Raw genomic sequence first — 144,179 nt, forward strand, 5'->3', positions numbered from 1 at the left:
CCACAAGGTCCATGCATGTCATCACAAATGGAAGGATTTCCTTATTTTTGTGGCTGAATAGTATTCCGTTGTACATATATACTACATTTTCTTTATCCATTCATTCATCAATGGACATTCAGGTTGTTTCTATACCTTGGCTATTGTGGATAATGCTGCAATGAGCATGAAGGTAAAGATATCTTTTCAAAATAGAGATTTTGTTTCCTTTGGATATATACCCAGAAGTGGGATTGCTGGATCATATGATATTTCTATTTTAAGTTTCTTGAGGAACCTCCATACTGCTTTCCATAGTGGCTGCACCAGTTTACATTCTCATCAACAGTGTAGAAGTATTCCTTTTTTGCTACATCCTTACCAGTATTTATCTCTTATTTTTTTCATAATAGACATCCTAACAAGTATGTGGTAATATCTGTTTATGATTTCGATTTGTATTTCCCTGATGGTTAGTGACGTTGAGCATTTTTTCATGGGCCTATTGGTCACTGTATGTCTTCTTTGGAAAAATGTCAGGTCATATGCCCATTTTTTAATTGTGTTATTTCGGATTTTTTTGTTATTGAGTTGTATGAATTCCTTGTATACTTTGGATATTAACCTCTTATTGAATACGTGGTTTAAAAATATTTTCTGCCATTTCATAAGTTGCCTTTTCATTTTATTGGTGGTTTCCTTTACTGTGCAGAGCTTTTTAGTTTGATATAGGCCCACATGTTTAGTTTTGCTACTGTTGGCTTTGTTTTTAGTGTGAAATAAAAAAAAACCTTTGCAAGACGAGTCTCGGAGAGATCCTTCTTATGTTTTCTTCCAGGAGTTTTGTGTCTTCAGGTCTTATGTTCAAGTCTTTAATCCAGTTTGAACTGATTTTTGTGTACGGTGTAAGATAGGGGTCCAGTTTCATTCTTTTGCATGTGGATATCCAGTTTTCCAAACACCATTTATTGAACAGGGAGTGACTTTTAAAATTTAGACATTATTTGCCATAAGATTCTTGGTAGTAAAAAGTTAGTATCCCTATCTCGGTTCCTGGGACAAAGAGACATATATCATGAATTGAACTATTCCACTACATTTCCAAATAGCCATCTCTTTCTTAAAAATTAACAATTGCTTGTTATACAACAGTATTATTTTTAAAAGCACTATGGTTAATTTTTCATGGTGACTATATAATCCTTCTCCTCATATGTGGACTATTGTTTGACACCAGTGCAAAATATAGGTAAAGCTGATGTGTTTATGAAACTATCTTACTTCAACGTAATTTCATTTCATAAATGACGAAATTAAGTTATGTATATTATGTATGTGCATTTCTAAATACACAAGAATTTTTCTTAAGAGATGGCATCATTTTAATAATTTTGTTCCAATAAATTTCACATGCTTTAAAAGGACACACAATTCATTAAAATGTACACATTATTAAAATAGACCTTTTGTTCTATTTTTGAGTTATTTAACCCTTTGTAATTTCTCATTTTATTTGATTCTTCTCATTATCTCTGAGATAGTTCTCCGATTTGCTAAAAGAGTTAAGAAATTCTTGTAACTTTATGACTTTTAAATATTTAATGAGAGCTTTAAAATGTAATACTCTCTATATTAAGAAGGATGTTTGCAGCTTTGAAAAATAGTTTACAAATTGGCCTTCTTCCTTTAATAGTAGGTTTTATATTTGAATCATTAATGTACCCATTTGAAGATAATTTATTCCGGAAGGCTTTTAGATGTTAGTTTCAGTTCTGTTCAACTATAAATATTTTGGTTAAGTGGAGATTTATATAACTCTCTCTCCCTGGTAGGACAAACATGCTCTACGTGTGCTACAAAGAGGCAGCCTAACTTGGGACTGAGACACATGAACTGGAGAGTTACCATTTACAAGCTGTCTCACCTTGGACAGGTGTCTTTAACTTTTTAAGCCTCAGTTACATCATTTGTAAAATACAGATGACAATAACCATATGGCTACATGAAGATTCCATGAGACAAATCTACAAAGCACCTAGTCAGATCGGCACATAGAATAGTCTCAACATAGGTCAGATGTCTTTATATATATATATATGGAATCTATTTTAAATATTGAAGAAAACAAATTTAAAGAAAATTTAATTAGGTGATACCCATACAAGAATGTAAGCACAATTCTATTCTACTGGTAAAGGCTCTTTGGAGGGGCTGATACATTGACTTGTGACTGGGACATTCAAGAGGGTAGTTTAGCTTTCCACACAAGTGTGGCCAGGGGCTAGAAAATGTTAATGATCTTGCCTCTCTTTCTATCTCTCAGCACTGATTGCTTCCCTGTTGACTTTACTCTTCTACAAACTTACCTCACCTGGTGATGAAATGGCACCATCAAGTCCAAAAGATACATGATTCTTATTACTTGCTAATTCAGCTACTTCCCTCTCTCTTCTAGGATATATATGTGTTTGTACATGTATGTATGTGTGTGCACACGTATATAAATATAAATAAACAAACACGTGTGCGATAAATTAGCTGGCTTTGCCTGAGTCTTTTGTTCACAGCGTGGATGAATCCCTGATAGGGGTAAAGTGGTTTGTGTGCCACAGTGGTCAGCCCTGTGTCACAGAGCCACCCCTACATCCAGCCATTATGACTGACAGTAACACCAATGCCATGTGTGTAGGGACTGGGAAGGTTAAGAATGGCGTATACTCCCTAAAATACTCCATTTACAATGGTATTTATAAATCACTAGGCACATCTCTTTTTAAGAACTTGTTACCAGAATTTTTCTTACTGTGACTATTATTTTCTAATTCCAAGACAGTCATTTTCACACTTACGGCTCTACATGTCAACTGAGGTAGACAGTAAAAAGGCAAATTTTGATTCCCGTATGAAATGCATAGAAAGATGTATTAGTGTAATGTAAAATCAAATTTCAATGTCTGTGGAAAATATGTACTTTGCAAATGACCTGCTTAAACTGTGTGCAGAAGGTGAAATTAAGACCTTCTTAATTTGACCTTCTAATATGGTCTAAAGTCCCGTAGTTCACAACATCACTCCATTTCCTTTGTTTCATATGAAGTTTTGACAGGATAAAGAGGAGCACAGCTAATTTTCCTGATGAAAGCAGAATCAGAATTTATTATTATGTATCCACTGTGTGTGGGGTATCTATTCAGGTTGGTTCTTCAAGATTTGACAAAGTCGAGCTGTAATTGCCCTTGAATGTGGTGCTATCCTTGAAAGAAAAAAGAGAATTTGTCAACCTTAAACTGAGGGTGATATTAAAATGAAAACAAAGCAGCAAGGAACGGCCAGTGCTGTCTACAATACTGAAAGACTCATAGTCTTTAAAGTTGCAGAAAATTAATCTTCTCATGTCTCTAATTTTCATTGTAGATTTTCACCATCTTTACCAAAAAGGGCATGAGTTTTTGCATAGGTGGTGGGATGTATGCAGGGGATGCTTATTTAAATTGGGTTATTAGGTTAAACCATTTTGAGGATCTTTGGATTAAGTAAAAAGAGATAATCAGCTATGCGAACATCTAAAGAAGCGGTTTCTAGGTAAAGAATTGTATGGTAAAGTTTACGAGGACGAAACACGCTCAATACATTTGAGAACCATAAAGAAGGCAGTATAACAGGAATTAGTTGATGAAGGAGAAAAGGGAACAAGATAAGGTCCAGGAGGTAAGAAACTGGAAGATCATGTAGACTTTTATAGGCCAAGGGACAAATTTCTCATAAGATACATGAGAAAACGAAGATTTTAAATTGAGAAGAATCATACACTTAATTACATTTCTGAAAGCTTCCCATATCTGCAGTGTGGAAAACTGACTGGGGCGGGACACTTAGTGATAGAGAGGTGAGGTGACTTGAGTGAATAGTGAGGGTGGAGAAAATACGAAGAGCTGGGCTGTTTTTTGAATGTAAAGCCACCTTGCTGTTGGACAGGCTGTGAGGAATGAAGAAGTATGAGGAATGAGGAAATCAAGGTGGCATTTTTGCATGTGTGTTACTCATCAGAGGGTGGCATGACATACTTGGAGAGAGGTTGGAGGACAGTAAATGACTTTGATTAAGTTTGAGATGCCTAGCATAGCTAAAGTGGAAATATCAAGTATTGAGGGGACATTTGGGATAAAATCTATCTAGACAGTGAATTAGATGGCATTGAACTCCATGAGAATAGATTGTATTACCTCAGAATAGAGGCAAGTAAAGAAGAGAAGCCAGTCCAGGACCAAGCTTTCAAGTATTTAGAGGTTAAGCAAAGAAGAGGGAGCTAATTATGTGGACTGAGCAGGAGAAACATTTTAGGGAGGAGAAAAATGAGAAAAGAGTTGTCTTTGGAGAGCCAAGAATGGGAAATTTCCAATGTGATGGGAGAAATAAACCATCAGATTATATAAAGATAATTAGTACCCTTGAGAAGCGCACTCAGGGAGGAAAAAATGTGGAGAAAAAGTCTAGAGACAATTATTTTGAGAACATTTTCTCTGAAGAGAACAGGTAAATTGTTGGTAGCTACAGGGGTCAAAGGAACATTTTGTTGAAGTAGACGGCAAGCTTCAAAGGAGAAGAGAGTTGATAATATAAAAAGAGGGATATGTGAGAAATGAAGCCCTTAGGAGATGAGAAGAGATGGAATTTCAAACAAAAGGGGATATGTTGAAATTACTGGAGGACATATACATCCCTGAATTGATTGCTGTACTAATGAGGAAACTAGATGTTGTAGGTCACTTTTTCATGACGCAAAAGTAACCAATTTATATTGATTTTTCCTACTACAGAAAAGTCTTCTTGTAGGAACTTTAAGAAGTGTTTGTGTCTCTGCTTACTTGTTCTCATTTTTTAAATATTAACTTCTTAAATCAAACTACTCATTTAAATTTACAGAATTTATAGTATATAATAGGATAGCTTTATAGCTCTAAGCTTTATAAAGAAAAGCAAAAAGACATAATTTTCTTTTCTTATTAAAAAATTATAAGAAAGTTATGTGATCCATACTGATGTATTTTACTTACTGTGCACTGCAAACTTGTCTATTAAATGTGATCTACAAAATATTAGCAATCTCTGTTCCCTGTGATACTGTTTTCTATTCAAGCTGTTTAGAATTAACAACTCTTTCACTTTACAAATTTGTTTAACACATCACAGTATGCCTTAAAATGCATATTTATGCCCTTACCACCAACAATTATGATTGGTTTCATTTTCAAAGGGATACTCAGTATTGCATTTAATTAGTGTTTTCTTATTTGAGCTATTTTTGTTGTTATAAAATTAATACAAGGAAATTATTTTTAAAATTGAAAACAATAAAACTGCATATACAATGAAAAGTACCTCTTTTTGTCACTGCAAAACCGGCTAAGGATAACTTTCATCAATCACTTCACATATATTCTTCAGAAGTTTTCTATAAGTACGTGGCAATATTTCTTTTATAGTGCTAAGAAGTGCCTTGCACTGAAATTCCCTGCCTGACCTCCTGCATACATCAGAGCTCTTTCCCTATACCTGCCATGCTCAGCCTAGATATCTACACACAGTTCTTCACTGTTTTTGAGGAATGGACTACCAAGACACCGCAGGATACAAGGACAGCAAATTCTCACCAACTAGAGTTAGAAAACCACTGGTTACTAGTATATTGGATTTTCTTGACCCCTCGTCTAAATGAAAGAATTCACAAGGCTGGAGAGACTGAGAAAGGAGGATTCTAGACAGAATAAGATTGGGAAACTACAAGAAAAACACCATCCATCACCAGCATTGCCTTCACATTGCCTATCAATCACCCAGGAGAGTTTGTACCCAAAGACTATGTACTGCCTCTCAGCTAATGATAATAATCGTCAGCTCATCCATGGAGTAGGGCCTGTATGACTGAGGGGGAGTGGGTGAGTGACACAGAAGAGAACAAAGGCACCACATGGCTTAGCTCTTGGGTTCCACTCTCACTTGATTTCCTCTCACTCTTTCCCTAGCTCCATCTGCCATGGCCACATTGGCCATCTTGTGCTTATGCAAACATCTCTTGCACTTCTAGCATTTGCCGCTCTTTCAGTTTGGATTTCTTGCCTTGGATATCCACATATTCCACTACCTTATACATGTGGATTTCTCCTCATTAGTTTCTTTGACACCTTTCCTGATCATCTAATCCAAATAAAGTATCAGCCTGATCCATTCTCTGTCCTATTATCTTGTCTTATTTTTCTTCATATTACTTAAGACTGTGATATACTTTTATTTGTTGATTTTCTGTATCCCTCCAATAGTATGTAAATGCATGAAGGCAGACACTTCAGTTTATTCTGTTGATTATTGTGTCCCTCATGTCTAGAATATGGCATATGGCAGGCACTAATTATATAACTGAATAGATACATTGTTTACATGTTGATAAAAATGATAACAGCTACTCATCAATTTGACCCAACAACCAAAAAAATTCCTTTCCTACATCATTCTTTAAGAAAAGTTTGATTCGATTGAACAACTGTAAGCATTTCTCCCAGAGAGTCCTCTGTCTTCTGTTGATTTCCACTTCCCCAGTTTGTCTTGTGCTGTTACCCAAACTAAAATTATTCCCTAAGTCTCTGTCTGTTATTCATCTACAACATAAGAAGGTTTTCCATTTGGTGCCCAATATGCTGTTCACTGCAACATTTTATTTTGTATTATAGTCAGTAAAATCTTTTTTCCCCTGATCACAGAATACGTTTAATAACACGCATATAAGATGTTATTCTGTTCATTAAATGTGTGTCAGATTCTGTACTAATTGCCTTACCTTTGTAACTTAGAAAAACAATCCCGACCCCAACCCAGGCCCAGAAGCTAACTTTGGATGAGGGTTAATAAATGCTTATAGTAGTTCTTTTTATGTAAGTAAAGGAAATATTTAAAGTAAAAATTCCTACTTGATTTAAATGTAACCAATGCTGGTTTTTTTAGTAATAGCTGGTCTTATAGTTTGGTAATGAATTTTAATGGACTCATTTCTTAACCATTGGTAAGATTCCAAGCATGATCTTGAATCCAGAGAGGGCAATTGACACAGCTTTGCATAAACATGTAAAACTCTATTTCCATTGCATTCAGGATATGTATTTATCTTAAGGTTGTTATATCAATCTATAAAAAAAACAAAAACCAAATGTTTCTCTTCATATCTTTCGATCTAATGTAAATTGTTCTTGTTTTTACATACCATTGTTGATTTTAGTTGTGATTAGGAGACAGGAAATCACATGAGTGTTTTCAAGTTTCTTTTTTTTGCTCTCAGAAGCAATGAGGTTGCTATTTGCTGGAGACGTAACACAGTATCACAACACCACACATGAAATTGTATCTGTGAATAGTGGATATTACTTAGGTGTCTTTCAGCCTCAAGTGACAGAAAATCCAAATCCAAAAGAGAAATGGAGTTTATTCTTCACATTAATGAAAAGTCCAGAGAAAAATGTCTTCAGATATTGCTGGACAAATCTTTAAAAAATAGTTCTAGGATCCCGTTTCTCTCTCCAATTCTCAACTCTCCTTAGATTCATTCTTATTTCATGGTTCAAGATGGCTACAGTAACTTCAGATCTTATTCCTTCAACTTGACTAAACATTAGATAGATTTTTTCTTGACCATAGAGGCCCCTGATCTCCCTTTCCTGAGAGCATTTACTTTAGAAAACTTGCAATTATAAATTCTTTCTCTGCCTTATGAGATGAAATCTTCTGCCAGACTCTTGCCAGTTTTACAACCCAAGAATGTCTTTCTCAAAGCCCTGTGAGCCATCCCTTTGAAATGTAGTCATCAAGAAAGATAGCATCCTTACCTCCAAGTCTTTCTTTGAGGGTAGGAGTCTAACTTCCATAAGTACCCATCAGCACAGATGACCGAATCACATTGACCGACATCCCACCCCCCAATGTCTTCTAGTACTTTAAGTGTTAACTCACGACAGCTCTTAAAGATTCTCCCATCTCTTGTTAAAATGGAGTTGAATTTTGAGGTCACTCTCTCTTAACCTATCTAGTATAATTTTTCTTTGACAAGAGAGAAAGTAGATTGTATGTATGCTAAAGACTAAGAGAAAAAACAAAATGAATTTTCTTAATATTTTACTTAAAATGTTCTTAATATCTCAACTTTGTTAAAAAGAAAAAAAAAAAACAGGGGTCTACCGCTGGTGAAGCAGTTAAGTTCCCACGTTCCCGCTTCGGCGCTTGGCAAGCCATGCTGTGGTAGGCATCCCATGTATAAAAGTAGAGGCAGATGGGCATGGATGTTAGCTCAGAGCCAGTCTTCCTCAGCAAAAAGAGGAGGATTGGCAGCAGGTGTTAGCTCATGGCTAATCTTCCTCAGAAAAACCCAAACAAACAAAACAGGTCATACATTATGCTTCGAAAAAAGTGTTGGTACAGTGCTGGCTGCAAGGTGGTAGCAGGAGAGCAGGGTGGTCCAGGGACCTTATGATCAGCAGATTCTGCTTTCACTGTAAACTTGGAGAAGATCCAGATGACTCATTCGTTTGCCAACTAGCCTCCATTTTTTCATAAGGACAAGAAAGATGGAGAAAAGAGGTGAGGTGAGATTTTGATGGGGTTCAGGACATGCTACTCCAAAATATGACACCTTGGCATATCGATTATCTTAAGCTGAAGGAATTTGCAAAACTGGCAGAAGCACATGGTCACTCTGACCTCCTTCCCTTTCTTGTCCTTTTTCCCTGAAATAAGTCAAAAATCCTCATGTGAGAGCTGCTTCCCTATACGGAGAGCAAAGGAGCATCCTTGTCTTCAAAGACAAAGAGACACTTAAAAGAAACCCAAACAGGCCTTGCTAAGTTTCCCCCAGTATATTACAATTACCTCATACTCCTTAACCTGTGATATTCCTCCACCTCTCTCTACTCTTCATTAAACCTAGCATATGGGGCTGGCCTGGTGGCACAGCGGTTATGTTCCCACGTTCTGCATCAGCGACCTGGGGTTCGAGGGTTGGGATCCTGGATGCAGACATGGCACCACTTGGCAAGCCATGCTGTGGTAGGTGTCCCACATATAAAGTAGAGGAAGATGGGCGTGGATGTTAGCTCAGGGCCAGTCTTCCTCAGCAAAAAGAGGAAGATTGGCAGCAGTTAGCTCAGAGCTAATCTTCCTAAAAAAAAAAAAAAAACCTAGCATAAAAATGCATAAGTTTAACTGTTTCTTTGGGTCTTCATTTCCTTATGAAGGCCCTTGTCTCACATAAAACTTATGTTAAATAAATTTGTATGCTTTTCTCTTGTTAATTTGTCTTTATCAATTCACTTTTCAGACCCAGCCAGGGACCCCAAGAGGGCTGAGGAACCTTTTTCTTCCTCTGCAGTGTCATATGCCCCTTTATCTTCCCATGGTCTTTCAAAGCTACTGTAGGGGAGGAGGACATTTCCTCTCCCCAAATGGGGGTTCGTCTGGCTGGAGAACGAATTAAATTCACATGAGACAGAATAGCAAGAGAAAATTAAACAAAGCTTTATGAGCAACCATGGGCCGGGGACTTTCTTCCCGAAGGAAGAAAGGGCACCGAAGAAGTGGGGTGCACATAGTGGTTATATACCCCCAAACAGGGTGTTTCACATGTGATTGAAATGTCCCTCCAACAATAGTCACAAGATTGCCCTGTCGGCACAGTGCTTGATGAACACAGCAGGTAGTGGTCTGCTATCTCCGTGGGCGCAGCAGGAGGCAAGTGGATTGTCTGGAGCTGGGCGGTCACAGGTGAGCGCAGCAGCAGTCAGTTCCTAGCCTAAGGAAAGATGCTTAATCCTTAAGAAATGCCAATGTTGGGAGGGGGAGGGAAGTCAGTTACAGGAGGTTACCAGACTAGCACAATAAAATGCAGATTTAAGTCCTTGCCTTTGGTGTTGATTAAGAGTTTTTAGAGAGAAGGTCATCTCCTTTCTTCTTCCTGGTACAGAGAGGGAGGCACCTTTTACAGATAGAGATTTACCTTACAGATGTAAATGTGTCCTAACAAAGGGCAAGTTCCATTCCTCAGAGCCTCCTTCCCTGTCCCAGTTTATCAAAAGCAATCAGCCTCAAATAATCCTGATGCCAAAGAGATATATCTTGGGGTGGCCAATTCCAGGTCCCCACACTACCAATGCTGCTCTGAAGTAGGGATAGACATTCAAGGGTGTGAATTGGAAGGAGATAAATGATCCAAAAACGTTGTATGCAAGCTTCTTGTTAGCATGATCTTTTGTGAGTAAGCTGGAGTTACAAAATGGGGTTGGCTATACTTTTCTTATAATTCAACTCCAATTATTTGTAATGAAATAGAATTTGTGGTCTAAGCATAAAAATAACAAAATAACAAGAACTCAGAAAAATAATCTGTTAGAAATATACATTTTTCAATGTACTTAAAGACTTTCATAACACAATATAATTTTCCAAGTGTCTAATAATAGATTTCACCTACACCATGTTAAATTAGTAATATTATTTTCAATTAGTACTATAAAAAAATTGAAAGATTGACTGTACCTCCTGAGAATTTTCTGATTCTGTTTTGGTTGCAGGAACACCTGTTACTACATTTGATATCCAGATCCTGTGTATTTAAGAAACACAGAACAGTTCACCTTAATCTATGATTGTTCTCTCAAAGAAATCTCACCCAGATGCATGTGATGGGAAAGTGAAAAATTGCATTTAGGAGTTTTGCATGTAAAATCTTGCTATGACAACGTTAATCTGCCCTCGTATTTATTTAATTCTAAAAATAATTGTGTAATGAATAGAGGTCAAGATATTTTTTGCTACCAATTAAGTGACCAGGCATGAGGAATGTAAACAACCTGCATCATAGTGGAACATGCCTTCCTGGGGATGACTTCTTTAATAAACAAGAGTCATTGTCACAATCTGTCTGCAAACAGCTTCTGTTAGAGTTTTTAGCTAAGTAAACTCTTCATCATTAAAGTGATATTATGATGATATAGATTGCAAATTCCTTTAACTTATGATATAGTTTCTCCATGTAGGATTTCCTAGTTGTTGTGTTTCTTCCCCTGCCTATAATAGGTTGTTTTATGTTTTTTCATTCTATGTAAGTAGAACTGGTAAAAAATGAAAAACAACCTCATTATCAATAATTCATGCTTAATCATGTTGCATTGGCATTTGATGACAGCATTGTGCTGTTTATTCTTTTAGACTTACTTTCCTGTAATGCAACCATTTGAATATGAGACTTAGGATTATTAGGAAAGAATCAACAGAGCATACCCAGATGTACAGTGATTTATTCCAATGATACTGTTAGGATTGTAAAGCTTTCAAAGACAATCACTAAAATTCTCAATCCAGTGTGAAAAAATAGCTTGCCTGAAAGGAAAAGCATTTTCAGAGGAACAAAACCATTTAATGTATTTTCCAGGTAATTATTTTTTGTTGAATTACAATCGCAATGTTGATGATTCTTTTCACTAGTGTGCTGTTGATAAAAGGTGTGTTGAGGTGCAGAGAAAGGCTTAATTTTGACTAATCCCTTTCTTCTCTCTTTGCAGATTTGACCACAGCAGACAAATTTTATACCCATATTTTAGGGCTATTTGGGGAATTGAATTGTATGTTACTGGCCACGATAGTGGCCAATACATTTCCAAGTTTTCTGTTGTAATGTCTCCCATAGTTCCTTGATTACTTATTCCTTATTCACGTGGCTCTTTGGAACACAAACAGTAGCTTTGCTGTAGGTTATGCTAGCTAAATCAGTGAATGAGGGGACTATTCAAATAGCAACTGGTATCTACAATCGAAGCTGTTCTCTTTTTTTCCCCTTCCTTCCTTCTTTTTCTTTCTTTTGGATTTTCTTCTATTCATTGATTCATTTTACTGCTTATACTATGGCCGCATCTTCACTTAGAATATGATATTTGAAGTGAATAATACTTCTCTTTTCTTTTTCATTAAATCTTTCTGACTGATAGCTTTTGTCATCATAGTAATATTCCTCTCACATTATTTTTAGAAAGTCCTTTAGCATATATTACCTCATTTCACAACTCCACTGATATAGTTGGTTGAGATATTACTCTTTCACAGATGAAAGTTATGACACAAAATGGAATCTCAAAAAAAATGTCACTTTAGCCTTTTGTTGTGGTGAAAGAAAAATGTGCATAGTAACACTGCTGGCCCCTACTGGCCTTCACTGGTTTTCCACAAGGGAGCACATGTTAGGTTCCTGACAGGTGGGCTGAGTTAGAATGCTGAGCATGTGTGGCTCAGCTTTGTACTTTCTCTGCTTTGGAGAGGTACCCTTCAGGAAGCACACACTCCATGTCTTAAGTTTTACAAGGCATTCTGTCAGATTGAGAGATCAGTCAATGTCCAGCTATGACTGGGATTGTATAAATAACTATTCCTAATTCTGAGGTAAGAATTAGTAACCTTTAACCTAGTGGTTACCAGTAACAAAGATGACATAGTTATCTCCATCTGTCTTCTCCTAGTTTGTATCTTCTTTGATTCAGGACTCAAGTGAAGAAACGTATGACTTTCTATCTTGAGGCTTTCATGTCTCAATGATATTTTTGAGGTAACCACAAAATAGTATATGTGCTTCTTAGGGTTTTTTTTGATCAAGTTTCAGACTTGAGACAGAGTCCTAGGGAGGGGTTGTAGGAATATTAAAGGGAAGATTATTCATTGAAACTTATTTAAAATATTGATGATAAAAAGAGCCTTATTTAAAATATTGATGATAAAAAGAGCCTATTTTTTGACCCAAATAATATAGTATACTATAAATGAGGGTTGTGAATATTTTGCCATTTAAATGCCATTGATTGGCATACAGAATAGTAGCTACATTAGAAGTTGCATCAAGGGAGGAGCAAGCATCTGAGCAGTGAGACATCAGAGGCTATGTAAGGCAATATCCTAGGACAAGGCTACCAGTAGGGCATGTAAGACCTTTGGAAATATTATCTGTGGGGCCAGCCCTGGTGGCCTGATGGTTAAGTTCAGTGCACTCTGCTTTGACAACCCGGGTTCAGTTCCGGGTGCAGACCTGCATTACTGTTAGCTGCCATGCTGTGCTGGTGACCCAAATACTAAAGAATACAGGAAGATTGGCAAGGATGTTAGCTCATGGCAAAACTTCCTCAACAACAAGAAAAAATAAAAATAAAAAATAATTCATAGGTCCATGTGAGACAGTGATTTGTTTATGAAGATTTAGAATAATGGATAGACAAGAGGCATTTATTTTAGTACAATCAATGAACATGCCCCAGCATCGGCTCTTCCTGTTCTTGGTTCTTGAACCCAGGAACCAACTATTCCTGTTCTTTATTGTCAATTTTTCCTTTCCTGGCTAATTTCATATCTCCTACCACCACAAATGACAGCAACACCACCACAGGTCCATGGTTCTTGGAACTAGCTTGTATTGAAACAAAATAGATCTTCTTATCTCTTCACTTTATTTATTGCTGGTTAATCATCACTCACTTGATGATGCATCTTGCATTACACCATGATGACTATGATGCAGTGACTCTCTCAAAGACTGTGCATGTGCTTTATTGGTGAAGATGACAAATGCAAGTCTTACCTGGAGTATGAAGGAAAATGTAAAAGAAAAATTGTTTTCTAGTCATGTGAAATTAACCATTCAGAATTTCTTGCCACAAACTTAGAACAACACATCTTTCAATCAGGCCATCTCTTGAACTCTTTAGGCCATAAACAATGCATTCTAGAATGTGATCTTTTTTGATATTGGCTGCACCTCCGCTTTCAGCACAACATTCCCATTTGTTCAAGGAATAGCCTTCCCTCATCTGGCAATTCTTAAGACTAACCTGGTAGAGTATAGAATCTCCACATGGGTCAGAATCAAGAGAGTACATCAATCATATGTGTCCATTGGCATTCAAGAGTAAAGATCTTAAAAGCCGTAAGAAGAGATAGGCATGAGTTCTTCCAGGGGACTGCTTGACATATGACCTAGAGCCTGCAAAGGTGGTAAGGTGACTGTCCTTGGTGCTGGTGGTTGGGGACCATAGGATAAAAGATTTAGTCAGAACCCTTTGTATTTTAAACACTGTAGACTGGAGGTAGCACCAAGGTCAGAACATAGAAGGGCAAGGGCAAGAGCCTTAAGTCCTACATGACTGATGGTCTGTAGCTTAGAGGCCTGCTTTTGTCCTGTGTCTAAAATGAGGGAAAATAACCCAAATTCAAAGTATCACCACCATTCTGGTAGTCCAATTTCAAGGATCTTGTGAAAGAAATAACACACTGGATAGTGAGAGAGATCTACTTTTCAGGCCATGCTGCTGGAAACAGGATCCCACTGGGGTGAGTTTTAGAGCTTGTTGGGTATCTGGTCAACCTCCTGTAGGTGTGGTGGGGACCAGGGGAGGAGGATGTTTGAAAGTACCCTAAAGTAAAGAAATAGGACTGATATCCATTTATAGATGGGACTGCTGTCTCTGGCGTATTCCAAGTCTCGGAGATGCACATTCTTCAAAGAAAGCACCACAAAGCAGCAAGGAGAAAGGGAGGGACTCAGGGCCTACTGGTCTAGGTTGGTTTTGGAAGAACGCTGATTTAGTTTTGAATCCTATATCTATGGCTTATGAAATGTGAGAATTTAACCAGTTAGTTAATGTTTCAAAGTCAAATTTTCTTCATCTTTATGACAGAGATAATTGCTACCTGGAAGATTTGCCACAAGGAAGAAATGAGAAAATGTCTTAAGTGGGTTTATAGTATAATATAGCCTCATTAAATAATAGTATGGGATTCAGCCCACCTCAGATAAAAAATAATGCTGAAACAAAATCATATTACTTTGGTGGACTCCAAAGTAAGATTTTGGGAACCTTCAAGGCAGGGGTAAGAAAGAAGCATATTATGTGGTAGAATGGATGACCTCATTCAGGGCTGGACGTGAAAAGGTCAATTGGATATATGGAATTTTGCTCATATGTTGGAGGCCAACAGATGCTACAGTGTGAGAAAACACAAAGTGCAAAGTTACAAGATTGTAGTGATTATAATAATCTTTAAGCAACTATATTGTGCTACCTGAGAGGCTAACTGTTGCCAGTCATACAAGGAGTGGATACAGTCTTTATCCATAAGACTTTATCTGTTATACATCTTTCTTTTGTGTGTGTGCATGTGTCTATATACACGTGTGTATATATGTATGTGTATATATATGTGGAAGAGTACAAGCATATATACACACAAACACAAATAACTACATGGAGATAACATTGTAGATGGTGTTGTTTTTGAGTAACAAAAGTGCCATTTCCTTGGTCCTATTTCTCATTGCCTTAGAAGTAAGATAGTCTACAATGAAATGTTGTCAGAATATGCTGGATGAATGTGCCCCTATTGTGTCTGTAAGGTATAATATAGGGGAAAACTCTTGGCAAACGTGTAGCTCATTAGTTCATGCAGCTAAGTGACTATTTTATTCATTAACTACTTCATCTCGTATTGTTTTGTTTTTAAAGTTTCATTTAGAATTGGCCTGAAAATATATGAAAATTTACTAGCTCAGATTCTTAGCTATCCTGGATATCTTATTCCAGGACATCTCTGCAGACTGAATTACTAAGTCTGCTTAAAAAGGTGTATAACACAACACTATATACTTTCCTTTTAGAAAATGTAATTCATTATGTCTGAAAAGTTTGGAAAGATGCCTGGTTCTCTAGTATAAACAAGTGCATAGCAAGACTACAGGGACAAAAACTGAAACATACTACATTTTTTGGGTCACCTTCCACAAATATGTGTACCCCCTTGTAATGCATGATTTCCTCATCTTTTCAGGATTATAGCCAATGGACACAGAGGCTACAGTTTTCATATAATTCCATTATATTATGAGTATCCTTCAGTGTCAATGATGTACATCTTCATATGTCCCTAGAAATTGCCAATTGCTCATGATTTAATCTATAATTCTGACTTTTTGAAGTCCAGTCTACCTCGTTCTGTCCCTTGTTAGTTTAGTCAAGGGAATGTGATAACATCCAAATAGAAGAATGCTTAACTTTCGTTCTTTCAATCTATCATTCATTCACTCATTCACTCAATGACTGCATTTTAAGTGTCTACCATATACCACTGCGATAAGAAGCTTACAGTTCAGAGCAGCCATTCACATCAAAGGTATTGGAACATATTTAGGTTCAGGGAACAGTGAAAGAGAAAGTGCAAGAGTAGCTTGCATTGGCAAATGTTAAAAATGGGAATATGAAGTGGGAGAATGCTACCTCTCCAGTATGTGGATGAAATAATTGAGAATATCTTTTCAAATTCATGTGAACACTATGATTTGTTTTTAAAAAAACTCTGTGACTTTTATATGTAAGCAAATTGAAGTTTGATAATGATGGTATATTTTTCACCTAATTTATTTGGTTTCATGGCTAGCTTTAAAATACTCAGACTATATTATCCATCCACTGAATATTATCTTGACCACTGCATTCTTACTTTCACATTCAATCTCAGAGTTTCATTGTCTAAGCGCCTTCTCTGTCCTCATTATTTAACACCTACTACTAACATTTTTAAGCATCTCATTATTTAATATCTACTCATCTTTCATGTCAACGTAATTTCATAGAGGCCATGATTTTTATATAGGCTGTTAAAGGAGGTCTGGATTTGAAATCATGATTATTTTGGAGGTGGAAGTTTTAGATAGGTGCAGAAACAGATCCAGTATGAAGCATTTGTTGATTCATTCCGGCTACAGTAGAAAGGTCATATTACAAAAAAACGGAGAATACGGAGGAAAGGTGAGCTGATTCTCGCCATAAAAAATTTAAGTTTGACCGCTTTTTAAGCATAATTCATTAGATACATGAAGAAAAGGACAATCAATTGGTATAACAACCCCAATTCTATGTGTAAACTTTCTTCTATTCAAAATCTTTTATTTCCAAAGTCTTAATTTCAAAATATACTAAAATAAAAATATTACGATTTTAACATCTTTTCTCTTTGCCTTTGTTATTTATTGGTCTCCAAAATATTGTGTGCAGATTTTGGGTTTTTTCCCGCACTCAGTAATTGCTTTGAAAAACAACATGATATTCAGTGCCTTTACCTAATAAAGATAATGAGCAAAAGTAAAATGCAAAAGAGGACAGCTGATGCGACGGTGAATCATCCAAATGCTTGATTTTCTTGACTTAAACCTGCTGCTGCTGTAGAAGCAACTATTAGCACACTGACAGATGGTGCCAGAACCTATTGTTTCTTTCAGTCTTTCTCTCCCTCTCTGTTCTCTTCCCCCTCCCTTTTCCACCTCCCCATGTATGACAAAATCACTGATCTTGGAAGTGTTCATTTTCTTTGAGCATTATGTTAATAACATCAAACTCATCACAGTTGGATATTTTCCTCTCTTGTAAACAGCCAAAAAGAGTAGATGTAGTCTTTGAAAACTGACTGTTTCTCTTTTGTCCCAATAGGCAATGATTCTCTTTTCTCACCAGTAACTGGATTTTTGCAACCATTGCAATAATTCAGAATAAATGTATATTTTTGTTTTCTTCACAATTGTTATACATTTTTTCTCTCTTTCTAGCACTTTAAGTAATGGAAAAGGAAAGTGGGTGCTTTCTATCCAATAAAAAATAAGGTTCCTTTCCCAGACAATTATTCCTTCTCCATCTAAATAATAATAATAATAATAACAACAACAACAACCCTAAAGCTTGTATTTAAGAGCTTGGTAATTTCCACACATGTTGGCTCACGTATTCGATGTTCCTGTTGCCTCTGCCAGTGTTATACTCCACTGCCTTTATCTCTTTAGGTGGGAGAATGGTTATAAAAATATTTCACATCTCTCTACATGGTAACGCATTGTCAAAAATTTATTTTCCAAAAGTCTAAGGTTATAGTCATCAATGCAACATCTATATGCAGGAGAATTCTGTTATCTATATGGTTATTAGTTTTCTGTCACTGCTGTAACAAACACCACATTTGGTGGCTTACTACAACACAAATTTATTATCTGAAAGCTTTGGAGGTCAGATATCCAATTTAAGTCTCAGAAGGCTAAAATACAGATGTTGGCAGGGCTGTGCTCCTTTTGGAGGCTCTAAGATAGAACCCGTTTTCTTGCTTTTCCAGTTTATAGAGCCACCCTCTCTTCCTTGGCTCATGGTCCCTTTCCATCTTCAAAAGCGAGCAATGGCCATTTGAGTCCTTCTCACATTGCATTCTTCTGATACATACTCTTCTGTATCCCTCTGCCAAATATATAAGACTCCTATCATTACATTTAAACCACCCAGATGATCCAGCATAGTCTCCTCATTTCAAGGTCTGCTGATTAATAACTTGAATTGTATCTGTAACAATAATTCCTGCTTGTTATGTGACATAACATAGGTTCTGGGGATCAGGGCATAGAAATCTTTAGGGAATCATTATTCTGCTTGCCAATAAGAGTAAGGGAAGAAAACTTGTATCCACACATACACACAAATTAACTGTGCGAATATACAGACACTGTGTTAAAGGGTCTGAAATAGGAATTTCTGGATGGTATAGACTTTCTGAACCCAAAATCACAAACTCATTTATGTACGACAAGGCTTATTGTACCTTACAATTTTAAGCTTCTTAGTATTCTTTCTATACCCTGATCTTCACAATAATGCTATGAGTTGGCAGGGTGGATATTATTACCTTCTACTGACAAGGAGTCATTCATAAATTGTTAAATGTTTCATAAAAAGCCTTTCTACTACCAAATTGGGTCTCCAATTCTTAGGCAATAAAGGTAAATCTCCCTCTTAAGGCCCTCCACAGATATCTGTTGACTTGCTATTTAAGTTTATTCATCATCATTGTGTTCATTACACTTTAGCTAGATACAGACAACTTGCCTAGGGTGGCACTTACAAAGGCATGGCTATAAGAAGGTAAGAGTTTCCTCATGCATAGTCACTTTTTCCCCCACCGAGGGAAGAGCCTAACACGGTAATGTCCACACAGTTCACATATATTTAGGAATGCACCATTAGTTTCATAAAATTTTCCTAAAACATTCTAGGAGATATATTAATCCAGCTCTTTTATTTTGTATCTTTTACTTGAAAGCCAGTTTTGTACCATTCCCCTGTGAGATTGGCCCAAATTCACACTCCAGGGCTTGATACCCCACTCTCGATTGTTCTCTCCCCCTCTTTTCCCACTCTTTTTCTACCCTTTCACATGGATATTTTGCTCAGGGCCTGCTCTGGGAAACTCAACTTATAATAACAACGCTGCTTCATATTCCTTGGTTTTTTTGTGTTGTTTGCCATCTTGATGACATACATAGCTCTTTGTGACTTGGCATTTCATGGTCAAGGAATACTGTAACTCCCTATAGTCCTCCATACATGCCAAGTTTTCGGTCTATTTTTATTCTGTCCCCTGTTCCTGTGAGGCTTTGTTTATGGTTTTTGGACTAACACTATTGCATTGTTGAAGAGTGAACCTCATCCATTGGAAAGCATCCTTGCCAATTCTTAAAGTTAAGCTGAAATCTTCCTTCCTTAGGTGTCCTTGGATGTCCTGCTGGGTGTCCCCATGGTAACTGTGCATACCACTGATTGTAGTGCAGTAAACTCCATTTTGCCTCCTAGAAGCAGCACAGCATAGTAATTAAGAGAATTGGATCTCAAGTCAGACTATTTTAAATTCCAGCTCAGCCACTTACTAGCAGTATAAATTGCATAGGATGCTTAATCTTTTTGTGTCACAAATTCTCATTTTTACGTGAGGATTAGAATGGTTTCTACCTAAGAGGTTACTGGGTGGATTAAATTAATTAATCTATGTATCATACTTAGAACATTAATAAACATGTAACATATGTTAGAATGTAATACATACAGTAGAGAGAAATAAAGAAGTGCAAAAGTATGAAGAGTGCTTAAGGAGATGAAGGGAGTGATCACAACTTAATTTAAGGGAGTTAGAGTAGGCTCCACTGAAAGATGACTTTGAGTAAAGACTTAGGCAGTGAGGGAGTAAGCCAGGTTGTTATCTGGGGAAAGGCATTTTAGGCAGAGGGAATAGCTAGTGAAAATTCATCAGGTGAGAGCTTTCCGGACACATTCTGAAAGGAGCAAGAAAGTCAGTGTGGCTGGAGTTAATGAGGAGAGAAGTAGCCATGGATGAGGTCAGAAATGTAATGTTGTCCAGATCGTGTTGCACCTTGTAGGTGGTTTTAGGGAATTTAGCTTCTACTCTTGGAGAAAAGAGGAGCCAGTGGAAGGATCTGAGCAGAGGAGTGGAATGTATCTGACTTACAACTGGAAACACTGTGGCATTTGTGCTGAGAGTACAATGTGAATAGGGGTCAGGTGTAGAAGCAGTGTGGCTAACTAGAGAGATGTTACAGTCATCCAGGCCATAGAGGAGTGCAGCTGGACCAGGACCCATATTTGAAGTCAACAAGGTGGGATGCTTTCAGATTCTGGATTTATTTAGAATTTTCTAAATGATTGAATGTGGATTGGGAGAGAATTCATAGATGAGTCCTGGGTTTCTGTTTTGTTTTGTTTTTTAGCAGAGAAACTGGAAAACATGGTGTTTCCATCGTATGAATGGAGAAGACTGTGAGTGGAGTAAATTTGGGGAACAGGAGTAAGTTCAGGACTGCAGGTTGGGCTATGTTAGTTTTGAGATTGGAGGTATGAGTCTGGACTACAGAGGAGATAAAAATCTCTGCTAGAGATAAAATTAGGAGGTTTAAAGCTATGAATCATCCAAGGACTAAAACCTACAATAGGAAGTTGAAGAGAAGAGAAGGAACCAGTAAAAGGATGGCTAGTGTGGCCTGTAAAGAGGTCTGACAGTTAAGTGTTCAGATTTTCATCTTCTCCTCTGCCAGGGGCAGGCAGCATGGCCTTACTCCAAACTTGTAGTAGTTTTTCCTTGAAGTCCTACTGGTGAGAGCAGTTAATAAAATCCATGTCTTATTTCTCTCTCTCTCTCTTTTTTTTTTAGCTGAGTACAATGTCTAGTACACACTAGACACATACATATATAAAAAGTTATCATATGGAAAGTATCTCAAATGTGAGCATAGACCACTGATATTGAATTCTTTGCTCTTAGTGCTGAGAGTCATGCTTTGCCTTTTGAAACAAATAAGAAATACTTTCATGGTTTTCACATTGATCTTCTGCTTTCAATTAGATCTGAAGACTAGGATATCTGCCAATTTGCCTCAAGTGCCCACATTATCTACTATCAAGGAGAGGCCAACCCAGAACACACCAGATAATGAGAAAAAGAACTTCCCCGCCAATACGTCTGTCCCAACCCAGACATATTTATCCTTCTGCAAAGGTTCTAGATTAACAAAATGTTCCCTACTGAGTTTCTCCAGTTGGGGATATCAACAGTGGTGGTGACGGAGAAGTGCTAGAAAAGATACCTTGATATCCTTCCTGACAAAAGTGTTTAAAAATGTGCAGTTCTAAGGGGGGAGGCGGGAGGGCAAAAGGGGCGATTAGGCTCACTTGTGTGGTGACGGACTATAATTAGTTTTTGAGTGGGGAACATGATGCAATCTACACAGAATTTGAAATATATTACGATGTACATCTGAAAGCTACATAATGTTATAATCCAACGTTACTGCAATAAAAAAAAAAAAAGAAAATGCAAACCAGGTTGGAAAAAAAATGTGCGGTTCTGTGACCATATCAGGCAGTGCATGGTTTCTGATGGTGTCATGTAAGCAGTTTACTGTGGACAATTTCACTCAGCCAAATAGACACTGTGCAGGAATTGGAGTCAGTAGACTCGGATTGAAATTCCAATTGTATCAGACACTACTTAGGTGACCCTGCATGAGGTACTAAGATTCTCTGATCTTCAACTAAGACAAGACAGAACAGAGACTAACACTGTGAGGTCTGACTTGAGAACTGGGTTTGATACCTGGCTGTCTCACCTGTGTGACTTCTGGGATGCACTTTCCTCATCTACCAGCACAACTATGTACACGATATTTAGCTTGTTTTTACTTTCGTCATCTATCAAATGAGGACAATAATAGCACCTACTTTAATGGGTTCTTAGGAGTATTATATAAATTAATACATATAAATATGTAGAACAGTATCAGCCACTAATAAAGTGTTCATTAAATATTAACTATTATTGATATGAATGAACGTCTGAGATTAATCCATATAAACATAGAATTCAAGTAATAAAAATAAAGACTATTTGAAACAAACAGAAGCCCTGAATTAGAAAAACAGTTTGGGAAAAAATATTAGAGGGTTGCTGAGAACTACACTTCTTACATTTGAACTTTCTAGATTTAAAATACTTTTTCTATAGTGGTTCAAAATGCACTATATGTTGATAGCTATAAAGATATATCTGCAATTAGAAAAACTATTTAGGAGAAAGGCCTACTTGACATGAAACTACTGGAGCAGAAATACGTTTGGTGCATCAGATAACTGAAAGCAAACGTTGTTTTATCAGAGTAGCTCTGAAAGCCATTAGAGTATTTAAAGATATTTCATTTCTTTAAGTGTGCAAAGGCTGATGCAGTATGGAAAGTTCAGGCAAAGCCTCTTCAACCACTTTCCTAATGCCACTATTATTCCTAAACAGACTATTTTCTAGGTAATACCAGGGGCTTAAAAGCCATCTATTAAAACCTCTTAGCTGATAAGATTAAGGATTTTCTTTAAGATAAAAAGAAGATTATTCCAAATATTGAAAGTATATTTCAAAATAAAAGTTATCGCTATCATAATTTTTGTGAGGATTCCACCCTAGTATAACATGCTTTGTTGGATTTTTTCTGAGGTTGAGTCATCCTTTTGTGTCCAGGAGCATGTTAAAAACAAGCTCTTTACAGTAAGGGTGAATATTAAGAAATTGTCTTCTATCAATTTTGAAGACGATCAACTGAAAAGCGAGTTGACACCTAAATGATGAATGACCCTGGGAAAAAAGAATATAGGATTGGATCTAGGAGAACAATCTGCCATTATGGAGGGCCTCAACAGTGCCCGAACATTAGACCAGGTCATAAGGTGGAACTATGGCCCAATCTGATCTTACGGCAATGTCCAAGTGCTCAAGTATGGCAAGTAGGATATTATTAAATCAATAATTATTATGAGGCAAGAAAGTCATGGTGCAACAGGCCCATCTAAGTTAGATCAGTATCACTAATAATGACTTGGAAGTCAGAAAACAAAAATTCAACTTCTAGAAGTCATCTGATGTGTGTCCTAGTCAAATGCCCTGATAAGGGAAAGACTCAAACATAATGTGGAAAAACTAAGAGTCAGGAAAAGCAGTTCAAAGCCCCATTTGAAAGACTGGGTGAAAATAGCAGGGCATGTATCTCTGGCGGAGGAGTGAAATTTAGCAAGGGCAAACGGCAAGTGTGAAAACTACAACTTTGTCAGTTTGTTGGTATCTGTTTCCCTCAACAATACAGTGAGGTGGTAATGGAACTCGAAATAATGCTGCCAAATTTGTTAGGCTTGGCTAGGTACCTAGATTGGACTGATTCGGAAGGTAAGAATGTATCAGCCATTAACCCATGAGAAAGCAAGACCCAACACCAACTAAGATGATATATCTGAGTCAGTGCTGTCTTCATATTATCTGTATTTTTCTATGCAATATATCGTAACTTTGCTCCTAACCTTTGCAATACGTAACAATCAGACCACAAAGGACTACCAAATATTACAGTTAAAATAAATAGACTATTCTGACCAGCTCACTTAACAAAGACTTTTTCCTCTTTCAGCTGTGATGGGCTGCATAATGATCTTCTTGAATTGAGTTAGACACTTGATTTGAAGGGATAGTGACCTTTAAGAGCCTTTCCGACTCGGAAATTGCATAATTCCCCAGTACTCTGAATGCATGACCCTCTCTCCTGCACTTACCCTGGTCAAAATGTGCTTTCTCTTTGCCAAACAGAAATCTGCAACAGTAATCATATGGGAAGTCACAGCCAAGGCATCCCCAGAGAATCTGGCCATCACAGGAACAGCTGCCCTCCTGACTATATACAGAAGCTGGGTAAAGCTTAAACAGTTCTGCTTGGGTTATTTTATTTTATTTATTTATTTACTTTTGCTAGCTCAGGTGCCTCATGAGCCAAACGGTATGAGATGAATCCCCGTGGACAGAAATAGGTGGGAAATTACTCTTTCCACCTAATGGAATAATCCTGGCTCTGCTTGTCCTCTTTATTGTAGCTAGGGTAGTAGAAAGATAGCTAAACTAAAATCAAGTTTGTCTAAATAGCCAGTAGGTGAGGCATTCCTAAGCCCCCAACGTGATGGGAGGAAGTATATATAACCAGGATAAAATGAAGAGTCTGGATTCAGGCTACATGAGTGGGAAAATACCAGCTCCATCTCATCTAGTTATATCTTTGGCAAATTATTTAGACTCTCTAAAACTCAGTTTTCTCTTCTGAAAATAAGAAGTAATTATGACAGCTGCCTTATGGAGTTATTATGAGCCCCCAAAGGATGAATACTTGATAAAAACACTTAGCACAATGCTTGATGCAGAATACACACTCAACTAATATTGCCTTTATTATTGTGAGTCGTCTGCATTCGGTAATTTCTTCCCTGGATGATTAAGAGTTGGGGATATTTTAAATGTGGCAGTGAATGCCAGAGGGCATGCCTCAAGGAATCCTGCGTCAGCGTAAGTCTAAGCACCTACCCAAGCTTCAACTGCCTTTTTTAACTGTAACACGCATGATAAGAAGTCTGGTTCATCCAATAGACTATAAAAGTTCTTAAAAAGATGCAGGCCTAGGGGCTGGCCCCGTGGCTGAGTGGTTGGGTTTGCCCGCTCCGCTGCAGGCGGCCCAGTGTTTCGTTGGTTCCAATCCTGGGCGCGGACATGGCACTGCTCGTCAAACCACGCTGAGGCAGCGTCCCACATGTGACAACTAGAAGGACCCACAACGAAGAATATACAACTATGTACCGGGGGGCTTTGGGGAGAAAAAAGGAAAAAATAAAATCTTTAAAAAAAAAAAAAAGATGCAGGCCTAGCATGTACATTCGTGCTTCACATAGCAGGCAATAGACAAATGACTGCGAATCTAGTGGGTTCTAGTGGGTGCTGCAGATTTGCAGCATCTTCTTACATAATTGAGCATAATTGTGGTTAAATAATGTAAATGACATAAACTGTTCAAACAAAAAAAACAAGAAGCATCACCATTGTGTGTTCTAATGGCCTTTGACAAAAATATTTCCACGTGATTTTGAAAAACAGATTTTTGAACAAGAATAAAGCATTTGGTCAACACGAAGCAGTAGATAAATGCCAGAAATACACAAAATTTACAAAGGAATGTTTTGAGTATTCTCTGCTCTATCAACAATACACATCATTATGTGTTTATAACTTAATGGTGCTTTCATTAAACACCCTGCTTCTCTGAAAAATGACAAAATTACAAGGTTAAACTCTCAGTGTGGAGTAGATCCAGCAATGTGTGCTAATTAACTATTTTTTTAATCAGTGCACTAAAAAAGAAAGCAATGGAAAAATGTCCTGCCTGGTTTTCAATTAGTGTATTTTGCTCTTTGCCATTTGTTCTCAATTGTCTATTTTGACTAAACCTTGCATTTTCCCTTGCTGAACTTTTTTTTTTCCTTAATGCTTTTCTAAATTAACCTCTCTTTTTCTGTTCTTTGCAATATAGCAAGCAGCTTAGTATTGTGCAACTAAATAACTTCATTTGTGAAAAACTGAAGTTATTCAGAGATAGTCTAAACAAAATCACAAATGATTGTGCAATGGAAGTGCACTTTATTTGCTGTAGCATTTTCATTAGATTGAGCACTGAATCAAATTGAAAATCAAAGAATAAAACCTGCCTCATATAAGCAAAAATCATTTTTATTGGAGTGAATATTACCCCTTTCCTTGTCATCTTTTCTGGCTAATATAGAATCGTGTACTATTATACATAAATGGGGATTTGTAAAATTGCAAAGCTTGTTAACAGTAACTACTTCCTTAGCTTGAGATCAACCAACGTTTACTTCATTTTCCCTGACTATAACTTTGACATATTCCTGTCATTCGGTGGGAGAAGATTTGGATGGAAAAGTCTCAAAACTGGCATCATATTTTGTGTTTTACATTCCTTTTGACATAATGAACATTTCCCCCTCTTTTGCTGAAATCAGCACTGGAAAGATCAAATACAGCAGTCTTTTAACAGTTTAAAATTGCCCCTGCCATTATCTTGTCAGTTACATGAGACCTTGAGCGTGCAGGGCGATGGAAATCTTTCAAGACAAATTTGCTAGAAGCACTGCTGGGGAAGACTGTTTATAAAACCGAAAAATTTTAATCATTAGAAAAGACATGGGTAACATAAGCATTATTTAGTGATGGCAGGAAAGCAGAATGACGTGTTTTTTCAAGCATGGCTATTCAAGGACAGTTTGAGCTGGTTGGTCATTTTATCACATTTTATTTTTATCATCCCCAACTGTTTCTTCGCATGTCAACCTATACATTTAATAATCCATTCTTAAAACGTTCATTTCCACTAAAATCTGCATTTGCACTCCTTCCTACAGTCTATTCCATGTGTGTCACCTTTTTTGTAATTGGTGGGGAAAAGATTTTGAGATAGAGTGAGGATGAGTCTTGGATGTTCCATGTGATAGTGTTTACTAGTTGTGTGATCTTAGGCAAGTTTCTTATCATCTCTAAACCCCAGTTCCTCTCTTCAGCTTCCATATGCTACATGTGCAACAAATAGTGGCATTTCCAGTCTCTAAGTCTGATCCAAACTCAGAGCTCAATGCCGATTCCTCCGCTTTTGAAAATGTACTATATATAATTCCCCCCAATTAATCTAGGCTCACATTACAGCTATCATTTCTTCAGTAATAACTCTGTGTGCTCATATTTTATTTTATTTACCCCTCTAATTCTCAATTTCCAAATACGGAAAAAGAAATTAACATGTAAATGCTTGAATGTTGTCTCCAAATCCAAACGCCAACATTTGATTTTTTATGCCTAAACCAATACTCTTCTTAATTCCCACATCTATGTTAGTAATACAATTACTGTCTTCTTCCTCCAAATCCTTAGGAGTAGGACTTCGCATTTTAATCTTTCCTTTATTTCCTCTATCCACTTATGCAAGACAACCCAGTCTTCCTCCTCAGTATCTCTTGGATGATTATTTATATCTAATGCTTGGTTTGCGTTCCTGTCACCGTGAGTCTCATCTAGAGAAATTTCTAATTTCTCATCTTCAGGTCATTGAATTTATTCTACAATTAACCACTATGCCACTTTTGCCATTCAACACTTTTATTACCTAATTCTCTTGCTCAATACCTATTAGTGATAACAATGCCTATATTTAATATCTGAGGACAATCATTTCACAATAACTTAGTGTATTCATTCAGGAAATTCCTTTTCAAGATTACTATGTGCCAGGGCCTGAGGATAGAAGGATGAAAAGATAATGCTTCTGATTTAAAGAGTCCATAATCTTTTAGGGATGACCAGTGACTGAGCAGATTATTAAAATATAATGTACAAAGTAGTATGGGAACACCTTGAATGTGAAATTGAACTCATCATTACTATACAAATGTAGCTCTCCCTATTAAATGATATTTATTTTCTATATCTTCATATCCTTGCATGAATTAAAAGTTCTAACTCCCGAATCATATGTTCTACCGTATTTTATTTTAAGCTAAAATTTGAGTGTTTATAATAAACTAGGTATTAAGTCCTTCCATACCTTAAATAATTTAATATTCATAATAAGCTTAAGAAATGTATAATAATGCTCTCCTTTTACAAAAGAGAGAATGAGGCTCAAAAACTGAAGTGTCTGGTTCAAATTCAACCAGGTAATATTTCTCAGAAATGAAATTCAAACTTAAGGCTATGTAATTATAAAGTTCAAACTTTTAAACCCAGGTCAAGCTTTCTGACCTAGAATGCCATTTCTAGTCACCCTCTTTCCTACAAGTTCTATTGATTTCACATATAAACTCTCTGAGAATCCTGACATCCATAAGCGGTGCTGATTTCCCTCTTCTCTAACTATATGAATTTGCGTTATTTGACAGATTTGACAGAGTGTGGTGGACAAAGAACTAGTACCTTACTCCCATATGGAAAAGACTAAACACAGGAAGGAGGCTTGAGCAGCCTTGAAAGCAGAGCAAGTACAGAGTCAGAGTGGGAGCAATTCACATTGCATCAACGAAAGACCAAAGCCAGTGACTACTGGCGGTTAAATATAGGCTCCATGAGGCGAGAATCATGAAAGAAAGCCTTCCCCAAAGACCTTCAAAGAGGGATGAGGTGTTTCCAGCGTGAACAATCTGTGTGGAGTCAAATACTGAAATCCAAGGGCTGAGATGAAGTTCAGACTTCAGCAAGTCTAGAGGAGACCTTTCCCACCTCAAGGAAACGCAGATGGTAAATAGCCAGAGGAACACACAAAAGAACTCTACACAAGAAAAAGAGCCTGCATTTAAAAACCTGCCATATCTGGGGTTGCCTCTGTGGCCTAGTGGTTAAGCTCAGTGTGCCCTGCTGCAGCAACTTGGGTTCACAGGTTCAGATCCCAGGCCTAGACCTATACCACTCCTCGGTGGCTATGCTGTGGCAACGCCCTGCATACAAAATAGACGAAGATTAGCACAGACGTTAGCTCAGCGCTGATCTTCCTCAAGCAAAAAAAAAAAAAAAAAAAACACAAGAGGAAGATTGGCAACAGATATTACCCCAGGGCAGAACTTCCTCAGCCAAAAATAAAAAATAAAAAAATTTGGCATATCTGAGGGCATTCCACAAACAGGAATATAAATCCACTCACCTCCTAAGTCTTACCCTTTGCTCTGAAGCTCTCATTTCCTCACACTTCAAAAAGAAACAAAGATCAACCTTCGAGGGCAGAGAAAGAACAGCTAATTAGCAGGGAGAAAGGAACGCAAGGAAGACAAAATAAGACCAGAAATGCCATCTCCCTATTGTAGGCTTCTAAACCCGAGTCAGGCCCAAGCTGGGTGAAGAAGAAATTGAGTTTTGGACTGTCCTAGACTTTTTAATGCCTGAAGAAATAAGACCATTTATTCATATTTAAAGGTGACCATGAAAGCTGTGAGGCTTGATCCACATTTCATCCAAAGTTAGGATTCAATAGAGTAAGTTTAAAAAGCAGTGGTGGAAAAGAAAATAACTTTCTGCTCATACTTCACTTTGTCCAGCTCATTCAATGAGTTGGTTATCCTTATTAGTATATTAGATGGATAATGTATTGAAAGCTCTCTGGCACTTTTATTTTTGCGTGTCCTTAGGAAAAAAACATAATATATACTTATTTTGCATAATCCATTGAAGAGTGGAGATTAGATGATTGCATGTAACTAAAATATCTTTTTGCCAGCTAATTGTGTAATCAATTCTCTTGTCAAATTATTTTCTACTTTAAAAATCCTTCATTCATCTGTATCCTTCGCTTTTATTCTGAGAACCTGTTGGACATTTTATTACATATATCAGTTCCTTTGCCAAACACCCATCAATTTTCTATTGATGGAAACCCTTTATATCTCTCAGCCTCTAGTTAAAATGCAACCTCCTTCCCAGGAAGCTTCCTCCATACCTGTCTCTTTACATTTTTCAGAAAAGTCTTTTTAAAAAAATTTCTTTCTATTTTCCCTAGGTCTGGTGATATACAAGAAGTTATTAATTTCTGAGTCAAAGGTTCTTTATCTGTAAAAAAAAAATTAGGGAAGATTGTTCTCAATTTAAAAGAGAATAATATATCTAATATATTTTTCTTTATATCTTCATGAGTGATATGTATTTAAAGAAAACAGTAGCAATTATTATTAATAGTATTATATCAGTCTTGCATTGTTGAATTAGATCTATCTCAAATAAGAAATAGTATTTTCTTTAGTGATGAGCTCCCTTGTATCAGAGTTATCCAGCAGGGCAGAGTGAGAAGAAGCAGCTATGACTATAAAAACAGATGTTGGAGTGATTCCATCGTGAGGAAGGGGCCATGAGCCCAAGATTGCAGATGGCCCCTAGAAACTGGAAAGGGCAAGGAAACAACAAAAGAGCAGCCAGAGTACCAATGTCTTGACTTTAGCCTAGATAGACTAATTTTAACTTCTGATTTCCTGAACTATAAGATAATAAATTCATTTTCTTGTAAGCCACTATAAGTTTGTGGTAATCTGTTATAGCAGTAATAAGAAGTGAATACATTGCTTAAGTTTTATACAGCAGTTTGTGTTTTTGTGGATTTATCTGAGAAGTGAACTCAAAATTTTTGATCTCAATCTGAAAATAGCCCTGATACAGATTGGCTAAGGAATATAGCAAGAATTACAAAGTGTCTGAGATCTTACTCAACTTGTTAAGTGAAACATTTTGCTTGGCAATTTCGTGGATTCTGACAGAGAATACAAGACCTCTGGATCAGAGAAAAAAGAATTTATTACTCACAGGATAGCAGGCAACACAAGTATCAGCATATTTGAGTTGGTTTCCTTTGCCCACATGTCCCACGGCCGGGGGGGGGGGGGGGGTGAGACAATGGGCCCAGATGGACATGACCCATGCAGGGCGTTTGCATCACAAATGAGGAACCTAGGTCCAAAGGCTCAGCACTGTTTGAAAAAATGGCAAATGCAGCAATCTGTGGCAAGCCAGTCCCCTACCCCCTGGCAGCAAGTAATTTCATGGTAGTCATGCTGCTGTCCTCTTGGCTTAATTATTTGCCTATGTGATTAGCTACAGAAACTGCTCAGTATCAGGAGATAGAATGTCTGAAGAGACTGCTTTGTTCACACCATTTTTTGTAGTGAGAAGTTTAAGTACTATTTTAGTGCAAAACTTAATATACCTGTACATTTCCTCCATTTATTTTTTATGGCTGCATATATAATATATGGAATACATATAAATTGAGAAGTATCTTAATAGTGATGGTATTCTTAATTGCATATAATTCCCAGCATGATAATATCCCATCTGGATTTCCTTGGATTATTCACTGAAATCTACAAATACTTTTCACGTTTCTAAGTAGTGTTTTGGAAATCTGTTCAAGGAGCACTGTGTGTGCTCACAAGGGGGTTTTCCACAGGGGTACAGGTGTAATATCAATAGATTTGAGGGGTAATTTGATGAAGGGTACAGACTACGATGACAGTATATTCTCCAAGAGTCATGACTTTTCCTCTAACAAAAACACCATTTTTACATCTGATTACATCTATTAATTCTCATAAGGTAAAATAATACATGGAGAAAAAATACATAATTTTAGGTAACATTTATAGCAAATTACATGTCCCACTTTCATTGAAATTGATCTTAATAATTAGTGTTATGTCTTAAAATTGTTGACAAATGAAAGGATGCCAAATCTTTTAAAAAGGGAAAAAAGAGAAAGAAAAAGCTTTGAATAAACTAATTTCACTCAAACTTTGGTGTGAATTACAATAATCTGAGAGAAGTATATAAAAATTTTAGTTGCTGTACCCCTTATTTGAGACGGTGATTTAGGAGATATCAATGTCGTTATTTTTATCGTTTCCCAAAGTTTAAAATTCTCTTCTGTGAAATACCTTTTTAATTTGTTTCAGAGAACCTGACTTGTTTTCCTGAATTTGGAGGTCACCATGGATTGGGGACTGGCAGCTAATAGGGACATATGTAAAATGCAAGCTGATTGTGATGGGCATGTTCTCCAAGAATTGGTTGAGCGAAGAAATATTTGAGTTGAGCCAAGAAATGCGTGCGTGAGATAAACCTGCAAGAGGGAAATCTGACACAGGATTGTCTAGTGTCCCATCTAAAAGAGTCAAGGAGAGAAGTGGAGAGACCTCAGCATCAAGAAACAGGTGGTGAATGCTGAATTGTTGGGGACTGAAAGAGCAACCATCATAGTGATGCATCTAATCTGGAGTAAGAGGTGCCAAGAGATGGGGATTTCTGAACAACCTAAGAGAAAGAGGCTGTTTTAACCAACACCTGATCCAGGGAGCAGATAGCCATGCAGTCTACACCTTCTTACTTCCCCAGCTACCATGAGAGAAGGTATAACCAGGGAAAGAGAGCAGAAAGATTATACTCCATCTGCAAATACCAAGATCTGCAAATTTCTGGGCATGGGGAGGAAAATATGCTTACAGGGAGAGTTCTTATAATTAAATAATTATTATTGCCAACTTCAACAAGATAATATAGAGACTAGTTTCAGAATGGAGACCTTGTTTGCATGGTAAAGAGGGAAAAGCATTGCCTATTGCCTAAGAATTTGGGAAGTTTTCCAAAGTTTCCATCCGTTGGCATGGAGATTACCCTCATGATTAAATTTTAAAAGGATTGTGAGAGCCTAAATAAATAGATAAATAAATAGAATTGTATTTTACTCTCTGTGTGGGAGTTGTGTGCTTCCTCTGGAGCAGCACTAATCTGGCACTATAGTGCTCTTTCTTTGTCCCATGGAAAATGAGTTTTATGGGATTCTTCAGAGGTTCTCTTACCCTCCCATACCACTAGGGATCCTTGTTTTCAATTCCCTGACATGAGCAATGCTTCCTCCTGACTTTCTCCAACCCCACCACTGATCTATGCTTATTTTACACATGATGAGATGCCGTCAACCTCTTTCCAATGAGTTTTCATTACTCCAGGCAAGAAATCCTCTTAGGCAGAGACTTTTTCAATTTTACTCAAAGACTGCTGGCAAAGAGTCCGCAGCTGGCCCCATGGTAAATGCCCGTATTTCCTCTATCATCTATGGAAGAATAGCTTGTTTTCTTTGGAAATTGTCAGACATGAACCGAGTACAATTCCTTTTGTCCTCCAAATTTTGGAGGACATACATAAGCTTTCTGAATTATTCTATTTTTAAAAATCATTGCTACTAACTTTTTCAACTCTATAACTGCTTTAATACAGCCTGGAGTTAGGTAATTGGCCAAATGTGATTGAACTTCATATACAATCTGATAGCACTTATAGTTCTCAGACTGTAGGCTTTCTGTAAGAAAAAAAAGTTGTTGTTGATACTAAGGCTTCTGCATGTCTTTCTGAATTTATTTCCTACCACTATAACCTTGACTCTCCCATAGAGTCACACTGCCTCCACTTTGCCTCAAAAGTCTCTATAGTACTCCTGCTTTAGGGCATGAGATTTTGATACTCTTGTTTGTAATGCTCCATGAGGAAGAGTGTCATTTCCCTAGAGAGATATTTCCTGACTCCCAACCCTGTGACCTAATACTTTTCTCTTTTTCCCCTGCTCCTTTTTAATTCATGGCAATTGTATCTGACATTGAATTATATATCCTATATTTATCGTTTATTATCTATCTCACTCATTAGAATACAAGCTCCAAAGGGGAAGGATTTCATTTCTTTCTTTACAGCTATATTTCCTGTGCCCAGAGCAATGCCTGCCATAAACTTGGTATGCCATATTTGTCAAATGAATGAATAGTTCAAAAATGACTTAGATGCATGTGCTCTCATTGTGGTATCTAGAACTCTGGAGAATGAGCATGGATGGGAAGGGTGGTTTAGTGTAGAAATCTTCCTAGAAGTAGGAATAATTCCAAGGATTGAAAAATGAGTAGAGTGTCAAAAGATTTAGCAATGGAGATAGAGTACTCTTATACAAAACAGTCATTATGAAGTCAAGAAAATGAGAGAAATTTTCATGGAAAGAAGTTAATGGGAAATTAGTGGAGAAAAGGCAGGAAGTAGCAGAAACCAGATCACAAAGGACCCTGGATGCTATCCTTCTTACAGCCTAAAAGCGACAAGGTTTTGAAGCTATAGAAGATTTTTAGATAAGAAAGTGACATTATCAGATTTATATTTTTGAAAATTGATTCCTGCAGCTAGGAAGAGGAGAGATTCGAAAGGAAGCAGACTAGAGTCAGGAAGAGTGACGTGGAGGTGATGCAGCAATACAAAACATAAATGAGAAAGTCTGGACCAAGGTAGTGGCAGTGAGGACGAAGAGAAGCAAAATAACCACAGACATAGCATCAAGATATGTTACAAGACATCACATAGCTAATGTGATGGAAGTGTGAGAGGACTCAAACTGACTCTAATTTCATTGCTTGGCAATCAACTGAATGAGGATGCTCTCTATTTACTGAGGTAGGAAATATGGTAGAATGACAAGGCTTGGGGAAAGAAGGGTTTTATTTTGGAAAAGAGAACTCTGAGATGTATGTATATTTTGTTTGTTTTTAATAAATAAACTTTTTTTTAAGATTTTATTTTTCCTTTTTCTCCCCAAAGCCCCCCAGTAGATAGTTGTATATTTTTACTTGTGGGTGCTTCTAGTTGTGGCATGTGGGATGCCACCCTAGTTTGGCCTGATGAGCGTGCCATGTCTGGGCCCAGGATCTGAACCGGCAAAACCCTAGGCGGCCGAAGCAGAGTGTGGGAACTCAACCAACCAGCCACAGGCCGGCCCCAAATAAACTTTGTTTTTTAAGAGCAATTTTAGGTTCCTAGCAAAACTGAGTGGAAAGTACAAACAAGTTGCCATATACACCCTGTTCCCTCTGCCACCTCCCCGACTATTGATATTTGGCACCACGGTGGTAGTACATTTGCTATACACAATGAACCCACACGGATGCATCATTATCACACAAAGTCCATAGTTTACATAAAGGTTCATTCCTAGTGATGTACATTCTACAGGTTTTGACAAATGTATAATGACATGTGTCTACTATTGTAGTGTCATACAGACTAGTTTCGCTGCCCTAAAAATCCTCTGTGCTCTGCCACTCTCCCCACCAACACAACCACTGATCCTTTTACTCTCTTCATAGCTTTGACTTTTCTGGGCTGTCATATACTTGGAATCATACAGTACAAAGCCTTTTCAGATTTTTTTTCTCTTAATAACATGCATTTACCTTTCCTTCGTGTCTTTTCATGACTGGATAGCTCATTATTTTTAGTGCTGAACAATATTCCATTTCTGTTGTACAACAGTTTATTTATCTGTTCACCTACTGAAAGACTTCTTGGTTGCTTTGAAGTTTCGGCAATATGAATAAAGCTGCTATAAACATCTGTATGAGTATTTTTGTGTAGACGTAAGTTTTTAATTCCTTTGAGTAAATAGCAAGGAATGGAATTGCTGGATCATATGGTAAGAGTATGTATAGTGTATGAGTAGAAACTGCCAAACTGACTTCAAAGTGGCTGCATCATTTTGCATTCTCACCAGCAATGAATGAGAGTTCCTGTTACTTCTCATCCCTCTCCCCCAGCATTTGTTGTCAGTGTTTTGGATTGTGGCCATTCTAATAGGTGTCTAGTGGTATCTCAATGTTGTTTCAATTTGCATTTCCCTAATGACATATGATGTACAGCATCTTTTCATATATTTATTTGCTACTTATATATCTTCTTTGTTGAGTGGTCTGTTAGGGCTTTAGCTTATCTCTTAATCAAGTTGTTTGTTTTCTTATTGCTGAGTTTTAATAGTTCTTTGTATATTTCAAATAACAGTTCTTTATCAACTGGGTCTTTTACACATATTTTTGCTCAGTCTGTGGCTTTTATTTCATTCTCTTGAAATGTCTTTCACAAAACAGAAGTTTTAAATTTTAATGCGGTCCAACTTATCAATTGTTTTCTTCATGGATCATGCTTGTGATGTGCTAAAAAGTCATTGCATACTTAAAATTATCTAGGTTTTCTCCTAAGCTATCTTCTAGGAGTTTTATAGTTTACATTTAGGTCTATGATCCATTTTGAGTTAATTTTTATGAAAGGTGTAAGTCCTGTTCTAGATTCACTTTTTACATGGGCGTGTCCAGTTGTTCCAGCACCATTTACTGACGACTATTTTTACTCCATTTTATTGCCCTTGCTCTTTGTGAAAGATCACTTGACTACCTTTATGTGGGTCTCTATTGGGATCTCTATTCTATTGCATTGAAATATTTGTCTATTATTTTTTTTGGCTAATCTCATACTGTCTTAATTACTATAACTTTTTAGTAAGTCATGACGTAAGATATTTCAGTCCTCCAACTTTGTTCTTCTCCTTTAATATTGAGTACTATTCTGAGTCTTTTGCCTCTCCATATAAACTTTAGAATCAGTTTTCTGATATCCACAAAATAATTTACTGTAATTTTGATTGGGATTGCATTGAATCTACAGATCAAGTTGGGAAGAACTGATGTCTTGGCAATATTGATTCCTTCTATCCATGAACATGGAATATCTCTCCATTTATTTGGCTCTCCTTTGATATTTTTGATCAGAGTTTTGTAATTTTCATGATATAGATCTTGTATATATTATCTTAGAATTATACCTAAATAATTCATTTTAGGGGGTGGTAGCGTAAATTTTATTGTGTTTTTAATTTCAAGTTTCACTTTTTGGTTGCTAGTATATAGGAAAGCAATAGACATTACGTAATAGTCTTGTGTCTTGTAACCTTGCTATAATCACATATTATTTCCAGGAGGTTTTTCTTTTTTTGGTAGATTCTTTCAGATTTTCTACATAGACCATCATGTCATCTGCAAAAGAAGGCGATTTTATCTTTTCCTTCCTAATCTCTATAACTTTTATTTCCTAATCTTATCACACATCTAGGACTTCCAGTATGATGTTGAAAAGCAGTGATGAGAGGGTATATCCTTGCCTTGTTTGTGATGTTAGCAGGAAACCTTTGATATCCTTATCATTAAGTATGATGTTAGCTATAGGATTTTGTACATATTCTTTATTGAGTTGAAGAAGTTTTCCTCTATTCCTGGTTTACAGAAACTTTATCATGAATTGGTACTGGATTTTGTCAAGTGCTTTTCTGCATCTATTGTTCTATCGATATGATCATGAGATTGTTCTTTTTTAGTCTGTTGATGTGAGGGATTTTATTATTTAATTTTTAAATGTTGAACTAGTCTTCCATTCCTCCAATAAATTTCACTTTATAATTCTTTTTATACACTGTTGGATTTGATGTGCTAATATTTTGTTGAGGATGTTTGCATCTATGTTCATAAAAGATATTGGTCTGAAGTTTTCTTTACTTGTAATATCTTTGTCTGATTTTGGTATCAGAGTAATGCTGGCCTCCGAATGAGTTGGGAAATATTCTCTCTGCTTCTGTATTCTGGAAGAAATTGTAGAGAATAATATCTTCTTTAAATATTTGGCAGCATTCACCAGTGAACCTATCTAGGCTTGCTGCTTTCTGTTTTGGAAAGTTTGTAAGTATTAATTCAATTTGTTTAATAGATGCAGCCCTACTCAGAATGCTTCTTCTTGTGTGAGCTTTGACAGATTTTTTTATTATTTCTCTTTTGCTTACTTTGGATTTCATTTGCTTGCTTTTCTTTAGTTCCTCTAGATGGAAACCTAGTTCATTGATTTTAGATCTTTCTTCTTGTCTAATTTATGCATTTAGTGCTTAAATTTTCCTCTAAGTACTACTTTAACTGCATCCCATAGATTTTGATAAGTTGTATTTTCATTTTTATTTATTTCAAAATATTTCTAAATTTCTCTTGAGATTTCTTGTTTGACTCATGTGTTACTTAGAAGTGTGTTGTTTAATCTCTGAGCATTTTAGGATTTTCCAGCTATATTTCTATTATTGATTTCTAGTTTAATTCCATTGAGGTCTGAGAGCAGACATTGTATGATTTCTATTCTTTTAAATTTGTTATTGTGTGTTTTATGGCCAAGAGTGTGGTCTATCCTCGTGAAAGTTCCATGTGAGCTTGAGAAGGATATGTGGTCTGATGATGTTGAATGAAGTTGTCTATAGATGTCAATTATATCCAGTTGGTTGGTGGTGCTGTTGGCTTCAACTATTCCATTTCTAATTTTCTACCTGCTTCATTTGTCTATTTCTAATAGAAAAGTGTTAGTCTCTAACTATAATAGTGGATTCATCTACCTCTTTTTGAAGTTCTATCATTTTTGCCTCTCATTTGTATGGTGCATACATTAAAAATTGTTATGATCTCTTGGATTATTGACTCATTCATCAGTGTATAATACTTCTTATTTTTTCCTTGCTCTGTCTGAAATGAGTATAGTCATTCCTGCTTTCTTCTGATTAATGTTGGCATGATATACCTTTCTCCATCCCTTTACTTTTAATTTATATGTATCTTTATATTTAAAATGGGTTTCTTGTAGACGACATATAGTTAGATCTTGTTTTCTGATCCACTCTGACAATCTCTGTCATGTAATTGGTGTGTATAAACCATTAATAGTAAAGGATTATTGATATACTTGGATTAATATCTACCATATTTGTTACTTTTTTCTACTTGTTGCACTTATTTTTTCTTCCTATTTTTATCTTCCACAGTTTTCCTGCTTTTTGTTGTTTTAATGGAGCATTTTATATGAATGATTTTCTCTTTTTTCTTAGTGTATCAGTTATGCTTTTTTTTCTTTTTACTTTTTTTGTGCTTTCCCAGAGTTTGCAGTATACGTTTGCAACTAATCCAAGTCCACTTTCAAATATAGTATACCACTTCATGGGTAATACAAGTACTTCATGGTAACAAAATATTTCTATTTTTTCCTTTCCATCTCTTGTATCTCTGATGTCATTCATTTCACTTACACACAATCATATATGTGGATATGTAATCACATACATTGTTCCTATCGTTATTTTGAACAAACTGTTATCTGTTAGATCAATTAAGAATAAGAAAAATAAATTTTTTTACTTTCCTTCACTTTTTCCTTCTCTGATGTTCTTCTTTTCTTTATGTAGATCTGAGTTTCTTATCTATATCATTGTCCTCTCTGAAGAACATTTCTTGCAAGGCAAGTCTGCTGGTGACAAATTTCCTCAGTTTTTGTTTGTCTGAGAAAGGCCTTATTTCTTCTTCACTTTGGAGGGATGATTTCACAAGGTACAGAATTCTAGGTTGGTATTTTTTTTTCTGTCAATACTTTAAACATTTCTCTCCATTCTTTTGTTGCTTGCATGGTTTCTGAGGAGAACATGGACCTAATTCTTATCTTTGCTCCTCTATAATTGTGTTGTTTTTCTGTCTTCTTTCAGGATTTTTTCTTTATCATTGACTTTAGTAGTTTGAAAATGATACACCTATGTACAGGTTTTTGTGGATTTTTTTGGCATTTATCCTGACTGATATTCCCTGAACTTCCTATATCTGTAGGTTGGTTCTGAAATTAATTTGGGGAGATTTTCAGTGATTATTGTTCTGAGTATTTCTGGTTTTCTTTCTCTCCTTCCTCTCCTTCTAGCATTCCCATTACACATATGTTACACCTTTCGTAGTTTTCCCATCATTCTTGTATATTCTGTTCTGTTTTTTTCCATCCTTTTTGCCTTTTGCTTTTCAGTTTTGGAAGTTTCTTTTGTCATATCCTCAAGTTTAGAGATTCTTTCCTCAGCCATATCCAGTCTATGAATGAGACTCTTTCTTAGAATTTCCATGCTCTGCTTACATTATCCATCTGGTCTTGCATATCATCTTTCATTAAAGCTCTTAGTATATAATCATAATTTTTAAAAATTTCCTGCTCTGATAATTCTAACATTCCTGCCATATCTGATGCTGATCTTTGTTCAGTTTCTTCAAACTTTATTTTTTGCCTTTTAATATGCTTAGCAATTTTTGGTTGAAAAGTAGATGTGATCAAAAGGGTAAAAGGAGCTGCTGTAAAGAGGCCTTTAGCAAATGAGGTGATGGTGTGAGGTGATGAGGTATGGGGGGAGAAGAGGTATTCTATAGTACTGTAACTAGGTCTCAGTCTTCTGGTTATCCTGTACCCAGGACTCGGCTTTTTTCTCCTCAAGTGGGACAGGATAGCTAGAGTGGGCTGCAGTTGGGTATTTCCCTTCCACCATGTAGGTTAGGCTCTGATAAAACCCCAGCAGGTTAGATTCTGGTAAAATAGTTTCTGCTAATGGCAGGCCTTGTTTAGAAGGGCAGAATACTTTGTCTTATTTAAAAATGGTTACTTTTCCCCTACTCCTGCCAGAAGCTTGAGGGAATTTTTCTCCAATATTTCCTGTGAACACCTGGTAGAGCTCATGGAGTAAAACTTACTAAAGTGGGAAGGAGTCCTGACTAGGTCCCCCTGGAGTTTCTAACTTTCAGAGTTGTCCACACTGAGCCTCCAGGAATTTGTCAATTACAGTTCTGGTTTTTCTATTTGTGCACTGTTTCATGGGAGGTTTCTACTCAGGGTCTTCTGCTCTGGTAAATTGTGACTCTATGCCTGTCTCTCCAATTTTTTTGTGTGCAGTGGTTTGCACTGTGATCTCACTTCTTTAACGGATCTAGGAAGAATTGTTGACTTTTCAGTTTGTTTAGCTTTTACTTGTCATTAGGATGAAGTGGTCACTTCCAAGCTCTTTACATGCTGGAGAAGAAACCTAAGTCTGCATATGTATTTTATAATTTTAAAGAAGTGGGGGCAGTTGAATATTTTTTCTCTTGAATGCCAACAGAGGAGTTTTGATAAATGATATAAATTTGGGAAGGTCCAGCACTTAAATGTTAATCCTCACATTAGATTGCAGATTTTTGATATGGAGTTTAGAACTGGGTCATCACTTTACTTGAGATTTTTCCTATTGACTGATATATTATAGAGGTATTGACAGATTCCTCAGAATAAATGATGAAGAATAGATTCTAAATAGAGGCAAAAATTGTGTTGGCATTTGAGTCATGGAAGGAAGAAAAAAAAGATAAAAGGAGACAGAATTATTTTGACAGGTAGTGATGTACTCATATCCAGTAACTCCAAAACAGGAATGGTTCTCAGAATCCGTTAATACTAAAGGTAGGAGCCAGATTTGGTTGAGGTTACTGTGAGCTGCCCAATGTCACCTACTAATGCTCCTGACTAAAGAGCTGGAACTGGATGTCAAATCTGCTTAATTACATACCTTGACTGCATTCAGAGACAGCAGGTCGATACCTGGATTTAGCAAAAACCGATGACAATGTGCATATATTATTTTGTACCGTGAAATTCATATACATCCTTGAATATAAAAAGGCACATTTACATCTATTCCCTCTCTTGATTCTGACAGAATCTGTATCTAATTAGTATCCACATTTAGCAGAAGAAGAACTTGAGGCTAAGTGTGGTTAGAGACTTTTCCAATGTCAAGCAAAATGCAAGTAGTGGAGGTGGAACTAGTCATTTCACTCAAAATTTCATGTTATTTCTACTTCTAGCTGGGCTGAAATAGAACACATGAATTTATTCTTGATATACAAGCTTATTTGTCACAAATATTATAATTTAGGTTGAAAAGTCCATAATTGAAGAAAAACTATAAAATTCAAATGGAAGACCAAAAAAACCTTTTTTAAAGACTCCTGGTAATCTGTTTTCTCCTAAAAAGGTGCATATATACAAGGATATTGTAATCAGAATACCCAGTGGAATTCACACACTCATTAAACTCCTCAAGCAGAGAGCAATATAAACTAACACAGTGGAAGTAAGGTCAGTGAACATAATCAGTGAAACACCTTACAAAGGAAAATTGGTGTGTAGCCTTGAAATCCTCATTTTCTACAGTTTGAGAAAATGTGTCTAGCGGCTAGTTTAGATTACTGCTGTGTAAATGTGGTCATGCCATTCAAAAGTAGAGAGACACACAACTGGATAAGTCGCAGGAGGCACAGACATGTCAAGAGAGTTGGTTAAATATTTCGCATTTGGAACTTTTAAAAGGACATCTTCCCCACATATGGCCAACTCAGTGTATAAGAATTATAAATAGATGGATACTATGTGGTGAGAGACTAACATAACACAGTATGAAAAGGGTTTTGTGATTTGTAAAGCATTGTGTCAATGCAAGGAGATTTTTATACTTTAATATTTTTACTCTTCTACAAAATATAGTAAGCAGCTATTAGATGTTAGATACTCTGACATCCCTAGGAAAAGAAAACGTCTGAAATGTTTGTCTGCCCTCAAGGAGTCTATTGGATGAAACAGATAAAATTGCAGCAGAGTTGGGTAAATACTTTAACAGTGATATGACAATATGCTGTAGGAGCACACAGATCTAGGTAGATGGGAGTATTTTCTGAAGGGGCATCGTTTGAGATGAGGGACGGAAAATTATAGGACTTGGATGACTGGAAGCCGGGAAATTGGATAGAAGTAAGCAACAGCAAAGCCACAGAATTGCGAAATACCATCATGTGTGCAGAAATGAACAACTTCGGTGTGATTGTGGCATAAGCTGTAGGATTGCCAATAAATATGAAGGAAGTAGAAGCCAGACTGAAAAATTAAATACTGTGGAATTCATGCTTTCTTTCATATTCAATGGAGGTATAATGAGGTCTTTCAGCAGAGGTGCTATGTGATTGTAATTGTTTTTTTGTGATAACTGGGGAAAATATGGAAGATATATAGAGATGGGAAAAGATTAGTGGCAAAGAGTCCTTTTTTAAAATCAAACTGTAAGGATTTTATTATTAGAATGATTCTAAGAACAATTCCCCAAATAGTTTTCTTATACCCTCTTAAATTGTACTTTTATTATATTGTAAATATTTTAGCTTAGATTTAGGTCTGGTCTATGTTATACAAATATTGTCTCTAGAGTAGCAGTGGAAAAACAAATTTTGATTGCCTTGAATCTCAGGTAACTTATTTGCAAATGAGGATATTAGTCCAGTTGTTCTCTAAGGACCTGTTCTAATTTATTTTATAAGTCACGGTTATCTGGGGGTGCTTAGCACATTTTCATAAATTGGTGCACAGGTTTATTTGTGATGTTTTGAGTAATGTCCAGGAAAAACAAATTTTAACTGGGGTCATGTGAGTGGGGTGCAACAGAGGCAGCCAACATTTACTTGTTCTGTCTTGAACTTCATGAAGGAAGCAAATAGAGAATGAAACACAACTTCTGCTTTGGGAAATTTATGTTCTTAATAAAAATAAATGGAACTTCTTGTTTGCATTCAAATACTGGAACATTCTTTCGAGCTGATTTTCCTCAACAGTGGGTTCTTGTAGGATTTTCCAGTTACTTAAATTTGCATTTGACATAGTTTTGTGGAAAAGAATTTTGGATTAGGGTTCAGGAGATTAGATTATAGACCTTGCTGTGCTTCTGAGCAAATGAGTGTAAGTTTTAGATATTATTTAATTGTCTTATTTCATTACACAATTTGCTCGTTTGTGATATAAGAATTATGCCTGCCATACCTAACTATAACATGTTTTTTTGTGTGTGAAAAGGTATTTATATATGTTCAAAATGCTGAAAGTTCCACGTTTTTATTATTGGCAAAACTGTCACAATCCGGTACTTTTTCTCTGGAAAATTTCAAGGCATAATTGAATTATAGAAGTTAGAACTACAAAGAAATGTGACAGACATAATCAGTTCTCACAGAAGTTTCTGGTGCTCCTCATCTTCCTTTCACATGCCTCTTTGAACGAGAGTGGCTGTGTGACTAGCTGTGATGAAAGAAATGAGTGAGGAAGAGTCATATATCACTTCTATCCTTTAAGGAAAACCGGAGCTGGACAGTAGTTAAAGTAGTAAAAACTGATTTTTTACTCAGGCACTATTACAACAGAGGACAAAAAGCCTCAGTATAGAACTGGCCTCAATTCCAAATACAACAAGAGAAAGTGGGGATTTATGGTCAAGGAGCAGGGTGGGAGGAAGAGGGTAAGTGCATAGGAAATTAGTAAGATGGTAGGGAAATTCTTGCCAAACTGACCTAAAAGAATTCTTGCTGAAGACAGGCCAAGGTGATCAGACATTACCTGGGAGATCTTAGTCTGTGTGGTCTGCTGTAACAAACTGCCCTATCTTGGGTAGCTTATAAATAGCAGATATTTATTTCTCACAGTTCTGGAGAATGGCAAGTCCAAGATCATGGAGCCAGCAGATTCATGTCTGGTAAGAGCCAACTTTCTGCTTCATAGAGTGCACCCTCTCATTGTAACTTCACATGGTGGAAGGGACAAGGGATCTCTCTGGGGTTTCTTTTATAAGGACACTGATCCCATTCATGAGGGCTCCACCCTCATGACCTAATCACTTCCCAAAGGCCACTCCTTCTAATACCATCACATTGAAGATTAGGTTTCAACATACGAATTTAAGAGGGACATAAATATTCAATCTATAGTAGTGGGGGATGAGGGATTTGATCCTATATCAAGAGTAATTAGATATTGTGGGTAGGGAATTCTTGCTCAACTGACTTAGCAGAATTCTTTCTACAACTGGGCTCTTGAGGACAAGGCACAAGAACAGGGCCGAATTGAAAAGGGCTCAGAGGAGCCTGTCTAGAGTTTGGTCAAGGAGAGAATCTTTGCCACACTCCAAAACATATACTTACTTATGCATGACCCATTTATATTTTCTTGCATCATCCAAGGAAGCCACATGTTCCAGATATATGGCAAAAGGAACCTTACTCCCAGTGATGAAGTAGCTGCATGGAGGGTAATAGCTTAGAGGGTTAGAGAGTTGCCTGAATCTTCAGAAGAATATGTGCAAGTTTAAAAAAGAAGGTGCCTACCAGATTTTGATATTTTCCCATTATACCAGCATAAGTTTGCTTACATTGGTGATATCAGGACCCTTTCCTATCTTAGGCAGTTTGCCTAGTTTTCTAAGTGAGAAATTCATTTCTAGAAAGATTAAATAACTTCTGGAAATTCACATTTTTACATAGGAGTAAATTTATAACCAGAACAATGTCTATCTACTGATCTACTGACTTTTCATTGTTGAAGAAGTTATACATTCTTTTTTTGTTTTTAATTGTTGTATAATTGACACACAACATTATTTTAGTTTCAGGTGTACAACGTAATGATTCAACATTTAATTATATCTTCTTTAACTCAGATCTCTCATAGCTATGATAAGAGAAGTTTTTGTTGTTGTTATAAGGCTTGTATAATATATTTTAAAAGAGAAAAATATATACCTTTGCGAATGTTTCCAAAATAATAGAATTCATTCAACTACAATTTTCCAGGGAGGATATTTCTGTTTGTATTTGTGAGAAGCCAAATGAGTATCAAACTCCTGCCACTGGTCTCATTTACGTGATGCTTCAAACAAACTGAAATTTAAAAAAACAAAAAACTGAGTGTCGCATGTTATTTGACAGGTACCAAGTAATTAGTGATTCAATATCAGAGCTGGAGGAAACATAATATATTTGACTGTAATAAGCTCTGAAAAATATTGTATATGTACATCTACAAAAGCCCAAAATAATGTTTAATAGAGTTCCAGAATTAATATGACATATTTTCATGTATGCTGAAGTCAATAAAAATAAATTATCTTCATTTTAAATAAAATCCAATATTGTTCACATAATTTAATTTTTTTTACTTTAAGGAAACCTGGGTTAATATATCAGCAATTTACCTGGTTTAAAAACTAAACTAGGATCATCAAAATTGCAAACTTTCGAGTAAAATTTGCTGAGATGTTATTACCATTTTCTAATAAACTTTGGTAAACATCCTTCTGCCAATAACAGAATGAGTCAATGATAATGCAGAACGATATACAGGAAATGTTCTGTATGTATAAATGGAAATGAATAAAGCAAGACTCTTATGACAACTTTTAACCTACTACCTTTCAATAAATACCCACCTGACTCTTCTTTGGAAATATAAAAGTCAGAAGGCTTTTAAGTATTCTTTGAGTAATAAAAATTATGTGTTCTTATTTATTCTAAGATATAAATCTTAACCCATTATTTTTTAATTCAATATATTGTAAACAGGTGGGAACTTCTTTTACCAGCATATTCAGCATATTCATAAATATTCATATTTATCTGAGAAGGTAAGTCTAGAAACTTGGACTTTGGTGCAATGCTTATATAAGCAAGGCATATATGCTCTGAGTCACAGTTGGAAGAAAAACTCTACTAAATCAGTTCCTCTCTCTAAATAATTACTTTTACTCTTCTTATCCAAATGTCAAAATTGAAGGAAAATGTCTTTAAATCTTTTGACATGCGAAATCTAAGAATTTCAGAAAGCTGAAATAGCAAAAAGTTGGCAACTCTATCATCTATTTGTCTGTGTATCTTTCTTTCTCTTTATCATATATTTATATACATATTTTCTTTTTATCTTTTTTAATTTTCTCTTTTTTAGCCTCCATTTTTCTTAGATATGGTTAACTTTCCATTCAAAAATATTATCATCAGAAATCCCTGTAGAGCTGTTTGCTTTGACACTTGAATTTTTAGAAAAGGGTGCTATGAGGGAAAAATATCCACCATGAGAAATTCCAAGACCACTGAGGCTAAAGTACATAGTTTATAACATACTCTGTCTTTCTCAGAAGACCAACACTCAAAGATCAACATTGCATGTGCCATTTAAGTCTAAATCCTATTCAGGCAGAATTCTCCCAAGGACCATCATTGAGATTCCTCATGTGAGTTTTTGCAAGCAATATATTCAAGCCAACTCGTTACTAAAGTTGTAGAGTTTGTTAACTTGGGAGAAAAATGCCAGAGGTAAAATTTCTGTTAAAAACTATCTTGACGAAGGGGTTATGTTGTCTTAAGTTATTTGAGTGTCCCTATGGATCTGCAGATAATGATACCTGGTTTATTTAGTTCTCTGGTAGAGAAGCTACATTATAACAATTAACTAACTTAAACAAAAGAAAAGAGACTGGCACAATTCATGGGAAATGAAATGGACCTGGCAGCAGACAAGTTAAGGGAGTATAAGGAGTAGTGTTTTCTCTCCTCAACGTAATTCCTCACATGGAGCACAGGGAAATCTATTTAGAAACCTAAGTAGGTCAAAATAGGCTTCCAGACATTTAGCAAAGGCGAAAGCTTAATTTCCACTACCCAAGCAGCTGGACAACCTCCTTAAGAGAGACAGATCGCATGATGACAAAGACCCTGAATTGGGAGTCCTCTTCCTGTATTCTCATCTCTAATATTCAAGACCATCATTGCCTCAGAGATTCAGGGAAACATGACTCACTTCATCTTGGACTGTATCCCTAATTTAATATTCACATTATTTGTAACTCATGCAGTTATATTACAAACCACACCACAAGGCATTAGAACACACTCACGGTGTCAATGGTGAAAGCAATCATGTTTGATGATTCTGGTAACAATAAGTTATCTACAATAAATTGTTCTGTCTGCTGAGTCATTCTTCCCAATGCTTATTTTTTATGATGATATTGGCAAGTCATATAACCTCTGAGCCACCATTCCTATTTATTCATCCTCTCTTTCACCGCTTTCTCTTACTTATATTAATGATATTAATAATACCTTTCAGGCTACCTTTGGAATTCATTGTGGGTGCCAGTGATGTAGTGGGTGTGAAAATACCAGGTACATTTCTACATGAAATAAAAAGCACTATACGATTCTAAAAAGTAATAATAATTATCTGTAAAGTAAAACAATGTACTTAGAATCAAATTTGTCTATGAATATAGAATATTCTACTGGCAAAACGTAGGAGAGTTTACTTAAAATATCTGATCTTTAGTCTTGAATAATTTCTTCCCCTTGGAATGTGGCTGGAACTGGTGAGTATGATGAAATTTCACCCCTGTGATGATGTCATACTATATGCCATAGTTGACCTCAAGATAGGGAGACAATCTGGGCAGGATTAGTATAGTTGCACAAACCCTTTAAAAGCAGAGAATGTTTTCCAGCTGATGGCAGAGGGGAATTTAGTGATAGAATACTAATACTAATATACTGATAAATAGTGAGTTCCTCTAAATACCTCTTACTCATATTCTTCTTCATTGTAATTCTTCACCAGCCAAAAAATACCTAAGTCTCACTCACCTAAGCAAATCAAAGACCATCACAAAAAAATAAATAGCTAGTGTGTGGTCTAGTCTGCTGCCTACATCTCTAAGAAGACTTTCGTCATCTATCCTTAGAGAGATTTATTGATTTTTCCAGGACTCCTCCCAGTTGTAATTTAGCCTTGATATACCTTGATTACATGCATGACATCTGCCTTTCTTCCCCTCTCCATACCCCCATCTTCTTTATTTCAAATCCTTATTTTCACTTTCAAATTAAACTCACAGAGTGTTGGGTTTCTCTTTCATGTCCAATCCTATAGCTTTGCTTTGTTACTTCAAGCAAACAATTTTTTTTTGTTGTTAAAAAAAAAATCCCTCTACAATGAAGCCATCTGGAAATCCTGGTAAGAATGAAAGAAAGGTCACTTGTTTTCCATAAATCTTTATAATTCTCTTGTGAATAATGAAAGGAATTACTTTCTACTTCAGGAGACATATCTGCTATGTGAAGTTAGAAAGGCCTCACTTCTCAAAGATCTATGACTTGCAAGGGACCTGAACGGATCTTTTGGTTCAGGATTTTCTTATTCTAAAAGATAAGACATTATAATACCATTTTACCAGTGATGCAGGGAATTGCAGAGAGGTCAAATCATACTTGCACAGCTACAGTATTGTATGATTCAGGGAGTAGAAAGAGTGGAGAATAGAAACTACATCCTCCGCCTATTAAAAAATTATTTTCATTAAAGTAACATACAGAAAATCCCTAAGCTTGAGTCTACCTGGCAGTATGTAGAACAAGTTGATGAACTTTTGTACCTATCTGTGTACCTATCATTCACAAAACCCTGTGCTAAGTACAGAGATTGAGATAAAGGTGAACCGAAGTGAGCCCTTGTCCCAATGGGTTCACGGCTATTAAGGGAGAAGAAATCTGCACCGGTGACTCTATTACATTATAGCAAGTAATAAATGCCTTGAGAGAGGAGAAAAGTGCAATAAGTTCAGAGTTAATTGGGAACAGTTGTTTCTGCAATGGCCAGAAAAGTTCTCAAGGGAGAAGGAAGATTTGGTACGGTGCCATGCAGGTTGGAAAAAAACTTTCATAAACAGAGAAGTATAAATGCATGATAGCATCCAAGAATAAGTTTTCTTCTTGACCTCTACCATTAGTTTACTAAATAAAGCACTAGATTCTTTAGGAATAAGGTGAGTCACTTACGGAGAAAGACTTTTCAATGACACAAATCATTACAATGAAATCATATTTTCTGTTTTCTGAATTAGCTTGGCTTGATATTCATCATACTATGTGTTTATTTTTCACACAAAGATATTTATACTTCATGTCCAGAATAAGTAATGTATGAAACTTATCATTTAGTAATAACGATGATTATAATATCTAAAAGCTAGCATTTATTTACTGTGCACTAGCCCTTTCTTGAGTTAAGTATTCTACAGGAATTTTGTCTTTAAATATTTAAATAACACTCAAGTTTTGAGAGTTAAATACTTTAACAATATTCATGTTACAATCAGGACTCAAACCCAGTATTTCTGATAAGAACATGAGCATGTTCTCTGACACATATTTCTGCTGAAATAATTCTCTCAAGAATCTTATGGATCTTCTGTGGATTTCAATGGGGTTCAGTCCATTAGACAAAAGATACTCACAAATATTTTTGAGATTATCCTTTTCCACCTCCTGTTCAGATGGCTGAAGGACAAGGCCTGCAATCTTCCTAGACTGACTGAGACGACTGAAAGGATCTGCCAGGCACATTATCAATTTATTTAAGGCTTCATTGTGAGACTGAACACTCTGACCTTTTGATCTTTCTGAAATTATAGCCAAGGGTTATCTAGTTGCACCCTCAGCTTTTCCCTGTGATGTGCCATGCTTTTGGAAGGCATTTCAGATTTTAGCATTCTTTGCCATCTGGAAAGGCTGAATATTTTAAAACCATCAAGATCTGGTTTCTTTTCCGTTCTTCTTTTTTTTAAAAAAGTATTCCCTCAATTTGTTTCTCTCCTTTCATGTTTTAATAAATGCATCAAGAAAAATCCAGGAGGTACTTTCAACACTTTGCTTGGATATCTCCTTAGCCAGATAAACAAGTTAATCCCTTACACGATTTGCCTTCCCACCTAACTTCAGAGGGCAATTTTGCTAAGCTTTCTGGCACTGGATAACAAGGATACTCCTTCCTCCAGTTTCCAATAACACATTCCTCAATTGATTTTTGAGCCCTTATCAGCAGTGTCCTTCAAGTCCATACTTTTACTAACAACTTGTTCAGGGAAATTTAGGGTTTCGCTATGATGCTCCTCAAAATTCTTCCAGCTCCTGCCCATTGCACAGTAAAAATGCTACTCCAACATTTTGAAGTATTTGCTACAGCAGCAACCCACTTCCAGATATTAAAATGTGTATTAGTCTTCCATTGCTGTGTAACAAACTACCACAAATATAGTGGTGTAAAACAACACACATTTCTCACCTGACACGTTTTGTGAGTCTTGGTACTGGCATGCTTTACTTTGGTCCTTTGATTAGGATCTCACAAAGGGATAATTGACCTCGGCTGGCTTTTTATCTGAGTCCTTGACTGAGAGAAAAATTTGGTTCCCTGCTCAGGTGATTGTTGGCAGCATTCATTCCATGAGAGACACATTTCTAATTCCCTTCCTTCATTTAGGTCTCTGCTCAAATGTTACCTCATTAGGAAGGTGTGCTGAAACTACCCCATCTCAAACAATGCTTCCTATTGGTTCTTGTCCTTTTATCCTGCTTTTTTTAATTCATGGTGCTGTTACTTCTGGCCATCAAGTTGTATATTAATTTATCTAATATTTATCATATCAATTTACCGATCAGAATGTAAGCTCTATTGGGTCAGGACTTTATTATTGCTTTGCTAGTGCTTCTTTACTGCTTTTTACCTTACTATATATGAGAATGGTTCTCACATACTATGAATACAAAAGTATGTATTGATTAAAGGGGGGAAATCCAGTCTCCTGGTGCCTAATTAGTAAATGATTAGACCATAATTAGAGTAAGATGATACTTAAATTAAAAATGAAAGTTCTCTGCATCAAAACTCATGGAATTTGGCCAGTTGTATTTAGAGATAAATTCATATAAATAAATCCCACTGTTTTAAAAAAAGGGCACTACAAACATTTAAAGAAAATGTTTAAATGAAGAAGAGACATAAGTCAACCTATAAAGTTGTAGAAAAGCATATTTGGCTTCCAGAAAGTAGTTCAAATCTTAAAGCACATACACCATCCTTGAACAAAGCAAATCAATTATGATGCATTCAGATTTTTCAAAATTCTCCTCTCTTAGCATACTGCACACACAGACATACCAAGAACACACATATGGATAGTAAAGAGTCTGGAAAAAACTATACCAAGATATTTACAGTGGTTATGAGCATGGTTAGCATATGGGTTCACTTGAAATTTTTTATGGTTTTGTGCATTTTACAATTTTGTATGAAATTATTGTAAAGCAGTGATTACTAAGGTTGAAAAATGCCTAAATATCTTTTTCTCCTTCATGTTGCACTTACTTTCTTAAGACCAAAGTATGTGATTTAAACAATGGATGTGCTTATATGTGTATGTGCCTGTGTGTGTGTGTGCATGTGTGTAATCACTTCAGAACATCCTAAGATATGATAGGAAAAGGAGGAGTGATTTGTGTATTGAATGAGATAATAGTTATTTTGTATTATTGTGAAACAGCGCATCCTGCCCACAATTCTAAATTTATTTGAGAATTATTTACTGAGCTATCTGAGTATGAAATATTTAGTGCTAACTAATATCTGTAGCAAATACTTTTAGCTTACTGGACAATTCTTTAACTTGACAAAGAATTCTATTAGTCCTCTTCTACTGAGAAGTCATCAATGTTAATGAGTTTAAGTGTTTTAAAGAAGAAATGATAAAAACTATTGAAATACTTAGTGTCCCAACATCATTTAATTTTCTGGATTGGGGTATTATTTAATGTTCTAGCCCACGTTAAACACTGCTCTTGACAAATGTCAGCAAGTAGGATGACTTCTATCCAGTTTTGGCTGTGATTCTGCCTCATTGAATGAACTTTTGACAATTTAATCTGTCTGGTTTTAAATTTCACTTCCTTTAAAGAAGGACATTGGACCAGATATATTCTCTATTTCCTTCCTGTGCCATCATTGTATGTATCTCTGTAATTTTTCTTCTTTTGGAGTTAAGTTCCATAAAGTGTAGTTTAAAATAGATTTTCATTGGAAACAGGAAAAAATTAAAATATTCTAGCACAGAACTATATTGGTTTAGAATTGCGTTTCCACGTGGAATTAGGTCACCGGTTTTAGTAAGGCACTTCAACATTTTGGGACAGTTCATCACCCTGGAATTAAGAAGTAAATTAAAATTTTCTGGAAAAAATAATTTTAATATTTAAGCATATTAATACCATAGTAAGTATAAAGAGCATAAGAATAGTTTTAGAGAATTAATATTCCCTTTAAAGTTTGTATCCCAAGATAGAACACAACATAATTAGTAACTTTTCTATGTATAAATAAAGAAAAGTTGATAGCAGAATTGACTTGGAAAAAGGTCAGGATAGTTACTTGATATGAGATTTTGCTCCCTGAATAACAACATATATTATCAGAATAAATGTGTCATAATATTTTCTATTTCTTAGCCTAGGTATGCAGTGTAGAAAATTATATACCAAAGTGTTTATTTTTTAGGAATAGAACTGAAACTTCACTCTAATCTAAGGAACTGATGTATCCTTGAACAGCAAATTTCCATATGTAAGCTTCTATCTTTCAATTTTTTTACTATTAAAAATGGTATACAGACTCATTGAAAAAAATATTTGGCCAAGAAATTTTTATAAAACTAAAATCAACGTTAATAATAGTGGTAACCTCTCTAATATCACACATTTAAAGAGGTATTTTAATTATTATGTTGGCAATAGCAAGTCGCAGAATATGAAATCAAAATGGATAGAACTTTAAAGCTGGTGATGTATTTAGATATAATATATAGAATTTATCAGCAATTTTATTGATTTTTAACAAACTCTTACATAGGTATTCTTATATGCCAGCCACAGCTCTGAATACCTTACAGCATCAGCTCATTTAATCTGAAAAATAACCCTTTGTGGGAGATGCTATTATTTTCATTGCCATTGGATAGGTGTAGATGCCAAGGCCTTGAGACTTTAGGAGCTTTGCACCAGGTCCTGAAACTAATGGCACAAACAGCATTCAAACTCTTCAGTCTGTGCTTTTTTTTTTTAAAATTTTCGCACCTGAGCTAATATCTGCTGCCAATCTTTTTTTTCTTCTTCTCCCCAAAGCCCCTGAGTACATAGTTGTATATTCTAGTTGTAGGTCCTTCTGGTTGTGCTATGTGGGATGCCACCTCAGCACTACTGGGCAAGTGGTGCCAGGTCTGCGCCCAGGATCCAAACCAGTGAAATCTTGGACCACCAAACCAGAGCATGCAAAGTTAACCACTCGGCCACGGGGCCGCCCCCTCAGTCTGCGTTCTTAAACCCTTGTTTTACGTTTGTTTAACAGAAAATGAAAATGAAGCTCAGAGAGGCTGTGTGACTTACTCAGAGTCTCACAGCTATTTAGTGGAAAACCCAACATGAGCAACATTCTCCAAATCTCTTTACTATGTAATAAATTGGGGGAAAACACAGCAAAATAATTGAAGACAATCAGGCATTTTCCTAATGTAAAGTAACTCCTGGTTTCTGTTTGCTTCCTATTACAGTTTTCTAGCAGTGGAAAATAAACATCTTTTTAAAACATTCTTTTAACTATGTTCCCCAGTATTTGTTGAATGACACTATTTTTCTTTAATTGAGGTAACATTAGTTTATAACATTATATAAATTTCAGATGTACGTCATTATATTTTGATTTCTGTATAGATTACATCATGTTCACCACCCAAAGACTAATTACCATGCATCACTATACACATGTGCCCTATCACCCCTTTTGCCCCCTCCCCTACACTTTTCTCCTGTGGTAGCCATGAACCTAATCTCTGTGAATGGTACTATTTTTGATACCATGTTCCATGTTAAGCTGAGCTAAAGAAAGAAGGAAGAGGATCAATAGGCAGATGAGAGGGGGAATTAGAAACAGAGAAGCATATTAAAGAGAAAATATGGGGTTTTCATTTTGTATACATAGAAATGAACAGACTGAGGGACACAGGTTTCTGGAAGAGTTTCTTCGCTAAGTGTGTTTCCGACACAGCATCCAAGCTAGCACTGAGGCCGATCCTCCCCCCACCACCCAAAATAGTCTGCATTTGTATTTTTCCACAATGTGGACACCATAGATGAAAAATAGAAAACACAAATGTCTCCATAATCAGGTAAAGTGTAACCATAATATATATTTATTACGCATGCATTGTGTTAGGAAATGGACTGAGGCTGTAGCAAACTGCAGTAACTGTCTTGTCCATTGAAAGGGGGTCACACACTGCACTTAACCCCAGGCAATTGTTGCCGTGCAGGAGTATGAGCCAGGGAGTGCAAGTTCTCTAATTTTGGCTTTTATGTAAAATTCTCTAATATTAAAATGTTGGCCCTTTTATTGTGTGGGAGGAATAAACCAAGTGTACCTGGAGACCAGCACCAGACCACTTTCGCAGGCAGCTTTCAACCTCTGCCATAAATAATCTCAGACAGAGGCTTGATTGTGTTTTTATTGGTTGGAAAGTGATCACATGTTTCCATGAAACTTTATTTATAGCCATCATAATGCGTTTTTCGGTGAAGTGATTTGGAGGTGCACAAAAAGTGGAATGTCGAATGCATGACAATTTTCAGTACATATTTTACAGTTGGAAAGTAGACACATAAATCTCACTTCTACAGTTTTAAAAATAGATTAAATCTGTTCTTGCTTGAAGTAATTACACTATTGTGCACTCACATTTACCTAAATTAATATTTAAAGATGGAACCAATTGAAAGTGAAATTGAATTAAACTAAGGTATCATATTGCACTGTGCGCTGATGGTTTGTAATTGATCAGATATGCAAATGTCAATATATAAATGTAATAAGCTGTGCGTACAAAATGCATCAAATGTAAGATGCTTCAGACAATATAACATGCCGTTAAAATGTAAAATGATGTGACATAAAAATATTGAGCTCAATTGCTTAATAAATAACGTAATAAAATATAATAGCTTTTAGAGGGTATTTGTGGAATGAAATTGGGAATCTCATAGAAACATTTCATATAAATGTGTCTTATATATTTGAACACCCAAAAGCTTCATAATTCAGGAGGAAGTTAGTGGCTTAATAAGTAATAGAATTAATTTCTGTAATTGGTATTGGATGGCCTACCTGCACACAATTCTCTTATCCGGGTGTTGTTATTATCATCCTGCCTATGTAACTTCATGCTGTTTAAATATTTCTGAAGTGAATCTTTACATAGTGCTGTGTATAAACTTCAAATGTGTTCTTCATAGAGTATAAGCCTCAGATGTACTCTCTGCACTTAGAACACAACTCCTCTACTTTGGGCTGACTTTTTATACTCTCAGTCCACCTTTTATTCCCTCCTTCACTCAAGAGAGGCAAGCTGTATGAGAGAGATTTCTTAGCCGCAGGAAACATATGTCTTTTGTAGGAGTGTATGATTGGGAATGGGGGCTGCTTAGGATTTTTCTGCCACTTTCTTGACTAGGATCTTGATTAACATCCAATAGGCCTATTGCTGAAGCAGAATGAACATCACTTGCGGCATGCTACGGCAAGTGGGCTTGAGTTCAAAATCTGGCTGTTAGGTACCAGGTCCTAAGCTGCAAATCATTATCTTGTTTAACCATTAAAATGGGTTATTTTTTTTCCAGGGGTAAAAATCTTAGGCACAATATGTCACACAGATCCCTAATGAGAATCAACACCTAGGCATATCAAGGCTATGGTTTCCTAATGTCTTGTAAGAATTCCACAGTATATAAAGACTCCATAGTATAGTGTAGGACCCTCAGTATATTTTTCAAAAGTTATTCCAAATCCTAGAAGCCAAAGCTACAAAGGATAGAAGGGGGTGGGAAGTACAAGCTAAAAAGGCTTGTGGGGGCAATCTTAAAGCAGAGACGATCTATGTGAAATGAGAGGTGAAATTAGATTTATATTTGATATTTAGATGGCCAAACACAAGTTCAGATTTAATTCAGAGCCAGACTTTATAAAACTGTGAAATAAATGAATGTTGTTGTCGTCTTCTCCTATCCATCTTAGTAATGCCAGATAACCCAATTGGTAGATGCAAAGCTATTTTAAATAATTTTCTATTTCATTTTTTAAAAAGTCTTAGGGGGTTGGGCCCACAGCCGAGTGGTTAAGTTTGTGCCCTCCACTTTGGCAGCCCAGAGTTTGCCAGTTCGGATCCTGAGCACGGCCCTACAAACTGCTCATCAGGCAATGCTGTGGCAGCATCCCACATAGAACTAAAATGACTCAGAATTAGGATATACAACTATGTACTGGGGTTTGGAGAGGAAAAACAAAAGAGGAGGATTGGCAGTATATGTTAGCTCAAGGTCAATCTTCAAGAAAAAGAAAAAAAGAAGTCTTGAAATAGTCACAATAAGGAGGCAAGTAGGTAGAACTTGTTTACACTTCATTGCACTTGTTCCAGGCCTAAATATTTTGTTTTTATTTAAATTTGTATATGGGGGATGGGAGGTTATTGTGAACTCTTCAATGCTTGAAATTCCACTCAAGATTTCTTTGAAATATAGCCTTCTTCTGTTTATGTCAATTCTCTCCTGCCCTAACGGGTTGTTTTAAGATAAAAAACTCACGTGTCTGAAATATTTAATCATTAGAAATATATTTATGGCATGTCTTTTAAAGGAATTACCTTTGAATGGGCAGAACGCCTTCACTCTTTGACAGAACGCTTGGGTACCTCAGCCACTCCTGATCAGAAAGAGCCTTCAGATAAAACCCTGTTCTGGAAAACCAATCACAATCAGAAGTGTCCAATCCATCCTGGGTTTTGTTACAGGTTGGAAAAGAATATGGATAAGGCCAGACCTTTGGGAATGTTATTATGCTTTTCTTTAGTAGAAAGAAAAATTCTTTTTGACATCTTTTGACTCTCCCTCCCGTGTTCTTTGAAAATTTGAAATTAATGCTGAAAATGAAAGTGTGATGCTGTTGAACTTACTGAACACTGTAGGACATGCAAGTATCATACACTGTACTATGGAGATTTTATATACCACGGAATTCTTAGAGCAAGCAGAGAAACCTCAGTCTAGATGTAGAAATAAGGAATCAATAGAATGCAGGAGTTTGATCACACTATAGTGAAGACAAAGGTGTGTAAAACACAGTTCTTATCTTTCAGAAGCTTGTGGAGAGGGAAAATGAATGCTAGACTTAGGAAAGGATACACATGAAATTCTTTGAAAGTTTGGAGGGAGGAGAGAATATGCACAGATGAGGGAACTTTGGAGATTTTGGAGAAGAAGAGAGAGTGTTTGACTTGCTCTGTGCTAAAGAATCTTCATTCGGTAAAGGACAAAAGGCAGCCACTGGAGGTTGTTTCAGACACAACAAAATGGGGTTCAGAGGTCTGAGGTATAGTCTCCTGACATTTTTCCTCTTTGTAGAAAAGGTAAGATGACAGTAGTGACAAGATCATCTACTGTGGGCTTAAGCTGTTAAACAGCAAATCCACGGTATGTTATTACACTCAGGAGAGATGTCTAAAAGTGTGTCATAGGAAGCAGCATAAGGTCAGTGGCTTCCATGCTTTAGGGAAAACTTTATGTGGCAATTAAGGTGAAATTAGCTCTGTTCTTGCCAAAAGCCACAGCTCCTTGAGGTATTATTAAGGAAAGCTACTTGACTAATCAACCAAACTAACATTGTGGCCAAGATTCTGGTGCCTCTAATGGATTGAACCAAGCAAGCAGTGAACTTACATAATGGAATCTATGTGGGGCCTAATTTGGCCAGCATGGTTCTTATGTTGCAATTTCTGCAAATTGGAAGCATGCAGAATTCATTTGGTTAGTTTGCTTGCTTGCTTCCATAGCTGCTTATATGCATTTTGATTTTTGTTTGTTTTCTTTTGCCTTGTTTTTCTTTTTAAAAATCTATGTTGAGGGGCCAGCTTGGTGGCCCAGTGGTTAAGTTTGCACATTCTGCTTCGGCGGCCCGGGGTTCACTGGTTCAGATCCTGGGTGCAGACTTGGCACCGCTTGGCAAGCCATGCTGTGCCAGACGTCCCACGTATAAAGTAGAGGAAGATGGACATGGATGTTAGCTCAGGCCCAGTCTTCCTCAGAAAAAGAGGTGGATTGGTGGAAGATGTTAGCTCAGGGCTAACCTTCCTCAAAAAGAAAAAATAGAAAGAAAGAAAAAAAATATTTAGGAGCTAGGGAAAAAAAATGTCTTCTTAACACATTTTCTGGATAGCTTCTTAATAGTCTTTTGATTTTTTTCTAGTATCTTCTTCAATTTCTAGCCCCAAAGATGAGCAGATGTAGACTGCCATCAGTAATATTAAAGTAATTTGAAAGAAGAATGGAAAGTGGAGACTAGACGTGGATATCAGTGAGTGTAAATGCAGAAATCTGGACACTTGTGTGGTGGGCCTCTCACCAGTGAAGGTGTCAAGTCACAAGGTAAACCTGAATGCCTTACTGGGTTCTCCAGTGGGCTTCAAAGTCTGCCTTTACCTTGGGTAACTGCTATGTGACTGAATACCTAAATCAGCCAATTATTTTTGAACTTCTATCATGTTTCAGGAATTATGCAGATGAATAATGTATGGTCTATCCCCTCAAGTTGCTTATAGTGTAATTTAAGTCAGGCAGACTGACTGAAGCAGGCAATTTTAAGCAAGTGCAGTGACAGAGCTATGCACAGGGCACTTCTGTCGCCTTGAGGGAAGGGTTCAGGAAAATGTTCCTGGAGAGGGCACTACCTAACTGAGATAAGTTATATGGAGGGCAAAGTTAGATTGACTTCAACTGAAGTTAATGTTATCAAGCAAGTATTTATTCCTTAAGGTACACTTGTGCATATAGATATGTACTATGCTTATATGGATACATATATACCTTTGTGTGTGCCAAATATACATGTATGTGCATGCATTTGTATACATGTGCATATTTGTAATATAAGTATATATATATATATATACACATACACACACACATAATTCACATTACTCTTAGAGTTTAATTAGAACATTGATTTTAGAGAATAATGAAACAGCCTAGTCTAACCTGAGTCTTGTTTTGCAAAATTAACCCCGTGCCCTATTGTGACAAGGAGAAGTCATGGAGGAAAAATTTAAAGGTTTTCCCCAAGCCTCCAAAGGCTTTTAAGGGTTATGTTCCACTTAACGTCATAGTCAAATGGAGCTAAGGGCTCACTCGTGACGTGCTATCAGGTGGTATATAATCTAGGTAACGTTGAACAAGTTTTTTTGAAAGATCTTTGTCACCCTGTGGCCACCACCAGAGAACTCAGCAGGAATTGTTTGTTGAGGAACACTCTATAGTAGTTACTGAAACAGCATCTTTAAAACATTTTGCCACAGAAGGGGCTGGGGAGAACATGAGAGACACAGGAGGGCTTACAAAGATGCCTCCAAGAATACTTACTAGGAAGTTACTAGCGAAGCAAATGTCAGCTTCTGGAACTCCCTGTGTTGACAGTTGCTGTTGCCATGTGCTTCAGCAGAAGCATCTGCCAAGTTGTGAGGTGCCTACTGCAAGAGCAATGGGAGAAATGATCAGTTGGAGGGTAGACTGACCATTAGTTTTCATCATCCTAATATATTACCCTTAAAACCAAGGGGAAGATTGAAATAAGGGATCTTTGATTATATTCATTACAAAAGGTAAATGATTTCCCAGCTGCAAAGAGTAGAATAGCAGAATTTTCAAGTGGAAAGATAGGATTATTGATAGACAGGATAGAGATGAAGCCCGCCATTTCTTAGATTTGTGCCTACGTTTGTCCATTTGTAAAGTAGGGCACGTAACTGCTATCTCACTGTGTTTTGAGTATGTAATTAGAATACATATTTTTAAAAATAAATGTGTGGTGGAAAGAACACTGCTACCCCAAAGATGTCCACATCCTAATGCTCAAAGTCTGTGAATATGTTGCCTTATATGGCAAAATGGAATTTGAAGATGTGATTAAGTTAAGGGTCTTGAGATGGAGAGATTATTTTGGATTATGTGGGTGGGCCCCCTGTAATCACAAGAGTCATTATAAAAGGGAGGTGAACAGGTCAAAGTAGAGAAAAGGATACATGATGAAGAAGCAAGGGTTGGCGGTGTTTTGAAGATGGAAGAAGGGATCAGGAATCAAAGAATACAGGCAGCACCCAAAAGCTGGAAAAACAGGGAAACACATTCTCCTTTGGTGCCTCCAGAAGGAATGCAGCCTTGCCAATACCTTGATTTTATCCCTGTAAAACTCATTTTGGAATTCTGCCTTCTAGTATTGTAAGATAATGAGTTTGTAAAACATTTTTACAGTGACATTAGGAAACTAATGCAGACTGTCACAATATCTATCCAGAAGAACTGTTCTGTAAATGGATGCTATTTTATATATTATGATATATGTAATTGCTTTATATCATATAATATATATTCTTTCAAAAATATTTGCTTAGAAATCAATAACACATTAATTTGTTAGTTGATTAGCTACTCTTTATGAGAGCACAGATGCTCTGAACTGTGCTTTGCATACATGATTTCTACACCTCACATCATTTCAGTATTACTAGTATTTTCCTCATTTGTAATGGGTAATATGATAGTCACCCTAAGTATTAAATTCATTCATCAAATCATTCAACCATTAACAAATTTGTGAGACAATTTGTGTGGTTTATATGTATATTTTAAATAAATATCTGTTGTGCAACCAACATCACATAGTTAATTTCAATTTACCATTTATTGAGCTCCTATTTTAACATGTACTATTTCTATATCCCCCTTTTTTTAAACACAGACTGGTATTATTATTCTTGTTTTTTTTGTCTCATTTGCTATTTAGAATCACTATGAGCATGAAACTCTGTCTTTATTAATCAGGGTTCTGGTTAGGCTACAAAATGGAAACAATGGTTGGTTTCTCTTAGGCCTTCCTTCTGAATTTTGATATTCTCAATTCTTATTTGTTCCTCAAATGGTTCTGACCTTCATTTAATGATAGCAATTTATTTTCCTGCCTTCAGTCCTCTTAATTTACTCGTGGTCATTCCACGCTGTCTTAAAGAAAATAGACCTTTGTTTCTTCTAAATATTTTCAACTTTTGTTACAAAGAAAGAAATATATTAGACAAAGTTAAACAGGTTTATTTATATAGTACATATAGACAGTGTGTTCCAAAGCTCTTGACCATCTGGAGATTAACATATGGCATGCATACTAATAATTCCTATAATTCACAAAACAGTACTTGGAGCCTGATTCTAGCCTGTTTCCATGATGATCACATTTTCTGAATTGAAAATTGAGATTATCATCTGACAATTTTTTTTTTCAAGTTGCAAATTTATTTCTATGAAAAGTTTTTTAAAGACAAAGCATTAATTCACAAAATTAACTTCCACATTTAAATGCTTCTTTAATTGTACTGCCACACTCTCTTTTCTCCCCTAACTTCAACCATAATCTTTAGAAAGACTAAAACAGTCGGTTCATTTTGATGTTGACAGTACCAAACAACACACCAGATTATGACAGAACTTTATTTATAGACGTAAAATAAATTTAGTAAATCATTTTACTGTAAGAAATACTGTTATATAAAATAGGATGACCCATCATGAAAAAAATTGAGACAAAATTTACTTGTATAGAAATGAATAGCACATTATGTATTATTTATTAGCTGCTGTTTATTGAACGTGCTTTTATCTCCAGGGAAGCTAATTTTCTGGTGCTGGTCCCTCTCCCATGTTCATCCATCTAGTTAAACGTGTAAAATTGTCATGGTGTGATGAGACACTTTATCAATCGCTTATTTGTGCCAAATCTGTTTCTCTTTCCATTCTTTCGCTTAGATTCTTCCTTACACTGATAAATGCCTGCCTATTCATTTTTTGTTTGAAGTTGGTCCAAACATATATTATACTATTTCTCAGTTTCTACTTTTTGAGACTATCTTCCCCGACTCTTTGAACACATACTGATCTGCTTTCCCTTGAACTTATGGTGTTTGTAAATATACCCTTTAAAATTACATGCCTTATTTTATTTCTTAGTTATGTGCTCCAACTGCTTTCTATCAGCAAGTTCTTAACTCCTATTTTAATAAGTTAAGTTTGTCAAGACTAAGAAAAGTGTTTTGTTCTCCTTTTTTATTAAATTCTCATGTGTAGTAACTATGTAAGTTTCATAAGATCTGAGATTTTGTCTACTTTATTGATCTCTGAATTCATCATCAGTCTCGTAAACTAGATGTTCAGTAAATATTTATGGAATCAGTGAAGATGTTGATCACTCTATTTGTCAGCATTTCATCAGTGTAATTTCTGAAAGGCTAAGATTTACTGCACCAAATATGGGAATCTTTACAATTTGACACACTTCTCCACATTAAGAAGGAGAAAAATGTTTGAGAGTTATGCCTTGACCTCATCTCTAGCAACAAGTCTATCTGTGTTCCATGATCTATTGCTTGATTTGGCCCGTGATATTGAAATGTGCTAGGAAACCAGGCTGCTTGGCACTAACAGGAAGGAAATATCCATAAGCATAAAACAGACTGGAAACCAGCAGCTCCGGAACTGAGTGAAACATAAATCTCTTGGAGTTTCCTGCTTATAAGCAAATTACAATTTTAACACCTATAATTTTTTTATTACTTACTACTTAGAAGAACCTAAATTAGTTTTTAAAGATTATGAAATAACTGTGCTTACTATAGAAGACTTGGATTTCTTAACTCAGTTTCCTTGAACAGAAAGTAAAATATCTATTTAATTGTATTCACTTATAAACTGAGAACTTAGCTCCTCTATCTATAATCTGAATGAAAATATTTCAGGAATGTGAGCCTATCAAAATTAGCTTTCTAATAATGATCATTAACTCTTGGAAACTTTTAGATGCTTGGCCACTCAGGAATATAAAAGTTCACACCTAATGATCATCCAAGATGCTAATCATTTATCATGCTTGGCTCATATATAAGGACTATACTTTTGCAATTAAGATTCAACAAATGAATACAGTGTTTTTTTAACGAACTTGATAATAGGAAGAACTTTTTGTTATGTCACTCTGATTTGATAGGTTGAATTTGTTCAAAGTCACGATGAAAATACTTTTACTCTTTAAGTAAATATAATGCTATATAGTGGAAAGAATGAATCTTGCTTTTTCCAGTTATCTGTTCAGCTCAATCTAATAAATTAGAAAGTATTCTACTTGTTGTTATAACATTTCTCCAGTTTGAAGATTATAGAAATAGCACAAGAGGGGCCAGCCTGGTGGCACAGCACTTAAGTTCCCATGTTGTGCTTCTGTTGCCCAGGGTGCGTCGGCTCGGATCCCGGGTGTGGACATGGCACCACTTGTCAAGCCATTGCTTTGGCAGGCGTCTTACATATAAAATAGAGCAAGATGGGTATGGATGTTAGCTCAGGGCCAGTCACCCTCAGCAAAAAGAGGAGGATCGGCAGCAGATATTAGCTCAGGGCTAAGCTTCCTCAAAAAAAAAAAAGAAAGAACACAAGAGCCCTATTAAATCTGAGCTTAGGCTCTGATTTGTCCCCAAACCATGTCTATGTTCCAAAGATTTTATCTAAAACCCATGTTCATGAACACTGAACTTAATCTTTCTCATCTAAATCCATGTTGATTGTTGTTTCAAAATTGATTTAAGTATGAGATCTTTTTATCAGAAAATGATTACAGTATATTAAATTATTGTGAGAATATAGAAAACCAAGAAATAAAAGCTATTTTTTGATCCCTCTGGTAATATGTATGAGTTCAGATAAAACCATTAAATCTCCTTGTTTTATTTCTTTTTTTAAATGCCCCAAAGATAATTTAGATATTTTCATTATTTTCTTGTGGTCAAACTTATAAAGCTATAAAACAAACAAACAAAGAAAGCACTCTCCAATTTGAAACAATATTATTCTGTATATCCTAGTTTTCTTTTTTATTATTTAGGTTTGTTGGGTATTTGGTTGTTTCCTCCTCATCCTTTTTTGTTTCATGCTATATTTTTATGTTTGTTTTTCAATATCCTGGTATCTCTTTTGGCTCCCCTAGGAGTTTAGAAATTCTCTTTAAGTTTACTAGTGTTGTTTTTGGTTGTTTTTGTTGACATGGTTTTCGGGTTTAAGGCAGGCTGCCCCAACACGTGCCACTCTGGCGTGCAGATTATTTTCAACTAAAAACAATGACGCGTAAGAAGCCTCAGGAAGAAATTTTGACCTTTCTCCAAACTGCCTAAAAGAGTTTAAGATAGACTAGTCTGTCCCAGGAAAGATCTATCACCATAGATAACTCTAGTATGATATGAAAGAGCTGTGGTCAGCAGGCAGGAATCTAGCAAGGCCTGTGATCAAAGTCCGTTCTGTGGCCCATTGTCTCTAGAGGACCCAACAAGCATTAGTTTACCAAACATTAACTCATTTCATCTTCCTATTATTTGACTTCTTCCCCCTTGAAGTCCCAGACCTCTACCTCATTCTCCTTAGTCCAGAAAGACATATGTGCCTCACTTTTCCTGGCTGCCTTTGTAATTTTTCATGCTTATGTGAATTCCCCGTGTGCACATATTAAATCTAATTTTCTCCTGTTAACCTGCCTTGTGTCATTTTAATTACTTGACTGGCCATAAGAACCAAGAGGGGAAGGGAGGGAATTTTCCCCTCCCCTACAGTTGTTTTTCTTGTTTTTAATCTCATCAGAGTTACTTTAGAGTTGAGGTGTCAACTTTATGAAGTTGTCTGCTAAATAATGATCAAGAAAAGGTAACCATTTCAGACAAGCTCTTTTTTTAAAGAGATTAATTATTGTTTCCTAGTTTTTAGAACCATTGAAACATTTCAAACCTGAATTCTTTGGGGTTTTTTTTAAAGTATACTTTTTTGGTGAGGAAGATTCACCTTGAGCTAGCATCTGTTGCCAATCTTCTTCTTTTCTTTAGTCCCCAAAGCCCCAGTACATAGCTGTATATCCTAGTTGTAGGTCATTCTAGTTCTTCTGTATGGGATGCCACCACAGCATGGCCTGAGGAGCAGTGCTAGGTTGGTGCCCAGGATCCAAAGTGGCAATCCCCAGGCCACCAAAACAGAGCACGTGAACTTAACCACTTGGCCATGGGCCAGCCCTCTGAATTCTTTTTTTGAAAATCACAGAACTTTTGGATTATTGAAAACTTTGTGGATTTGATAGTTTGTTTCTCCTGATACAGAGATAGAAATATGGGGCTTGTAAAGCTAAGACTGATATTCACCAATGTTTGACTTAGAAATTAAAATCCTGGTTTCTCAATCTAAATCTTTCCTTAAAACTTGCTTTGAAATGGCTGTTACTGCATGAAACACTTAGCAGCAATTATGCTACATTTCCACCCCCTCTGTGTTATAAGAATTTTAATTATCTTGAATAAAAGTGATTAACAAACTTTAAGATGATAATTACAGAAATGGGAGGAAACTTTTGTGAAATCCTTCTGTTATATATGTGTTTAATCATATAAAAACATTAGCGCTGACTGAGGCTGGCCTTTCCCTATCATTTTTGATGATATAAGAAGCAGCATACTTGTGTCTGATTCTTTTCCAGATCTTTTCATTAGAAACAATACGTTTTTTACTAGTGAAAGGAAAACCAGATTTAACTGAATAAAAACGAAAATGTTTTACGACAGGGCCTGGCGGTCAACATCTTGCATCATAACAATGATACAGTGTGGGCTTTCTTTTACTTGGATCCTTCTGTTCATGAATAACTCCAACCAAATGAAATTCTCTGATAATTAAGATGTTTTAATTATTTTTAAATATTTTAAAATAATTCCTTAGTGGGATGGCAGGAAGAGAATTAAGTATCGGTGTGTGAATTAGGAGCTTTAAGATAGTAGATTTAAAGAGGTTGATATCTTCTTCTGGCAGGGATAAAATATACTCAAATACAACTCACATGTTCAAAAAAGTTCCTTTATTTAAAAAAAATTATCTAATATTTTTCTGTCATTCTGATTCTAATTGATAGAAGATAGATGGTGACATACAGGATTGAAAAGCAAACTTTTCAGTTAAAGGTGATTTAGTATCTTGCAGTTTAATGCAGTATTATTTTATTCACCTCAGTCTTTGGATATATGCTCAGTCCTTCAGTATTTCTAACTTCCTGTCCTCCATTCCTCCCAACATATGGATGTTCACACAAGCAGAAATCCTCCCTCAATGATTACAGACATGCAATTTCTGGCTAGCTGATACTGACATACAGATATGTATGTGTGTGTGTGTGTGTGTGTGTGTGTGTGTTTGTATTAGTAACAAGATATATATTATTAGTAATAACATATATACTATTGATTCTGTTTAAAAATAAATGTCCCTGGATATAATCAGGGCTTGATTAGAAAAGTAAAGATATAAAATTCAAAAAGTTTTTTTTTAAATAGAGCTCAAAGGGATACTTGGTCTAAATTGGTATCCAGGGAAGTGACATGTAAAGGCAGATGGTGCTCTGCATTATGGGTCCAGGAACAGTCATAAGGGAAAGAGAGAATTCTGTATTGTGTGTACGGATTGACTTGAGTTGATCAGTGATTCCTAGCAGGAAAAGAAAGAGCACCTTACTATGTGAGATGATGTGCATTGTTTCTTACATCTCAAGCCATATGAGGTTAGAATAGAGAAGAGGAAAAACAAGATGGGAGATATTTTACAATGGAAGTGAAGTAGAAGTACAATATTAGTCATTGAAATAAAGTCTAGGTGGAACTGTTAGTAAACAAAAGAATAAGCTTTGAATAAGGAAAGCATCTTTAGCTTAATTGTGAAGGACTTTGGTACTTTTGCAAGGGGTATTGTTTATTTCATATCTATATGATTACAATGACACGGCAATTTCAGAGAAGTGGGTTCTTAGTGATTTCTAGTTTATCTGTTGAGAATTATATATATGCTTTTTTTTTCCCTAAAATACTCCTTTTCCTTCTCATTTTTTTTTCTTCTCGGGAATCAACAAGCCTTTCACTTTTAGTTTTCTGTTATTGAAAGATAAACTGAGGCATATTATAAATTTTGAAAGTTTATTTGAGCAAAAATACAGGAATTGGGCAACACCAAACTGGAAGTGGTTAGGAGTGGTCTTCAGATAGGGGCCAGGGGAAAGTTTTGTGTCGAAAAAGTGCTAAGCAAAGAAAGAAAACTACAGATTGACTGTAGCTTAATCCCTAGTTGGTTGTTTGTGATTGGTTGTCCTTAGGTTTTGATTTTGCTACTTTGCACTTACAGGCTTAGACTTTGGTTTCCTTATATAGGCTGCCATGGTATTAACTACTTCAGTCTGACGGCCTCTTGTTTAATTAACACTGTCTAGTAAAATTTAATTTTCTCGGGTTTCATTAGGACTTCAGAATTTTATTATTGATAATTAATTAATAATGAATGAATGAATGAATAATGAATTAATGTGATCTTACTATTGTTTTCTCGATGTTTCTTTGTTTTTTAGAAAGGAGAATGAAGTCAAAGATAAACAAAGCCAGACACTAGTTAAAGTGGTAAGGACAGATTTTAATCATTAACATGCTATTGCTGTAGGGAAAAGAGTCCAAGGTGAACTGAACTCAATTCGATTTGGACAGAGGTGACTGGACATTTTTAAGGGAGAATGGGGGAATAGGGCTAGGGTGAGTGGGAGCTCAATAGAGTCAGAGAAGTGAAAATTCACAAAAAGTGGGAAAGGCGGGTTGGTCCATGTATAACCCACGTAGATTTGCTAACTGGCGCTTATTGAAGTTACGCTCCTACCCGTTTACAGAGACTGAGAGTCAGGGGTCCTATCTTCAGTTGTTGGCTGGAAAAAAGCAACAAATTATTTGACAGGCTTGAGTTTTCTCAGGCAGGCCCTTACAAGAAAGCTAGGGTCCTCTAAGGGATACGGCCTTGAGTCGTTAGAAACCATGTCAGTGTTTGGTTCAAGTCATTCTAGGCCAAGGGGGAAGCCGAGTCAGAGAGGACCTTGGAGGACACTTGCTGGAGTTTGGTCAAGGAAAGAATCTTTGATAGTGGGTTCACAAGAGGTCTTTGGTAGGACTTCATTAAGAATAGTGCCCAGGCGGACCCCTGGGCTGGCAGGCCAGGGGAGGAGCCTCAGTAGCACCCACCGAGATCTGTGTCAGCGCCCCTGGACCAGGTAAGGGCAGTGGCCCCCACCAATGTCTTGGTCACTGGTGGAGGGCGGGGATCCTCTCGCCGGGATGCCCCCAGAGCCCACCAGGTAAACCTGTGTGGAAACACAAAATCTCACAATGCTGAATGAATTCATTCTCATGGGAATCTCAGACCGTCCTGAACTTCAGGCTCCATTATTTGGGCTCTTCCTCATCATCCACCTGATCTCTGTGGTGGGAAACTTAGGCATGGTCACATCCTCACTGAGACAGACTTCAGGCTACAAATGCCCATCTACTTCTCAGACACCTGGCTTTCACTGATCTTGGTTATTCAACAATGGTAGGACCAAAAATGTTAGTAAATTTTGTTATGGATAAAAAAAAAGGAATAGTGCCCAACTGCCACCCGGTAGCACAGCAGTTAAGTTCATGCATTCTGCTTCAGCAGCCTGGGGTTCGCGGTTTGGATCCCAGGTACGGACCTATGTACCACTTGTCAAGCCATAAGTAGAATAAGCCATAAGTAAAGTAGAGGGAGATGGGCATGGATGTTTGCTCAGAGCCAATCTTCCTCAGCAAAAAGAGGAAGATTGGCAGTAGATGTTAGCTCAGAGCTAATCTTCCTCAAAAAAAGAAGAAAAAAAGAATAGTGCTCAACTACCATTGTGATGGTAAATTTTAATTGTCAACTTGGCAAGGCAATGGTGCCCAGTTGTTTGGTCAAACTCTAGTCTAGATGTTGCTATGAAGATATTTTGTAGCCGTGATTAACACCAGAAGCAGCTTAAGAACATTATCTATGATAATGTGGGTGGGCCTTACTCAATCAGTTGTGGCCTTTAGAGCAAAGACTGGTGTTCCCTAAGAAGGAGTTCCGTAATTGAAATACTGTCTGAGTTTCTGGTCTGCCAGCTTGCACTACAAATACTGGACTTGCCAGTCCCCACACTCATGTGAGCCAATTTCTTAAATTAAGTCTCTCTGTCTTATCCTCTCTCCCTCTTTCTGAATGTATATATTCTATTACTTCTATTTCTCTGGTGTTAAAAGATAAACTGAGGTATATTCAAAATTTTAAGAGTCAATTTGAGCAAAAATCTATTCAAATCAGGCAGCATCCATCCAAACCAGGGAAGTTATACAAGGCAAAAATACAAGTTCGTTACTGCAAGGTTTCTTCCCCTAGGGGACGACAGGGGTCTATCAGACAGATTACAGCTAGTGCTGGTCAGCCAACTCCTGGTTGACTGGTTTACGATTTCATTTCTGGGGGAGCTAAAACCTTAATTAAGTTAACTCTCCGTTTGGTGACATGGGACTTAGCATAAGTGACTCTGTTTTGGGCTTGTTGTCTTGTTTTTCACATTGGAGGACCCTGACTGATAAAACCCTGGTTAATTGACTCACGAGATCGACCAAAATTCTAATAAGTACCAGCTTTCAGAATTGCAGATCAGATGAATTAATGTAAGCAATGAAATTTTATTAAGAAGATATTGCATGATGTCCTGTTGGCAACATACAAAGTATTAGGGGTTACTGGGCATGCTCAGTTCTCCATGCGAATATCAATTCAGCTTTCACTGGTGCTCAGGGAGTGAGGCACTAAGGTAGAGGAAGTCGTTTAATGTTAAAAAAGTGAACTGTATGAAGAAACTAAAACTGGTACAGAGACGTAGAAAAGGAAGGGGAAATAAAGCATACCAGTGCAAAACTGATTTCTTTGGACCCTTTCCAGTTTTGAGGTGTTTGTTACGCTCTTTAGGTTCCTGATCCTATCTACTTCCCTACTCCCCTCACCCGCACCACTGACGCTTCAGCAATGTCCTCTTCTATTTCTCAATCTACTGGGTGTCAGCCAAGAGACTGCTGGGCTTTTGCTCCAAAAAGACTTTGCAAAAATATTTAAGACAAATATACTATGCAAAACAATTTTATTTTAGGCTCTGAAACCAATCAAAATGCAGCATGAATGGGTGAACGGGGTGGAGAATTTATGGGGAGTAATGTGCGTTTACTTTACCTAATAAAAGAGAAACTATTTTTCTTCAAACTTGTTTGCTGTCTCAATCCACATCTTGAATTTTTATATTTCTGTCAGTTTCATTTGTCATAAGGAAACATCCAACTATAGTATTCTCATATCTACAATTGACACTTTGCAATAAAACAGGTAAAGATATATGTTAAGCTGAAAATAACAAATGTGTTAAATTATTACGATAAGCAGATATTCTGCATCTCCAAATCTCAATATAAAGAATTTTATCTTGCCTCCCAGAAGAGATGATTGTAAGCTCTAAATGTCTGTACCTTAAGGTAAAAGAAAAAAAATGAAAAGCATATGGTCACAAGGAAACATTAGACAGTGACATATATTCATTTATTGTCTATTATTTTAATGTTATATTGATTCTGTATCAGCAAATTTAAGACTTCGTAACAAGTGTATGAGTTATTTCACAGTTGATGTTTTCATTTATATAATTTCCCCCTCAAGTGATAGAAGATATCTAGATATTTGTCTTTTTTTAAATTACCAATTAATGCCAAGAATTGTAGTTTCACATAAAGTTAACTCACCTTGGGTAGAAATATTGAGAAAATAATAAATTTTGTCTTCTAAGCCCTTCAAAACCTCGGATTCATGAAATAAATCTGAAAACCAATCAGGATATAAGAAAGGCTTGGGGCTGGCCCCATGGCCAAGTGGTTAACTTCGTGCTCTGCTTTGGGGGCCCAGGGTTTTGCCGGTTCGGATCCTGGGAGCAGACAGGGCACCACTTGTCAAGCCATGCTGAGGAGGTGTCCCACATAGTACAACCAGAGGCACTCACAACTAGAATATACAACTATGTACTGTGGTTGTTTGAGGAGAAGGGAAAAAAGAAAGAAAGCAGCCTTGTGCACAAACACACCTAAAGGTTCTGAAGACAAGTTGAGATTGAAAATAGTCTTGTTGTGGGCAGATAAAAGTTTCTTTAAAAACGTATATGTCGTATCACATGCACTTTGTTTACTCTGACAATCGTTACGTAAGTTATTGCGATGCTGTAAGAATTGTGAACAGAAAAAAGAGCGAGCTGTAGTTAATTTCATTAATTTCGGGGCAATATTAAACACTTAACAAAGTGGCAGATAAACATGTTTTGTCTGACAACATTCAGCCCAGCATGTATCTTATCATTATGAAACCTGAGTTTCCTAAACCCAAAGATCCTGCTGGATTACAACTGGTTTGGTGAAAAGATAATTCTGGAATTCAGCTTTAAGAATCATGCTTGATGTGCAGTATGCTACCATGAAGACTTAGTTTGATTAAATGTTTGATTAAATTAAGGAATGTTACAGCTGCAAAGATTCTTTGAGATCATCCCAGATTTTCAGAACAAGAAATCTGAAGCCCAGTGTTGCTAATTTTTGAAAATATTATATATTGATGTAAGTTCAGACTTCAGAAAATTTGCAAGAATAGTACTCAAAAAATTTCATATACTCTTCATACAGTTTCCCAAAGTGTTCACTTTTGTCTACGCATGCTTTATCCTTTGTGCGCTTGCTTTGTGTGTATCTATTTATGAGTCTCTGTGTGTGTACAATTATTTTTCTGAATCACTGAGCAGTAAGTTGTAAACATGATGGCTCTTTACCCCTTTATAATTTCAGTGTTTATTTCCTAAAAACACGGACATTCTATTACATAACCACAGTAGAATTACCAAAATCAGGAAATTGAAAGTTGATACAATATTACTATTTAAGCCGAAGTCCATATTCAGATTTTTCCAATTGTCTAAATGATATTCTTCAGAGTAAAATTAAACTAAGATTATGAATCACATTCATTTGTCATACGTCTTTAGTTTCCTTTACTCTGACACAGTTCCTCACGTTTTCTTTGTATTTCAGACAGTGACATATTCAAAGAGTTCAGCTTTGTTATTTTATTGAATAGATTATAATCCTTTACTGTCATTATCTATTTTGCAGCTCAGATTATCCCAAATTTCACCAGTTTAAGCCCCTTCAAGGTGATTCCTGCTCTTTTTGATCTAGCCCCACCATTTCTTTCAATACATCTTTATTTTGTGACACATCAAGATGTTCCGGATTATCTTATTTTTCAGCCATATCTCTGGATTCAGGGATTTCCTCATAGTTTCCTTTTGTGGAGAATGGTATTTAGAAACTAAGATCTAGGTACTAAGTGCCCATTGCTTCTGGATTTTTACTGTTTTTACCTGATGGAGCTAGAAAATTGTACACTACACACCCACATCTGTTTCTACTCATACATCTAACTATCCATATGTGTTAGAACCTAGGATAACAGCAATTCCAATTCAGACCCACGTGGTTTATTTTATCCCTTCCTCTTTCCAAATTTCAACTCTCTTCTCTGATAAAGTGGGTTATCATTATCCACATTATATCTACTTATTTGCTTAGTCCTAAAATTTATAGAAAAAATAATTTCAGAATTGCTAACTTACGTCTCTATGAGAAAGAAATCTACTAACTAGAATTCAATATGTTTTTGTTTTTAGTTGAGGTCATATAGTCCAAATAATGCAGCAAAAAACACTTGTGCTGAGGCGGGCCTGGTGGTACAGCAGTTAAGTTAGCATGTTCTACTTTGGTGGCCTGGGGTTCACCAGTTCCGATCCCAGGTACAGACCTATGTACTGCTTATCAAGCCATGCTGTGGCAGTGTCCCATGTATAAAGGAGAGGAAGATGGGCACGCACATTAGCTCAAGGCCAGTCTTCCTCAGCAAAAAGAGGAGGATTGGTGGCAGATGTTAGCTCAGGGCTAATCTTCCTCAAAAAAAAAAAAATGCTTATACACTCTTCAGTGTGGTTATATTATTCTTTTAAAATACAATTTGGGTAAGTTATTTTTGTTTTTATTAAATTTTAGGGTTTTCTTCTAAACGTTTTGATTTAGTTTTTTCTCTTTTTGAGTATGTGGAACATTACCATGTTTTCAAAATCAGGATTGTACAAAAAAGATAAATTTGGAGATATGTCATTCCTTGTACACTCTTCCCTTCATTTTTCCTTCCCGTCCATTCCTTACAGGTAACCCATCTCACTAATCTTAGACTTATTCTTCTGACGTTTCAGTTGTTGTTCAATTTCTAATAGCTGAACTCAGTCTTCCTGACAATATTTTCTACTAGAATAGATTATTTCAATGGATTGAAGGATTCTGTTTTTGTTGTTAGAGTATAGAGGAAAACACATGTGTTTTGGAGTGAACAGAACAGATCTGAGTTTAGATTTAACATTTTATTTACTAATTGTGCAAGATTCTTAACTTTTCTGACACACGTCAAAAATTTAAAGTATTGTCAATTTTACAAAGTTACATGTATGTAGAAAATAATCTGTGTAATTTACCTAACACTCAGCACTCAGTATTTGGAATTTTCTCAATAATTGACAGCTGCCATGATTTTTAGTGCTAAGATCATTTCTCACAAAGGAAGAATACATGTTCTGCTTCTTACAAACACATGGTATTTACTAGTAAATTGATATGACAGTCTATCAATAAATTGTTATTGGATCTTGCAAATGCACCTTATTTTACTGATGAGAAAACTGAGGTTCAGAAAATTGTGTGAAAGGCTTAATAACAGTGTGTTAATGTAAGATCTGGGCCTGAACCATGAATTCCTTTCAATCTAGGGTGACTTCCTCTAAATCTTGCTAATTTTTCATTAGGAGGTAAAGCGACTTTTTGTTCAATGTCTGGAATGTTCAGACCACTCTAAAATAGCTCCATAGGTGCCACTCATTTGAGGAATTTGAAATTCACATAGAGAAACAGGGGAAATGCACCTATATTTGTTCCCTATATGCAGCCCATAAATGCTGTGATTTTCACTCAAAAATAAAACATATTTTAAGAAAGGGGAATTCAGCTATACATATCAAAAATAAATGAGAAAAATGTCCTCATGTAGAGAATGATGGGTTCATTTTGAAATTGTATATTTTGGCATTCAGTTAGAATCTGTCTTTGCAATTTATTATATTCATAGAATATGACAACGTTACTAACATGGTATCTGAATGTGCTATTTATTATGAAGTGTATAATTTATCCCTTGGTCTCTGTGGTTGACTCTAGAACGTAGAAATAACCACTTGACTGTATCATTATTGAAACTTCAGGAGATTTGCAGCTTTAATATTTGAAGGGCGTTTACAAGAGAAGCAAGGTCACTTGAATCCCCGAGTTTAGTTTTTATTAGTAGAAGCACTCAGGTTAGCCACTGACAATTTTTCTCTATTAGGAAACACAAAAGGTACACAAGTAATATGTACCTGAGGAAAAATACATTCTGCCCTGGTCAAAAAGGGTTTAGTGACATTTTAAGTAGAAAGGTTGGAGGAATCAAGTCCATTTGGAGTAATTTTGTAAGCTGAAGTAAGATTGATCCATTTTGCAACAGGAAACTTCCAGACCAAGTAAAAATAAAAGCAGTTTAAAAGTGATGTAACAGTACAAAAATCTATGCTTTGGTCAAGAGAAAACATTGAACTGAAAACGTTGCTAAGACAATACATCACCTAACTCTCTACCTTGAGTAGATGAGTGCGCATGAATGCAGAAGAGAGTTTCCTTGAGATTACAGAAGTGGAGTAATCACCCTGCTCTGTGTCTTTGCCCTCGATCTGCAGCCATGAATAAGAATTTTGCTTAGTTTTAGTGGACAATGGTTTATTCCTTCCATCTTGCAGCACATTTTTTTTAAATGCTGATATATATGTATGGGTCTGAAGTAGCTGTGGTGATTAGGGCATTCGGTCTCAGAAGAGCCTTGCAGTTTTGCCAGGCCACACCCTTGCTTTCTCTCTAGCATTAGCACTGAGCAGAGAGTCCAGAATGGCCAGCTTTTTCTAGTGACACATGACTTGAAACTGTCTACCGGTTACTGGCAAATGTTCCATCCGTCGGAGTCTCCTTGCTTTTCATGTCCTTTTCATTTACAAAATACAGGCAAGTATTCATCCTAGAAAGAAGTTTTTAGCCAGAAGGAAAAACATGTTTAACAAATACTCATTATAAAAGGTCATTTTTATTTCTTCCGTTTTCAATGAATAATATAAGCAAGCAATGAGTGGGCAGAATCGGAAAGCTTTTGAAATCCATGGTCAGTGAAAAACTAAATGCTGCCCTGGGGCACGTCTTTATGAAAACAATTAACAAGATTTTTCCCTCTAGAATTGGATTTTGCCATTTAATGAAAAATAATTCATGCAGATTCAATCAACCAAAATATAACAGTGTTTACTTAGCTATTACCCTTATAAGTAGTTTTAGACCTTGCATAGAAATATCTTGAGTCAGGAAAATTTGACTCCCTGGGGAACATTTTAGGAAGAGTAACTGGGAAAGCTGAATTAAAATCCTTTTGGTTCATGACTTGCACTTTGATCGTTAACTTGGAACTCTTATCACAAAAAAATCCAATATTCAAAGCAGTATATGGGGAGAAATGAAATGAAAAGGAAATAACACTACTCTATTTGAAGTGGATTATCAATTAGAATTTGGCACGTGCTGAAAACAGTCCTCGTTCTGAACCTCCTCTTTCTTTATTTCCCCCCTTGGGACTATTTATTAGCAGTTGTATTGTGGATGTGGGTTTTCTAAAATGATTACCTCCGGTGTCAAATACTTTGCAAGGTGGTAGTTCAGACCAGGGGGAGGCATGCTAATTCTTTCTCACTACTGGATAGTATATAGGGCACCTTACTATTGGAAGGTCCAATTTGTTCCATAAGGGTCTCAAAATCTTTCTCTCTCTTTCTTTTTCCTCCATTCCATCCCTAACCCCACGGCCCCATTCATGAGGACAGTTACATTTCAGAGGTCTCTTTGCAGGAGTGATTGGGTGGAAAGAGGATGGGCAAATACAGATTTCAGTCCCAGATATATCTCCCACAAAGTGGTAATTATAGTAATACTCTACTTTTGACTGCTTCCTTCTCCTTTAATAGAGAATAATAATTATTTTTCAGGACTTTCGTGAGAACTAATTGAACATATATGACTTGTTTAGCACAGGTTTGGTAAAGAATAAGCTCAATTCCTTTTTCCTTGACATAGCAAAGAGCCATGGAAAATATACCACTAATATTACCAGGCCTCATTGAGTTCAACTACTTATTATCTGCACTTGCAAGTGTGTGTGTGTGTGTGTGTGTGTGTGTATCAGTAACCAACATCTATCTACATTTATTCATATTACTTGATAAAAATTTATTATTTTCATATGTTGGTTTTATGTGCTTTTTTGGTCATATTTATTTGACTCCAAATCTGTAGGAACACATCCTGAGATCGTCACACAGCTTGTCTGAGAGTAATCAGCCTGCTTTATACCATGCTGTTCTGTAACCAACTCAGTTTCAAGGGAAGTATTGTAATAAAAATCAAGGAGTATATATAGATTTCTCCTAATTATTTATATTTATGCAACTTTACAATATACTTCCTTTCTTTTCTCATTAGCCTACAATGATGTTTAAAGCATTATTTTTTTCTGTATTCTTTACCATTTGAACATCTGTATAATGTTCTATATTATGTGGTTGCTCACTGTCACTTAATCTCACCTCTCCCGATGACCTTGAATGATTCTTTTATATTTACATCTGTTTCTACACTTGTAATGTTATGAGTAGAAAAATCTTCTTTTCATCTACAGAGACATAAGTTAGGAAATTTAAAAATGGTGGAAGAGGATTAATGATCCAAACGTAAAATGTAAATAAAACCTATATTTATTTCTATTACAGGCTTTGAAACTGTTATGATTGCAGAAATGTTACTAAAGATGTGAATTATGAGGTGGTATACTGAAGTGGAAATATCAAGTTGATATATCTTATTTTTCACCTGGGATATGAAGTTACTGTTCAGATTTCAAAGTCAAGTTTCTATGCCTTATGCTGTGCTCTCAGGAACGAGAATATTTATTTTAGAAATTGTCTATAAATGAGTTCTAGACTCCACAGATAGGGTCATAAAATTGCATACAAATACATACTAATCACAGACCTGCATAAACACAGTGATTGAGGAAATCTGAAGGTGGAAGGATGAAAGATTATCTGTAGCCCAAACAATATTCATATTTTATTTTAGCCTTGATTTACTCTTTCTAGAGACACCATTACACCACTTCTTGATTTTAATTTAATAAACTGAAAGTTAATGAAGTTTATTTCTTAAAAATACATTATTATTATTTATATATCCCATATATTTAAAACATTATCAGGATATGGTTTGCAATTAGAACATTCCTCCTTTTGTAAATTGAGACATTATGGCACAACCCCTCACCTACTTTATTTCTAGAAATTAGTCCTCATCAAAATATCTGTCAGTTGTATCTAAAAGTCCTCTTAGTGGTGTCTTGTACATATTCTCATTTACAGTTTTCCTGTGAAATATTTCCTCTTCTTCTTTCTCTGCTCCATTGCCCACTTGTTACAGACAAATCCACATGAAGTCATTAGGCAGAACCCCTTACTGTCTGTGCCTGCCATTTGAATGGCACAGGCCATGCCAAGGGTAGTGACTACAGATGTGTCTACAGCTTCCAATTCTCAGAGTGCCCTGATGTTGCTTAGTTCCGTGCTGAGGCTAGAAATAGCTTATTTCCCATCTCAAAGAAGTATTTTGCCAGGTATACATTGAAGCAGCTCTCCTTATGGCTAAAATATTATTACTTGACTCAGAAAAAATATTTCTTTCAGTTTCTCATCTACTTTGTATCCATAGATACTTAAACCCAATCCAATTGGTTTAAATAAAATCATGCTTCGTATCCTCTTGGCTTCCCTCCTACCACCACTCAGTTACTAGTTTAGACAAACAACATCAACAAGGACAATTCTATGTAAATCAGTGACTATAACAATTAACTATGGAAAAAAATTGAAGAAGTGTGTCAGGACAGGAAGAATGGTAAGTACTTTTCTATTAAGTTACTAAAGTCTAAGTAAAAAAGTGCCATTCCATTAGAGGTAACCAAGTATTTAATCAATATTGTTTTAAAAAGATGAATTCATTAAAAATTCTTCTATTATCCATTAATTTATTTTTCAATGATTATAACATTTAGTATAAATGAGCTAGCTGTCTCCCTTTTAATAATTGATACCAGAGCCAACCCTGATGGCCTAGTGGTTAAATTTTGGTGTGGTCTACTTCAGCCGCCTCCCAGCGTGGAACCACACCACTCGTCTGTCAGTACCCATTCTGTGGTGGCAGCTCACATAGAAGAACTAGAAAAAATGTACAACTATGTACTGTGGCTTGGGGGGAGGGGAAAAAAAACAAAAACAAGAGGAAGATTGGCAGCAGATGTTAGCTCAGGGCGAATCTTCCTCTGTAAAAATAAAAATAAAGAAAGCATTATGTCATGGTTTGATTGATAGCATCATTTGGAAAAAAAAAATTGATACCATAATTTTACTTCCCAAATCTGAATTTCCAACTGGCTTTTGTTTTCACAGCGTTGCTGACATTGAAGTAACCAAACTCACCTTTTGTTTTTTCTTAAAGATTGGCACCTGAGCTAACATCTGTTGCCAATCTTCTTTTTTTTCTTGTCTTCTTCTCCCCAAAGCCCCCTAGTACATAGTTGTATATTCCTGTTGTAGGTACTTTTGGCTGCACTATGTGGGACGCCGCCTCAGCATGGCCTGATGAGTGGGGCCATGTCCGCGCCCAGGAGCCAAACTGGTGAAAACCCAGGCCACCAGAAGTGGAGTGCTCAAACTTAACCACTCGGCCATGGGGCTGCCCCCAAGCTCATTTTTTTTTTCAAGGAAGACTAGCCCTGAGCTAACATCTGTGCCCATCTTCCTCTACTTTATATGTGAGACACCTGCCACAGCATGGCTTGGTAAGCAGTGCCATGTCCACACCTGGGATCTGAACTAGCAAACCCCAGGTAGCTAAAGCAGAGTGTCTGAACTTAACCGCTGTGTCATTGGGTTAGCCCCACCAAGCTCATTTTTGACCACTTCATCCCCACTAGGTAGTTGATATAATTGGTTAATTTTTCCATTCATGCTATCTCTAGAATTCACTTTTTCCTCATAATGACTGTTAACATTTTTGTTCAGGTCCTAAATTAATACAAAAATAGAATTCCATTATTTTAGCTTCTCTTTACTTCAATCAGTCTTACACAATGCTCTGAGATTGTTGTTAACCAGCCTATTCACGTGTTGGAATTTAAGGTTTTAGATATTAAGAGTCAGGTGCTGACAAGATCTGAAAAGTTGCTGAAACCCTAGAAATCATGAACCTTTTCAAGATAAGCTTGTTGAAGTCACCTTCTATTTGATAGCAGTTGTTGATAAGGGAAAGAATATGATCCAGGTTCTAGAATGGTCAGCAAAAAAGGAGTAATGTGGAAGTCACTCTAGTTGGCCCATCTATGGCACTGTCCACTCTTTACTACGTTTTGAGCCAATTGTGTATGTAGCTTATTGTCTTTCATAAAGTACAATCTTCTTGAGTGTTTTTTAGTTCCTTATTATTAATTACTACCAGAGTCTTATCCCAACATTTATAGACTTATGCCATGCATGTAGGATGTATGTAAAAAGGATTCATTGAGTGAATAATAAATGAATATTAAACATGTAGGATATTTATCTGCTCCACTCTGTTTATTATTCAGATGTGAAAATTGAGGCCAAGAAGACAAATAAATGTTCAAGATGATCTAAAGGGAAATGGGGATTATAATTAGGTTAAATATACACCCCAGATTACCCAGGAGAGTTTGGTTTATGCTGTTATCCTGGAATAATTTTTGTAGCACTGCTTTTACTCTCAATATTGTACTGTATTGCATAATAAACTATATGGTCACCTAGTTATAACCTGGATCTCTGAGAGAAGCCTTGTGATTTTTTTGTTCTACTCTGCTATACTATTCCTAATTTTGAGTAAATTATTTGAACATCTATATGACCAAAAATATATCATAAATGAATAAGGAAGTTATCTAGATACAGAGACTGTTATCCCTGTGAGTTCTTTGATGAGGATTCAAGTATATACATTTATTTGCAATAAGTATGCTTAAAATATCACAATTTTTTGAATCTATAATCTAGGTGGTTATAGGTGAATTTCAATTTACTTGTAATTGTAAATACATGTTAAATAAAGAGAAAAAGAGAAAGTTAGTAAAAATTTAGGAAAAAACAAGGATAAGAAAGTAGCAAATTATACTGATAATTTGCCTATGACAAATTCTTTTAGTGTCTAGAAATATTTGCTAGGATTAATCTCTCAGTTCAAGGTATTGGGTAGCATGTATTCAGTCAATTCATGGTATGTTAGAGTTTTATTTTGTGCTGTGTAATTTTAAATGCTGACATAATAGAGGACTCTACACATGCACCTCAATCCTTTGAAGGTAGAAAGAGCAGTCCTGTAGCTTTCGGCACAATGTAGAGGTTATTCATGCCCTCATTTTGAACCCCTGAACCACACTGTACCTGACAGAGCATTTCATGCCTGCATACCTCCTGTTTGCTTTTGAAAAGGCACTAATTCAGGTTATATAAAATTCCTGCATCTCGTAAATATTATATTCTTCTTTTTTATATGCAATCATATAATGTTTTTATATTGTAAAAAATTAGAAAATGCAGTTAAATAACAAGTCTTTTAAAATGTGATCAAACAGAAAGAATCAACAGAAAGTGTTACTATTTTTAATCGTGAATCCTTCCAGTCTTCTCTCTGTGCTTGCATACTGTGTAGTGGTAATGGGGCACAACCTTCAATCCAGAAATCTTCCATTCAAATCTCAACCTTACCACTTAGAGATATGCAACTTTGGGCATATGACACAGCCACTCAGACTCAATTTCCTAGGCAATGCAATGGGAATCATAATTGTATGTGCCTCATGTGGCTTTTGTAAATAAATACATATAAAATACCTAAATGAACATTTTGTATATTGGTTAGTTATCATTATATTGGGACATATTTTACACAATTGTATACATGAAAATTTTATCTAATGGTATAATGTAAGTATACATTTACTTAGTAGATACGTTTTAATTTTATTTGCTGCAGCATTTTGTCATGAATGAATATTCTATATTTTATTGATTAGTATTATTGAAATCATTTAAAAAGTTTATTTTTTCTTAAATAATAATTTAATATGTTTATATTGTAAACAAACCAAAATTTAATTTCTAAAGTACAAAGACGTCCAAAGTATATATATACAGAAGCAAATGAAATTTTAGATACAAGTGTTCTCGTGTAATAAATGTAAACAAAAATGTAATTTTATATCCCTAGCTCATTAAGACCCTATTCCACTGACTCTGTCATGTTTTGCTTTATCTCCCCATCACTCTCTACTCACAGCCTATTATGACTGCCAGTCATTTGCAATCTACTCTCATTCCCTGTGTAACACTCATTTTCTTATTTTGATCTGGCAAATCTGAAAGCCTGGTAGAACTAACCATTTTATCTACTCGTATTCTCTGTGCATAAACCCAAGTAATTAGACATTAGAGCAAAAACCAAGCTGATTAGTTTTGTTTTCCATTTAAATATACTTTGGACCATAGACCTCGACACTACCTGAACGTCCTACTGTTTGCCCAGTAAATTCACTTTTTCACACTCTTCAAAATAATGACTCTCTCCTTTCTTCCTTAAAGCCCTATCATTCCTCTTTTTCTAACTCAGTTTAAGGTAATGGCCTTATATTAGTCTTCCCTGAGGAACAAAAAAAATAGGTAGAAAATACCTCATCTTCCCATCCATGAATCTGCACAGAAACTTGAATCAATAACTAAATTATCCGTTGTCCTTCCTGTTACAATGAAAGAAGAGCCTCTGTTCTTCTCAAAGGCCAATACTTTATCTTGTGGTTTGGATGCTAGACCTTTCTCGTTCTCAAGGACTCTGCTTTGGCTTTGCTTTATTCACCATCATTAATCTCTCCCACTCAACTTGCTGATTCCCACTGCCTAAACTTGCCCTTATGTACGTATGTTTGAATCTATTCATTTTTGCCTTTATTTAACAAGCAATCATTTAAACACATCCCTTTTATTTATTTATTTATTTATTCATATTTAGGTGAGGAAGATTTACTCTGAGCTAACATCTGTTACCAATCTTCCTCTTTTTTTTTGTTCAAGGAAGATTAGCCCTGAGCTAACATCTGTGCCAACTTGCTCTATTTTGTATGTGGCTTGCCACCACAGCACAGCTTGATGAGTGGTGTAGGTCTGAACCCAGGATCCAAACCCATGAACCTGGCCACCAAAGCAGAGTGTGCCAGACTTAACCACTATGCCCCGGGGCCAGCCCCAACACATCCCTTTTAGAACATACCTCATTACTCTAACTCACTTCTCAAAAAAAAAGGCAAGAAAGTATAGCCTATATTTGTTGTTTTGATTTTTCTCCAGTCTTATTCAGCCTTTACTTTGTCTAATTTGTTTTTTGGGTTTTTTTTGAGGAAGATTAGCCCTGAGGTAACTACTGCCAATCCTCCTCTTTTTGCTGAGGAAGGCCAGCCCTGAGCTAACATCCATGCCCAACTTCCTCTACTTTATATGTGGGACGCCTACCACAACATGGCTTTTACCAAGTGGTGCCACGTCCGCACCCAGGATCTGAACTGGTGAACCTCGCCCTGGGCTGCTGAGAAGCAGAAGATGCCAACTTAACCGCTGCACCACCAGGCCAGCCCTGGTCTGATCTGTTTTTTGCTTCCACCAATCAACTAAAATTTCTTTTCTGAGGGTCTGTTACCACCTTCTTGTTACCAACACAACAAGTATTTTTATTTTTTTTTAAGATTAGCACCTGAGCTAACATCTGTTGCCATTCTTTTTATTTTCTTTCTTCTTCTCTCCCAAACCCCCTATTACCTAGTTGTATGTTCGAGTTGTAGGTCCTTTTGCCTCTACTGTGTGGGATCCTGCCTCAGCATGGCTTGATGAGTGGTGCTAGGTCCATGCCCAGGATCCAAACCAGTGAAGCCCTGGACCAGGGAAGTGGAGCACGTGAACTTAACCACTCGGCTACAGGACTGGCCCCTCAACAGACATTTTCTTCTCCTCTTCTTAAGTCATCTTCTGGGGTCATTCTGCATGTCAATCACTTGCTTTTGGGGAACACTTTTCCTCTAAACTTCTGTAACAATCTGTTCTCCTGCTTTAACTTTTAGCCAGTGAACACTTCTCACTTTCTCTTCCTGCCTCTTCCTCTGATATTGGGGTTCTGGATGTCAGAAAGCCTTAAGACTTAATCCTGGCCCTTTTCTGCACCATCTGAATGGGTAACTCCCAAATTCTATCTGTAAGTCTAACCTTGTCTATGAATCCCAGTGTTGTATGTGTAATGACCTATTTGGTATTTGCTAATGAAGTTTGATGTATCCTAAACAGAAATTAGCACTTCCCAAAACTATAAGTTGTTTTTCTCACATTCTTTAGTCATAAATTCCTGAGCAAAAAGCACACTAGTTACTGTTATCAGTCATTCCTTTTTTCTAATCCCAGCTTTGAGCCAAGTAGCACATCGGTCTTACATCCAAAATCTGTTTCATCTCAGTCCACTTCCTTTGTCTCTTTTGCTACCATCCTGGTCTTTGTTATGATTATATCCCACCTGGACCCCTTACAATTTTCTAAAAGACTTCTCTGCACACTTTCTTGAGCCCTATCATATATTCCTTAGACAGTGTCTAGAGTGCTGTCTTAAAAATGTAAAAGGCATACTACAAAAAATGTTTAGAAATTGACATGAAGGAATATCTTCATAAACTTGAGGTGGGCAAAGATTTGTTAAGAAACAAAAAGTAATAACTATAAAGAAATAATATTGATGAAATAGGTTAATTAAAATTAAGAATTTTTAATATTCAGTTACCAGGAGGAAAGTGAAAAGGCAACTCACATAGTGGGAGAAAATATTTTCCATTCATATATGGAACACAAAATGCACATGCAGTGTATTAACAAATTCAATAAAAAATTAATAATAAGATGCAGATCTCCAATTAAAAATGAATAAAATATTAAACATGGGCTTTACAAAAGAGGATATCCAAATGATCAAATAACATATGAAGAAGTGCTCATTGTAGTTAGTTAACAAGAGAACAAAAATTAAATATTGAATGAGATACCACCACCAGAATAGCTAAAATGCAAAGGACTGATAATATCATGTATTGTCGGGGATTTGGAGCAACTGAAATTCCCAAACACTGGAAGCGGGAGAACAAAGTTTTACAACTGCCTTTCAAAACCACCGAGCAAAGTGAAAATATGACCCAGTAATCTGCTTATTGGTGTATACTTATGAGTGTACCAAAAGATATTAAAAAGGAATGTTATAGATGTAGTATTTATAAAAACGCCAACCTAGAAGCAACACAAATGTTCAATTACAATAAATACATCATTATAATGGAATAGTAAACAGCAATGAGGAAACAAACTACAGCTGTCCAAATCACACAGATGAATCACATAATCCTGATAATAATGACACATCAGGTTGATTTGATTGTAAGCTAAAAGTTCTAAGTAAAAGAGTTTCTCTGAGGAAGGACAAAGGAATGGAACATGTCATAAACATCTCTTGAGATGTTTCAGTTTTGTTGGTTTATTTTGCCTCACTAGCATAGTTCACACCAGATATTGATTAACATTTCAGATTGTCTCCACTGATGTTATAGTGGGAAGAATTTCACATCATTATGAGTTTAGAGCAACCTATATATTTAATTTCTCTGATGTTCTAAGTTTTCAAATTTCTTTTGAAATATTGTATTTGGGGGGCTGGTTAAGTTCACACATTCTGCTTCGGCGGCCCAGGGTTTGCCAGTTTGGATCCCGGGTGTGGACCTATGCACTGCTTGTCAAGACATGCTGTGGCAGGTGTCCCACATATAAATTAGAGGAAGATGGGCATGGATGTTAGCTCACAGCCAATCTTCCTCAGCAAAAAAGAGTAGGACTGGTGGCAGATGTTAGCTTAGGACTAATCTTCCTCAAAAAAAAAGAAAAAGAAAGAAATATTGTATTTTCTTGTGGAGTTTTGAGAAATTGTGTCTGGGACTGCTCTATAAGTGACATTATAAATGTTAGCGTTTTCCCTAAATTTTAAATAAGAAAAGAAGTATGTTTAAGGAAGCTAAATCAAGTTATGTCTAGTTATAGGTATAACTAGAAGATGTGAGGTTGAAATTACTAAGTTCAGGAATAAAAGCCATTATTCATATTTGCTGTGTAATGAATCACCCTAAAACTCGATGGCTTAAAACAAAAAGAATCATTTTATTAACATCTCTCCACATTCTGAGGGTTGACTATGTGATAGTTGCTCAAAGTCATGCAACCAGTGGCGGTCAGAAAACAGATGGGACAGGGTCTGCTTGACGACTTCTTTGCTCCTGTATCTCAGGTCGATGCTGGCTGTCATCTGGGAACCCAGCTGGGGCAGTCATCCTGAAAACTTAAACATAGACCCTACATGTGGCCTGGGCTTCTTCACAGCATGGCTAGGTTCCAAAATCAAGCACCTAAAAATGACCAACCAGAACCTTTATCAATTTTAATGACTGAACCTCAGAAGTCACATAGTGGCACGTCCACTGAGGCTGCAGCTCCACCCAGATTCCAGGGCAGGGGAGGGAGAGGGAGCTCCCTCTCAATGGAGGAATGTCAATGACGTATTGTAGGAAGAACACGTGGGATGGTGGTAGATCTGCCACATATTCTAAGCCAGAAAACATTATTATGCATCCAAATGTATTTATAATATTGATGCTGAACTAAAGAAAGGTATTAACCAAAAAGAAATCACTATGTCTCATCTTTACTATGATGTCATATTTTGCATAAAGCTAGTGGAAACATATTAGTATTAATAATGGAGCAATGAGTAAAATATAATAGATTTGTAAGTCTAGTTATTAATATATAGTATGTTTATATGTTTTGGATCATTACTAGCTCTAAATTTTGAACTAGTTTTTCCCCCAAATACTTGTGTTTTAATAAAGAGGTTGGGGTTTTTTGGGATTTTTTGGTGAGGAAGATTGACCCTGAGCTAACATCCACTGCCAATCTTCCTATTTTTCCTTGAGGAAGATTAGCCCTGAGCCAACACCTGTGCCAATCTTTCCTCTATTTTATATGTGAGTCGCCACCACCACAGTTTGGTTTGATGAGTGGCCTAGGTCCATACCAGGGCTCTGAAACTTCGAACCCCAGCCACTGAAGTGGAGTGCGCCAAACTTAACCACTATGCCACCAGGCCTGCCCCAAGAGGTCAGTTTTTCAAAAACTTCATTTATTATCAGGAAATAGTTCTGAAACTAATTTCTAACAGATATTTTGTCCCAACAGACTTTTGATCTGGTATTCTAAATCTGATAGATTTTCATATCCGAGTTTACTTGTTGATCCTGTCGAGTCAGCATGGTAATGACCTTGAAGTATAATAATCTTTCAGGAAATAATTAGAAAATAATTCTGACTATATATTTCACAGAAGAAATATCCCATAGTCCATGTTATTGAGGACACATTGCCCTTTTTTGTTTTTGCTGATTGTTCAGCAGTATCAGAACAATTTATTATGTTAATAGAAAAGATAATGGAAAAGAGAGATTTTGTCTGATATTGAATTGTAATTAAAACATTAGAGTTGGAATCTGTTTTTAATATGAATGAGAATTCAATAATAAACCCTCCATGACACAAATTACTTATCTTAGAGAGAAGCGCAGGGGACTTGAGAATTAATAACAATTTGTGCGTTTAATAAAACTATAAACTAAACAGTCTGGGATGAGGAAAAAAGGACGAATTTGCATTATATTCATAAACAAATGTGTTAAACAACGACACTATTTGAATTAAGACTACTAACTCATTTTTATCATGGTATCAACTCCAAATTTAACTTTTTACTCTTTCTGACAATATTTTATTTTCTATTCCTGAACCCATAGTATTATATTCTGTTGCAAGAGAAAGAAGAATGCATATCAATTTTCCAGTGCCTGACTAATTATAGGTTCATCCATTTTCAAAAGAGGGATACTCACAAAAGATCACAGAGCATGGGAGAAAATTACTTTGGGAAAGCAGACTATATGTCCAGACACTCTATTTTGGACAAATGGACTTGTGGCTCTGAATAGCTTCTCCCCATTTCACAGCTGTAGCAAATTTGAGTCCGATGTGATGTCAGTCACTCAGGCTGTCTGTACATCAGCAACACCAAAAACCTATTAATTAAGTAAATACTAACAAACAAGCCAGTTGCATTTCTATGTGTACATATATATATATACACTTTTTTTTAAGTGAAACTTGGGAGAAAAGCAACAACCTTCCATCATTTTCCAAGGTGTCTGCATTATGGAATCACAGAAAATGAGTGTTTAGAATATGCCAATGTCTTCATGTTTTACTTCTAGATTCCTTTTCCACTGATTCTTTCAATACTTGCAAACAGGGACAGCTAAGGAGGTAGCCTATGGAGTCTTCAAAATATTTTGAGTGAAATACATACCAAAAAATATTTTTAAAATAATGGCTACAGCAGTAATAACAATGGCTAATTCAGTTAATTCGAACTATACCAGCTACACTTGTGAATGCTTTACATGAATAACTCATTTAATATTCACATTAATCCTCTGACTAAGAAAAAAAAGGGGCAAAAAGGAGTTTATAATCTGCCCAAAGTTGCAAGGCTAGTAAGTGGTAGAGCAAAGGTTTGAACCAGTAAGTCCAACTGCAGAGTCTAGACTTGACCACCAGAGAATCCAGAAAGATCTACTGGTTTCAGCAGTGGGGTGGTTGCTTAACGTTTTCACTTTTTGTTTGGTTGGCATCTACTTCTTTGTGTTGAATCTAAACAGTGTGTGTGATTTCAGCGCAGCTGTGGAAAATAAAAAAGACAACAAGACGTCATGTGATTTAATAGTCAGTTTATTAGGAAATGATGTGAAATCTCTTTGAATACTTAAACTTCTTTTCTTTTGTTTTTGTTTTTGTTTTTTTGAGGAAGATTAGCCCTGAGCTAACTGCTGCCAATCCTCCTCTTTTTGCTGAGGAAGACTGGCCCTGAGCTCACATCCATGCTCATCTTCCTCTACTTTATACATGGGACGCCTACCACAGCATGGCTTTTGCCAAGCGGTGCCATGTCCACACCCGGAATCCGAACAGGCGAACCCCGGGCCGCAGAGAATCGGAACATGCGAACTTAACCGCTGCGCCACCAGGCAGGCCCCGGAATACTTACGCTTCTTTCTCTATTTCATACAAATAATCCTCTATGCCTGTAAAAAGAGTTTTACGTATCATCTCTCAAATGACTATACTTACCTTCACTAAATGATTTAGACCACTGTAAAAAAAAAAAAAAAAGGAATATACACAAAAGGATGGTTTCATTCTCTGGGGGATACCAAAATTGTGAGGGAGTTTCTGAAGAAGAAATTCTTGAATGTTTAGAATGGTAGTCATATAGTTAGTTAAGTATTTAGGTTTGTAAGGTGACTATTTGAAAGATAGTGAATGCACAAATTTGTATCTCTGGTAATTAATCAGTTGCTATACCTTTTATTTATAATCTTTCATAGCTTGCTCATGTAATGGGGTTATTATTATTATTCTTTTTGTAAGGCATTGTCTATGAGCCCCCTGCATCACTTGTGGTAACTTCTGTCCACAGGTAGGGTTCGGCAATGTTTAAGGAAATTCTCAGGGAAGGTTTGGTACATTAAAGTTTAAGACTGCTGTCCTAGATAGTAGATACCATTATTTTCCTAAACTTTTGAAGAATTATGTGGTATTTCTTCCTATTAGTCAAGAAAAAATTTCTGATAATGAGGAGGGCTGTGTATCGAAGCTTAAAAATTTCCTGAACAAATTCAGTTAGACATGTATAGAGAGGCAAATAAGGTTGACACTCAAGGCTCAATTCCTTTAAAAATAGCAAGGAACTGGATACATAGGCCTGGTATATCTAGATTGAATAGATTGTACTTCAGGAAAATTCTCTATTTAGGAAATTTGTTCAAGCAGAAAGACCAGAAAGCTTTACTGTAGGCCGGTTGTCTAGATATTTTCCTCTCCTCCTTTTCTTTGAATATGTAGAGAATTATGGGGGCAAATGTGGAGTCTTCTGTGCGGTGTCCAGGCTAACTATGCCCTGCATAAGTATCCTTTTAGTTTAAGGAAACCTCTTGAGGGGGACTGGGTACAATCTAGAATCTGCTTCTTATTCTTTTTATTTTTTGATTGCAAGCTTTTCTTTATAGACCCACTTTACATTTCCATCCATGTAATCATCAATGTATGTGCTCAAGCATTTATTTGCATGAGAATTTACAAATCAGGTAGACAGACTTTTATTTTCCTTAAGAGTCTTCTGAAATGTGCAAACCCTCCAAGTTACCACTCCCAGGACTTCTAATTAGTAGCGTTATTACCAGAACACACTGCATCGTTTCTAATACGTTTTGACTTAAGCCACTCGCCTGTACATTGTGGAATTTATATGCACAGATATCCTTTTAGTTTTAATCATGATGATGACCATTCTGATAACACAAAGAGAAACACTTCTGGTTACGTTCATGCTGACAATTTCTACTACAGAATCATAAATTAGGAAATACAATTTCAGGGTAACTATGGGATATACTGAAATCTCATTTGCTGGCATTTATTTCATTCAGGCACAGATTTAGAATGGAATGTGATTGCCATGATATATATTTTATTTGTAATAACCATGAAAATTTCCATAGTGCTTTACACATTATGAAATTCTTTACCTCATTCGATCCTTAAGTAATTCTGTGAGTTGAGCAAATATTATATATCTTTTACTCTCACGAATTGGAGTCAATTATCATGCCAGAGATGACTGAGGTGGCATGTGGGAAACCTGGCAACTAAGCTTAGTGGGTCCAGAATTATCTATTTCGATGAAATATATTTAAAGTTAGAGAATAATTTTGTCTTTTGAATGTCGTAATTTCCACTTTAGGGCAGTAGAAGACAAACAATAAAAAACTATCGTCTATCTTTATCATGTTTCTTAAAAATAAGTATTTTTCAACAAACTGAAGTTTAAATTTACTCTCAGAATGAAAGCCGTACTTTTCATTTTGAGCGCGAACAATACTGTCTTTGATGATCTGGAATAACCCATGGCTAAAATTTAGAATGGATAGACTACAGATTCATCTCACAATCTTGAAGAAACATTACTTCTGCAATAGTATTCTTAGTAAGAATTTGCTGCTATAATTGTAGGATCTCAGTGTTGTACAAGTTCAGAGAGCTCCACTCACTTTTTATGACGAAAAGTTACTCCTGAAGCAGATCTAAGTGGTTGGTACAATGTGGGGCTGTGCAATGAAGAGACCTTGAACTCTTGGAACTACTGTGGAAGTAATCTTGCTGCCAATGAAAAGCTGATGCATACATTTTAATAATTAGATGAACAATGAGATATAGAAGATATACAGAGCAGCCAGGAAAATATTATAGCCCGGATAAATACACAGCCACCCCTTCCCCAACACACACACCTAGAAGGGTAAATCAATACTGACCAGCTTCTTTAGGATATAAGCTTCCTGCAAGTCCTCTTATAACATCCACAAACACCAAGGACTTGCACACTCCCAGTCTTCACTCCTAATATCAAAATAGTCTTCCCCCTTTAAGAAAGATAGATAATTTTTATCTTAATATCAGTAAATTATTTTATTTTTGTTTTGGCATGACATGATTTTACCATCATTGTACAGTTTTTGATTGGTGTATTTGTTGGATATTCTATGATAAAGACCTGGATCAGTCATTGTGGTATTGACTGCTGATTGTTCCTAAAACCCGTTTGTCCCACGCTTCCTCCCTAAAAGGACCAGCGGTATTTAGCCAGGTACTTAACCAGACAGAGTGTGTTATCCAGACTGCGATGTCCAGCCTCCTTTACTATCAAGAGTAGCCATTTGACTATGTTCTGACGAATGTGCTATTGGCAGAGCTGATATAAGCAGATTCTGAAAATGTGCTTGGCGGGGTGGACTTGGTATCTTATGTATTTGTCATCACCATGACTTATCTTATTCACTGTTCCAAGGAGAATGAAGGGTGCATGGAGCGGAACTGAACCCCATCTTCCACAAGGAACAAAGCCTACAGAAGAGCTGCTGACCTCCACTGATGCGTGCATGTCTGCTGGTGGATAAATGATGGCTGTTTTAAGCCACTGAGTTTCTGGATAGTTTGTTTCACAGCATTTATTGTGACAATAGCTTGTTGTCACATCATTCTGTCTTCTTTAAGCCCTTCTTGATTGGGTTTTTCTGCCACTCACAGCTAAAACTATTGCTAACTAAAACACTGCACACAATGCCTATTGCCTTTTTAGGAATTAAACTTATTTTGGCTTTTCTTAACTCAGTGGCAGAGTCTTCTAAATTGCTGCAACAATCTTCAGGTGCCTTGACAGGCAAGAAGAGTATGATGAAAGAGTCATCACCCCCCACAGTTTACTTATGACGAACATACAATTTGCTTCCAACTGCAGCATCTCATAGACTATTTTAAATGATAATAATCATAAACCACATTTTTAAATAATTTTAACTTGTTAAAAAACCCCATTTGATTTTGCTCTTATAATTGTTTTCTTGAGGAAAATAGTATCATATACACTTTGCAATTACGAAATCATTTAAACAAAAGCCATTATATAGTCAAGGACAATGTTATTTAGAGATATATAAGCTTGGGTTGAAATGTCTTGTGCTGGCCAAATACTTTTGGAATTATTATTAAAATATTCAGAGACTCAATTGCCTTGTCAGAAAAACAGAAATATTCATAAATTCTTTACAGTTTTGTTGTGGGTATAATGTTATCTGATGGGTTTTAATATTAAACAAGTGTTATGAACAAAAGAAGACAATCTGGCAACCATTAGGTAAATTTCCACAAGATCAGTTTCTTTCTCTGCATTTCTCAAACAACATTAATGATATACAAACACGACAGCAAAGATCACTTAAATTCCACTTTTCTTTCCTAAAAAATTTTCTTATTCTTTGAAAGTGACTCTTCAAAATGCTTTGTAGGGGCCGGCCCTGTGGCTGAGTGGTTAAGTTTGAGCATTCTTCTTTGGCGGCCCAGGGTTTCCCTGGTTTGGATCCTGGGCATGGACATGGCACCACTCCTGAGGCGATGATGAGGCAGCATCCCACATAGCACAACCATTCCTTTACCCTTCCTCAGAGAAACATTTTTACTTAGAAATCTTAGCTTACAATCAAGTTGAGTGTGCATTGTTGTTAGTGCCCTCAAATTGATTCTAACTCCTGGTGACCCTATTTACAGCAGAGTGGAACCCTGCCCTGTCTTTTTTGCACCATCCTCTCACCTTCCGCCGCTGTGTCAGACAATACTCTGCTGCTAAGCAGAGGGTTTTCATGGCCAATTTTTTGAAAGTGAGTGGCTAGATCCTTCTTCCTAGTCTGTCTTAGTCTCGAAGCTTTGCTGAAACCTGTTCACCATGGGTGATCCTGCTGGTATTTGAAATACCAATGGCACAGCTTTCAGCATCAAAGCAACATGCTGCTGTCACAATAACACAACTGACGGAAGGGTAGTGTGGTTCCCTGACCAGGAAATGAACTCAGGCTATGGCAGTAAGAGCACTAAATCTTAACCACTAGACCCCCAGGGCTGTCTGAGGTGTGCATACACCATGAAAACTCTACCGAGATCAAACTATAGAATATTTCTGGCACTCCATAATGCATTCTCATCCTTCCTCTCAGTTAATATTCCACCCCAAGGGTAATCTCTGTTCTGCCTCCACCTGCATAAAACATTTTTACCTATTTTAAAAATTTTAATATAAATAAAATTATGCAGATTCTACTCTTTTGGGTCTTGACTTTATTCCGTCCACGTCATGTCAGTGAGATCCATCCATTTTGTTCTATGTATGAGAAAGTCCTTCTTTTTCATTGTTCTATTCACTGTATGAATAAACTAGTTTGCTTCATTTTTATCCATTTGATGATATTTACATTGTCCTGAATTAGAGGCAATTATGAATATTTTTGTACATATTTTTGGCATACATAGGCATTCATTTCTCTTGTGCATATACCAGGAGTGAATTTCCTGGCTTTATTATACATGTCTGATTAATTTTATTTAATGAAGCCAACTATTTCCCAAAATAATTGTATTAATTTGCACTGCCAGAAATAATGTGAGTTCCAGTTGCTCAACATTTTGCCAAAACTTAGTATTTTCAGTCTTTTAATTTTGGTGAGTGTGTCATACCACCTAATTATGATTTTAATTTACATCTTTTCAATGATGAATGATGCTGAACACACTTCAGCTATTTTAGACATTGTTATGCTTCACGTGTGCAGTACCTGTTCAAAATTTTGTTGTATAAAAACTTGGTCGTCTGTCTTCTCCTAATGTTTTTGAAGAACTGCTTTTTGTCATTTAAAGACGTGGCTTTTGTAGACTGCCTATGGCAAATTTCTTTTCCACATTGAAACTCTGGTATTTCATTTTGTTTTGCTTTTAAAGATTTTGAGCATGAGCTGACATCTGTTGCCAATCGTTTTTTTCCGTCTTCTTCTCCGCAAAGACCCCCAGTGCATAGGTGTATATTCCAGTTTCAGATCCTTCTAGTTGTGCTGTGTGGGAGCCTCAGCATGGCTTGATGCGCAATGCTAGGTCTGCACCTTGCATCCCAACCAGCGAAACCCTGGGCCGCTGAAGCGGAGCACACAAACTTAACCACTTGGCCACGGGGCTGGCCCCAGGTATTTCGCTCTTTGAAGGAAATCTTTTGATGAAAAAAAATTATTCATTTAAATAAAGCCCACTTTATCTATTTTTTCTTATATAGTTAATTCTTGTTTTGAATTTAGGCTTTTATACTCAATGAACAAACAATAATTTCTACTAACAATGTCATATGTATGCATTATATCTATATATGAAGATAGTTTTTATATGTATCTGAATGCATATATTTGTATATATATATATGTATATACACATACATACCACACAAAGATAAAATGCTCTCTATATACTATATAAATTTTGTGAAAGGGGAAGAGAGAGCAAGCTAGAGCTTGAATATGCTTAAAAGTAGTCGGTTCTCTTATGTGCCTAATCTATTATCTTTGTTGATGTGTGTATATTATTATTATGTACTTTTTATAGAAAAAATTTGTTGAGCTAAGGTGAAATATCCCTAAGACTCAGCCTAATTTATGTCGAGTGCAGAATTGGTAAGTTTTAAATTTACATAGTTACTCACTTTATTTTTTGTTAGTGTGGAAGCATCCCTAAAAACGGTGATTATAACTAATTATGAAACAAAGAGCACAACGAGAAATAATGGATTAATAAGAAAAGAAGGGAAAGAAAAATCTATTGATAAAACGTCACTACAAATCAGCATCAAATTAAAATCTTCACAATGTTATACTCTTTCTATCTCTCAGTAGAGTGAAATACGATTAAATCAGACATTGTACTCAGAAAGAAAACTAAGCAGCTTAATTTGAACATGATTAGTTATTAATTCCATTCATACTGGAAATATCGCTAAGCTATGTTTCTTAAAAAACAAAGGACCATTTGAGTTAGGGCACTTTAAATGTTGCAATACATGGATAAGCAAAAATATTTCATTTTTGGTTAAAGTACAGTTCAGTCTTTTAATGGCTAAATGAATGGAATTAGAAAGAGATTAATACTGAGATATGTATTTCTATCTGAATTTTATTTTAAGTTTAGTAAATAACCCATGCTATATGGAAAGGAAAAGAAAAAATAAATTAGCTGCATTGTGACTCAAACTACAAGGTGACAGATGTTTCCATATTTTATGGATGTAGAGACACTGATGATTTTTTTCTTTTAGTTTTTAGGCAGTCTTTGAGTCTTAATTATACAAGCACCAAGAGCAATTAGAATCTCTAGTGTCATTCTGAAACTCTCAACAGTAAAAAAGGAAAAATAAAAACCCTTGCTCAAATGCAAGGGCTTTTTAAGTATACATATAACTTGTTGATATTTATTATATATGCCAGGCTTTAACACTAAATTCTGAATACAAAAGAGATGCAAATATTTTTTAAAATATTTTGACATTAAACAGTAATCACTATTTAATTTGGGACTTTCATACTCTTAATATTTTCCTTGAGACTTATAAATCATTGTCGAACAATGTAGACTCATATTGTAAAATAACTACTAATCTTTTAATATGTAATTTTTCTACTCATGGTTTGTGGGCATAGAGAATATATATATATATTTAAAGTTGTAGTCTTTCTACAGAGTAAGCATCTGAAGACTGCACTTGTTAACGATCGAATTGTGCCCTCCTCACTCCAAATTCGTGACGTTGAAGCCCTAACCCCCAATGTGACTGTATTTGGAGATAAGGTCTACAAGGTGGTAATTAAGGTCAAATGAAGTCATAAGGGTGAGGCTCTAATCTTACAGGACTGGTATTCTTAGAAGAAGAGGAAGAGACACCCGAGCCCTCTCTCCAAACTTGCACACAGAGAAAAGACCATGTGTGGATACAGTGAGAGGGCAGCCATCTACAAGCCAAGGAGAGAGGTCTTACCAGAAAACCAACCCCTATGGAACCTTGATCTTGGACTTTTAGCCTTCAGAATTGTGAGAAAATACATTTCTGTGTTTTAAGCCACCCGATCTGTTGTATTTTGTTATGGCAACCCAAGTAGACTAATACAGGACTCATCCAGTTGACTTTAGAATAATCTTTGTCATAGCTTCTTATGCTCAAAACCAAAACCTAAAAATGGAGGTATTTGAAACAAATATGTTTGTATCATAATTACAATGTATATGGGTGCAATATCTTTATTATTTGTACTAGGTGAAAGAACTTTTCCATACTTATGCTGGACTAATCAAGAACAATCTCCAATTAAATCTGCCATTTGTTCATAAGCACACAATCTTTAGTCATCTGCGCCTTTAGTTTTGCGATGAAAGACACTAGAAGTGTCTTCATCATCGTTGTCTCATATCACATTCCATCCATCTTTAAATCCCATTTTTCCAAGCCCATCCAAATACCCATATACCCCATGACAAGTTTTGATCATATCAATTTCCATTGATTTTTCACCCTCTGGACATCCAAGGATTTAGCTGAGCAAATATTTATCAATTTTTAAAACTGTGATTTAGCATATCCTTTCCATAAAAATACTTTTTTAAAGACTCAGTGTATTATTAATTTATTTCTTAGATCATAGTTAAGAGGACTATCTTTGGATTCAAACATATATGAATTAAAACATCTGCTTTTCTAATTATTGTGTCTGTGCCCCTTAAAAATGTCATTCAGTTAACAATCAGTGTCCTTATTTGTAAAACAAGGGTAGTTCTACCCATCTTCTTCTTCTTTTTCTTTGAGAACAAACATGAGTAGATAAACATAAAACACTAAAAATGTTTCCTGATACAGAGTAGGTGCTCAAATGTATTAACTACAAATAGGGTTTTTACATTAGTGTTATTGTTTTTATGATGATTTTTCATAGTAACTTGATAAGTACTTTACTAATACTTGTTGAATAGATTAATTAAACAATTACTTAAGGTTAAATAATTATTTCAAAAGCACTATTTACAAAGTAAAAATTGAAAGCTACTAAAAAATAAATTAATATCATTATCTCTATCTCTAGAAAACTTTCAATTGAGAAAGAGAACTACAATATATATTTAAAAAGATGAAAAATGGAATGCACTAAATTTTATAGATCATGCACTAACAAAATATTGGAGTTCAACAGTGAGAGAAAGAATTTCTGCTGGAGGAAAATACCAGCATGTGGATCGTATATGAACAAGGCTTGGTGGAATTGTACTAATTCCAATAGCTTGAAAAGAGTTATAGTGATTTCCAGGTAGAGGAAAATGCCATTGGAGAAGGCAGAGGGTTATTGCACAGTGGTGTACTGGATGATTTGTCTTTGTGCATTAGGCTGTGCAGAAGAGAACAGAACAGTAAGATCAGAAAAGGAGATTTGGCAGAGGTTAAGGTCAACCTTGAATGCCTGGCTAAAGTCCTACTCTGATTTTGGCAGACAATCGTGGAGAAAATTGTGCACCAGCAGTAGCAGTGTGAGAAGGCACGGGGTTGTGAGCAATGGAACTGAGGGACAGGAGGCACTTGAAGGAATTGTTGCCATAGTCTAAGGTGATGGATAATAAAGATCTGGCCTTGCATAATGAGAGGAAGTTAATTGAACATATTTAGACTAAAGATTAATGTTTTGCCAAGAGTGCATATGGAAAAGAAGACAGGATGATTTTTCTGTGAAAGCCCCTCATTTTGTTGAGAATTATGCAGACACTTTTATGAGAATGATGTTTCTTCATCAGTTACATGTATGAAGACTGATTTAGAAAGAATGTGGAAAACCTTAAGAAGGGCTTAAAATAAATAATTGTACTGCTGAAAATTAACACTTGGAGACTAAGTTAAAGGAAAAGACATTATTTATTAAGTCCTGATAGAAGTGAAAAGCTATTCAACACACATTTTTCAGGACAATATCATTTCACTTGAGTATAAAATAAAAATTAATAGATCATGTGGACGTCAAAAACAATCAGGATGATTTCTGATGAATCTGATGGCACCTAACATTCACCAGGTCTTTATTAATAAAATTTAACATCCTGATTATGCTTTAAAAAGTTTTGTGGGCTGGCCCGATGGCGCAGCGGTTAAGTGCGCACATTCCGCTTTGGTGGCCCAGGGTTCGCTGGTTCGATCCCGGTGAGGACATGGCACCGCTTGGCAAGCCATGCAGTGGTAGGCATCCCACATATAAAGTAGAGGAAGATGGGCATGGATGTTAGGTCAGGGCCAGTCTTCCTCAGCGAAAAGAGGAGGATTGGCAGCAGTTAGCTCAGGGCTAATCTTCCTCAAAAAAAAAAAAATTTTTTTTTGGAATTCTGAATGTTAAAGTGTATACATGCTTATAAGAGAAAATGACAATAATTCACTCTCTTGTTAGTATATTACTACACTGAGAAGGGTATAAATGGAATTTTCACAGTCCAAAGAAATTCTGTATACTTTCAAAATGTTAAGAGATTTATTCCTTGCTTACTGATAGAGACACAGTAATAAAAACTATAGACATAATCTTCTTATAATCAAATATTTTCTTAAAATTGTAATTTTCAATTTGGTTTTCATTTAAGGAATAAACCAGCTAGAGTAACAGCTTGTCCACACAGAAATGTAGTATTTCAATCACCTTAAGAATAATCCTTACTCTCATGGGGTTGATTTCAACCAGGAAACATGCAGCAATGGGGCAAAGAGACCAGCCAAATTTAATAAGGCTGACAGTTTCTGACCTATTATCTGCTCCACTCAGGGATGGAAATCTCTTCAAGTGACATAAATATGAAACCCAAGAATAAGTGTTTAGCTGAATGAAGGTTTTTATTCTAAGGATCACATTTCAAAACCTTTTTTTGTATGGGTTTGTGGAATGAAATCAGAAACAGCATTATTTCTTCAAGCATAAATAAACAAGTAATTAATAAGAAAGGCATGCAAGGAAATAACAACTCCATACAACCTAAATAGTGATATTTTTCCCATTAGCAATTTAGGCTTCTAAAAATTCTATTCCTTTAGTTTCATTAAACACTGAAACCTATCTACTGTAGGCTGAATAATAAAACTTACAGGCTACAGGAAACTGATTTTGAAAAAAAAATGATTTATAGTCTCGACCTTTGATCTTTGCAGAATCTGAAAAATTCACCCTGTATTGAGATGGAAGAAAGTTTTATTAGGAAATGAAAATAATCCTTTTTATTAAAAAGAACGTAGAAGTGTTATGCTTTGCAGCTAATTCACAGCTGCTGCAAATACAGGCTCTAGGGTTACAGTGAGATAGAAGGAAACCACCCCTTCACGGGTTTCCTTCTCCTCTTCAATAATTCCTCTCTTCAGTAGAAACTGGTAAATGTTTCCACTGAGGCACTAACTGCACGGCTAATAAGGAACCTGGAATGTGCATAAAAAAATCAGCTGAGTGGTATTCAGCTAACATAAACTGAAGTAATTGTCTATGTACGTTTATAATCAAATTCACTCTCTTTCCAGGTAGTTCAATTAGACTGTACCTCGCTAATTCCTTCAAGAATAGAGAAAGCCATCTTGCAAAATTTTAAATGACCTCAATCGAATCAGCTCAAAAACTACACTGAAATTGAACTATCTAAAGAACTGACCTTAAAAATCCTCTGTGTGCTACCGTAATCCTTTTAAATTAAATTATCCCTTCTAATTATTTACTTGCTGTTTAATTCCCTTACATTTTCTTTCATTTCCAACCTTTTAGCTCACCTTTGTCACAAAATTTTCTAGAGGAATGGGGTGGGGGGATACTTCCATCATAATGATGTAGTGTTGATTCTGTATCTAAAGTCATTGAAATTCTGGAAGTTGTTCTAAGGTTAGATGGATGTTTGCCAGAATTTTAGTTTGCGAGAGCTAAGTACTTCCTGTTACATGGAGTGAGCAACACTGCCTGGATAGAAAGAAGTTTACTCCCTTTACCTACCTAGAGCTAAAATCTGGAAGGAAAAGTAAAGACTCCTATGATGCATGCCAACAGTCTCCGTCAGTATCCCTTGTCTCCAGCTGTGAGTAGCATGGTGTATGCATACAATATTGGGTAAATACTTGTTGAATGAATTGAAGGAATAAATATACATGCCTGAAATAATGAGAATGATCTGCATAAGCTACCCTCAAAAAGAAAGTTTGTTACTTTGTCTTATGCTGTGACAATATAAGCAAAAGTAATCTCTCACTTCCATGCTTTCCTTTCTCAGATTTTTTCATATTTTTCCTATAATAATATATAATATTTCAAGGTCGAGAGAGAGAGAGTAAATATATCATCTGCCCCTCCAAATTAACTTTCAACAACTTTTAAGAAATTTGTTTTTTATCTGTTGTGCAAAATAATTGTTAATTTAACTAGGAAAACAATAAGTAAAAATGACTATAATACAACTCAAATACTCTAGATAAACACACACTTCTGATAGTGTTTGACATGCATACTAATCTTTGTTATTTAAAACCAGAAATGAATAGAGCTGCAAATAGTGCCAGATACTGTCTTCTTTCATCAGAAATCGATTTTTAAGAGCAAGTTTCTTCTTTCATTCCTTCAGCAGCATGCCCCTTCTCATATATTCAGTTATGCTGCATTGCTTGAGGCTGTGCTTCTATGAATCCTTAACATGTTTCTGCTGCCCTCTCTGCTTGTGATTACCCCCGTTTCAGCTCACTTTACAGCAGCAGTTGGGTACCCTGCTGTCTTCTATTTTCTGCACATGTGCAGCTCAGTAGAGCTGTGCTATGATGAATATTGTTTCAATGTTGCCCGACCAGTTATATTAAAGGAGTGTATTTCTAGTGGCTGTGTTTCTATCACTGCCATTCAGTGGTGCTCAGAGGTAGGGTGATGAAACAAACTCTGAAACCATAGACCTTAGGATTATAAGAAACTTCCAGAATGCACAAGCCCTTCTTAGGGTGCAGTGGCTGCTCCAGCACAGTCTTGCCTGTGTCCAGAGTATCAGAATTCCTCTGGAAGTCACTCCTAAGCTGACCCCCATGAGGACTCCCCAACTGTGACTAGTTTAAGACCTCTCTGTAGAGCTCCTATGAACACATTTTTCCTCTGTATTTACCACAGATACCAAGAGGACAGAAACTATGGTTTATTCAACCAAGTATGCATTGTATATTGCCTGGCACAAAGTAGGTGTGCATAAATGCATTGATGGATTAAGCAGGAACTACATTATAAATTGAGAAATTGGATAAAACTCTGGCAATATTAAAGAAATTTTACTGTTTCTGTATTTTATACTTTCCTTCATAGTCCACTGAATCAATGGCTGCCATACCTGAAAGATATTGTTTTCTCTGAGAAAGAAAGCACACAAAATAACTAGAGGGAAAAAAAAGTCACTGAGCATCTTAATAGATTTTGTAAAGTTCAAAAAGCAGGGACTGATATCTAAAAATTCAGATGATTTGAGATTTTCAAGAATTAAGATTGCTAAAATGAAAATTGATTGTTTTGTTTGTTTAATCCAAAGGTTAAGAGTATGGTGAACTCAGAGCATAATTTATGTTTTAAAAAAGCATTGTGTGTGTTGTGGGGTGGGAGGCATACGTTGATGATGTAAGGTAGGTTTTCCAATAAAAGGAAATATTCTAGAAAATTCCCTACAAAGATCACATAGAAGAGGAAAGAACAAGGAGGACCACAGCACCATAGATGAAACCTTCTGCTTTCCCTGAGTGGATCAACAAAGAAGAGTTATAAAAGAAGAAAAATGTGTTTATTCAGGACGTGTTTGAGATACCCCTTCCTCCAGCCTCTGATGCACTGTAGGGTACAACAGATTATTATAAAATGTCCCAAGTTTTTAAAAAAATCAAAGAAAGCTAAGAGTGGGCCAGTGGAACTGGAAAGGCCGTATGTATGATGAAGAGGAAGAGGAACTTCAGTGACCTGGTAGTGTATAAAATAACTGTCTTGTATTTGTAAAAAAAAAAGACAATGTCATGAATATTTGGAGGAGTCGGGAAGACAGTTGCAGCTCTGGGGTGGGTGATGTAGGAATAAAGCCTGCAGAGTTGAGAACAGATGCTACTGTAAGCCAATGATTGCTGAAACAGGAAAATGAGTTACCCTCTCAGTTTTGCCTATGTGATTCATCTCAGACACTGACCCCCATTTAGATCACCCCATACCCCACTCCCACCTGTTTATATCACAACTAGAAAAAAGGAAAAACAAGTGAAGAGGGAGAAATCTGAATTTACTGAGAAATCCTAAATCGGACTGAAATTGAAAGTTGAGAATTACATAATTAGATTCAGTTAGAAAAATACAATTTTAATTTTCCATTCACAATTAGGTGGAATTCATAGCACCACAAAAATTTCCAACTGTAGTAGAAAATCAAAATTGATATAGACAAAGACAAAGTTATAACTCACTGATCATGCCTACATAAATCCTGAACCCCTCTTCTAAACCTTTGTACTCTAGGACAAATTTCTTCTTTATAGCCTGTCCTCTCCTTGCCTCTGCTCCCACCATGCCCATGATTTTATCTCTGTTTAGTAAAAAATTTTCACTAGTTGTCCTTATACAGAAGTTGACTTTTTCTTTCTTCTGACCACCCATAATTGAATTGCCTTTCACTTCTTAAATTTCCACTTTTTTCTCTACTTTCAAAACACAGCACTAATTTGAAATGAAATGTTAAAGGAATGAAAATTTCCCTGAGAATTATAATTTTGAACTCTGAATAGGTTGCAAGCATAAAATCTCTTTTGCGTTATTTTACCAATTATTAGCTCATTTCCTCTGTGATCTCTCTCTGTCTTTGTCTCTCTCAATATATCCTCTGTGTGTGTATGTGTGTCTGTGATATGCATAGTTTTTCTTTAACATGTAAGAGTAGGTTTCAGATATGATTACTCCTTATCCTTTTAATGCTTCAATTTGCATTTACTAAGAACCAGGATATTTTCCTAAGTAACTTCAGTAAGATTAATAAATTCATGCAATTTAACAGTAATGCAATACTTTATTCTAACCTACAGTTCCTACTCCAGTTTATTCACCTGTGCCATAATTTCCTGTGTAGAACTGTTTTCAATACAGGATTCCATCCAGATCCTGTAATGAATAAGGAATGCACGTCTCTTTAGCTTTCTTTAATCTGGGACAGTTCCTCAATCTTTCTTTCACTTCCATGACATTGAAATTCCTTGAAGAAGGTTAGCCAGTTATTTTATAGACTACCCCTCAGTTTGGATTTGTTTCACATACCTCATGGTTAGATTCAGATTATGCATTTTTGGCTGGCACACTTCTTAAGTGATGCTGTGTCCTTCTTAGGACATCCCAATGGCAGCTTAGGATAGTACTTTGGAATTTATTGGTGATGTTAATTTTGACCACTTGGGTAAAATGCTGTCCATTTTATTCACTTCCAAATTACTGCTTTTCCTTTTGTACTTAATAACTAATTTGAGGAGAGTTTCCATGGGAATATGTAAATAACCTGTCTGTCATCAAATGCTCTCCTCATACTGATTAAGCATGTATTGATGATTCTTGCCAAAATCAATTCATAATATGTTGGCTGTAAAGATAATTACCCAACTATATTCTTTCTTCTGTATTTATTATACTGAATAAATTATACTGAAATGAAGAATTAGCCTTCTCCACTCTTATTTACTCTTTTGTTTATTTATATATTTACGCACACATGCATACGTGAATGCATGTGTTTACTTTCAATATAGACCCACAGATTCTTACTTTATTCAATAGGACCACTAATATCTTTATATATTTTGACACTAATTTGCACCAACTTGGCTAGTTGGAACACTGCCAAGCTTGCTCCTCTAACCTTTTGACACACCCCCATAATTATTTTTAAGCACTTCCTTAGTTTCTGGCACAGCAAGATGTTTCAGTTTCCAGCTTCCCTGTCCCAGACCTGGAATCAGTCATTTTTCTAAGAGTTCCTGTTTTCTTTTAGTGGTTAATGGCATTTAGAAACTGTATTAGTGATCAATTGCTACTTAACTAGTTTCCCTAAAAGTCAGAGGCTTAAAACCATATTAAATATTTATTATCTCTCTCCATTGCTGTGTGTCAGGAACTCAGGAGCGCTTGGCTGGGTGGTTCTGGCTAGGGATTCTCATAAATTTTCTCAGTCATTGCCTATGAGGCCTCCTGTGATCTGAAGGTTTGACTGAAGTTGAAGGACCTGCGTAGATCACTCACATGACTGGCATATTGATAGTGGTTGGTTGATGGAGACCTTAGTTCCTCTCCAATATGGCCATCTCCCCAGGATGGCCAGGATTACTGTTCTCACAATAATTTGGCTGTCTTCCCCCAGAGTGAATGCAAGTAAACAAGATAGAAGTGTTAATATCTTTTAGGACCTACCCTAAGGAGTCACACACTATCACGTCTGGTATCTTTCAGTCGTTCAAGCCCTGACTCAGTGTAAGAGCGAACTACATAAAGGTAATATATCAAGAGGTAAGGATCATTGGGTTAAATCTGAGATGTTGATTACAACAGAAATCAAGAATCAGTGGAGCTAGGTGTACTCATTTCTACTGGTGCGCCATTGCGCCTGCGCCTTTTTAGCAAACAGAGCCACATATATATATATACGTGTGTGTAATGTGTGCATGTACGTACATGTGTGTGAATGTAAAAATATTTGAAATTATGAAATAATGAGTTTCAGTATGAATTGACTCCTTTAATTTCTCCTTCAATCGTATAAAATGGTTTCAGAGCTTCCATATATATTCTTTCTGAGAAAAGTTAAAGTTTTGTCGGTTATTCTAATATTCTTTAAAGTAGGAGTATTAGTCAAAGCAATGTATCCAAAAGTTAATAAAACTTCTTTTCTTTTAAAAATCGTCATCTTCAATGTGGTTATTTATTTCAAATACTGTTGGATTCACTTGTTTTCCTCTGCATTCCGCTTTTCTTTTCCATCTTGCCAGTTTAATTTTCAAGAATATGTACAATATTAAAAATGGGTTCAGTCAAAATTATACAAAAAGGTACACTCAAGAAGTGTCACTGTTCACCTATCAGATTACTGCAGGCCCAGTGGACACCCAAGAAACTTCATGAGAAGCCGAAGCCAGAAGTGCACAGCCAAGCACTCCTGAATTTCTGCCCATCGAAACTGTGAGGGATAACACATGTTTATTGTTACTTAAATCTACTAAGTTGTGGAGTAAATTATTAGGCAGCAACTGATCAGAAACCAAGAACCCTTAGAAAAATGACTGATCCCTGGTACGGGACAGGGAACCTACAAAATAAGCCGGAAATACTTTGCTGTGCCAGAAAATAAGGAAGTGATTAAAAGCAATGGTGGAGGTGTGTCAAAAGGGTAGAATAACCAGTTTGAAGGAGTTCCAACTAGCCAAATAGGTACAATTTGAGCATCAAAATATATAAAGATGTTGATACATTTTATCTCATTGAATAAAGTGAGATTCTATGAGTTCACATAAAAAATGCATGCATGTAGATATATATACTTGCAAAATGAATAAACAAATAGGAAGGAAAATTCTGTTAAAAATTCAGGATATTGTTTCCTAGCTATGTTTTAAAGATGAGAACTTTCAAATAAAATCCAAAAGTCGTACTAATAACTGGCAAACACAGGAATCAAATTGAGGTTTCCTAAATTTTTCTCCCAGTGCTCTTTTCATTACAACATGCTAGCTATTTAAGAAGACTTGGTTGGGGAGGGGCCAGCCCAGTGGTGTAGTGGTTAAGTTTGCACACTTTCTGTGGCCTGGGCCCCGCCGGTTTGGATCCTGGGCGCAGACTTACACACTGCTCATCAAACCATGCTATGGCATCATCCCACACAGAGGAACTAGAAGGACTTACAACTAGGATATATGACTATGAGCTGAGGCTTTTGGGAGAAAAAAGAAAAAGAGGAAGATTGGCAGCAGATGTTAGCTCAGGGCCAATCTTCCTCACAAAAAAAAGAAGAAGAAGAAGAAAACTTGGTCTGGGAAAAAAAATTAGTTTTTTCCCTTCCAGGATTTATGTTAAAATGCTGTAACAGCATAAATTAATTTTTTAAACCATTCTCCACTGACTCCCCCACCCACCCACACATGCAACATACATTATTTTATCACTATGATAGATAAAAATAATTGCATGTTGTTACGTTTATATTTATGCTCATATGACAGTGTTTCTTAGTTCTACAAGGTAAGTTTGCCACCTCAAGAGAAATTCTGGAATTGAGAGCTTTGGGTACTTTAATATTAAGAAGTTTGAGTGATTACTCAGAATCTGCAAGGAGATTGAGAAGAACTAGAAGCAATCAAGAGATAGGAAGAGAAAGGAGGATGTTTCTTTTCTAGAAGCTAAGTGAAGATAGCGTGACAAAGAGAGGTAGAGATCATTTGTGTTAATTGTATTGCTATGTCAAGTGAGATGAGAGCTGAGATTGATCACATGATTTGTCAAGGTCATGGCTGTGGTTGATCCTGACAATAGCAATGTGAAGAACCAGAGACAAAACTGATGGGAATGAGTTTAAGGCAGCAGAGGAAGTGGAAATCTCAAGTGTACACATTTTTTAGAGGATCATTGCTGTAAAAGAAAGCATTGAAAATGCGAGTGGTAGCTGGAAAACGATATGAACTCAAGAGAGGAATTTGTGTATTAAATTTTTAAAGTGGGAAAATATTAGCATGATTGTGTGAAAATAGGGATTATCCAATAAAAAGAGAGCGGGTACTGCTGGAGGTATGGACTGGATTTAAGTGAGAGGATATGAAATACAATGCATAAGTAGAAGGATGGTCTTAGACAAAAACAGAGAGCAAAGCCACATTAATAAACTGAAACATGGGAACAAATAGGAAGGGTGGTTGTAGACTGCTTATGGATTTTATTTTTCTTACAACTGTTTTATTTTCATAGTAAAGTAAGAAACAAAGTCATACTGTGAGTGTGGAAACAGAGGATGCAGTTTTGAAGGTTTCACTTGAAAGAACAGGGGATTTAGTAACTGTCTAGAAGCATGGGTAAGTAGAGGGCTAACAGAAATGTAGTATGAATGTTGGGCAGCATTAAGGGCTCAACTGGGAAGAATGATAGCAAGTTAAAGTGAGACCAGTTAGGATGGTTAGATGTACAGATGACAAGACAGTAGATATTTAGCAGGGTGGGCAAATGACATGCAAGGAGTTGTATGTATAATAAACTCTTGAGACCTTGATTCAGTACTGGCTGTTTTTAGGGAGGGAAGAGGTAAATTCGTCTGAAAGGAGGAATGAGGTGCAAGAAAGACACCTACCCTACCTCTAAGCTTAGTGATAAGAGAATCATGAGAAAAGAAACGGCCAGTGGACATTTTGGAGGCTTCATAAGAAACCGAGTCCTGAGAGGGAGAGTCAGATTAGAGCCTGAAAGCAAAAGAAACTTTTAGGGAAATACTTGAACATGAGGGGATTTTGCTGATAACTGTGCCTTGCAGATAATACAGTGGAAAAACTTCAGAAGTTATGGAGGGATAGGTAAAAGAGTCGAAAAAGAGTTTGTACACAGGTTCTAAGGGATTAAAATCTAGGAACTGAGGCATAATCTAGCAATCTCAGGCTTCTCATGGTGACTGATTTACCAGGAGCAAGGACATTATGAAGTCCGCCGTGATGGTGTCTAGGCAGTGGGTGACGGGGGAGCTTGGAGCTCTGGTGTAGAAGCAGGAGAGATCCCCTCCTGGTAATGGGATGGGGAGGCTTGGGCAGCAGCTGGAGCACACAGCACGCTTCTGAACTGCTGCTTGTGACAGCGCTTGATTAGAATTCGAGTTCAGTTTCCATCAGATACTGTTAGGTTTTTTGTTTTGTTATTTGCTTTTTAAATAAATTTTCTCAACTTATCTTTTTATGATTTCTAATATTTCCTTAAGGATCTAAAATAGTTGTTGACTTTCTTATTCTCATTTCTGAGAGTCTTGTTCTTGATTCTCAGTTTTCATTGTCTTCATATAGTATTGAGAAATATATCATAGAAATGGGCTCTAATACTATTTCCAGTGAGAAAAACACTACTTAAAAGGGTCAGATAGAGGAAAAGTTTAGTACTGTGTAACATTTTACATGAAATCAATATATCACATTTTATCATTTATAATGTACAGACATTTGTAATTTACAAGGGTCTTATTTGAGTCTCACTGGAAAACTCTCTTACAAAGGTACTATTAACAATTGTTATCTCCATTTTACAAATGAGAAAACAGATTAAAAGGAGCTAATTAGTTTGCCCAACATCACACCACTAATACACATTAGACTAAGGATTTCACCCAGGATTCTTTTCCTGGTTAATAATGAATTGTCTTAACATCCGGGATTTTACAAGGGGCAGAGTAAAGGCTTGATAAAGGAAGCCAATGCTGTCATAGATTTTGGGGACCATCAGTAACCTTGGAAATATGTCAGAGCACTTCACATTGTTTCTTACATAGAAGAAACCTAGGAGGTATTCTGAATGCAGCTGCAAGTTGACTTCCAGGAAGAGGGTTTACAATTTCACTGTAGTTACCTGCCTTCTCGCCTTACTCTTGGTGTTCTCTCCGCCTGAGATGTTTTCAACACTCAAAACATTGCTTGAATGGTCATCACAGTTCTTCTTCCTCAATAAAATTGCCTTGTTCCAGGAATAGACTATAATCTCTCCTTTAAAGCCCCTAGGAGTTGTCTTTATGTATTTCTTCTGTCACTTTATGTATATTCCACTTCATACTAAGGTTATTTGTGTAATCATTCAAGCACTTGCCTATAAAGTGTAGATAGTGAGAACTAGTGTAGTTGGAAAACTTTAAAATAGGTAAAATATACGTACTTTGCAATGTTAGTAGAAATAAATAAAAGATGAGCAAAAGTATTTTGTATAAAATGCTATGCAAAAATAAGTTATGTGCTATATTTAATATTAAGAACACAGGGCAGAGCATCATGGTTAGAAATTTAGGCTCCAGCTTGAGACCTGTGTCGAAACCCACTCCCATCACTTACTTGCTTCATGATCTTGGGCAAACTATTTAACTTCTCTGTGTCACAGAGTTTCTATCTATAATACGGAGACAATTAAAAAAACCTGCTCCATAAAGTTGCTCATTCATTCTTCCAACAAATCTTTATTGTGTTTCAAATACTGGTTTGGGTGCATATTAAATTGATACTTGTAAAGAACTTAGAAAAACATTTGGTACCTAGTTGAGACCTCAATAAACGTTAGATATTTATTTTTCTGTTAATTTGTTGAGAGAAATTCCCTGCATATAGATGACACTCAAAACATGGGTATTGAAAGTCAAATTAATTATAATTTAGGAATATGTCAAATAGAATTTTAAACTCTTCAAAGCAGTGTGTCAAATGACCATTATTTCCTCATATGGTTTTACGAGAAGAGAATAGATTCAGTCTCCAAGAAAATCCCAACAAAAATATACCTGCCATGCCCAATATCTTTACCTTATGTCAGAAACCAATTTTGAATTATACAAAAATGCAGTACTTTTAATCAAACTTAAAAATATGCTATTAATGCATAAACTATGATTCATATGAAGTACTTAAATATTAAAGAAAGTCAAAATCCTTTCTGACAGTGTCTGACCTTTATGCTTATCTATTCCTAAAATACATCTTGCCTATCAACCAAAGCTTTAATCACTTTCTCATTTCAGATATTGAAAGAGAGATTCCATTAAATCAAGTAAAGGTCATCTTTCTTTGAAATATAGATTATTCACCTGCACTCTTTAAAGAAGCAGAGATTGGAGAGCAAACTCAATACAGGCACCTTTCTCCCCACTCTTCAAAGTAATAAGTAAGCAGCCAAAAGGATTAAGGATGATTATGTTTAGCTCTCAAGAACTGAGTTCCAAACCAGATATGAAATGCAATTCTAGTACTCAAGAGTAGGGTCCATATGTTGAAAAGGAAAGGACATATTCTGTTTCCCTTGGGTTTTTTTGAAGCACTTATAAACTATATTCAGTTTTAAGTAGCAACAGAAGCTACACAAGATAAGTAGGATTGGATAATTCATCTGACATCTTTCCTAGAGAAGCAAATTGTTGGATAGAAAACTAAATTTCGAAAGCAAGTGTAGCATTTCCTTGCTCTACAATTTCCATTTGTCTCACTAAGTAGTTTAGGAACTCCCTAGAGGAAATTTATCTCTAATGGAAATTTGGGTCTTTTAACTCATGTTTGTTTCTTTTAAAAAAGAACGATTGCAATTTTCTTAAGGGATCAAAGGAATTTGCTTTTCAATCCTCACTACTAATAGTGCTGCTCATTCGAATATTTCACAAACGTGGAGTCATTAACCATTAACACGTAAATGCTGGAAAAATTAGTATACTTTATAAAGAATCAAGCAAAGAGATATGCCCATTAAGGGACTACCGTTCTCTCCGTGTATTTATATCCCATCCCTGCATCAAGCCCCTTTCTTCAACTTTTCCTGAGAACTTTGAGCCAAATTTTCCTTCTGAGTGTTATCGTATTTTCTGCTTTTTCATATAGCCGCCTTTAAAATATACTCCCCTGTTCTTGTATTATTTTATGGGACTTGCATGCAAATTTTTATCTTTCGAGAAACAATAGCTCTTTATCCCGCTCTGCTTAATAAGTGTAAGGCCTCTGAACTCCAACCATTATCATCGCTTGCTGAGTATAAAATGACATAGTGGGCTTCCTTCCTTGAGTTCTCATCTAAGGTTTATCAGATATATCACACCCTGTAGCTGGACTCTCAAGATTGAATCATCAGTGCTGGGCAGGCTCAGGGCACAGAATTCCTATTTGATTTAATCCCCCAGAACTCACATACAGCAGATGTCAGGACCTTAGAAGAATTTGAATGGGTTGTTTCTTCAGAAATGGGGTAAATAAAGATAAAAAGCTGATCCTGGATCAACAATTTTGGGGAAACGTGTGTTGGGGGTCTGAGAAGAAGAGAATAAATAAACAGCTACCAATGCTGAATTGGCCCAAGGAGTTATGGGGTTTAAATTGAAGGTTCAATTCTGCATGTTTTCATTGCTAACTATACATATTGGAAGAAAAAATTAAATATATAAACATAGCTTGATTTGTAAAAGCAGTTCCAGTTACAATAATTAGACATACACAACTCATTTCATATGTCAGAGTTATGTATTAAATTTCGTTTATAATCATAGCTACTCCTCGTATAAAATGGCCATGAGCATACAGCTTAAAATGAATGGGTCATTGTTGTTGTGCAATGTTAGCTTCACTCTAAGATGTGAAGTTGGCACCAACTTTCAAGAAGTAGGTAGAAGCGAGAGTGGCTATGTGTGAAACCATTGCTATTGTAAAATGACTGTGTGTAAAACATCGTGTACTAGAATGACGGAGAAAAGAGAGCATTTTTCTGTTTTACAGGGCTCAGCAATTTCAACTGTAAGGAGAAAATAATTCTTAGAAAAGAACACTATTAACTCATGTTTAAAAGTCCATTAGAACATAGTCAACTTGCTGTTTTATCATTTACTAGGTTTACACGGACCTTTTTGCATAATGCCATTATTGTTATAATGTGAATTAAGTATTTTGCACTGAACATTACAGTTGAACTATAAAATTGCAGAGTAGCCATAGAATTGCATTAAGAAATGATAACAATTGACTAGCATTATTAAAAAAAAAACTATTTCAGTGCATAGTAAAGCATCTCTTCAGAGAAAAACTGAACAGCTTTCACTTTCATAATTATAATTAAAAATGGAAGAAGCTCCTAGCAGTTTTTAAGATTTTATAAATATTTAATGTAAGGAATGTAAATGTTTGTTGTTATATTATTTTCTGGCTGCAGATTCCCAATTTTTCAGCATCCACGATGCATAAGCAATATGCAAATAGTTAGTAAACAGAATTAAATTATAGGGAGAAAAATCTTTAACACACCATGGGGCCAGAGAAATTTACAGTGCTTAGAGTTTCCGATGAATGCTGATATTTTACTCTTAATCAATTGCAGCAGGTAGGAGGAACGGCATTTTGTAAGCCAAGTGGGAACGCATATCGTTTTTATAAAGTGTGTCCATTACTCTCCTTTCCTATGTCAAAAGCAATATATTAACCGAAGTCACTTCAACACGCAGAAAATAGAATTCACTGCTGGCAAAATAAAGTTGGGAGAATGTCCATGTTCCACAATTCAATCTTTCCTTCGAAATGAAGACTGTGAACAGCACAAGTTATTGCAGTGTGGCTGAGAAGGAAGAAATGACGCCTTTCATTTTGTTTGTTGCTGCCATTGTCACACCATTGGAATTGCTGCCACTTCTGGGCTTATTGCTGCAGCATTGTGATTTTGGCATCCAAACTATAGTTGTAGTGAAAATAAAGGCCTATGGGGCAATAGACCTTGTCTCCATTACCCTCGCATTTAGAATCTTTCTCCCCACTCCGTTTTCCTTACTGAGTTGAATGACATGCCCCCAATGTCTCCCAGTCTAAATAGGCTGCAAGGATACAAATACAAATAAATATTTTTCTTCATTATATAAATCCTTAACTAGCTAATAGGGTGCAAGGCATACCAATACAAGGAACTACTTCTTTTTTTATTTCATATTCTTAACTATCTATACAGGAGAAGGGCCTGGAAATGCATTCATGTTACTGTTTTAGGGCCCTTCTCCCATAGACAGGGGTATAGAAGAGTATTCCCTAGAGTATCATTTCTAATAAGAAGGACAATTCCAATTACAAGAGGAGCATAGGGTGACTCCTAAAACTGCAAAATGGAGAGTGTGAATAAACTGGGAATACACTGTAGGGGTATGTCTGACCATGTAGTAATGTACCAAGCTGATGTGATCGTTTAAACAGTTTAAGGCTCAATTCCCTTTCCTAAATTATCTGGCTATTTTAAGTGAAAGTGGTTTTAGGCTAAATTGTAGAGATAGTTGACTTAACCTGACATGTCACTTCCTATGACCCCATAGATTAGAAAGCTCACACAGCTGGTCCTCAGAACCCATTAATCTTACAAGGATGGTACAGCAGAGAAACAAAGAAGTTAAAATCAGCGAAAGTCAAAATCAGGTCAGCAAATATTGCAGCCAAATCGTTAAATATTCTATATTTACTTAATTGTACACATGATCCATCTAAGTCACTCTTATTGTTATTTATCACTTGCCCAGTAGTTCTAAAATGTGCTCTAAACAATCCACAATGAAGCTGCTGAATATTTTGTAGATTCTTGGGCCCCACACTTGGAGATGGTGATTTAGTTCATCTAATGGGAGTTCTAGAAATCAGCTTTTTAAACCAGTACCTCACGTGTTTCTGGCTAAAGTAGACAACACTTTTATAAACATTGATAATTAGTGTATTAGCAAATGCTATCCCTACATCTACAATAGTACCCATACTTGTACCTATACCTATACCTGTACCTATAATAGACGCTCAAATAATTATTTAATTAAACTGAAACATAGGTAAATGAGTACTCTCACTGCCCCCAATCTACATTTCAGTGGGTCTCCTGCCTTTTTTCTTGTTTCTTTCCATCACTTACTACATCTTGTACAATTAAACATCTTTCCGTCTGTCTCTTTTTATCTGAAATATTCATTATTTTTTAAAGAAGAGAGAAGAAAACCCAAACTTTTTAGTTTTTTGTATTCTGGATGCAGTGAAGTTTCCATCCTTATTTTCCACAATTTCACAATGTATACTTTGCACTCAAACCAATTTGGGCAATTTCTGCACCTTGTATCCTACTGTATGTTTCTAGTATGTCACAGCCTCTGTCTATTCTCTCTCCTGTTTCTGTCTTTTGAAATTTCCATTCACCAGGGCCCAACTCAAATGCTGCTTTCTCTAGAATTTAACCCCTCTCATTGTACTTCATTCCGTTTAAGAAATTCTCCTGTTTTATCTAATGTTGAAGATCTTTACGCAGTATCTAACAGCCTCTATTAGAGAAAGAACCACTAGAGCTGTGTTGTCTAATGTGGTAGCCATCAGCCACATGTGGCTATTTAAATTGGAATTCTTTAAAATTAAATAACATTAAAAATGCAGTTCTCAGTCACTCTAGTCACAATTCAATTGGAGGCCCAGATATAGAGTACTCCTATTATTACAGAAAATTCTATTGGACACTGCTGCACTAAAGAACTAAGATCGTCTTGTGGGATTTTTTCATACGGATTTTAGTGCAGTATCTTCATTAAAGTATAGTAATTAAATTGTTGTTATGGAATGATGGTGACCCTCATATACCCAAACTCCTGGAGGAGATTCTACATAATCACAAAAACAATTATTTCCAACATACTATTATTGCTTAGTGTGGTAGATCTCACACCAGCATACATTCGAATCAGCTGGAGGGGTTGTTAAAAAAGATAGTTTGGCTCGACCTCTGGAGTGTCTGATTCACTAGGTCAGAGCTGGGGACCGAGGGCTTGCAGGATTTCTAACAAGTTCCCAGGTGACGCTGATGCTGCTGGTCTGGAGAAGACATTTCAAGAACCACTGGCTTCGTGTATTTATATATTTTTCTTCCAAATTCTTTGACAGTTGATCATTATTTTCTTTGAGCTTTATATTTTGTACCTGGAAACTTTCATTTACATAGAGTATTTAAGTAAGTAGAAGTCAATTAAATTCAAGGCGTATTAATAAGTGCTTACTTGGTCCCAAATTTGTATTCAAACTATCTATATTAGTATCATACTGATATCTATACCATATTCTCTATCCTTGTGTAAATTGAAGTCTAGCTGGAGAGATGATACAAAGATATGTGAAAAAAATAGTAATCCCAACATAACATTTCCCATTACAATATTGAAAACACTTTCAGACAAATTATTCTGTTTGATCTATACAATAATCCTGTCAACTAGTATGGACATAGAGTGTCCTCATTAATATATGCAGAAATCTAGACTCAAGGAGTCCAGGTCTTAAAACAACATCATTGAGTTTACATGTTTGAGGTGGACCAAATTAGAGTAAAACCTACCCCATGAGTTTTCCTTTTAAATACATTTGAAAAGCAAGTTTTGTTGGGAGGATTCTACTGATGACCTGAGCTATACCTCTGTTAATTATTTTTTTTAATTTTCATAATCATAAGAGACATAAATCATAAGAGACAACTTTTAAAACATAGGAATATAATATAGATTTAAAGCCCCTGAATAAGATCCTAGAGCCAGTGGAAGGCTCCAGGGAATTTATGGATTTCCCTTTACAGATATAAAAGTTGAGGAACCAAGTACTATCAGTTAGGCAACGCTGTTAGCTTGCTCTATTCCTTCTGTTCTGCAGGACAATCACACACTTGGAGATTGAGAATGCACAAATGTTTGGAGAATCTGCTGAAAGTACTAAGCCATTCAAATATAACATTTGATATCCTACTGTCTTCCTTTTGTCCCCAAGACAATTATAATTAAATTAATCTTGCTGCCAAAATGAATGTAGCAAAATGGGTCAAAATCTTCATAAACCCTTAACAATCTGACAATAAATTAACAAATTGACTAATGTCTCTGTAGTGCTTGTAACATCTGGGACTAAAGGAGGGAATATGAGATGAGAGCGGCAAACATGTTGTCCCTTAATTGCTCTGTGGACTTTTTCTATAGTGTATCATCCTCCCAATTCAATTTAAGTAAATCATTGAGCATATGGTTTGTACTAAATATAGAGCATCTGTGGTACTCACTGCTATGCGTATTTGCCACACAGGTGTCTGGTTTTGGACTTGTCATATGGACAGATGGGATTTTTCTGTTCGTCTTTTTTATGGATAGTAGAGGAACGGAGTTAACCCTAGCTACTGCTGAGACAGCTCTGCTCACATCCATGCACTTCCCCCATTGTAAATTGAGAGTTAGTGCTTATACTCTTTCTTTATTCAAAGTAAATAATTAAAGTTATGCTAGTAAAAATGTCTTAGCAGGAATAGTTGACTTTTCAGGACATTAGATAAAATTTCATAATATTATTTTCCTCTTTAAGAAACACTTTGCATTTATTTAAATTAATTATTAATGTAAATAGATAACATAGATGGCGTATTGTGAATTAGACATTTCTTGAGAAGGTTACGTGTATTTTTACATTTACTTTTATTAACACTCCCATGGCATTGGTATAATTCTTAGCCCCATTTTAGAGATGGGAGTGTTGAGACACAAGAAACTTGGCAAGGTAACACAATAATTAAGAGGTGGAAATGGGATTTGAACCCAGGCTCTTTGGATCTAGAGCCCACTCTTTTAGATATTATACTCTACTGCTTCTCTTGTTGGTAGAATTTGTTTACGGATTTATATAGTTTTCTAGAGTTCTTTTTTTTTTTTTTTTTTGACGAAGATTAGCCCTGAACTAACTACGACCAATCCTCCTCTTTTTGCTGAGGAAGACTGGCCCTGAGCTAACATCCATGCCCATCTTCCTCTACTTTATAGGTGGGATGCCTACCACAGCATAGCTTTGCCAAGCAGTGCCGTGTCTGCACCCGGGATCCGAACTGGCGAACCCCTGGCCACCGAGAAGCAGAATGTGCAAACTTAACTGCTGCACCACCGGGCCAGCCCCCTAGAGTTCTTTTTGAACTCTTTATCAATGCCATTATCAACATTAGATTCATTTTGTTGGTTGTTGATAAACTAATATTTATAATACCCAATATGCTTTCCTTGATAGTGGTGGTCATAATAGGCCAGGTTGAGTGAAGGTTAATAGAGACAAGGTGCAACTTTTGAAATGGGAGCACATTCTCACTTTTGAAAATATCCAAGTATGAAAGATCTGATAAGGTGGAAGGAAAGGGAAAAAGGACGTGTGACATTAATCAGTCAATGTTACCCTCCTAGGCATCCTCAACAGAGGAGAACTATGCTTCTAGAAGAACTACAGAGCCACGGGGCCTATACTGGAGGTGTGCCCAATGCTATCTTTAGAAACTATTGCAGCTTCTACTGCTTGCCCCATCCTTGTCATATAGATTTCATTCCATTTTGTTTATTTGAATCAGTAGATTCTGATACACAGTTAAAAGTTGACGTTTCTCACTGATAGATCCAAGACATGTGCCCGTGATCTGGATGCAAGGGCATTTGGAAGGGCAAGAAACACGTGTGGGTGAAAGTAAGCCACAAATATTCCCTAAATATTGGTAGGGGGATAAGAGTCTGTGCAATCCAACTGAGCAAGTTGATTTCCAGCAGACTCCAACATAGAGTCTGCAATAAGACATTCTACCATATGCTACTTCTGGGAATAGGGCACATGTGAAAAGCAGAGAACTCTGTGAGCCTCAGCCCATCACCTTATCTCTTACACTACAACATTATGCAGGGTTCTATGATGATGAATAAAGCATTCAGCATGTCCACAGAGGTAGTGCTACAAAAGTATGACTGGTAGAGAAAGTAAATCTTTCACCAGAAGAAAAGTATTGGAATAAATTTAAGGTGTTGCCCTCTTCCAAGAAAGAAGGGGGTTCGATGTCATAAAGCGACCACCACGTGACAGACTTGTATCTCTGGGTTATAGTGCCATTGAGGGGTTGTGGATTGATCTTTGTTGTCATACTGGACATTTGGAAGTTGCCAAGTCAGCTTTAGAGAAGGAATGTCTGGGTACCATCAGACCACTTTTTTCTTGACTCCACTAATTTCCACTGAAAGAAAAAAAAATGATGCATCCACAGAGCAAATCAAGTAAACTTCATGATTAATTATAACTTCCTCCACAGCGTTGGTCTATTGAACACTTATATGAGCATAAATGTGCTCACACTGAGGACTACTCTTTGGGAGGCAAATCCATATAGATTGTGTTAGTTTCCTAGGGTTGATGTGCAAAGTGCTGCAAACAGGACAGTGTAAACAGTAGAAACTTATTGTCTTACATTTCTAGAGGCTAGAAGATTGAGAGCAAGGTGATGGCTGAGTTGTCACTTCTAAGGGCTGTGAGGGAGAATCTGTTTCTTGCCTCTTTTCCTAGCTTCTGGTGGTTTGTGAAAATCTTTGGAGTTCTTTGGCTTGTAGATGCATCATCATTCCAATCTCTGCCTTCTCTTTGCATGTATGTCTGTCTCTGTGTCTAAATTTTTCCCTTTTAGAAAGACACTAGTCATATAGGAATAGGGCTCGCCATAATGACCTCATTTTTTATCTGGTCATTTGCAAAGACCCTATTTCCCAAAACAGTCATATTCACAGGGACTGCAGGCGTTTATTCAGCATATTTTAGGGGGATAGAATTCAATCTATAATGTAGCTCTTCCTCTCAACTCTTTACTAGCAATTTTCTAATATTATTCCTTCCCTGTGTCTGACTCTCTAGTCATATATTAGCCATTGTTCAAATATCTGTGTATTTCCTTACCTCAAGTCACTGAGCATTCCTGGCAGGGGGGATGATTTGATGTACTACCATACATTAGTTCTGCCCACTGGGGACATTTCTTTTCTCTACTTAGCAGGGACATAATATTGAACATAAGATTCTGCCTTGCTCAGGTAAAAGCATATCATATGGTCACACCTGTAAGGCTTTATTTTTTTCCATCTGAGTCAACTAGTCACAAGGAATTCTGTGTGAAGCTGTAGGACAGAAGAAAGTTGGCAGAATGGGAGAAGCAGACAACAGTTATTATGAGCCATCTGTTCAGGCTATTCACCTGTGCTTTCAGTAACTGCTTGGGATCATCTCATATGTAAATTCCCACAGAAAGTACATTAAATTTATGAGTTTGTGGATCAAATAGCATTCAGTTTAGAATAGACAGCATACATCATACATGCATCTGTGGTTGATAGTTGTTGATAGCCAGGTTTCATTATCTGCACGACTCAACTAGTAACTGAAAGAAGAGAAAATCCTTACAGAATTCCTATGTTATCCTATTGAGACTTGCCACAGGCTCCACTAGTCTTCAGATGCTGCAGATAATTTTATTGTCTGGGTTATAAAGGTTAACTGCTTGCACTACAGTGTGTTTAAGCCAGAGAGTCTTCTATTCATCTTTGTCCCTCTAAAAACTGAAAGGCCTTTGCTCACCTGGAAAATGGGTTGAAACAACATGCCTTATGACATGGATTTCTTCTTAAAACCAAAGAATCACTGTGCCTCTTTCTTAGTGGTGGATAGAACAAAGTGTGACAAGTTGTCCTTCTCCTTATAGTTTGTATTAATGTACCAAGATCACTGAGCTCCCAGAAACTTTACTGAAGAGCCTGACGTGTTCCTGGGATGGATCTCTCACCCTTTGTATGGGTGAGTTTTAACAAAATGCTTCTCATCCTTTTATGGAAAGTCTAAGGCACATCGCTCAGAGCTTAAGCAGTCACAATGTCCAAAATCATGCCACAGAGTGGTCTATTAAAAACATCTGTGTTGTCACTGCTAAGGACAGACTATGTCACTTACAGAGTCAATTATACTGATATAAAACACTTTGTGCTTCTGCTGCAGTAATTGTATCCTCATAACTTGATATGGCTGCTGACACTTCGAACACACTCTCGAGGATGGATGCTGCATAGTTTCTTCAAATCTATAGATAGAAATCAAAGTCAGAGACAAACACCTTGTTTAAGATATCCAAAGACATATGGCTATTATGACAGAGGTCGGGAAAGTAAATATTGGGCACATTCTGCTTCTAATGAAGAACAAGACTCTCCTCTCAAGGTAGAGTGTTATCCATCCACAGGAAGGGGTAAAAATGCTGGGCTGTCACACATTATTCACCCAACTCAAAACCCAGTTGTGTGCCCTGATCATTATTAAACTCTCTCCTCCAATGTCAACCCATCAGCAAGTACTGTTGGCTTTACCTCTAAAATATAGTTCTCAGATCTCTTTAGTTCAGTTCTCTTTCTCTTCATTGATCCCATTTGAGATCAAGCCACTAACACTTTTTGCCTAGTGGTGGCAATTACCTCCTAAACTGTTTCTATTCCTTTTTCTTATTAGAATACTTATTCCATACAAGAAGTATATTGATCTTTTTTAAAAAAAATAATATTCAAATCATGCCACTTCTCTACTTAAGAAATAAAACCAAACCAAATCTTTTCTTAACTTTCTCTTCTTTCCAGACCTTCTCTGAACTTTTACCAAAGCCTGAAAAGTCCTTTATGATCTCAGTTCTGACAACCCTCCAGACTCCTTTTATCCCGTTGTCCCATCCTTCCCTGGACTCTAATCACACTGGTCTTCCGTATTCTACCTTTTCTTCAGACACACCGAACTCTTTCCATCTCTGTGTCTTAATCCTGCATTTCCTCTAGCTGGAGTGGTCTTCTCTCAGACTGTTACATAACTCTCTCTCTCCTCCTTCACTCAGCTCTCAGGTCACATGTTATCTCCTTAGACGTGTGCTCTCTAATCACGCACTGTGAGGTACAGTACCCCGAGTTGTGGTAGATACTGTTCAAAGATAACCTCCAGTGAACCTTCCAATATTCATGCCCTTGTGTGGTCTCCTCTCTCATCTAATCTTGCCTGGCCCTGGGATTCATTTTGTTCAACAGAATGTGGCAGAGGGGACACTGTGCCAGTTCTGGGCCTATACCTTAAGAAGATCTGACAACTTCTTTTTCTGGACTTTTGGAGGCCCTGATCTACCATGTAAGAAATCTTTCCTTGCTAGAGAGATCTCATGGAGAGATCATGTACAGAGACTATGTGGAGTAGGGAAGACCCTGAGACTACATGGAAAGAGAGACGGACCCAGTGGTTCCAGCAGGCCAGCTAATCTTAATCTTTCAGATATCTCTACCAAGGCAACAAAGTTATGAGTGAGCCATCTTGGACGTCCCCAGCCTAACAAAGCTCCCAGAGGACTACAGGCCTAGCTGATATCACATGCGTCAGAACTGCCCAGCCGAGCCGAGCCAAATAACAGAACATTAGAGATGACAACATAGCTGTTGTTTTAAGCCACTACGTTTTGTACTATTGTTTTATGTGACAGCATAGGATCAAACACCAGTCTTTCTGACTTTTAGTAGCATCTATTGCTAGCTCAAGTTATCTTATTTATTGATTTGTCTTTTTTTTTTTTTTGTCTACTCCTCCTCTACTGACTTTATTCACTGCTGTATTCCCAGTGTCTAAAAACATGTCTAGCATGGAATAAAGACTCAATACATATTTGATAAATGAATGAGTAAATCTTTTAAAGTATTTACAATTAGTAAATAATATAAATTTCAACTAATTATGCTTTTTGTTTAATCTTATATCACTTCACTCTCTGCATAGTTTGCTTCTAGACATATAGGGATATTGACCTCTGAATTTTGCCTGCAATTTCACACTTTCCATAACTTTGGCAAGCTATTGTTTCTGTTCAAAATGATCTTCATCTGCATACTTTGTCTGAAAAGTGATTTCACCTTTAAAGCATAAGAGAGAAGCTTCCTCTATTCTTAAACCTCTAAGTATATCAGAAGGAGTCAGAAATCTCTTCTGCTTTTTGCTCCAGACTATCCATGCGTATTTGTCAAAGCATTTAATAATCCATACTTTAACATCTCTTTATTGTACCAGTCAACCATTACAGCAGTAATGCTGGTAGCAAATCACAAGAAAACTCAATGGCTTAAAGCAGCAGTTGTTATTCTCATTCACGGGTCTGAAGATTGACTGGACGGGGGGCCAGACAATCTAGGATTAGCTTGGACTTGGCTCCATGCTGCAGTTGGGTCCAGATATACTCCATGTGTCTTTCAGTTTTCTTAGACAAGCAAGATTTGTAGCTGTGTATGTCTCATTACTGCAACACATGAAGACACTTCAAGTCTCTGCTTTTGTCACATGTGCTAACATCACATTGACCGAAGCAAACCACGTGGCCAAAACCCAAAGTCAAAGGAAAATTTATGTAGTGAAGGGTATAGATAAGAGAAGAGATGTAGAATCAAATCTATTAATCAAATCTACCACATTTGTCTTTCATACTGAACTCTACGCTCCTTTCAGAAAGGTTTCCATTTTAGTTACATGGTAGAGTAACTGGCTCATGTAAAAGCACTCAATAAATATTGTTTTATTGATTACATTAATAGCTGTATTTTGAATGGCTGAAGCTAGGTGTACATTGGCCTAATTGACATTTTGGCATGCTACTATACACTTTTACAAACATCTTATGCCCAGATTTAAAATTATAGGTCAGCTTCTTCATTTATAAGAATTAAATGTAAATGTTTTTCAAAGCATGAATTAATTAGAAATCTATCATAAACCTCAGGAATGGAGGATTTTAACTGTACTCCAGGTCCTATCTATTCTTGAAAACTTAGCTCAAAGTGAGACAATAGAGAAATTGGCTTAGAAGGCTGAGATTTGATGTTGCTACATCTGTGATTATGTTCTGAATAGTTCTGGCACATTCCTGCCACTCTGTTGACTGACATCTCCCACTATTAATCCATCTTTCTTTTTATCTTTCCCTCTGTGAATTCTCTTACAGCTTAAACATGAAAGGACAAGAAGGACATCATGATTCATTCAGTGAAGGGCAAATACGAATATTTAAGACCATGAATTTTAAATTCATAAATGGAAATGGATTACACTATTAGAAAAAAAATGAAAGATTAAACAAAGGAAATTTTAAGGTCTTAATGAAACATATATTTTAGGGAGTGTGTCATAGTGTGTTATGCTAGAATTGAGAACTTGGAAGAATTCCTCTGACAAGCCTTATGCCACAAGCTTATTATGCAAGCTGTTACAAGCCTCTGCCACAATTCTTATGACATTATTATAATCATTGGTTACACATCTGACATTGGGCCATCAGTACCTTGAAAAAAGTGAGCAACTTTCCCTCATCTTTGACCATTCAGTACCCTCTAGTTTCCTGCAATACAAAATACAGTCAATCTTATGGAAAATATTAGACTGTCTACAAAATGAGAAACCAAAGGAGAAAAGTGGAAAATCCAAAAAGTATGATCCACAAACATTGGAAGTGTCCTTAAACGGAAAGAATTTAGGGGAAAAACATGTATTGTGAATAAATATCTTTAGTGATACATCCAGTTAAATCATATTAAAATCATGATTCATAAAATGATAGAAAACAAAGAATGGCAGAGTTTTGAGCTGCTTCTCCTTTAAACATTAAGCACTTTTTTTCCCTTAGAATAATGAGCTAGAGATTTATTTGATTTTCTGAATTTATTTTTAGATGCTGTCTTACTAAGGCCAATTATCATCTAGAACAGTTTAAACACCAAACACATTCCAATCTAATCAGAGAGAGATACACACTGAACTCCAAAATAATAAACACAAATTCAGGATGAATTGAGATGAACAAGTACAGAACCACTTTGAAAAAGACCTTGCAGTATAATAACCTATTAAACCCCCGCTTAAGTTTCACAGAAGCAATTAATAAAGTCAACAGAGGATTGTGAGAGATCTTTACGAGAGTAGAATGTAAATCAAATACTGTCATGATATATAATTTGATAATTTTCCTTAATAAAAATCATCTTTGTATAAGCACAAGAAATTGAATTTTTTTAACATTTTATAATTTTCACCAGTTTAAAAAATATTATTGGAAAGGCCTTAATTTAAATGATTTTATACGACCATAACTATACATAATTTAAGGCTCTATACATGCACCTAAATGAAGATAAATCTTTAATGTTGTAGATCAATGACTAGTTTGTTCATGCATCATATTATTTATGGGATACCAGGAACAGATTTTACCTGTTTACTCGTTAGTTACCAAATGAAGGGAAGGATATATAGACACAGAGTATATGCAGAGAAAATGCAACTTTCATGAAAATAGAAATGGTCTGACATAAAGCTGGAGACATTCAGGGAGTGTGTTAGTAAAGTAAGATGGTAAATCACATACTAGAAGCTTTTGCAACTTAATAAAAGAGAATAATTGGAAAGTCAACTGTCAAAAATAAGGATGTTTTAAGCACAGCAAAGGACAGAGAAAAAGTTGAAATTGACAAAAAGGGAGAGATCCGATGCTCTTGTTGTCCTGGTCATGTCCCAAAGCCCTTCTTCCACATTTTTCCATTCTGGCACATCATCAGCATCACCTAATCTCACCTCATTTCACCTCACTTCCCCTTACCTTCCTCCTGCCATTGGTATTCTCTCATCGCCACCTCTACCACCTTTTCTGCCCCACAGCATTTTTGAATTTGGGCTGCAAAAGGAAGAAGGGATCTTTGCCTACAATAATAATAAATGAATGAATGAAAAAAAGAATGAACAAATAAAATATGTGGTTCAGCTATTCACTATATAGTTTTGGTTGATTCATTTGTATTTAAGCTTAATCTTTCACATACAGATGATCTATGTGTGAAATCACTAAATAAGCATTTCTTAAGATTGAATCCCATGCAATAGTTCACAGTGCAATTTATTTTCATGTACGTCAGAAGTTGAAGCCCAATAGAACAGTAAAGGAAAATTCAGAAAGAAATGCTTCCCTCAAGAACTGCCTCTCCACCCTTCTCATTTATAAACCATTGCCGTATATACAAAATAAACTTTCATATTAATATGATCTTTAACAAAGCATAAACAGAATGAATCTAATAAGTTTTTAGGTCTCTTTGCAAAGTTTCATCTAAATGCCAGGGAGAATATTTCGACGACAAGAACATTGAAAAATGTCTTTTGTTGATAAATTGTATATTGAAAAGTTGAAGGAGCCTGAGAGAAGAAGAGACAGAGAAAGGAGAAAGGCTTAATAAAACTGGTAAAGTCAGCATATTTTATTATTTCCTCTTTTCCATTTTAGGTTTTATTATATCAATAATTTAAAGTAGAAATTATTAATCTGTTCAATGTCAGGTTTCTCCCTCTTTGCTTTTTCTTTCTTCCTTCCTTTCATCCTTCCTCCCTTCCTTCCTTCCTTTCTTCCTTTCCTTTTCCCTTTCTTTCAACAATTTAGTCATTTAGAATAATTTTTCAAGGCCTGGCCCAGTGGCATACTGGTTAAGTTCACACAATCTACTTCAGTGGCCCAAGGTTCACAGGTTTGGATCCTGGGTGTGGATCTAGACACCACTTATAAAGCCATGCTATGGCAGTGACCCACACATAAAATAGAGGAAGATTGGCACAGATGTTAGCTCACCAACAATCTTCCTCAAGCAAAAAGAGGAAGATTGGCAACAGATGTTAGCTCTGGGCTAATCTTCCTCACCAAAAAAAAAAAAAAGAAAGAAAAGAAAAAACAGAATAGTTTTTTCAGGGACAAGAAGGGGAGTCTGTAACATAGAGAAGTAAAAACAGAGGACTCAATTCATCCTGAACTGTGTGTGAGTCTAAGATTCAGTGTATACAAGGCCAAGCATTCAGAAGCAATGCAGAAAAAGTCAGTTAATAGCCCACATACAGCAGTTAAATATCTAGGTGTTTGGGGCTAGAAGGTTCTGAGCTCATAACTACAACTCTCATTTCCAGCATAACACATGGGTATTGCTTATTTAAAGGTGACAAACAGAATTAGACTGAATTGCTTTCATATCACAAAACAGTTTTTGTCTTTTAACAAAAGCATATTAAAACATTTATTATTTTAAATAGTCATAGAGATTACAAAGTCAGTTTTTAAACGGACATTTATATTTGGATAATGCTACTCTGTTTTATTCACATATATGGGAAATATAAAGGTTTAATAATTTTTTATCATAATTAATAGCAAATTTTGTCTTGTTTTATTATTAGCATTTAGGCTTTTTTGGCAAAAAATATAGTGAAATTAAAATGTTAATTTTAAATAATGAAAATTATTTAGGTCAAATTTTTTTTATGTGTGTAGATTTACTTGCGCATATTATGAAACATGCTATGGTATGACTATAATTAGATTATATGTTTGCTAGGAAGCAAGTGAAAGGGAAAGAAACAAAGTCATCACAATGTGAAAATCAAGTTACCCTCAGATACTTCTTACAAAAACCCAACAATGCCCCACCTCCGCCTGCCAACCCACACGGGCTTCCACAGTAACGGGAACTATGTCACCCTCTTCGAAGGACATGGTTCATCCCAGTGTTCTCAGAATATAAAACACATAAAGGACATATGGGGTGACATATGCTACATCCTCTAGATACCCTGCTGTAGTATAATCATGGGGCTCAACTTGATTTCCTGAAATATTGCACACTTATTTTTGCCAAACAGGATAATAACAATGGAGTATTTGATGAAAAAGAGAAAAACTAAGAATATTTTTCATTCTGAAGCAAATTTTTTCAAGAAATTTTTTTCCCAAATACCACCAAAGAACAGAAAATATACAGCAAATACTTCCCTAATTTTGTGACAGTTGTATGTGAAATCTCAATATTGCAATTGACCAATTTATTTCCACTATTCAAGAATCATATATCTGACATACTTCTGAAATCACAGCCTCAAAGCAAAAACTGTAAATTAATCCTTTTCTTTTTATTTGAAAAATACAAGTATAACATGTAGGTTATCGAAAGGACAACACTAATTGTGGAGCCCCAGTTGAGCCAAGTATAAAGGAAATCTACTCAATTCAACCAATCACAGTCTATGCTGTCTCCGCTGTTGCAAAGCTTGGCCATTTAAAGAGAACAATTATGCTTTCTTCTCACACAGGCTTAAAAATAAACTTAATTCATGAACAGTAACTGTCTTCAGTACAAAGAATACTTAAAGTACAAAAGTTGGATACTTTAGTTTTATACTGTATATAAACTCTCTTATTCCCTTTTTTAGGAGCTCAGAATACAAACGCAGAAAACATATGTATTAAATAATATATTATAATAGATTGCCTACTAATCACCTTATAAGAGATGCTCTACTAATTACCTTGTAAAAGGTCTATACTAATTACCCAAATATATTCAGTCTCAGATTGTTCTATAGGCAAGAAGTAAAAGAAAAACAAGGAAGGAAAAATAAAGTGATGAGGGAAGGTGATAAATTACATATTTAAGGATTAGATGGGAATCAAAATTGCTTTAGAAATTGATATGGTGTCTTTATTGTAGAGATTTATGAACATATGTGTTGATAAATGATAAAGTAGCTGAAAAAAGAAAAATGGAGAACATACATTATCAGACAGATCAAAGGCAATTCAAATTCAAATAGTAAAGCAAAGAGAGAAAGAAATGCTGATGGGGTTGAATGAATGGATAAAGTAACTGTGGTGTATACAGGCAATGGAATATTATTCAGTCTTAAAAAAGAAGGAAATTCTCGCATATGTGACCATATGGGTGAACCTTGAGGACATTATATTAAGTGAAATAAGTCAGTCATCGAAGGAGAAACACTGTAGGTTTCCGTTTAGATGAGGTATCCAAAATAGTCTACTCATAGAAGCAGAGTAGAAGGGTGGTTGCCAGAGAATGGAGGCAGGGGGAAATGGGGAGTTGCTATTCAGTGGGTGTGAAGTTTCAGTCATGCAAGATGACTGATTTCTAGATGTCTGCGGTACAGTGTAGTGCCTTCAGTTAACGATACTGTATTGTATACTTAATAATTTAAGAAGGCAGACTCAAAGTTAAGTGTTGTTTCTACAATAAAAAATAAATAAACAAAGGTACTTGGGAATTACCTACAAGCAGGTTAGTGCAAAGAGAGAATTGAGAATAGAAAGAAAAGTTTCACAAGCAAAGTAAGGGACCCATCTCATAAACCTAATATCTGGCGAAAAAAGCAAGGCACAAAACACATACACAGTGCCACTTTCATTAAATAAATGCAAAATCAAAACATAATAGCTCGGTATGCCTTCACAGGTGGTAACACTACAAGGAAGAGCTAGAAAATGTTTATGACAAGAGTTAGTAAAGTGGGAGGCTCCCTAAAGGAGGGGAACAGGATTGTTTTTGGAGAAGAGTACATGGGGCTTCTGAGATTCTGGTGGTGTTCTCTTTCTTGATCTGAGTGATAATCACATGAGTGTTTCCTTTATAATTATTTTTAAATGCCACACAGTACACACACTTTTTGTATGTACAGTATGTCTTATGATAAAAGACATGGTAATAAAGAAGTTGGTGCCCATATCCCAACCAGTTACTTCATAAAATTGTGCCTTTACTGGCAAAATCTCTTTTCAGTTCTTCTGAAAATAGATATCTGACATATCCAGCAGTTATCATGTGCTAAAATTTCATTTTTTATGGCTTTATTAAATTTTGATTGACAAATAAAATTGTATATATTTAAAGTGTACGATGTAATGATTTGATATGTATACATTCTGAAACACCACAATCAAGTTAATTAACACATCCATCACCTCACTTAGTTACCTTTGTGTGGGGGGGGTGAAAAAACTTAAAATACACTCTCTTATCAAATTTCAGGTAGGCAATAGAGTGTTATTAACCATAGTCACTGTGATATAGATTAAATCTTAAGAAATTATGCATCTTATAGCTGAAAGTTTGTAGCTTTTGACAAACATGAATCCATTTCCCCAAACCACCCAGTGCCTGGCAACCTTCATTCTACTCTCTGTTTCTATGAATTTGACTTATTTATCTATTTATTTTTAGATTCCACATATATTTGATACTGAACAGAATTTGTCTTTCTCTGTCTGTCATATTTCACTTAGCATAATGCCTTCCAGGTTCATCTATATTGTTACAAATGGCAGGATTTCCTTCTTTTTTACTGCCAAATAATGTTCTATTGTATATATATGTGTCAGAGTATGTATATATATACATTTTCTTTCTCCATTCATCCATCGATGTTTACTTAGGTATTTTCCATATCTTGGCAATTGTGAATAATACTGAAATGAACATGGGAATGCGGATACCTCCTTAATATCTTATTTTCATTTCCTGTGGCTATATACCCAGAGGTGAATTGCTGGATCCTATGGTTGTTCTATTTTTCATTTTTTGAGGAATTTTCATACTCTTGTCCATATTGGCTGCATGAATTTACACTCCCACCAACAGTCAACAGGGTTGGCTTTTCTCCCTATCTTCATCAATATTTGTTATCCCTTGGTTTTTTTAATGATAGCCATTCTAACAAGTGTGAGGTGATATCTTTTTGCGGTTCTGATTTGCATTTCCCTGATGATTAGCGATGTCAGACACCTTTTCATGTACCTATTGGTCATCTGGATGTCTGCTTTGGAAAAATGTCTATTCTGGTACTTTACTCATTTTTTTTTTTAAAGATTTTATTTTTTCCTTTTTCTCCCCAAAGCCCCCTGGTACATAGTTGTATATTCTTCATTGTTGGTCCTTCTAGTTGTGGCATGTGGGACTCTGCCTCAGCGTGGTCTGATGAGCAGTGCCATGTCCGCGCCCAGGATTCGAACCAACGAAACACTGGGCCGCCTGCAGCAGAGCAGGCAAACTTAACCACTCAGCCACGGGGCCAGCCCCTACTTTACTCATTTTTTAATAAGGTTATTTGTTTCTGTTTTGTTTTGTTTTTGCTACTGAATTTTATGAGTTCCTTATGTATTTTTAGATATTAACCTCTTAACAGATATATGGTTTGCAAGTAGTTTCCTCCATTCCAAAAGTTACCTTTTCATTTTGTTGATTGTTTCCTTTCCTGTGCAGAAGCTTTTTAGTTTGGTGCAGTCCCACTTGCATATTTTGGTTTTTGGTGTCATCCAAAAAATCATTGCCAAGACTAATGTCAAGGAGCTTTTTTTCTTATATTTTCATCTAGGAGTTTTATAGCTTCAGATCTTACATTTAAGTCTTTAATCCAGTTGGTGTTAATGTTTGTGAGTGGTGTAAGATAGGAGTTCAGTTCCATTTTTTTGCACCTGGCTATCCAGTTTTCCAATACCATTTGCTGAAGAGGCTATCATTTCCCCATTGTGTGTTATTGGCACCACTGTCAGCGATTACTCGACCATAAATGTGTGGGTTTATTTCTGGACTTTTTATTCTGTTCAGTTGGTCTATGTGTCTGTTTTTATGCCAGAACCATACTGTTTTGATCACTATAGTTTTGTAATGTAATTTGAAATCAGAATATGTGATGCCTCCAGCTTTATTTTCTTTCTCAAGATTGCTTTGGCTATTCAGGGCCTTTCGTATTTCCATATGAATTTTAGAATTGTTTTCTCTATTTCTGTGAAAAATGCCATTGGTATTTTGATAGGGATTACATTGAATATGAGATGATTTGGAGTAGTATGGGCATTTTCCATTTATTTGCGTCGTCTTCAATTTCTTTCATCAGTGTCTTAGAGTTTTCAGAGAACAGCTCTTTCACCTGCTTGGGTAAATTTATTCCTAAGTATTGTATTGTTTTTGAAGCTAGTTTAAAAGGCATTGCTTTTTAAATTTCTTTCAGAAAGTTAATTTTTAGTGTATAGAAACACAATTTGTTTTTGTATATTAATTTTGTTTTCTGCAACTTTACTGAATTTACTAGTTCTGACAGTTTTTTGACAGAGTCATTAGAGTTTTCCATATATAAGATCATGTCATCTGCAAACACACAATTTTACTCAAATTTCTTTTTCCATGGTTATTGATAGGTAAATTTAACAGAAAGTTTTGCTTTAAACTTCATATTAGAGATATCACACAGAAACAAAACACTTCCAACACTATCAAGATCCTCAAATTTTAATGTTCTCTGCCTAGCCATAAGCTTAGGCATTGTACTTGTCAGGGTTCTCCAGAGAAAGAACAAGAGAATAGATAGATAGATAGATAGATAGATAGATAGATAGATAGATGTAAGAGGAGATTTACTATAGGAATTGGCTCACACATTTATGGAGGCCAAGAAGTCTCACAATCTGCCGTCTGCAAGCTAGAGAACCAGGAAAGCAAGGGGTGTAATTCAGTCTGAGTCTGATGGCCTGAGAAGCAGAGAGAACCGTTGGTGTTAACTCCCATTGAGAGGTCAAAGGTCCAAGAAACAAGAGCTGCAATGATATTCATGTGCAGGAAAAGACAGATTTCCCAGCTTAGAAACAGAGGAAGAAAGCTCCTTTCCTTCATCTTTTTGTTGCATTCAGGTCCCCAACAGATTGGGTGACACCCGCCCACATTGGCGAGGGGGAATCTCTTTGCTCAGTCCACTGAATTAAATGCTGATCTCTTCCGGAAACACTCTCACAGACATACCCAGAAACAACGTTTCACCAACTATCTGGGCATCCCTTAAGTTAGTCAAGTTGACTCAACTTAACTCAACTTAAATTGTGGTCAACTTATTAAATTACTCTAAATGGCACTTGTGAAGGAGACGGATAAAATGTAATTATTTTCTTCCTCTGACTTTTTTTTTTCTATTTTGCACCTTTCAGCATCCAAAAAAGCATTGTTTTTAATTTTAGAGTCTTATACTTTCTGTCTTCCTTCTCCTTAGAGTCTCTATCATATCATGTGTCCATGTTATATTGTTAGTATTTATGCCCAAGTTGCCACACTGACCAGAATCATCAGTTGGCTGCTATATCTCCATTTACATACACAGTAAGTACATCTCAACATAAAAAAAAATCTTTATAAAACATTGTACCCAAAAGATAATTTATCTACCATACTGCTCTAATTTAACACCCTGATTCAATTTACCATAATTCCTGTAAATATCTCCAGCAATGCATTGTTTGGAAAATCCATAAAGAGATAAAAATTCAAACTTAATCATAATGCTAGTGTAAAGTATGTTTTCTTGTAAGATTTTCTCTCACAAAATTTCTACAGAAGTTTGAAGGAAACATTGTAGCAGTGATCAATAGAATGTTTTTCATTCTATTTGAGTAAGTTGTCTAGAGCTCAGAACATTTCCTTAAAAAATTATGTCAGAGAAGGGTTGTTTAAATTCTCAATTTTCTAACATAAGTTATTTTACCTCCCATGTAATTTTCTTATGAGCAACTAACCATGAGTCTTTCTGAATCTGATTTCTGGGCTTTCTTAAGTTTTCTAAGTCTCAAGAGAATAGATATTAAGTAGATAATTGAATCTGTATATCTATACTCAGAGTGGGTTAGTTACTTTGGTAGATAAGAATAAGTTCCCAGGGGGCGGGCTCCGTGGCCCAGTGGTTAAGTTTGTGCGCTCCCCTGTGGAGGCCCAGGGTTCGGATCCTGGGCGTGGACATGGCACCGCTCATCAGGCCACGTTGAGGCGGTGTCCCACATCCCACAACTAGAAGGACCGGCAACTAAGATATACAGCTGTGTACAGGGGGGGTTTGGGGAGATAAAGCAGAAAAAAAAAAAAAAAGATTGGCAACAGTTGTTAGCCCAGGTGCCAATCTTTTAAAAACAAAAAAAAGAGTAAGTTTCCAAAAGGAGCATGTTCTTGTCAGATGTGCTCAAAAGCAGATTTTGACGGCAAACAGCATTTGTGGCAGCAATTGAGTCTGCAAATGTCAGTAGGTAATTAGATGAATGATTTGTTTTTAAATCAAATATTTGTAAATAAGGAACTGGCTATCTTAAGAATTCTGGATAATCAGCATGAGATAGGAAATATCAATAGTCCTTTTTTTGTTTTTCAGGTATTTTTTTTTAATATTATGCTCCCAAACACTTAGAGTAACTCAGGTTACTTAACTTCAAATTTGAGGAAGAAAATAATATTGTTTCTTAATACATTTTTTTCCCTGTATGATTCATTTCCGAAACATTCTGACTTGATTAGATATTGATAGCAACAGTTCTATACTGGTTCTTTTTCCTATATCTGTTTTCTTTTTCCCTCAACTTTAATTCTGAAAAATTTCAAATCTCAATAGTCCATTTTGACACACAGTAAGAGTTTCTAGCCTTGTGATTTTATTTTGATGAAATTGTCTTGACACACTACTGGTTTTCTACAGTAAACTATACCCCATAATGAAATCACTGTATTTCAATGAGGTAAGAGAATTTCTATCCTTGCAAAATTAAATCAATTTTTGTCATCAAACATCCACAGAGACTCTGGTGCTTATGAATTTTAGAAAGTTGTAATTGATTTTACAACTTTTGGCACATCTAAATCCTATCAAATGGGGAACTTTTTCTTCCCCCACATTTTTTGGTCCACCCAATCTAATGCTCTTTAATTTGCAAGTAGTACAGCAAGAATAACATCACAGTTAGAGGAGAAAAGTTACTTTTGACCATGAAGAAGAGTAATGTGAAAGGCCTGTTTGATGGTAAGACCTTTAGAGAAGGGGCTGGCCCCGCGGCGGAGTGGTTAAGTTTGCACACTCTGCTCAGGGGCCAGGGTTTCACTGGTTAGAATCCCGGGCAGGGACATGGCACAGCTCATCAGGCCATGCTGAGGCAGCCTCCCACATGCCACAACTAGAAGGACCTACACCTAAAAATACACAGCTATGTACGGGGGTGGGGAGGCTTTGGGAGAAAAAGGAAAATAAAATCTTTAAAAATGAGGGGTTCCGTGTTCAAAAAGCAGGAAAGAAGTGCCGTTAAAGAACTAAAACGTAAAGTATAAAATGTAAAGTACTTTCCTTTCTTAAAAAAAAAAAAAAAAGACCCTTACAGAAGTAATCAATAGAAGTGAGCCAACCAGTTGATTTTGCCAACAATAATCAAATCAGAAATCCAAAAGACAATTAAATTATTTCTAACAGAAGTTTTCTTTTTTCCCCATAAGGTTCTCAGTAGACATCTTACTTTACTTATTTCTTCATCTGTTTGTCTTTGTATTTTGAGGAGCTAGCGTATGCCCAATATTTCATCATGTCCAAAGAAAGACAGGGCCAGAATCCCCAGATAATCATATCTTAATGTTTCAATTACATGACCACAATTCTACGTTTCCTGCCATAAAGTCCATTTGGTGACAAATGATACCCTTTACTACTGGCAAAGTTCTGGGTCTAAACTCTTATCTGGTACCCTTGCCTCTTGAATTTGGTTGGATCACAGATCAAAGATAATGATTCTTTTGGAACCTTTTCACTAGTTCTTAGACTTCTAGTAGCCTGAGTTACTTTATCCTTGCCTCCTTTTCTGAAGACTGATCACACAGTCTTGGCATTCTAGATTTTATTATGCTGACTATACAAAGATAAAAAGTAGAGCGTACAATAACACGCAAGTTTCCCCTTAATGCTTAAGGCAATGACATTCTAAAGCATTGCTCTGTATACCTTCTGCGGGCTGCACTGTGGTTCAGCTTACTCTTCTAATGCTCAGGAACCTGTAGTGACAGCAGAAGACATTTTCATCCACTAAATCAGTTGCATCGGGGGAAGAAAAATGGCATCTAATAAAGTAGTTAATCAAAGGAAATAAACTTCTTAGGTCTCTCTCCATTTATAATCCCTGTAATTTCTTTTTTGTCCCACATAATACTCACTCCAGTAACCTGCTTGTGTCTCCACAAAGACTTCATTTTTGTTTTTGATCAGTATCTTTCTGGAGTATGCGTGGGTGTTGTTTAGTAGTGAAAAGACAAATTTCTCAAAGTTCAAGTATTCGACTCTTAATATAAAGTTTTAATGCAAGTAAGGAAGAATAGTAAAGAGCATGAGAAAGCATCTCTTTACTTCAAGAATCTTATCTTTTAAATATTATTACTAATCACTTAGTATTATTATAATCAATTGATCTTAGTGGGGAGAATGTTGTTGTGAAAAAAATATGAGCTTGAAACGCAACAACTTGGTAACCATGAGATCTGGTAGATATTGATTTACTTCTCTGAACCTCGGTTTCCTTTCAAAGGATTGCTATGAGGATTAAATTAAGTGAGATATGGATTGTTAGTCTCTTCCAGGGCATTAAATGTAACAGAAACTCATTAAATTCAAATTCTTCTTCTTTCCTCCAACAAATTAAAACTTCAGGTATCAATTGGTTATTTTATCTATCACTGGACACATATGCTACCTTACAAATATATTATTCATTTATTAAGCAAATATTTATTAAGTACTTAGCATGAGACAAGCACTTTTCTAAGCACTGGGGATATAACAGTAAACAAAATAACCAAAAAAATCTCCTACCTCAAGAAATCTACTATATTGAATGATTATTTTTGATACTGCAATAGACTAGACAAACCTCTTAAAATTTGATAATAAAAAGATGGAAGAGAGCAAAAACTTCTGGTAAAAATTTATCAAACCTTTACTACAACCAGCAGTTCAAAGCTTAATTTTAGTCTTTTAATCGAGGGAGGAGCAATTAAGATGCAATATGATTACATTCTTATTTTGGAATTTGTCAAGGACGAGGTAAAGAGAAATTAACTACACTCATTACTCATGCATTTGTTCTCTCTCATGAAGGAGATAAAGAGAGGAGAGGCTTCTAAGAAAATATTTTATTTTTCATCACCATCCTAAGTAAGGGAGCAGACTCTACATCCATCATCGCCAGTCTTTTTCATTTTTCAAGGGAAATTGTGATCAAGATTTTTATGTATAAACCTTTGTTTTTATTTGTTGATAAGTCAATAATTTTTTGAAAGATTTTGTAGCCCAGACAAAATCTACCAATTTAGGATCCCGTACGTTTGATGTATAACTGCAGAGTTCACGTATATCTCTAGTGTGAGCTGTTCTGGTAAGTATTTGATGATATGTCTGCAGTACTTAAAGAATTTGCTTGCAATTCACACAAATGATAATATCTATAAAGTCTTTGCAATTTGCAGTGCCAGCTTCTCCCCCTCCCCCATATCTCACACCATGCTCTCCTTTTTGACGTACAGAATTCTTCACTATTTGGTATCCACAATTCAGTTGTAACAATGATATTTCTGCTGGCGTTTCAGAGTTCTATCTTTTATCGAATGACCCTTATCTATGAAATATTTGGGCTTAATGAGTAGAATCAGGGATTGAGGAGGGAGTAGAATTTCTCCAAGATGTGACCGGAAGATTTGAAAAAGACATCTGTAAAGAGAGTGGCAGAGTCCTGAGTTGCTGGGATGAGGTTAAAAACTAGGATAGACTCATGAATGAATCCCCTGTTGAAGAATTTACTTTTTGTGGTCTGTTTGTGTTGTTATTACTGTTAGAAGCTGGGAAATATTTGTTTGCCAATGTTTTCTTCATTTCCCTAGTATGATCCTCTGTTTACATTGCCTCAGTTCCTTCCTTAAAATATTCCAGCTGGGTATTAATGTCTTGAGAGGACTGAAAAGCACAGTGGGAGAGGAGCAGGGGCGTCTATTCCATACCTTATGTTTTTGTTAGTTCCTGGCAGAGGGAAAGCAACATGTTTCAGGATTTAGGCCCAAGAGTTCTAAATGGTAACCAGAACCATAGTGAACCTATGCACACATTTTAAAATATCAACATTCACAGACACATTTATTAATAACTGAACCTGAGTTCTCATACATTTTTTTAATCTTTATGAAAACACCATGACATCAATATTCCTATCTCTACTTTACAGATGAAAAAACTGAGATACAGAGAAATCAATAACCTCACCAATAACTAGCAAGTAGAAGATCCAGGGTTCAATCCCAGAGTTTAGCTCCAAAGTTCACACTTTTAACCAATACTCTATATTACCAAGGAGTATACACTAGAAAATGCCAGAAAGTACGTGCAATGCGGGACAACTCTTAAGTGAATGTTCATGAAATAACTTCTAGAAAAATAAATGGAAACATTGATGGCTATGCCATGTTTTGTAAACAAAGTTATATCATTTGACTTTCAGGAATCTAGACATTTTGATTGCTCAATTAAATCAGATGTTTCAAAGCCTTTTCTTTACTAAATTTATCAGTTTACCATCCAAGTAATGATTTGCACCTTCAAAGTCCATGTGAAGTCTCTTGATGTCAGACACCTTTGAGAATGTTGACATTTAATCACGGCAACTATGCTTCTCTCTTCCTCACTTTTCATATACTTTCATACCCTTGTATGATTTGAATGTTTATATAAATTTATCTGTGCCTACTTTTTGTTATTATTTTTCATTTCAAATGTTCTAAAGTCACTTTTAAGGTTGCCATTTATAATGGAAAACATTTGGTAGAATATATATGATTCTACCAATACAAAGTCTTTGAAAAATATTTTTACATTGACAGATTAATTAATTCATGCATTTACTAATTTTTAAATGTATAAATATCAGTCATGGTGTGATTTGCTGAAGAAGAATAGGAGAATTTCAAACTTTCAAGAGTTGTCAAAGAGAAAACAGATAATTAAGGCAATAATTAAAATAGGCTGTGTTAAAGCTTAGACAGAGATATTCACAGAATGCTATTTATGTTATCAAAAATATATTGAATACTTTTGTATGCTTACTGGATATTAGAAATTGTTTAATTAATGAAGTACTTACTTAGTTTTAAAACTACTAGAAAGCAGTTCTATTTCAGCCATTCTTGGATCATACATTCTGAGTTTTGGTTTATATTCTATATTCAGATAACATTGGAAAATACTGAAAGTTCTATGGAATGAATGTTTTATTATTTTTAGGGATGAAACTGAGTATGTTGTTTACCATAAGACAAAAATTAAATCACTTTACTACTTTTAGCTGTGTGTATTAGACACACAATTAAAAATTTTATTTCTCTTTATAAAATAGAAATTATATAACTAAATTAACAATTAAATGATATAATAAGTGCAATACGGTTAGCATGAAGTTTTGTACATAGTAGGGACCTATTAACTTATTTTTATTGTTATTATTTTCTCTATCTTGTTTCCTACATGAACACCGCCAAGAAAAGTTTTCAGACTTAAGTTTCAGAAAAAAAATGTGTTTTCCTATAAGAAATTGAGATGTCTTATAACTTAGAATATGGAGATTCATTACTGACTATGATTCCCATTTAAGTTTGAGCTCCTGGAAACTCAAATCTGTGTGAAGCTCAGCTTGAATAACTTAGTAGGATAGTGATTTGCATGTATTTCTACCTTTTAAGTTTTCCCTTGGTCTTAACCTGTATATTTGGTTGCATTGTCTAGTTGCATTTCATCATTTTATTGTATGCATGTTTATAAACTGATTAAGCCTTTGTAGACTCAGGAGATATGGATAAAAGCACGTGTACATTTATATAATATTTCTCTGAAAGAGCTGAGCATTTCAGAGAAAGGGCTCAAACTAAACTTCTTTAATGTTATCTAATTAGTGTTCTTGATGTTTGGGGCAGATCTCATGAAAACTGAAATTTTATTCCTCTGAAATTAGTGAATCATCAAACCCTTAACCTCTCCAAAAAATTCAAATCAGTGTAGGAAAATTAGCAGTTAGATAAATATATACACACTGTTTCATTTGAAAGAGCGTAGCAGATAATTTTCTCTTATAGAGATGAAATTTTGTTTCCTTTAATGAATAAATTTTTAAAAAGAACTATTATCTACAGTTACTGTTATATGAGAAAATCCAGAACATAAAGAAGCTACTTTGCCTCTTTTCCTCTTCCAAACTGTCTTGCATACTCATGTTGCATCCATATTCTTCAAATTCGAATTCTATTTTAAATTCTTCCTCAGAAACATACGGAGGTTTCTTAAATTCCCTAGCAAATAGCAAGTGTGTCCACCAAATACTTCTTCTATCATATTTAAAGATATTATTTTATATTACCTGTTGAAAATATTCCCCACATTTAAATCATAAAAAATCTGCTCGCAGTTGACCACACGCATCATATTGATTTCTGCCTCTGAAGCCTCTGGCAGCCATTTTCCCTGTTTACTCTCCTATAACTTCTTGCTTCACCACAGAACATATTTTCAAAATACTTGTTTAAAAAACTCACTAGCTTTTTAAAGAAAATCCTACCCAAATCTAAACCTTCCTTCATTAAGTATCACTTCAACTCTCTACCTCACCATTTTAGATCACATCTTGCTCCTTCTTTCAACATCAATGTCAGTTTCCGGGTCTTCATTTGGTAGCACAATTCTTATGAACTAAAAGATGCAGAAAGAACCAGGAAGAAAAAGAAACTAACTAGGATATATGCATAATAGACCATAAGTTTTACTTCTAAAAACCATATATCTTTTGGGACATTTAAGGTAAGACTCTTACAAGAAGGAACCAACATTTATTGACTACCTACTATTTACCAAAGACTATATTAGGCAAAGTCTAAGGTATTATTTACTTGTATTCAAGTAAAATGTCTCCATACTATATACTGTGAAATAGTGAATTATGCAATGTGAAATATGTCCCAAACAAAATACAAAGCAAGGTAAAATAAAACAGACAAAAAAATGTTCTCACTTACCCATTTCTATCCTAATTTCTTCCTCCTGCAGATAATGAATTTCAGTTACTTCGACTTATTCTTCTGTTAGGTTAGTTAACTCTATAGTCTTAATTAACAAACTGATACTTAAAAACATTTCATATGTAGATACTATTTACTGACATTCTCTTCTACATGGTGAATATAGTTGTCATATACATGCTCTAGACATAATGGTTTGGTTTTTTTCTTGAGAAAGATTAGTACTGAACTAACATCTGCTGCCAATCCTCCTGTTTTTGCTGAAGAAGACTGGCCCTGAGCTAACATCCATGCCCATCTTCCTCTGCTTTATATGTGGGACACCTGCCACAGCATGCCTTGACAAGCGGTGCGTAGGTCTGCACCCAGGATCCAAACCTGTGAAGCCTGGGCCGCCACAGTGGAATATGTGAACTTAACCACTGCACCACCTGGCTGGCCCCAACATGATGTTTTTAATCCAACTGCCCCCCACACAAAAATCACCTTTCAATGATATCTTAACAATCTTGTGATCAACATAATTTTAGTCCAAGCAGATAGTCTAAGCCCCTAAAATCAAATGCTTTTTTCCATAATTCAATAAGATTGATTATCTTAAAAGGAGTCCAGGGGAAGTTCCCTCTCTCTTATGTCATTAAATACTCTGTGGAAAGAGACTAGTGACAGTATTGATATCGTTAAAAATACAGGTGTCATGAATTCAAACTTCTGCTTTCAACTGCTATTGAGAGCCTGGGTTAGAAAACTGATAATAATTGAGGATCCTTTGAAGACAATGAAATATAACTTTAACTCCAGGAAGGCTAGGATCTCATCAATGAGTCTACTTGATGGTCAGAATCCATCTATTTGGAGCAGTATGTCTGTGAACTTGACCTTGAAGAATCATTTTCATTTTCTGTGTTGCAGACTTAAACAAATGGAGCTCCAAGATGCAGCTTCATTAAAGCTGCTGCTTTATTTCCTTTACACTTGCTCTTAAGAACATAGTGTACCAACAGTACCTGTGAAGCCCTACCTGGCAATTAATTTTAGATAGTTGCTGGGACTGTTTTAGAATAGATAATAAAACATGTAACTTACCATATTTTTCTTTATTTCTTGACTGCTAAAATTTTCAGAACTCACCTATATTAATTGACGTTCATATCTATATTATGTTTTTGGTGCAAGAAACGCTATATGTACATTTTTTTATTTATAACCTACAATTTTATTGTGTTTTGAATAAATTACCTTAATAAGCTGTAGAATAAGTTGGATATTATTAAAATAATAAGAATGCTTCTGTCTTATTTGGCTTTATATGTCCTTCAACCAGGACAAAAGATAAGGAACAAGACTGCAATTCTATGTTGATATTTATTAGTAACTTCAGTGGCAGGCCACTTAACATTTCCTTGACTCTCTTACTGTCAGATGACTAAGTTAGCATTGACCTTTTATACAATGCCTAGGTAAGTATCAACTAATATATGATTATTAAAATTTTTGAAAATGTTACTGACTTTACGAACACTACTATAAAAAATTTAGAAGGAATAGCTTCCCTGTAACTTTCTGTTAAATATTGAAATGAACAAATGGATCTTAAAATACACAGTGATCAATTCTACCTGTAAGTTTTAAAATATCAGAGTTTCACATGATAAAGATGTTTGTATTTAGAGACTGCTTCTAAAACTATCTCTGGTTTTGATATCAAAGCAAGGCATCAGAAAACTAAAGATAATATATCCATCATGGTGTAACAAATTACTACAATGTTTAGTATATTAAAACAACAAATATTTATTACTAACAGCTTCTATGGGTCAGGAGTGACTTAGCTAAGTGGTTCTATAGCTCATGGTTTCTCATGAGGTTGATGTCAAGGCATTGCAAGAAACTGACCAGGGATGCGGGTCTTAACTAAAGCTAAAGGTCTTTTTTTCAGCAAGTCCTTCACAGGGGCTTTGCTCACCGCATGGGCCTCTTCATGCCGGTGCTTACAGGTCCTCACAGCATGGCAGTTGGCTTTCCCCAGAGTAAACGGTGAGAAAGAGATGGAGACAGATACAGAGTCACAAAAAAATAGAGGGAGGTGCCATAACATACTGGTCACAGGGATCAACCTTGAAACAGTGTGGCAGAGGATATAGAAGGGCATGAATATCAGGAGGCAGGGATCATTGGGGAGTATCTTGGAAGCTGGTAGGAAAGAAAAGAGATTTTTACTTTTCCTCCATGTCTTACTGAATGATGCTTTGTAATCTATAGATTTAGAAGGGTGTTTCAAAAATCCAAATGATTTATTTAATATTGTACATAAAAGTATGGACTCACCAGTCCCCAGGACAAAATTTGGAACACAATATTCAATAAATAACTTTGAATCAATGAATTTGATTTACTTGTATTATTTTTAAGATTATACATCACTATCAATACATGATGAATATGCAAGAACATTGAATTAATTATTTTCTAATAATTTTGGTCAGTGATCAGTAATATGATTATTTCAGTAATATGATGATTGTTTGAAATCTTTTATTAAAATGCTAAAACAATTCTGCCTTTATTTTATAGACTCTAAAACCAATATTTTAATAGAAGTAGTAGTAGTCTTGTTATACTTAATATGCCTATACCAGTTTATTACTTTGTTATTGTTTTTTGCTATTTGTCTCTCACTACTGCATTTGATTTTTAAATTACTTCCTATTATAGTGTCATATAGCAGTTTTTCTCAGCAAAGATATGTTCAAGGCGTCACACAATTTTATTTTTGCCTAAAATATATATTTATTTCATTCTTATTCTTGAATGATATAGTAGTTGGCTATAGAATTCTAAGTTAAAATGTATTTCTTCCTAGCTCTTTGAAGATATTATTCTAATATTTTATACACACTAACTTTATAAGAAGGTTACTTTCAGTGCTTTTTAAATGTTTTTAGGTATTTTTCTTCTGTTTTGCCTCTATGGTGTTTTGTCTCTAATATCTTGAGGTATGGATTTATGTTTATATACTTTCTTAGAATTTAAAGTTTTTTGATCTAAAGATGTATCTTTCTTCAGTTATAGAAAATTTGCAGCCATTATTATTTTATATTGTCAATCCTTCATTCTCTACATTTTCTCTTTCTGAAAACTAATTTAATGCATTAACATCTGACATATCTCAACTTCTTACATTTATATTTCCTATTTATTTATGCTGCATTCTCAGTAATTCCTGTGAAGCAGACTTGCACTTAATTTACTCTTTCTATAATTTTTTGGTAAGATTAGCCCTGAGCTAACTGCTGCCAATCCTCCTCTTTTGGCTGAGGAAGACTGGCCCTGAGCTAACATCCATGCCCATCTTCCTCCACTTTATATGTGGGATGCCTACTACAGCATGGCTTGCCAAGCGGTGCCATGTCCATACCTGGGATCCGAACCAGCAAACCCCGGGCTGCCAAAGCAGAAAGTGCGCACTTAACTGCTGCACCACTGAGCCGGCCCCTGTCTATAATTTTTTAATCTGCTATTCAGCACATCCATTGTTTTTGAAGTGTTTTTGGCCTCAAAAAATTCCAGCTTTATTGAGGTATAAAGAATATTCAATACAATGGATCTATTTGAAAGGTACAATTTGATACATTCGGCAAGTGTATAACAGCTGTATAACCTCCACCACCTTGGAAGAATTCCCTCATGCTTCTGCAGTCAATATTCTACCACTGCATCCAGGGACAGACAACCGGTCATCTGTTCTCTGATACTACAGTATTAGTTGTTCTAGAATTGCATATAAATTAAATTATATCATCTGTTTTACTTCACCTAGAATAATGCTTTTGAGATTTATCTATGTTTCTGCATTTATCAATAGCTCATTCCTTTTTATAGTTGAGAAGAATTTCAAGGTAAGAATTTAAAAAATTAGTTTATTCTTTAACTTGTTGGTGGAAATTTAGTTTTGCTCCAATTTTTCACCATTCTAAATAACGCAACTATGAAGATTTATAGACAATCTTTGTGTTGACATATATTTTTATTTCCCTTAGGTAAATACGTAGGAGTGGAATTGCTTGGATGTATATTATACATATAAGTGCACGACTTCTAAAAATTTTAGTTTAAACTCTAACATTTAGATCTGTGATCCATTTAGGACTGTGATTTCAAACTGATTTTTTTTTATGGTGTGAGGTAAGGGTCTATGTACATTTCTTAAAAAATATGGATATCTGATTGTTCCAGCAACATTTGTGGTAAGGCCATTCTTTCACCCATTAAATTACCTTGGCATCTTTTAGGAAAATCAGATTGCCACAAAAGTCTGGGTCTATTTCAGGGCTCTCTGTTCACTTATATTGATCTACATGTCTGCCGTATGCCAAATTCATACTTTCTTAAGTACTGTAACTTTATAATGTTTTAAAATCTGATAGTATAAACCCTCCAAGTATCACCTTCTTTTTAATTTTTCTTCATTCTAGGTTTTTTACTTTTCCATATGTATATTATAATCAGTTTGCCAAATTCTTTTTTAAAAATGTGTGCTAAAATCTTGGTTGGGAAAGCATTACATTTCTAGGTAAATTTAAGAAGAATTTTCATCT

This window comes from Equus przewalskii, chromosome 3, assembly GCF_037783145.1.
Source record: "Equus przewalskii isolate Varuska chromosome 3, EquPr2, whole genome shotgun sequence".
NCBI lineage: Eukaryota > Metazoa > Chordata > Mammalia > Perissodactyla > Equidae > Equus > Equus przewalskii.